This window comes from Myxocyprinus asiaticus, chromosome 14 (assembly GCF_019703515.2).
Source record: "Myxocyprinus asiaticus isolate MX2 ecotype Aquarium Trade chromosome 14, UBuf_Myxa_2, whole genome shotgun sequence".
In the NCBI taxonomy this organism is placed as follows: Eukaryota; Metazoa; Chordata; class Actinopteri; order Cypriniformes; family Catostomidae; genus Myxocyprinus; species Myxocyprinus asiaticus.
The window spans coordinates 6,568,075-6,707,193 of NC_059357.1; the positions used below are offsets into that span (position 1 = coordinate 6,568,075).

The 139,119-nt window shown below is 37.8% G+C and overlaps 4 protein-coding genes and 1 pseudogene across 6 annotated transcripts; 2 read left to right on the forward strand and 3 right to left on the reverse strand.

Annotated features, from left to right (window-relative positions):
- The first annotated feature begins 490 nt into the window (after positions 1 to 490).
- On the forward strand, positions 491 to 18,322 carry LOC127451115 (sodium/myo-inositol cotransporter 2-like). The gene is made up of 15 exons (XM_051715552.1): positions 491 to 625; positions 826 to 897; positions 1,294 to 1,398; positions 1,543 to 1,602; positions 2,029 to 2,133; positions 2,219 to 2,324; positions 2,423 to 2,503; positions 4,335 to 4,540; positions 5,863 to 5,998; positions 7,011 to 7,118; positions 7,274 to 7,424; positions 7,603 to 7,771; positions 13,238 to 13,453; positions 14,365 to 14,503; positions 15,363 to 18,322. The coding sequence occupies exons 1-15, from the start codon at positions 491 to 493 to the stop codon at positions 15,587 to 15,589; spliced, it is 2,016 nt and encodes a 671-aa protein (XP_051571512.1). The 3' UTR covers positions 15,590 to 18,322.
- Positions 18,029 to 69,161, reverse strand: LOC127451113 (rho GTPase-activating protein 17-like). 3 transcript variants are annotated; one of them, XM_051715546.1, is made up of 21 exons: positions 68,828 to 69,160; positions 59,423 to 59,462; positions 53,745 to 53,849; positions 52,852 to 52,928; positions 51,505 to 51,616; positions 51,348 to 51,424; positions 50,941 to 51,058; positions 50,650 to 50,718; positions 48,330 to 48,411; positions 47,716 to 47,843; positions 45,322 to 45,433; positions 44,506 to 44,587; positions 38,819 to 38,899; positions 37,721 to 37,834; positions 37,376 to 37,467; positions 35,481 to 35,616; positions 32,337 to 32,573; positions 30,176 to 30,315; positions 28,003 to 28,410; positions 20,959 to 20,999; positions 18,029 to 19,913 (listed from the first exon to the last, which is right to left on the reverse strand). In XM_051715546.1, exons 1-20 carry the CDS (start codon positions 68,878 to 68,880, stop codon positions 20,992 to 20,994), a joined length of 2,271 nt encoding a protein of 756 aa, XP_051571506.1. In that variant the 5' UTR covers positions 68,881 to 69,160; the 3' UTR covers positions 18,029 to 19,913; positions 20,959 to 20,991. The 3 variants fall into 3 exon arrangements, with proteins under 3 accessions (XP_051571506.1, XP_051571505.1, XP_051571507.1); XM_051715545.1 differs by lacking the exon at positions 20,959 to 20,999; XM_051715547.1 differs by lacking the exons at positions 20,959 to 20,999; positions 32,337 to 32,573 and having other exon boundaries at positions 68,828 to 69,161.
- Positions 69,162 to 73,888: 4,727 nt separating this feature from the next.
- LOC127451495 (aquaporin-8-like) lies at positions 73,889 to 77,401 on the forward strand (annotated as a pseudogene).
- A 4,784-nt stretch (positions 77,402 to 82,185) lies between these two features.
- Positions 82,186 to 86,237, reverse strand: LOC127451118 (chromobox protein homolog 8-like). The gene is made up of 5 exons (XM_051715555.1): positions 86,114 to 86,237; positions 85,927 to 85,970; positions 85,473 to 85,538; positions 85,266 to 85,332; positions 82,186 to 84,003 (listed from the first exon to the last, which is right to left on the reverse strand). Exons 1-5 carry the CDS (start codon positions 86,180 to 86,182, stop codon positions 83,218 to 83,220), a joined length of 1,032 nt encoding a protein of 343 aa, XP_051571515.1. The 5' UTR covers positions 86,183 to 86,237; the 3' UTR covers positions 82,186 to 83,217.
- A 3,668-nt stretch (positions 86,238 to 89,905) lies between these two features.
- LOC127451116 (E3 SUMO-protein ligase CBX4-like) lies at positions 89,906 to 99,663 on the reverse strand. Its single transcript, XM_051715553.1, has 6 exons — positions 99,320 to 99,663; positions 95,815 to 96,050; positions 95,688 to 95,731; positions 95,173 to 95,238; positions 93,413 to 93,479; positions 89,906 to 92,973 (listed from the first exon to the last, which is right to left on the reverse strand). Exons 2-6 carry the CDS (start codon positions 95,881 to 95,883, stop codon positions 91,669 to 91,671), a joined length of 1,551 nt encoding a protein of 516 aa, XP_051571513.1. The 5' UTR covers positions 95,884 to 96,050; positions 99,320 to 99,663; the 3' UTR covers positions 89,906 to 91,668.
- Positions 99,664 to 139,119: the final 39,456 nt, after the last annotated feature.

Genomic DNA, 139,119 nt, shown 5'->3' on the forward strand with positions numbered 1-139,119 from the left:
AATGGGTGACTAAAGATGTGATTTCTCAGATGAGGCTATTGTTTATGCTAACACCTGGGCAGCGTTACAAACAACTTAGTTGACTTTACAAACAACTCCACATCTTTTGTCGAGTCTGATGTAGGTTTGCATCCTTTTCTCTCTGTTCTGTTTAGAGATTAAATCCAGTAAATTATATACATCTGTTGGGAAACACGTGATCCCATTAGAGTCCATACACTCCGTAGGAAAACATTTGCCATTCCTCTGTTGTAATTTACTCCCAGTATGAGTTTAAACAACTGTGATATTTAGAAAAGTATTAACATGCAAATACAAGCTAGATAAAATACAATCAGTAAAGGCTTAAAGTCACGTTTTCTGATATCATTACATTCAGTGTGCATGTTAAAGTGTGAGTATGCATGTGGGTGCGTATGAGGAAGATTATCTATGGCCTGTTATGTTTTAAAGCGACATACACTTGAGAGACTCATTGACCTTTGACCTCATGGCTGTCACCGAGCATCCCAATGTTTCTCCATCCTCCACCACCGAGGGAACATCACCACCGACAACTCTGGCCAGCACAGATATAGTGGTGCTTGTCATCTACTTCCTCTTGGTCCTGGCTGTTGGCTTGTGGGTAAGTTTCTTGACATCAAAAGATGCAAAGAAAAGCTTCTCTATAATAAGTGTTTTGATTTTTCAGACTTCAAATTCTCTCATTATAATAATACAGAAATTATAGCTGAATTTTACTACAGTAGCTGTACACATTAGCTATCAAATTTATACTGTAAAATCGCATTTTTGGCATACATATAACCTTTTCTCACTCAATAGTCAATGTGGAAGACGAAGAGGAGTACAGTGGATGGATATTTCTTGGCAGGCAAAAACATGACTTGGTGGCCGGTAAGTTCTAAAATATGTTTTTAATAGCCTATAAAATTTTTAACTTTTTAACTTTAAGTAAGGAGGCCCAAAAAAGACTTCAGTCACACTTAAAAATGTATGAACGTCATTGAATTTAACAAAATATTAAACGTGTCATCTATGAACAAATGACACTAGACTTTTCTCAAAACTTACTTTTTGAGCCCTTTTTGCAATTAATGAAATGTTTTGATAGAAAATTGTGCTTCTGCTATCTTTCTTTAAAATAAAAGTTACTTGGTTTGAAATTGTGTCTTATGTGTCCAAGTACTTTTGGGGCCACTGTAGACCCCCGTGGACACATAGCAAATATGAATAATATGGATCAAATGCAATTTCCAGCTCACATCTTTTTCATCTGTTGTGTTTGTGTAGGTGGGCGCCTCTCTTTTTGCCAGTAATGTGGGCAGTGGTCACTTCATTGGGCTCGCAGGCTCTGGGGCGGCAGCTGGTATCGGTGCCACTGCTTATGAATGGAATGTGAGAATGGCAGTGACTTGCTAAATACTTCTTGTTTATGCAGGAAATTATGGTTAAAGTCAAGTAAAGATTTTAAGTTAAATAAGTGAAGTTTTAAGACCGCTCTGTTGTCTATGAGATTAACTTTCTCTTGTTCACACGCAGGGCATGCTGATGGTGCTGCTTTTGGGATGGTTATTTTTGCCCATCTACATTGCATCAAGGGTGAAACAGAGCTACACATTTTGTTCTGTATCATACACTAATGTTGTATTAATTTTTTTGTATTAAATGTATACATTTTGTATTATGTATTTTGTAAAACACATGAGTTTTAACAGAAGAATGAATGTACTAAGTGTTATTATAAAATTATAAGATTCACATTTCTGGCTTTAAACCCTCCAAAATTTGCCCCATTCACTTCCATTGTAAGTCCCTCACTGTAACCTCAAAATTTGCTTTCTTTTTTAAAGAAAAGAAGGGACGAGTATCAAAATATTTTTTGTGCTTATCAAAATATGCCACAAATGCTGTCGATTGTGCTTAACTTGTATTGAACCCGAAAGATTCCTTTCAATTATTTTACAGATTTAATTATATAATAATAAATAAATAATAAATAAATGATTATTCTGCATTATTTTTCAGGTCACAACAATGCCAGAGTATTTACAGAAAAGATTTGGCGGCAAAAGAATACAGTTATTCCTTTGTGTTTTATATCTGTTTATCTACATCTTCACAAAAATATCAGTAAGTGTGCTGCATTTAAAAATCGCATTTAAAGAGCTGTTTTTGTGACCACAGCTTTGAAATTATGTTCTCTCTCGCTATGCAGGTGGACATGTATGCAGGAGCTGTGTTCATTCAGCAGGCGCTGCAGTGGAATATATATCTCGCTGTGGTTTTGCTTCTGGGCATCACTGCTGTGTACACTATTGCAGGTGTGGATATTCTGTCACTCTTAATCTTTTAAATGAAGAGTTTGAAGAGTTTCAGAATTCAGGTAGATATTTTCTTGACTGATCTTATGTGATTGCAGGTGGTCTTGCAGCAGTGATCTACACCGATGCAGTTCAGACTCTCATCATGATCATAGGAGCTCTGATCCTCATGGGCTTTAGTGAGTTACCATGATATTTATGTTCATCGTTATGTTTTGAATTGGCATTAAAGTGGTCATGAAATGCTATTTTTTTATATTGTTTTATTATCTTTCCTGAGGTCCACTGATAATATAATTTTATTTTATTTTTTGTACCAAAACAGTCCTCATTTAGTAATATATGACCATTTTCAACCCTTTTTCTGGCCCTCTGTCTGAAACACTCGGTTTTGGCCTAAGCGCCTCCTTAAAACTTCAATGTAAACACCCACTGTTATGATTAGCTAACATCGTGCAGCCCCTCAAATACAGCAATACTTGAAACTCAGTCGGAAGAGAATGAACAAGCTCCACAAAATTATAAAACAATATTTCAGGGTTTACACATGACACGCATCCAACACATTGCATCCGAATACATTTTACTGTTCATTTCAAGCACAACTGTTAACACTCAGCACCATAAACTATCAAACAGTCATGACATTTAAAATATTCATGAATGAAACGGTTCACTTATGGTTTTGCGATCGGGTCCAAGTGTTTTTAACTGCCCCATTCTTCAATAACAGTTCCTTTGCAAAGCTTGAATCATATTATGACTGGTTCACAAGCAATCCACACTGTATATGAGTCAAAAAAACATATAATCCATGCTGATATGAGCCGAAAAATAATTCACATACTGTACATAGTCCAAAGTACGGTGAATAAAGGCACACATACAGTATTACATCACTGGAAATGCATCAACACAGTCAAAGACGTCCATCTAGTGCATGTTTACAGACACCAACAATAAAAAATAGCACAGATGAGCGAAAGAATGCGTCCATGATGCATTTGTGTCAAAACAGCAAGAGGCAGAGCAGCTGAATAAAAGAGAATGGCATTATTCGCTTCAGAGTTGTAACTTGACACCGCGTCTTTTAAAAGCAGCGCCAGATACAAGACAATCATCAAAGATGTCTGTCTAGTGCATGTTTATATAAAAAAATAATTCAAAATAGTCCAGATTCAGAGATACAGTTCAGGAAAAGTGAGGACACACTAGGCCTGTCTGTCCTTCTCTCTCTCAGTTTGCAAACTGAAGCACCAGTGGGCGGAGCCAAGTGACGATGATGTAAAGTTGGCATCCATTTTTTTTGCTGTAGAGGTGGTCATGAGTTAATGGGCCCCCTAGTGATGTAGGGAAGTTGCGGAAGAAGAGAATTTTGCAGCTTGGTTTCAATAAATGCCTTTATTACATTGGGGATGAAGTTTTGAGTTCTGAAATTTACAGTATGTTTTTATAATAGAATGAACTCTTATATGTCAAAATATCAAGAAAAATGTGATTCCTCATGACATGACCCCTTTAATCATTTACACCAAGAGTCAATTAAAGTAATCAATCAAAATATATAAACACTTCGCTAAAAAGGTGGTTATCTGGTCTCTTAGTCTGGCCAAGCTGAGTAGGCTGGTCCGTTTTGCTAGTTTAGAGGGGTTTTGGAGCATTTGTCAGCTGGTCAGTCTGCGAGACCAGCTTAACATTGCTTGAACAGGCTGGCAGATGAGCTAGACCAGTGAAAGACCAGCTTGGCTAGACTGGGAGACTAGCTAAACCAGCTTGAATTGACTGAGACCATTAAACCACATGAGGCTAGTTAAGCTGTTATTTAGCAGGGCGTTTATAAACATGCAGCATTACTGATTCAAGTTTATAGAGCACTATAGCATTAAGAAATAGCTCATTTTTAAAGTTTTAATGCCTCTCGGTTGACATGTGGTTACCACCTCATAATTATAGTTATTATAATTCATCATCATGTTTTGTACCATGTTTCCTCTTGTTTTCACTGTAAAGGTTTTGCAGAGGTGGGAGGATTTCAGGCTGTCCTGGACAAGTATCCTCATGCCATTCCCTCCGTCCGCGTCCCCAACACCACATGTGGAATCCCTCGTGATGATGCCTTTCACATATTCCGTCACCCTGTGACCTCTGACCTGCCCTGGCCAGGAGTAATCCTGGGCATGTCCATCCCTTCCATGTGGTACTGGTGTTCTGACCAGGTGAAAGAAACCAGTGTTGATTGTAGTTTATAATCCAAAAGGCATTAAAGAGATAGGACATCCAAAAAAAGATTCTGTCATAATTTACTCACAAATATGACATTCATTCTCATACAAACTATTGGAACACAAAAGGACATGTTAGGCACAATGACAGCATGAATAACAACATGAGGGTGAGTAAATTATTACAGAATTTGAATTTTTTTGGCGAACTTTACTGTACCTTTAACTGTAATGGGTTATAATACATTTTTATAAACTCCTTCACACCAAGTCCGAAATATCGTACTACATCGATTTGTTGTTTTTGTATTTGGAGGTTTGGTGCAGATTAATGTTCACATGCTGAGTTCATTCAAGGATCTAAACTTTATTTATTTATTTATTTATTTATTTTATATTTGGCATAGGACTCAGTGTGAATAGTTTAGGTGCAAACAGCCCTTTTTGCATCTCTTTCTAGATTAAAATGGGGTGAAATCAGGTAAATTTAAAGGGATAGTTCACTCAAAAATGATAATTCTCATCATTTACTCACCCTCATGCCATCCCAGATGTGTATGACTTTCCTTCTGCTGAACACAAAGATTTTTTAGAAGAATATCTCAGCTCTGTAAGTGAATGGTGAACAAAACTTTGAAGCTCCAAAGAGCAAATAAATGCAGCATAAAAGTAATCCATACGACTCCAGTGGTTTAATCTATGTCTTCTGCAGCGATCCAAATGGTTTTGGGTGAGAACAGACCAAATTATATCCCCCTTTTCACAATAAATTTTGACATTTGCAGTCTCCTTTGCGATCACAATTTCAAGCTTGATTACACTTCCTAGCACCATCTAGCACTCTGTGCATGTGTCAAGCACTAGGAAGAGTAATCGAGCTTGAAATCATGATCGTGCCTAGAGACTGCAATGACAAGATGTACAGTGAAATGGAGGTTATATTTTGGTCTGTTCTCACCCAAAACCGACTGGATCGCTTCAGAAGAAACAGATTAAGCCACTGGAGTCTTATGGATTACTTTTATGCTGCCTTTATGTGTTTTTTTGGAGCTTCAAAGTTCTGGTCACCATTCACATGCATTGTATGGACCTACAGAGCTGAAATATTCTTCTAAAAATCTTTGTTTATATTTTTTGGTGAACTAATCCTTTAACTGAGATTAAAAAGTGTCCCAATGTTTTCCTGAATTCACCCGAATTCTAAAGTTTTTTTCCTTATGGAATGTTTTATATCTGTGTAAATTTCACAGTAACATATTTATGCTGCTACAGAACCTGGTGAAAGATACTTTGTTGTCATATACCTCATATCTCAGGTTATAGTGCAGCGTTCACTGGCGGCCAAGAACATACTTCATGCTAAAGGAGGCTCTCTGCTCGCTGCTTACCTGAAAGTTCTGCCCTTCTTTATGATGGTGCTGCCAGGCATGATAAGCAGGATACTTTACCCAGGTGCACTTAAAGAAATAAACACTCAATCTGAGGACAGAGAACACCAATGTTTAAAGGGTAGTTCACCCAAAAATGAAAATTCTCTTATCATTTACTCACCCTCAAGCCATCCCAGACGTGTATGACTTTCTTTCTTCTGCAGAACACAAACAAAGATTTTTAGATGAATATTTCAGCTCTGTAGGTCCATACAATGCAAGTCAACAGGTTCCAAAAACTTTGAAGCTCAAAAAAGTACATAAAGGCAGCATAAAAGTAATCCATAAGACTCCAGTGGTTAAATCCATATCTTCAGATTCAATATGATAGGTGTGGGTGAGAAACAGATCAATATTTAAGAAATATTTACTATAAATTCTCCTCCCTGCCCAGTAGGTGGTGATATGCATGAATAATGTGAATCGCCAAAACAAAAGAAGAAGAATGTAGAAGTGAAAGTGGAGATTTATAGTAAAAAAGGACTTAAATATTTATCTGTTTCTCACCCACACCTATCATATTGCTTCTGAAGACTTTGATTAAACCACTAGAGTCTTATGGATTACTTTTATGCTACCTTTATGTGCTTTTTGGACCTTCAAAGTTCTGACCATCATTCACTTGCATTATATGGACCAACAGGTCTGAAATATTCTTCTAAAAAATGTTGTTTGTATTCAGCAGAAGAAAAAAGTCATATACATCTGGGATGACTTGAGGGAAAGTAAATGATGAGAGAATTTTCATTTTTGGGTAAACTAGTCCTTTAATGCAGGACATACAAATGTCCATGTAATTTGCACGTAATTATGTAAATGTAAGATGGAAGATTACATGATTAAATCCTTGAACTAAGGGCCTAGTAATTTGATATACAGTGATATCAGAGCTCACTGACACTGAGTAGCCAATACAAACCATTTGTTAGCTGGAAGTGTTTAGTTTTACATTTGCTTTATATCATTTATTTTATCAAAAAATACATGATTTGCATGTCCTTTTGAATTCATCAGATTGTATGTGTGAATTCTAGATGAGGTGGGTTGTGGAGACCCTGATGTGTGTCAACAGGTATGTGGGAATCCAGTGGGCTGCTCGGACATTGCTTATGCCAAACTGGTCATGGAACTCCTTCCTACAGGTATCAGTGTGATTCCTTGTTTTTATCTTAATTTCTTTGCATTTTAGGACATTTTCCCCCAGGTTGTACTTGATGTTATTTTCTGCTCAAAACCATATTCTTGAGCTCTCATCATGTGAGAAGCAGAACTGATTGTTTCCTGTGTGTTTGTTCAGGTTTGAGGGGTTTGATGATGGCTGTGATGCTGGCTGCTCTCATGTCCTCCTTGACTTCCATATTCAACAGTTCCAGCACTATTTTCACAATGGATCTCTGGAGGAACATTCGACGCACCGCCTCAGAATGGGAGCTCATGATCGTGGGCAGGTAGGCCATTGACAAGCTGTAAGGTGAAGATTTAAAAGAAGAATCCACCAATCATTCAGTTTCTAAGAATGCATACTTTCTTACGTTGTTCTAAACCCATATGACTGTCTTTCTTCTGTGGAACACAAAAGGAGATGCAATGAAAGTGAATGGTGACTGAAATGTGTGTGTGTCACAGAGTATTTGTATTGGTGTTAGTGGTGGTGTCAGTGTTGTGGATTCCTCTGGTTCAGTCCAGTCAGGGTGGGCAGCTCTTCATCTACATCCAGTCCATCAGTATGTACCTGCAGCCCCCCATAACTGTCATCTTCCTCGCAGGCTGCTTCTGGAAACGGACCAATGAGAAGGTACACAACTTTAGTGCATAGATCAAGCACTCAGAGTTTCTCTCCTCTTACTAATATGGAGGAAAGCTTCATAACACTGCATAATGTACTACAATTTTCATACTTCCAGAACTAGCTAAAATGACAACAAAATTTTATTTTTTCTTTATAAAGTTCTTGATAAATAGTACAGCCTACCAACATTTTACAACCTACCTGCATTAAATATAAAAATGTCACAGTGGCAATAACACTAGATGGCCCTAAACATTTAAACAGGGTTTAAAAACAAACACATTTTCGTCAAGGAAAATACACTGATCAGCCACAACATTAAAACCACCTGCCTAATATCGTGTAGGTCCCCCTCGTGCCGCCAGAACAGCTCTGACCCTTCAAGGCATGGACTCCACAAGATCTCTGAAGGTGTCCTGTGATATCTGGCACCAAGACGTTAGCAGGAGACCTTTAAGTCCTGTAAGTTGCGAGATGGGGCCTCCATGGATTGGACTTGTTGGTCCAGCACATCCCATAGATGCTCAATCGGATTGAGATCTGGGGAATTTGGAGGCCAGGTCAACACCTTGAACCCTTTGTCATGTTCCTCAAACCATTCCTGAACAATTTTTGAAGTGCGGCAGGGTGCATTATCCTGCTGAAAGAGGCCACTGCCATCAGGGAATACTGTTGCCATGTATGTGGTCTGCAACAATATTTAGGTCGTTGGTACATGTCAAAGTAACATCTACATGAATGCCAGGACCCAATGTTTCGCTGCAGAACATTGCCCAGAGCATCACACTGCCTCCGCCAGCCTGCCTTCTTCCCATAATGCATCCTGCTGCCATCTCTTCCCCAGGTAAATGACGCACACGCATCCGGCCATCCACATGATCTAAAAGAAAACATGATTCATCAGACTAGGCCAACTTCTTCTATTGCTCCATGGTCTAGTTCTGACACTCATGTGCCCATTGTAGCCGCTTTCGGTGGTGGACAGGGGTCAGCATGGGCACTCTGACCATTCTACGGCTACGCAGCACCATAAGCAGCAAGCTGCCATGCACTGTGTGTTCTGACACCTTTCTATCATGGCCAGCATTAAGTTTTTCAGCAATTTGTGCTACAGTAGCTCTTCTGTGGGATCGGACCAGACGGGCTAGCCTTCGCTTCCCACGTGCATCAATGAGCCTTGGGCAACCATGACCCCGTTGCCGGTTCACAAGGTTGTCCTTCGTTGGACCACTTTTGGTGGGTACTAACCACTGGACATGCTCAAAACAGTGGAGATGATAGTGGACTTTAGGAGGAACACCACAACATTGGCCCCGCTCACCATTCTGAACAACACTGTGGCAGCAGTAGAGTCATTCAGGTTCCTGGGCACCACCATCTCACAGGACCTGAAGTGGGAGACCCACATCGACTCCACTGTGAAAAAGGCCCAGCAGAGGTTGTACATCCTTCACTGGTTGAGGAAGTTCAACCTGCCACAGGCGCTGCTGATACAGTTCTACTCAGCAGTCATTGAGTCTGTCCTCTGCACTTCAATAACTGTCTGGTTTGGTTCAGCTACAAAATTTGGACATCAGAAGACTACAAAGGACAGTTCGGACTGCTGAGAGGATTATTGGTTGCCCCCTGCCCCCCCTTCAAGAACTGTACACTTCCAGAATGAAGAAAAGGGCTGGAAAAATCACTCTGGACCCCACTCACCCAGCCCACTACCTTTTTGAACTGTTGCCTTGTGGCCGGCACTACAGAGCACTGAGCACCAGAACCGTCAGGCACAGGAACAGCTTTTTTCCCTCAGGCTATCCATCTCATGAACAGTTAAAACTGCCCCATTGAGCAATACACAGCTTAGTCTATTTATATTTATCCAACATGTCCTACCTCTTGTGCCATTACATTCCCTTGCACTATCTGTATATAACAGATTTGTATTTGTACATACGTATATACAGTGTATATATATATATATATATATATATTTTTTTTTTTTTGTCTTATTGTGTATTTCTATATATACACTTATATTTTCGATTCGCTTTTTATTTTTATTCTTTTTTTTTTTATTTTTATTTTTATCATCTCTGTCTTGTTGTATTGTTTGTGCACTGGAAGCTTCTGTCACCAAGACAAATTGCTTGTATGTGCAAGTATACATGGCAATAAAGCTCATTCTGATTCTGATCTAGCCATCACAATTTGGCCCTTGTCAAAGTCGCTCAGATCCATACGCTTGTCCATTTCTCCTGCTTCCAGCACATGAAATTCAAGAAGTGACTGTTCACTTGTTGCCTAATATATCCCACCCTTTGACAGGTGCCATTGTAACGAGATAATGTTTATCACTTCACCTCTCAGTTGTTTTAATGGTTTGGCTAATCTGTGTATACCATATGTAAACTGATCTTATCAGAATACTCCAAAATTGTTGTATTTGGAGGTTTAACACCATTTTACTTAATATTTAAATGTTTCAAGCAAGCATTGAAAGCACTCAATTCACAATATTCCTATTGGGTCTCTGAGCTTGTAGTTAAAAAAAAAAAAATTCCAAATTAAATTGACTAATCTTTAATAAAATATTTTAGGTTTTATTAAATTAATTTAGCTAAACATTACACAATTTAGTTTGATGGAATTTATTAAATTGCGTAAATCTTAGAAGTAGGCTTAAATTTAAATGTATAAAATGAAAAAAATGTAAATTTCAAAACAAAATTCCAAATTAAATTGACTAATCTTTAAAGAGTTTTATTAATTTAGTTAAATATAACAAGTCAATTTGATGGCATTTTATGAAAGAGTAAATCTTAGAATTAGACTAAAATCTTTTTTTAATTTACACATTTCAATTCATAATAAAATTCCATCAAATTGTTAAAATAACATTTAAAAACTAAATATTTTAAGTTTTATTTGTTGAATATTGCACAGTTCAATTTGATGGCATTTTATGAAATTGAATAAATCTTAGATTTAAAAAAAAAAAAAAAAAAAAAAAAAAAAAGCCTATATAATTGTAATGAGTCATCGGACTGGAGATCCAAGTGCAGCTTTACAATAAACGTAGTAATATAGACAGGGATCAATCACCAGCAATAGTAATATACAAGGCAAACCAGAGAGATAGTTAATAAACAAGAGGTCAGGGCAGGCAATATCTGGGAAAACAGGGTAGTAACAGCAGGCAGGCAGCAATGGGTCAAAACAGGGTAAACAGTCCAGAATCATACAACGCTCAGATGTCAGCCAGGGCAAAACAAGACTTGCAGTGAGAGTGAGACTTAAATAGTTGGGTGAATTGAAAATAGGTGAACAGATAATCATTGACAGGTGTGGGAATTATGGGAAATGGAGTCCAGACAGTTAAAAATCAATCTCCAGGTGATGGATCCCTCTGGTGGTGAGTGGGAGGAACAGAGGCTGGATTCATAACAGAGCCAGAGCAGACAAGGCAAATGTCCATGAGACCAGGGAAACCAAAGTAGGTCAGGTGGACGGCCAGGAGACCAAGGGAGCCAGAGCAGACAAGGCGAATGTCCATGAGACCAGGGATATCAGAGCAGGTCAGGTGGATGACCAGGAGACCAAGGGAGCAAGAGCAGATCAGGCGGATGGTCAGGAGACCATCTCAGAGTAGGGACTGGATCAGAAGACCTGGTTGATGACCACAGAGCTGAAACAGGGTCAAGAGGCCTGGGTGGTCACCCCAGATTGGAGACTGGAGCCATGGAAGACTCCGAGAGCGGAGCCATGATAGACGGAGCTGTAGGAGGCTCGAGAGGTAAAGCCATGGAAGGCTGAGCCGTGGCAGGCTCGAGGGGCAGAGTTGTAGAAGGTAGAGCTGTGGCAGACTCGAAGGGTGAAGCCGTAGAAGGCAGAGCTGTGGGAAGTTCGAGGAGCAGTGCCATGGAAGGCAGAGTCATTGCAGGCTCGAGGCTAAGCATCCAGGATGACTGGGAAATGACCTCAGTGGTCATGGGTATGAGCAGAGTCTCGGGAGCGACCTCTGTGGTCGTGAACACTGGCAGAGACTGGGAAACGACCTCTGTGGTCAGAAGCATGGGCAGGGACTTGGAAACGGAAGCCTTTCCTTCTCCTCCAGACGGCCAATGTAGGCTCTGAGATGGCCAACAAGCCAGAAGTCTCGTCCATGGCAGGCATGGGCGTTGGCGCTGATAATTTGTGAGGAAGGGTTCTTGTAGCCCAATGCACCGATATCAATGGCAGATCATTCAACTTGGAGACAGGGGACGTGGGAGGCTTGGCTGTGACCTGGCGTGAAGTAAATTCAGGATTGACTGAAGTGACGTGGAGCAGACTCAGGCGTGGCTGCGATGTGGAGCCGACTGTGGCGTGATTGTGACAGGGTAAGGAACAGGCTGAGGCGTGGTTGTGACAAGGAGTGGAGCAGACTCGGGCGTGGAAGGCTCGGAATCCGGAACCGGGATGGAGAGAGGAGGATCCTCTGAAGCGAGTGTCTCTAAGATTAACATTACATATTCCTCCCACGTGTAGTCTCTGGCAATTCCCTCCACCGGCGTGTTGAAATCCATTTACAGAATTGGACTCCCAGGTTTACATCAAATCCTGTGTGGACGGCAACAGTGGAGAAGAAATGAGAGCACTCCCTTATAGATAAGTCCGCCTGGCTCAGCTGTGTGAAGTATGTCACTAGATCCATTTTTTTGGATCCATTTGCTGCTGGGTTTGATGGAGCGGAGAGCCTGGTAGTTAGCTGAAGAAAGCCGCTGGATCGATTTGGGACGAAGTCTTCTGTAACGATGAGTCATCGGAGTAGAGATCCAAGTGCAGCTTCATTTACAATAAACGTAGTAATGTAGACAGACAGGGATCAATCACCAGCAATAGTAATATACAAGGCAAACCAGAGAGATGGTTAATAAACAGGCAAGAGGTCAGGGCAAGTGGCAGGCAATCACAGATAATATCCTGGAAAACAGGGTAGTAACAGCAGGCAGGCAGCAATGGGTCAAAACAGGGTAAACAGTCCAGAATCATACACAGAACAGGCAGTAAATGCAGAGAACACTCAGAGATGTCAGCCAGGGCAAAACAAGACTTTGCAATGACAGTGAGTGAGAGTGAGACTTAAATAGTTGGGTGAATTGGAAACAGGTGAACAGATAATCATTGACAGATATGGGGATTATGGGAAATGGAGTCCAGAGAGTTAAAGTCAATCTCCAGGTGATGGAGCCCTCTGGTGCTGAGTGGGAGGAACAACAGGGGCTGGATTCATAATAATAATTAAATAATTTTTTTCAACATAACACAATTCAATTTGATGGAATTTTGTTATGAAATTTAAATTCATAAATCTCAAAAATAGGCTAAAAATATATTTTTTGAGTGTATAATGCATCATGAATATTTTGTTAGTGAATATTGTATAATGATTAAAATAAAATGATATTTTTAATATATAATTTTTTTCTTTCGTTGTTGGCGTAGGGTGCATTCTGGGGTCTAATGCTAGGAATGCTGGTGGGGTGTGCACGGATGATTCTGGATTTTGTTTACCCCATTCCACTCTGCAACGAGAACGACACCAGGCCTGAAATCATCAAATATGTTCATTATTTATACTTCTCCATCATCCTCTCTGTCATCACTCTCATCATGGTGGTGTGTGTTAGTCTGGCTACAGAAAAGCCCAAACCAGAGCAGGTCAGAACGCACATACACAGCTCACAGTATTTAAATACTGTACACACACACACACACACACGCACGCACGCACGCACGCACGCACGCACGCACGCACGTTGGTGCAGCTATCATTATGAGGACTCTCCATAGACATAATGATTTTTATTCTATCCCCTAACCCTACTCCTAAACCTAACCCTCACAAAAAAACTTCCTGCATTTTTACATTTTCAATAAAACATTGTTTAGTATGTTTTTTAAGCAATTTGAATTATAGGGACACTAGAAATGTCCTCATAAACCACATTTACAGCATAATACCCTTGTAATTACCAGTTTGTAACCTAAAAAAAGTCCTCGTAAACCACTTAAACCTGCCCACACACACACACACACACACACACACACACACACACACACACATATATATATATATATATATACTGTATAAATATATAGTCACACATACATGAATACACAATTTCACAATTTAGAAAATGCTCTGCAATGGATTTGATTTTACAATTCAAATTGCAATTTTATAATTTCACAATAACACACCTACCATTGAAAAAATACACATACCATGTTTTTATATCATTGTGGGGACTCTCCATAGACTTCCATGCATTTTATGGATTTTATACAGATCTAACGATAATTTCTATCCCCTAACCCTAACCCTAACCCTACCCCTAAACCTAACCCTCACAGAAACCTTTTTGCATTTTCACATTTTCAAAAAAACATCGTTTAGTGTGTTCAATAAGCCATTTCCCTCATGGGGACCGCTGGCTGGGCCCCACAAGGTAGGTTTTTTTGGGTTTTACTATCCTTGTGGTAACATTTGGTCCCCACAATGTAGTATAAACATGGTTACAGTACATTTCTTAAAATCTTGGCTTGAATCTTAATTTGTCATTTTTCAGATCAGTCGTTTGACATGGTACACACGTTTTGATCCTCTGGAAAAGAGTGAAGAGGTTGTAAATGCAGATGTCTTCACAATCGAGAGCGCCACACAGAACACAAAAGAAACAGAAAGTGATGCACATCACATGAAAGAAGGTAACTTGTCCAGATGCACATGCATTTTGTACAGGTCTTGGCATGCATTAGGTAAACAAACAGTTCTACCAAGGGGTGGCAGAGCATATCCTCACATCTATTCCATTCATTTATCCCTTAGACTGTAATAGTCCATTTATCCAGCAGAGAGAGACAAAGTCATTCAAAATATTTAAATGGGGAAACAGTCCTTAAAGATCTGGATATGAAGTCTGAATAAATTAGGAGACTCTAACATGAAATATAGAGTATCTTTAAGCATAGTGGGCCCCAAAAAGTATTTGGGCATGTAAGCTAAACTTTAAAATGTCTGAATGTCCTTTAATAACATTAATAACAAAATATCAAACCAATTTGCAAACAAATTATGCTAGACCTTTTTCTCAGAAGAAAGGTCAAGTTCACATAGGTGTCCTAGAAGAGTAACCACAGGTATAGTTCATCACATTAACTATGGACATGTTCCACTGACATTTGGCTATAAGATACATGTTTTTTTATAAATAGTATATATATATATATATATATATATATATATATATATATATATATATATATATATATATAGTTTTATCATTTAACATGTAACATCTACATTTTTAGTGAAATGATTAGCTTAAAAAGTGTGTTAGTGCTCTCTGTCTTTGAAATAAATGCTACTTGATTTAATATTTTGTTTTCTCATGCAATGAAATTAAATGTGGCATTAGTGTCAAAATACATTTTGGGGGCCACAGTTTGTATTTATCCCTCAGTGTGACATACTCAATATCCATGTTGGTCAAACATACAGAACCTCTTATAACAGTTTTAGTTTCAGTTTTTATCATGTAATTCTGAGCACTGTATTTCTCATCAGACTCCTGTAGTTCTGAGTTCAGCGAGAAGGGTTTATCTAAACTGAAATCGGCTCTGTTATGGATCTGTGGAATGGAGAAGAAAACCACAGGACAGAAACCCACATCTCCCCCTCCAGATGTCTCAGTGTGTTCCCTTCAGGAGAACCGCTGTATGAGTCACCTGGTAAATGGCAACCTCATCGTCTGTCTATCAGTGGCTGTGTTTCTCATTGCTTACTGGGCATAACTACTATAATGTATTCGTTATTTTGACTTAAAGTATATCTTCAAGGGTGAATCTCATGAAAACTTGTCCAGGTCACATTTCACCCCACAATCATTTATATAAATAAAAAAATAAAAGATAATTTTAGGTGAAAATACATTGTGGCATTTTCATGAAAATGAAGAACATTTACCCACACATTCTCATTCCTGTAATGCATCTGGATGTTTCACTTTTTTTTAGTTTTTTTTTTTTTATTCTCATTCATCTCAATGGCGATACTTATTATTGTCATACAATACTTTTTATTTAAATAATACCAATTATTATAATTTTTTCCACATTAGGTTAATAAGAATTTGGAGTGTTAATGTTCTGAATTGTCATTATAAATAATATCAAAATGTAAAAAAATTTTTTTAATAAATGGTCTTAAAAATAGGTTTCATTTTCTCTAAATAAATATATAATTTATTTTATTTTGATTGGTGTGAAATATGATCTGATATGTTCTTGACAAGCTTAGTGAGAGTCACCTTCATAGAGTTTATATCTGTGGTAACACTTTTACAGTAAGATTGTATTTGTTAATATTAGTTAGCTACATTAGTTAACATTAACAATACTTTTACAGCATTTATTAATCATAGTTATTAATTTCAACACATATAAACCAACAACACATATATAAAAAGTTAACATTAACCAAGATTAATAAATGCTGTTAATGCATTTTCTAATGTTAACAAATGCAACCTTGTAAAGTGTTACCATAACTTTTAAGCAAAAAGCTATGCATATTTATTTATTAACAATCAGTTTTTGTAGTATGCAACATAATATTTTAACATATATGTAACCAAAACTGTTCACCAGTTTCGTTAAGTGCAAAGTGTAGACAGTTTCCTTGATGTTTCTATAAATTAAAATTTCTTTCAGAATTGACTGTGCTTAAAAAACTACTTTTGAATTCCATTTTGTTTCTCTAATTATTTATTGCGTATATAATTAGTGGGAAAAAGCTGTTGTGTTGGAAAAAAACAACATGAATTTGACAACACGTTTGTTCATCTCGGACACTAGCAATGTGAAGAACAAAACTCAGCTGCAGGATATTTGTACAATTAAGTACAAAATGGGGAGACACAAAATCAGTATGTACAATTAAGAAAGCCTTTTAAAATCCATAATGACAACATATCCACAGAAATAAAGATACATACCCCCATCTGAATGGGATGAATGGCTTTTGGCTTTCTAGCTGACTGTTTCCTGAGGTTAAACTGATCCATAAACCCTTTTATTCACATTAATGTTGTCAGTGCTGTTTTTGCATAGCATACAACATAAAGCATACCCCTATAGACCTTATACAGTATTGAGAATCTAACACTTTAAAAAGAGTATTATCTTTGGTCATTTTGAGAATGATACATTTCATGGAATGTACAGGGTTTATTTTAGTAGAGCATCAATGAAGTATAAACTCCACTAAGATAATCCATGTAAAACAGCATTACAGTTTATATAAACTATTTAATAAGTAAAATGACTGCAATGAAATAAAACACTACATACAGTCAGTATTGCACCCCAGGAAGAAATACTCCATAATACAAATCATGCTTATTAATATACTTTTGCATGTGTGCCTTTTATATAAAAAAAAAAAAAAAAAAAAAAAAAATTCATTGTGATAACCACTTTTTTTATACTTTTGTCCAATTTTTGGTCTACAAACATCCTGCCAAACATTTTATATAGAAACAAAAAGTATTAAAAGAGAACATGAATCACTGCAATTAAATCTGAAAAAGCAACCTTCACCATAATAGTCATAAAATTTAACAAAAAGTGTTGATTTTGGCAATTTGGTACATTTTCAAGGCATAAATAACACGTCTGCTTGTGTAGCAAACTATGCGAAATATCGCAAAACTCAGACATTCATATTCGCATTTAAAACCCAAACCAATGACAGCTTTTTGCACCTCTTTATGTGAAAGAAAATAATATTGTATAGCATGTTAATATGTGCATACTAATTTTTTCCCCCCTCATACATGGTTACAATGTGCCAGCATTGTGAGGAAAAAGAGATACTAGTAAGCTTCAGTGCTTAAAAGAGTGATTTTTTTTGTTTATTTGTTGTATTTTGTTTGTGTAGTTTGTTTTATCAAAGGGTAAAAGCTAAGATTAAAGGAAATGGCTATGTTCGAGTAGCATACTAGCATACTATTATTTCTGCTGTCTACAGTATGTAGATTATGCACAGTATATGTTTAACCCTCCTATGGTATTCGGTCATTTTTGAACGAAATACATTTTCCTCATTTAATAAAAATAGTTTCCTTTATCTGAGCAGTACATGACTTGGTGAATTTTCCTCCATTTTCCATCTAAACATAAAAAATTTTTTTAAAAAAATTAATATATATATATTTATTAAAAAGGGCTTGATTCGATAAGTCTAAGTGACCATAAAAAAAAACGACACCTTTGGTATTCACGGTCAAAATTGACTGACCATTGAAAATGAACAGGAAAGACCAAAAAACAAAGCAATTGTTTTTGGTCTGTCAAATACAATCAATAAATCAACCACAATGCAGAAAAAACAGACACAAATTACAGGGTGAGACTCTAAAACATCCTCAGTGCAAAACATACACACCCACTTACACACAAAATGTTTTTCTGACAAATGTAAAAAAAAAAAAAAAAAAAAAAAAAAGGCTCCGTGTTATTTCTCACCAGTTCATGACACACTCACACATACACACACGTTTGCAAAATAAATGTTTACTATAGAAAGTTTGAAATTGCAAAATGTTTTCAAATTTTTTTTTTTTTTTCAGTTCATTTCTGTTTTTTGATGTTAATTTTCTTGACATTATTATGCATTTACTTTGAGTAAATTTGTCTGTTTGAAATAAATAATTCGTAGAAAAATGCTTATTCTGTGCCTCCTGTTTGTAACACCATGGCATGGTTTGATTGCAAGCATAATGACAATAACTGCACAAACTGACACTTCAAATCTATTTAAAATGCTAAATTGGATAAATAATAGTTTGATCATGTCTAAATATATCCAAAAGCATATCTTGTGATAAAATATAAAATTAGGTTACAACAAGCCATCAGACAAAAATGTGTTTGTGTAAACAAATTAATGATAATATATATATATATATATATATATATATATACACACATACACATATATATACACACATACATACACATATATATACACACATACATACACATATATAAGTAAATAAGATCAGAATAGCATAAAATCCCAAAAGAAATGCATAATTTTATTGATCTTCAGGGAAGAACAAATGGTATCATCATCATCAAAAAATAGGGTAACACATCTGACCCTTCTGGTCAAAAATGACCGTAAATACCAAAGGGAGGTGTCCTTTTTAAATACCACAGAAGGGTTAACATTTCTTGACTCATCATGTGATCGTACTGCCAAAAATTAGAATTTTTTACATAAACCTGAGTGTAAATATTTTCATATTTCTTTCCAAGATTATAACTAGACGCTATATGCTGTATGCCATGTGTTTAGGTCACAATGTAGGATACTACTGTTCTTTCTGGGGGGGATTTTTCCCCTTTTTCTCCCAATTTGGAATGCCCAATTCCCGATGTGCTCTAAGTCCTCGTGGTCGCATAGTGATTCGCCTCAGTCCGGGTGGCGGAGGACAAATCCCAGTTGCCTCCACGTCTGAGACAGTCAACCCGCACATCTTATCACGTGGCTTGTTGAGCGCGTTGCCACGGAGACATAGCGCGTGTGGAGGCTTCACGCCATCCACCACGGCAACCACGCTCAATTCACCATGCGCCCCACGAGAACAAACCACATTATAGCGACCACGAGGAGGTTACCCCATGTGACTCTACCCTCCCTAGCAACCGGGCCAATTTGGTTGCTTAGGAGACCTGGCTGGAGTCACTCAGCACACCCTGGGATTCGAACTAGCGAACTCCAGGGGTGGTAGCCAGCGTATTTTACCACTGAGCTACCCAGGCCCCCGGATACTACTGTTTGAAACGTTTATCAATGCATATTGCATGCTGTTTCATATACTATTAGTAAATTTAAAAATAACTGCTGGCAGTATACAGTATATAATGCAGTATGCTAGTATTCCATTCCGAACATCGACCTTGATTGGCTGTGTGAAGATTAGGCTCCTCTCCCCTTACAGAGCAGTGCTTTCTGATTGGTGTTCAAATTCTGGGGATGTTTCTTCTGTTTGATCCTCTTCTAGCTCAGGGACAAGGTCCAGCCCTGGTTCCATGAGAGAAACTTCTCCATCTATGCAATTATAATGCAGAGTCATGATAGAAAAACATACTTTATCATCTATCCCACCAAAGCTTAAAATATAAAACCTCCCCTTCCAGGAAAATAAGAATGTCAATATTTGAGACACCAAGAATGGATCGTTTTACAAGATGCACTTTGATATCAGTTTCATGCATCCAGAAAGAGTGTTTTCAGTTTTGACTGTGCTTATTTTAGTGCTTATATTATACTCTGATAAAATCAATATAACAGTAGATAAGTAGATAGACAGTATGAAAAAGTGCTGCGTGAATCTCACAAAAACATTTTCAGGGGTCATATTTCGCTCTAAAATCAGAAAGAAATAAAACATAGTTTCCATCATGAAAATTAAGTCTGTTTCAGAATATTATGTTTATTCTGCATTGTGACAAATGTTTTAGTTTTAATTTGTTTTTGTTTTATATATAATTCCAATTTTTTATATCATTCAATATTCTCAGTGGTAATTATTTTATTATTTCAGTAAAATGTTATTAAATAATAATAAATTAGGCACATTTTCCTCCCAAATTCTCATCTTAACTACAATTTAAATAATAAATATTATTTTATGTTATATACAAAATTTTGTTATTATTAAATGTGGGATGTCAGGGGAATATGTGCATAATTATCATTCTCTATCAGCATAATGTAATTTCTCAATTTTTTCTTTTGATTTTTGGATGATATATGACCTCTACATGTTCTCGACAGGTTTCGTTGGGTTCACTTTACAATACAATAATACATTTTGTTACATTACGTCAGTATCTGTGGTTTAGCAAACCCATATCAAATGTCTGTGAGCAGAAGCAGTGGAGGTTTGTGGGTTGGAAGTTATAAGTTTATTTGCACAAAGCATGTGCTAAGGTATTATCAAGCCATAAAGACACTGGTTAGGCAGGCTGTCATGCAGTTTAGTTTGCTGTTAGTCATGTTAAACAGGCACTAGAAGCATTACTGTGCAAAAAGCATTCACACACATTGAGCTAAAATGCATCAACCGATAGGCCCAATGTTCTTACCATACCTGTCAATCAAATTACACCTCACAGGCAGTAGATCACACATCTGTAACAGTGTAAAAATGTCACAACATGCTTACGACATCTCAACAGTTGATTTAAAGGGTTAGTTCACCGAAAGTGAAAATTCTCTCATGATTGACTTACCTTTAAGCCATCCCAGATGTGTATGACTTTCTTTCTTCAGCAGAACTGAAGTGAAGATTTTTATAAGCACATTTCAGCTCTTTTTGTCCATACAGTGTATGTAAACAGGTAGCATTAGACTGCTGGCTATTTGACGGTCCAAAAGGCACATTTAGGCAGCGTTAAAGTAATCCACATGACTCCAGTCAATCAATTAATGTCTTCTGATCCAAAATCGATAGGTTGGTGTGAGAAACAAATTGATAATTAAAACGTTTTTAATTTTAAATCGTTGCTTCTGGCCAGCGCTGGATTGCTGTTTGAAATGACCTAACTCTCACGTGACGTTCTTTCCTCTCTTGTTTACAAAGCACATGCTTCCGACTTCTCGTGTGAACGCAGCATTGCGCTTACGTCACGTGATGCATCGACTGCTGGCAGGAAGCGAAGTTAATAGTTTTAATTATCGATTTCTTTTTTTACACAAACCTGTTGATTTGCTTCAAAAGACATTAACTGATCGACTGGAGTCGTGTGGATTACTTTTATGCTGCCTAAATGTGCCTTTTGGACCATCAAATACCCAGCAGCCTGATGCCACCCATTCACTTTCATTGTGTGGACCTACAGAGCTGAAATGTGCTTATAAAGTTCTTCATTTCGGTTCTGCTGAAGAAGGAAAGTCAAACATCTGGGATGGCTTAAAGGTAAGTAAATCATGAGAGGATTTTCATTTTTGGGTGAACTATTCCTTTAAAGATTCTGATGGTGACAAATCACTAAAGATCAAAAGTCTGATAGCAGTGAATTTCCAGAGAAGCCAATGAAATCACAACATGCTTACAACATCCTTTTAAAGTCAACATGAATCATCATTTTCAACCCATTTTACTTGTGTAATGTGACATATTTATAAGTGAGACAGGATATTTAAAGAGATAAAAAATACTTAGGGTAGGACATTATTTTATCCATCAGGAATTGGTTGGATTGACAGTATATAAATATAAAAAAAATATTTTTTCCACACTTTGAGGAAGGCTGTGTGCCGAAATGCATCAGTGTACAGTTTTTTACATTTTTAATGTCCTAATGTGACCAGCCAAACAACAATAAAGGCTTTTTAACTTTGAACTAGAAGAAGTGCCTTGGACTTTTTTTCAAATTTTTCAAAAAAAAGTTTTTTTTTTTTTTTTAATGAGTGCATGGTGAAGTGCTCATGGAAAAAAAAAGTGTCTTTAGGCATTTTTTGTAGACATAGAGTGAGTCTGCTTCACGGATGAAGTTGGGAAGGTCATTCCACCAACAGGTATGGTGAAGCCGAAAGTCCGGGAAAGTGATTTGGTGCATATCTGTGTTGCTACAACAAGGTGCCGCTCATTAGCCGACCGCAGGCAATAAACCCCCCTAACAATTTAAATCTATCATTATTTGTGAAAATGACTACAAACTATCGGTAACATTTTAGAAAGGCTGCATTACTTACTGAAAAAAAGAAGTACTTTCTACATTGAATAAGTTAGTTTAAGCATGAACTTGAAAAGATTAAGTAAATTATACATTTGAACTTAAATTCAAACACAAAAATATTATTCATGATTGGGGGTGATTTGGGGACCTCAATGGGAGCTTCTCCACCAGGAAAACCCCCACGGACCACCCATTCCCCAGTACGCTCATGTGCCCGGTCAAGTTCTGGGATGCAACCGCCGGCTCGTCTCAGGGCGAGTTCGCGATCTCATTCGGGGCTCGCGAAGAGGATGAGCTCTCGATCGCAGCATCGGAGAGCGGGCTTGTCCAGTCAGACACCGAGGACTGGACTGGGCTCCCACCCTCGGGTGCGGTTGCCCAGTCACAGGCTGACGCAGAGCTGGCCCTCCACTCCCCCCTGAACCCTCGCGGCTCGACGATTGGTTCTTCCTGCGGTTTGCTTTCGAGGGCCAGGCATACCAGTACCAGGTCCTCCCCTTTGGTCTGTCCCTGTCACCTCGCGCCTTCACGAAAGTCGTAGAGGCAGCCTTTGCCCTACAAAGGGAAGTGGGCATCCGCATCCTCATCTATCTCGATGACTGGCTGATTCTAGCTCACTCTTGGGATTTATTGTGTGTACAAAGACTTGGTGCTCAGCCACCTCAGCCGGTTGGGGCTTCGGGTCAACTGGGAAAAGAGCAAGCTCCCCCCGGTTCAGAGCATCTCTTTTCTCGGCATGGAGTTAGACTCGGTCTCTATGATGGCGCGCCTCACGAACGAGCGCGCGCAGTCGGTGCTGAACTGTCTGAAGATGTTCATGCGGAGAACGGCGGTCCCACTGAAACAATTTCAGAGGCTACTAGGGCATATGGCATCCTCGGCGACGGTCACGCCGCTCAGGTTGATGCATATGACACCACTTCAGCACTGGCTTTAGACTCGAGTCCCGAGATGGGCATGGCACCACGGGGCACATCGCGTGGCCATCACGCCGATCTGCCGCCACCTGTTCAGCCCTTGGACAGACCTTGCATTTCTGTGGGCAGGGGTCCCCTTAGTGCAGTTGTCCAGGCGCGCTGTGGTTGCGACAGGCGCCTCCAAGCATGGCTGGGGTGCTGTGTGCAACAGGCCTCTTGGACAGGGCCACGAATACTTTGGCATATCAACTGCCTCGAGTTGCTGGCAGTATTGCTCACCCTGCGGAGGCTTCGGCCATTGATCCAGGACAAGCACATGTTGGTCAGACAACACGGCGATGGTAGCGTACATCAACCGCCAAGGCGACGTGCGCTCTCGTCGCATGTCACAACTCGCCCGCCGTCTCCTCCTCTGGAGTCAGCAGCGGCTCAAGTCAATGCGAGCCACTCACATCTCAGGTGACCTCAACAGCGCGGTGGACATGCTGTCGTGGCAGGTCATGCTAAGGGGAGAGTGGAGACTCCATCCACAGGTGGTCCAGCTGATTTGGAGTCGATTCGGTCAAGCACAGGTAGACCTGTTCACTTCCCGGGAATCCTCCCACTGCCCGCTCCGGTATACCTGGACCGAGGCTCCCCTTGGCACAGATGCGCTGGCACACAGCTGGCCCTGGGGGTTATGCAAGTATGCGTTCCCCCCAGTGAGCCTACTTGCACAGATGCTGTGCAAGGTCAGGGAGGACAAGGAGCAGGTCGTCCTAGTAGCACCTTATTGGCCCACCCAGACTTGGTTCTCGGACCTCATGCTTCTCGCGACAGCCCCCCGGTGAATTCCCCTGAGGAAGGACCTTCTTTCTCAGGGACGGTGCACCATCTGGCACCCACGACCAGACCTCTGGAATCTCCACGTCTGGCCCTTGGATGGGACGTGGAAGACCTGAGTGGCCTACCGCTCGCGGTGGTAGACACGATCACTCAGGCTAGGGCTCCCTCTATGAGGCACCTGTATGCCTTGAAGTGCTGTCTGTTCGCTAAGTGGTGTTCTTCCCGACATGAAGACCCCCAGAGATGTGCAGTCAGGTCACTGCTTTCCTTCCTGCAGGAGAGGCTGGAGGGGCAGCTGTCCCCCTCCACCTTGAAGGTGTACGTGGCCGCTATAGCGGCGCACCATGATGCAGTTGACGGTAAGTCTCTTGGGAAGCACGACCTGGTCATCATGTTCCTTAGAGGCACGAGGAGGCTGAATTCTCCCAGACCGCGTCTTGTCCCCTCATGGGACTTCTCCGTGGCCCTTCGGGGCCTATGGGGAGCTCCATTTGAGCCCCTGGAGTCAGTTGAGCTAAAGGCACTCTCCTTGAAGACTGCCCTCCTGACTGCGCTCACTTCCATCAAGAGGGTAGGGGACCTGCAGGTGTTCTCTGTCGGCGACAAATGCCTGGAGTTCGGTCCGGGATACTCACGTGGTACTGAGACCCCGACCAGGCTATGTGCCCAAGGTTCCCACGACCCCGTTTTGGGATCAGTTGGTGAACCTGTAAGCGCTGCCCCAGGAGGAGGCAGACCCAGCCTTGTCGTTGCTGTATCCGGTGCATGCTTTGCGCATCTATTTGGATCGCACACAGAGCTTTAGACACTCTGAGCAGCACTTTGTCTGCTTTGGAGGACAGCAGAAAGGGAGTGCTGTCTCCAAACAGAGGATTGCCCACTGGGTCATTGACGCCATCATGGTGGCATATCACGCTCAGGACGTACTGCCCCCCGTGGGGTTACGAGCCCACTCTACTAGGAGCGTAGCAGCCTCCTGGGCCCTGACCAATGGCGCCTCTTTAGCAGACATCTGCAGAGCAGCGGGCTGGGCAACACCCAATACCTTCGCAAGGTTCTACAATCTCCGGGTTGTACCGCTTGCGTATAGCACCTTTCCCTTCCCAGAGGCGAAGATGTGTGCTTTTTACCCCCAGTCATGTTCACAAAGTCATGGACCCTGGATGTCCTTCCTCCTTAGCCCTGCGGCAGGCGAATTTGTGGAGAAACTCGATGCCGGGCCAGTACATGTGCTAACTTGGCCCTGTACTGGGGTAGGTGCTCCACATGCGCTGGTTACCCATATGTAACCCCATGTGATGTATCTTCCGTGAGACGGTTCCCCCGTTGGTGACCCCATGTCTTCCTTGGGCAGAGGCCCCTCTGCCCCCAGTCGCTGTGTTTGTAGCGCTACTCCCCCCTGGGTAGAACCAACCATGGGGACTTCTCCACATGAGACACTGCCAACAAGACTCGGTAAGACCATGTGACGTATTTCTACACCATTTCCTCCCCCTCGGGCAGGGTATGGTCTCCGCGGTATCTTCCCCTTGGGAGTGACACCCCCTGATGCGGATGCTATATGGCCCCCAGCTGAACAATTTTTCCTTTTGGGGAGAAAAGGGGCAGCCGGTCCCCATTTTTTGGGCAGTCGACTTGTCCCCGAGGTGCAGGGGACCGTACGACACTCGTAAGAGCGTTGTGGGAGGTTATGTGATGGCCGGGTGCGCTGGCTACGAGGCACACAATGGTCTGCCGGTCTCACACCGCCAGTTCACGTAACACAGTTCAGCTAGTTGTGGCATTTTGTATAGGGACCCCTAGTGTAACTACATCGAAACAACATCGAGTGAGTGACAGATAGGGAATGTCCTGGTTACTTTTGTAACCTCCTTTCCCTGATGGAGGGAATGAGACGTTGTGTCCCTCCAGCCACAACACTGAACTACATGCTGAAATGGCCGGGACCCTGTCTTGGCTCCTCAGCACAAAACCTGAATGAGTGGTTGCAAGTCAGCTCCTTTTATACCCGTACTGTATGTCCGGGGGAGTGGCATGCAAATTCCACTCGCCAATTCCCATTGGCATTTTATCAAATATCAGAGGTGTTTGGGGCTCCCAAGGGCGACCCCTAGTGTCACTACATCGACACAACTTCTCGTTCCCTCCATCAGGGAACGGAGTTTACGAAAGTAACCAGGGCATTTTCACTGGAATAATATGCACCTATGAATCATGCACAATACAACTACAAACATGTATTAAGAACGTAAATAGGATTAATTTGAGTTCATATTGACTTTAAGAATGAAGTTCTAATGACAACTGAAACATTGAAAGTGAAAAATAAACAATCACGGCTGATAAGACTTCTTAAAAAAATTAATGTAAATCGTGATTTCCTGAGCAAAACCTGTCACCACTAGGGTGTTGTAGATGGTTATTAATGTGTTGCCATGCAGTTGCTAGAGTCTTCTGGGTGGTTGCTTGAGCATTGCCAAGTAGTTGCCAAGTCAAATAAGCCAACCCCCAAGTCTCAATGATATGGTTCCCCACTAGATACTGTTTGGGTCCATCCTTTAAAATTAATCTATAAATTTTTTTTCTCCAAAAGTAATATCCTTAAAACCTAAGAACCTCTTTGTAAGCACCATGAACTAGATATACCTATTTTGTTCATAACCCCTAAATGGTTGACTTGTTCTGGCATCTATTACACACCCATTATACTATATATTCTGTACTGTTAACAATTCCACACTGTGTGCCATATCCATCCTGAAAGACACTGAAATTTCAAAGTAGAGACCTACTTATGTAAATAAAGCTCAGATTTGTTTAGAAAATTAAGCTCTTGGTTTTAATGACCTATTTTGGATGCCAACATCTGCAAGTTTCTATCCTCATGTAAACCAATCCTAATGGAGGGAAATCCTCAGAGCAGCAGTTTGGCAAGAGTCACAGTTGGGCTTTTTTTTTTTTTCAATAATGAGCTATTAACGAGGTATGTAATCTTGAATACACTGTCATTGGACACGCTCTCATTTTATTCAGGCTCTAGTTGAGTTTGTTTGCAGTTCTCTTGGCTACTTGTGCAAATAAGTGCATCACTGATATTTCTCAATTTAACAATGATGTATCATTGCAATTGTTTAAGTAAGCTTGTAAACTAAACAGTGAAAGTGAATGCAAATAACATTAATTGACAGCTTGAAATTCTCATTTTAGATCAACAGGCTTGTGCGGGCAAGTTGATGTTTTGCAGGCATGTGTGTATTTGTCCTCAGGAAAAGGGTTAAGTCATCTCTGGTATGTTATCTATTAGAACAAATTATGGGTCCAGTAGAAATGGTTACTTATAGAATTTACAATCTAATAATATCTTGATTTTTAAAGAAAGAATATGTGCTTGCCATTACAGTAAATATGTCACCACGATTTTGAAGCTGGCCTGACCATTTTTCTACGATTTCCCATGTCTCAGTGATATTCTAGTGCCTAGATACAACTTGGCAAAAACCACTAATAACAATATAGATCCAAAAACATATTTGTTACCAATGCAGATATTTTGGTTGAGGGACAAACAAAACTGATTGACTGATTGGGGTCTTCTACATCACTGAATAACTGAGTTCAAAACTCATCTAAAACTACTGATTTGTACAAAAATATTAGAGCTGTGAGTCTCAAGACCTGTTTTCATTATGAGCAGTACAACCAAATTCTTACCCGAGATAATCTTGGATCCAGAAATACAGATGCCGTTGGCACCTTCACTAGTTGGCTGGGGTGGTGGTGGTATGGTGGGTTTGGGCCGCGGTCTAGGGGTTGGCCTGGGGCGCAGCAGGGAGCCGGTGGGGTAGGAACCATCGTGGGGAGGTGTATCTGGTGGGGTTGGGGTTCTGGGAGGGGACTGGTCTGGTTCTTCTGTGCTCTGGGAGGGAGGTTGTGGTGGAGGGTGGCTTGGGGCATGGATTGGTGTCTGGTTGCAGCGACGAGGCGCGATGACAGGAAGAGGGGTACTCGTGCTCACGGTTGCAGACTGGTTTGGTGTGGACTGGTTAGCAACTGCTTTAACGTTCTGAGGTGTACCAGGTGCAGCCTGTTTAGGAGGTGCAGGTGCTTGTTTCTTTGTTCCTGAAATCACAAAGTTCAGGCATGATTTTATTGACTGACTATAAAATAATACTATATGGACAGACGTCATAAAATGTTGATTAATGGCATGACATAAAATATCAATATATCAATTATTGATCGGCACGTTATTTTATCAATACTTTTTTGAGGCATCGATATATTAACATTAGCCGACATTTAAACTAGAAGCCTAATTTGTGTGCTTTTCAATTCACTGTCAGTTGGTCTTCCGTTTGTGTTGTCTGGTGTAATAGCGTTGGGAGACGGGGGCGATATAACATTTACTGAAGCGGGTCATGGGTAACACAAGACACAGGGATCACTGTCACAGGACGCGTCGATGTGGCAGCTGGCAGTTGCAAATCTAGTCACCATACACACAAACGTTATGAAGGTTTTTGTTTTTCAAGAATGAACAAAGTGACGTTGATGAATTTGCAGGTTAGTGTATAAAACTGGTGTAACTGCGCAAACTGAACCATCAGAAATGGTGATGTTTATTATGCAATTTCTCTGTATGTAGCCTTGAAGAGGTTTCATTCAAGCTGTCAAACCACAAAAAGACATACTTGTAACTGAAAATACATTGTGTAGGCTATATGAAAGATACATACACACAATACTGTATATCATCCAGTGATGGCTAGAGTAAATAATCTATTTTCTTTGATAATGATTTAGGTCGAATTTAATGGAAAACTATGCAAGTTGCGCTCTGTGGTGCTGCAAACATTGAGCAGCCTCCGGAGCTGGTGAGCAGCGGCGGTGGTGTGTGCGTACCTTCATAGAAAATAATTGTTTTGAATTTTAGAACGTGCCATGTCGTCCGCCAGATGTGTCCTGTGTGTGACCCCCCTTTAATTTACCCTGCCGCTCACACTTTACCAAATATGTGTTGAGAAATAAGTTTGAAGAGAAAAAGATTGTCAACAATCCACCCTTTTTATATCTGAAAAAAAATGCAAATACAGTATATATCGATAATCATCGGGGAAATGTTCTGATTATCGATGCGTAAAAATGGCCTATTAGTCTAATAGACTTAAAGAGGTAGTTCACCCAAAAATGAAAATTCTGTCAACATTTACTCAACCTGGGGCCTGGGTAGCTCAGCGAGTATTGATGCTTACTACCACCCCTGGAGTCACGAGTTTGAATCCAGGGCGTGCTGAGTGACTCCAGCCAGGTCTCCTAAGCAACCAAATTTGCTAGGGAGGGTAGAGTCACATGGGGTAACCTCCTCGTGGTCACGATTAGTGGTTCTCGCTCTCAATGGGGCGTGTTGTGTGTGGATCACAGAGAGTAGCATGAGCCTCCACATGCTGTGAGTCTCCGCGGTGTCATGCACAGCGAGCCACGTGATAAGATGCGCGGATTGACTGTCTCAGAAGCGGAGGCAACTGAGACTTGTCCTCCGCCACCCGGATTGAGGTAACCGTGCCACCATGAGGACCTACTAAGTAGTGGGAATTGGGCATTCCAAACTGGGAGGAAGGGGATAAAATAAAAAACATAAAAAAAAAAAACATTTACTCAACCTTCTAATTGTTCCAAACCTGTATGATGTAATTTCTTTCATGGAATACAAAATTAAATGGTGACTGAGACTAACATTCTGCCTAACAACTCCTTTTGTGTTCCACAGAAGAAAGAAAGTCAAATGGATTTAAAACAAAGAGACGGTAAATAAGTTATGAGAGAATTTTTAGCTGAACTATCCCTTTAACATGAAGACATGAGGAGAAAGACAATTAGGACTCACCTCTTCGAACCATGAAGGGGCTGGGGCCTTTAGAACCTGACGTAGGGGTCCCCACATTCAACTGACCTGGTGTTCCACTGGAGCTTCCTGGTCCGTTCCTCAGGGAAGGTGGTGTGGACACGGGTTCTCGGACAGTGTTACTGGGGTGGGGGAAAAAAATGCAGGAAACTTATATCAAGCCATTTTATTATACTATGTTTACACAGTTTAGTTAACATGCAAAAAAGTTTAAATGTAGTGGTCTTAGTTGTGTTAATGACTTGCAAAGTTAGGGGCCGTTAAAACCAAATGCGTTCTTGCGCTTAAAAAAAAAAAAAAGCTAGACATAGCGCAATGAATAGAACAGTGAGCAGGTGTCTCGATATGCTTTTTTGAATGTCGACGTTCTTTTTAACCTGACACGCAGTCTAAAAAACTTGGTGCTCCTGCGCGAGACACTGAAAAAACAGTGTGATAGGGATGCTAAAGCATCAATACTTCCGATACTGATTTGGTATCAAGAATATCGATCCTCACATAAAAATATCGATTCTGAAGTTTTTTTTTTTTAATCTAGTGATTTTATCTTTTAGATAACATGAATATTAATGCATCTCATAAGCTCTGAAGTGGAAAAAAAGAATTATATTAGCAAATAGTTGCATGGCACCAGAACTATTTTTTCTTCTGCTCATCTTGACGTGCAGAAATACTAAAATACAGTAGCAGTCAGACAGTGCTCACCCTTTCAGTCATAGCGCTCATTCAAAGAGAGAGCAGTGCTTTCTTGAAGTAATGACAGAAAAACAGCATCTGGAGTTATTCACACTAAGTAATCACAATCCTAGACGTGACATTTATTATAATGGCCTTGTGTGACACTTTTTACAGGCTTTTTTAAATTTAGAGCTGTTAAAACATTGATAATGATCTGTAATCCTCGTTAATGATACCCTTATGAAAACTACCCATGGATTTACTGTAGTAATATTGTATTAACCATGACTAGTAACCACGACTGTATAGTAGCCATGTTTTTTTCTTTTTGGCAGTAATCAAGGATTTGATACAATTAACCATGGTTTTACTACAGCATTACTGTTGTATCCATATGGTAACTTGGTTTTATTAATAGTAACCATATTATAATAACTATGGTTAATTTTTAGGTTTTATATGTGACTTATACTTATTTTTAAAGGGTAAACAAAGCAGCCTAATAATTTTATGCTTAGGCCTATAAATATATATATATTAAAAAAAGTAATAATTTAAGTTACTAATTTTATCCCAAAAATTCATAAAAACGCAATTTATTAGCGGTATCGGCGATATTGGCCTAAAAGTACTTGGTATCGGATCGAAAAGAAGTGGTATGTCCGTCTAGCGTAGGTTTACATAGAAAAACAATTGAAAATGGATGCCGCAGCGCATTTGGTGTGAACGGTCCCTTAATAGTCTGAAAAATACACATAATCCCTTAATCACAGTTAGCATAGTTAGCAGAGCATTTTCTGGCATGCAGAGCATCTTTTCCACAAAAGAAAGAGCAAGCACTGAATGAAAGCAAAGTATAGGCCGCACAAAGTAAGCTAATCGTAGGATGATTTCCCTGAAGTGTAATCACTGTAGTTTTGTGGCTTTATCAAAACATTGCTCTGATTGTTTGTGCATTTTCGTGCACTGTACATAATTGTGTCAGAGGCTCCATGAATTTTAGCGATGAGCTTGCCAGGAGAAATCTGGGGTAAAGTGTTTTGTTCAAGAGTTTGAACCCACAACGTTAAGGTTACCAGATCTGACCTTTCGCCCTGCGCCACACTCCCCAAATCATGTTTGCATTTTCTGACTTTAAGCAGTGTTTTGAAGCATTAATCAAGAAAACAGCAAAAAAGATGATGGGCACACCACAAGACAAACAACATAACCGCATTTGATTATCGCCATCATAGACGTTTGAATCTTCACAGGTAAATTACCTTTCTCTGCGATTGTACCAAATAATTTGCTGATTGATTAAAGTGATAATTTTCTGATTTAAAGCTGTCCATTTTGAGGCAATAATCAAGAGAACTGCACAAAAAGAAGATTTTTGAGTTTGACAGAGATTTGCCGGCTCCTGACATCTGGTGACGGTTGGCATCGAGAGGCAGATGAATTTTGAAGGTGCACCAATCCTTACCTGTTGTCTGTAGCAGGGTTCTGCTGAACTAAAGGCTGCTGGGTCTGATTCACCACAACTCCCCCCTGCCCAGCCTCCAAACCCCCACCAGTGGGAGACTGAGGGGAGGGCTCAAACACGGGAGCCGCCCCAGCATCGATGGGAGGGAGAGGGGGCTGGAAGTTAGGCATGGAGTGCTGCTTTTTATTTATTGTGCCAGCTCTACGAGAGGCGTGTTCCGGGTGTTTGTTAGCAGGGCTACAGGGAAGAGGGGAGACAGGGTGAAACACTCACACCAGACGTGACAGTGGGCGATTAGTCTCCACAGAGAGGAAAGAGGAGAGGGACAGGAATGCCATCTGACCACTGGGACAGCAACAAAGGAGACATATTTGGAATTTCCTATTTAAATAATTTTTGGGAAGTTGGAATGCAACATGCAAACTCATCATTCTATTGTATAATACATGTATACACCACATGTATATTGTAGTACTAAGCAATATCACATAAGCAAGAGTGCTGTTTTCATTACTGGAGCAAAAATAAGCAAAATAGCTGGCCATGATGTGTTTGAAATGTCAGTTACTTGATATTAACAGTTCTATAAACAACAAGTTATTATGTAATGGATAATCTACAGTCAGCCAGTCATTAATCGCAAAATAAACCCTGACATGGTGATCAGGACCCATACGTAGTGGAATAAAGATGAGTTCAAATTATGTTATTAATGCATAGTATAAAGTGTAATTTCACTTTATCCCTAGATTCATGATCATTATTAAAAAATATCAGACCACTGGATGGCGTGAAGGGGTCTATGACTGATTACCAAATAAATGCATGATTGGACATGAAATATTGATTTGAGGTGAAATTATGTTATTATGTTAGGAAAATACAGCTTCTGTATTCTGTAAGGTGTATATATAGCGAAAATGACCTGTCTGACTGCCCATTATCCTACTTGCCAAATAAATACATAAATGAACATGAAATACTGATTTGTTGCATGCAATTATTTTATTAGCTTACATGCAGATTTGCGATTATTGGTCAGAAATGTAAGACCGCTGGAAGGTGTATTAACTAAGTTTATTTTGCTCCACTAATAAAATTAGTAATTAAAACAGCAAACAGAGCAAAACTCTACTTGTCCGGTCAAATTAGTGGACTGTACTTCCAAACTAATGTATAAATATATACTACATATGTTTATGTATTAATGGTATATACATGTATGTACAGTGTACAGTATTCATACATAGCACATTTTACACTATATAATAAAAGGATGACTTTATGTGTTGCATCTCAAACTATATAAATATTAGGGCTGTCAATCGATTGCTTAATCAAATTAATCGCAATTAATAGCATATTAATATTTACTGAGAAAGGACCCCAAATAAAGATAATTTAGTATATAATAATTATAATAACTATAAATACAATGTACTATACAATAAATTAGTGCTGTCAGATGATTAAAATGTTTAATCGCGATTAATCGCATATTTATTTATTTTTTGCAGTTAATCACGATTAATCGCAGATTTTGAAAGTGCTGAAATTTGACCCTATATATATTTCTTTTCCTGTCAAAATGCATTTATTTCCATCTCAGGAAATAAAACAATTTGTACCAATAGAATTCTTTATTAACATTTTCCAAACAGAGCCTTCTACAGTATAAAGATAAAAATGCACTAAAATAGCACCAATTCAAGTAACAATAAATGTTTCTCAAAGTTTAATTGGGAGTTTGACTAATAAAACTAGTCTCCCCATAGGTTACATATTCATTGCAATGGGCATCAAATCTCTTAAACTTTCATCCGCCACAATATTAATCAGCCGGCAGACTTTGATCCACATTGTTACAGCATTCATAATGCCACGTTCATGATTCGCGTCAGAGTGCCAGCGTCAAGTGCCTCTTTGAACTCCACATGAAAAGCACTTGCAGACAAAAATGTCTCATTCTGCGTGTTGGTGATAGTTAAGACTTGACGTGTTTCTGTGGTCATTAAAATGTGCCTTACTCAGTATGAAAAATACGTGATTTCTGTCACAAGTTCCATCCAATTTGTGTTTTTTGAATGCATCGTTTCTCACTAGTTTTCTGTATCTCTAGTCACATGAGCTGTGTTTTAGCATGCAGTGTCAAAGTTTCAAAGTTTGAAAAAAGCGTCTCGAGAGCCCTACATTCTTTTTCAGATGTGCTCGGTCCAGCTGCCTTTGAGTGCAAAAGCGCATCTGTGGAAGGCTCTGTTTCCTGTGCCTGCTTTGGCATGTTGCCTGTACAGCTGAAGCACTGAATGCCCTGATGTACCACCTCAAGGCAGTACATCAATCATGAATTTGTCTGATGGTAGGAACATTCCTTATTATGGAACTTATACAGAATACAGATGGTGGGCATGATTAATTGCGTTATTTTTTAACCACTGCCGATTGAACATGTTCATTCAGTGTGATTAATTATGTGAAAAATAATGCATTAAATCGACAGCCCTAATACATATTTTTATACATTTCCTCCAGTAAATGGCAGCACACTGATATATGAGTATTCTTCTAAAGGACTGCCCTACACCTGAAGACAAAAGTGCTTTTACTTTCTCAAATTCTGAACATTTGTCCCCAAGCCTGTGGGAGAAAAGGTATCAATCTGAACATACCAAGCTTCTGAGAGCACTGGTGAAATGACTGTACACTTCCTGCTTTAACACTCAATTCATATCCAAAAACTGGAATGAATGGAATTCAAATAATTTTGTTACAAACCATTTATTGTTCCGATAGATGTTGTATTAGTAGTTTTAGAAACTCAAATGTCAAAAATGTTCTCTAACTTTGGCATCCAATTCATAATTACAACATATATCAATGATGTTTTTATACAAAGGTATAAGATACAGTTTATTGGTTTAATTAAGCATACAATAAGCAATGGTTGAAAGACAAAACAAAACAAAACAAAAACAGAACAAAACAGCTAATAAAGATGCATGTCCACAGACTAAATACTAAACAGCCCCTACTTCTGATCTCAAACTATCTGCTTTGACTGTGACAGACTCACTAGCCACTACAAAGGACGCAGAAACAACTGTGGAACTGGAGTTGCTTCTGTGAACGCGTGGATTAGACCTGTACCTGTCTTTGCGGGTGGTCTCAGAATCTTGTAATGCCTGGCTGCCTGGGCGCCTCCTGTCTATGGATCCTGCTTCAGAGTCAGGGGTACCCGGACACCCAGGCAAGGCAAACATGCCTGAAACATTGAAGTCCATATCTGGAGAGGAAAAGAGTAGAGAACATCATAGATATGGGCATGACTAAGTAGAGGTCTGTTGACCTTTTATACAAAATGACATACAAGCTCAGTTTCAAAACCTAATGAGCTGCCTTTCTATATTTTTAGGCATTACAGGCACACTCCCAATGCAAACAATGCAAAAAATATTTTTTTTACTGAGTTTTTTTTATCCTTATCCTCCGTTAAAAATATCCAAACATCCAGGAAAAAATGACTTAGTTCACCCCAAAATGCAAATCCTCTCATCATTTACTCCCTCAAGCCATCCCAGATGTGTATGATTTTCTTTCTTCTGCTGAACACAAAGATTGTTAGAAGAATATTTGAGCTCTGTAGGTCCTCATAATGCAAGTGAATGATTTGAAGCTCCAAATTTGAAGCTCCAAAAAGCACATAAAGGCAGCATAAATGTAATCCATATGACTCCAGTGGTTAAATCTATATCTTCTGAAGTGATATGATAGTTGTGGGTGAGAAACAGATCAATATTAAATTAGTTTTCTACTATAATTTCTCCTCCCTGCCCAGTAGGTGGCGATATGCACAAAAAAATGTGAATTGCCAAAAATAAAAGAAGAGGAATGTGAAAGTTGAGATTTATGGTTAAAAAGGACTTAAATATTGATCTGTTTCTCACCCAAACCTATCATAGTTTTATCATAGGAGTTCTATGGATTACTTTTATGCTGCATTTATGTGCTTATTGGAGCTTCAAATGTTTGGTACCTATTCACTTGTATTGTGAGGACCTACAGTGCTGAAATACTCTTCTAAAAATCTTTGTTTGTGTTCAGCAGAAGAAAGTCATACACATACTAATTTTTGGGTGAACTATCCTTTTAAGAAGCAGAATGGTCTAAGATATTAGGTCTCGTTTTCAGAGAAATCAAACAAACATTGGTGGGATTATGCTTAAAACAAGAAAAAGCAAAAGCTATTTGCCAATGGGGTAAGAAAAAAAAATTCTTTTTATATGCATAAACTTTACTAATCTTTGTTAAGTTCTCTGAAAAAAATAAAAAATAACTTGTGACATTCTGCTTCTCAAATTTATCTTGTTTTATGAATGTTTAGATATTTTTTTTACTGGAAAACAAGACAAAAATAAAAGGACACCTTGTCTTGGCCAAAAAAAGGCAGCATTACCGTTTATGTATCTTTCCCCTAAAAGGTAATCGCAGAATTCACTGCGACACTTTATTTAGTACTGGAAAGCATCATTACAAAAAGTTCTATCTAGCCAAAAAAAAATAAAAAATCTGTGTGTTCTATGTATTTCTGTGCTTATTAGAGTATTGAGTTGTTAGCTTAGCAGCATGCTAACTGTCAGACTCTATGGACCTTAGTCAAGGTAGATGCTATTTTTAACTATTGTGAAAATGTGCCTTTTCAAAAAAGTCTAAGACATGGGTTGACAGACAGTAAGACAGTACAAACTATTGGACAGACCCTTGTTTTCAGTCGTATCAAATTAAATATGGCATCTACCCTGTTAAAGGTCCCTCAGAATTAACTGCGAGTTCCTCAAGTCAAGTCTCTCATATGCTTTATGTGATGTGTGCTTGAGTGACCGTTAACAAAGTTGCTGCCCATGAAGTATGTTTTAAATCAGTCACTTATGAGGTTGCATTTTTGGCAAGTATTCTGCCTTAAAAGGTAGCTGCTAATGTAGACAGCAAACCGCGAAGCAGCTCGCTAGGTTTAGGAATAGGGCTACAGTGGATGGTAGTCTCACCTTCAGGGAAAAACCAGCTTGCATGTTGGATTATCAGTTCTATAATAGACACTACATGGACAGAGGTAGTAGCTGCCATTTCAGCAAGGGACCTAAGAAAGGATAAGAACCACATGTAACATGTCAACATGACAGATCTACATTATAAATGAACAGACTTGGATATTAAGCTGAAAGCTGATAAGCTGATGATTTTGCTTAAAAAACAAAACACTTTTCAATTCCATTGATTAAGTAAATGACAGGTAAACCATCTACTGTAAAGCTTGCGAAGACAATATGGGTATCTTAATAGTGCTGTCATGTTGGTAATGTACGTGAATGGCAATTGGATGCGTTTCTCACCCTTCTGCCTTGGCCCACAGTAAATTGGGTCCCAGAACGATGGCAATGTTACTCGCTGTCATCTTATTGATGTCACTTTCCTGAGCAAGCTTGGCAAGAAACTTCACTAGGTACCTTTATAGACACGGATTAGCTTGTTACAGTCATAAAAATTGTTACAGTTTAATGTTAAAGTCAGCATGAAACAGCATTCACAACCCATTTTACTTCCATAATGTGACGTATTTACAAGTGGAATCAGATATTCATCAACGACAAAATGTAGGATGACTTTTATCAAACGGATTGTGAAGGAGTACTACGGTCCAGAAACACAACCAGCACCCACTTTTGAGGGGGCCTCTGTCTGGGACTTGGATAATGAAGGTCAAGTTCACCTTTGAGAGCATCTCAACATATCCTAATGGTAACACTTGTATTTCAAATCTATTGTTATTTGTTATTTATTGCATTAAAAGAATATTCCAGGTTCGGTACAAGTTAAGCTCAGTTGTCAGCATTTGTGGCATAATGTTGATTACCACAAAAATGTATTTTGATTTGTCCCTCGCTATCTTTAAAAAAGCAAAAATCTGGCACACAGTGACTTCATGGAAGTGAATGGGGCCAATCCATAAACGCTAAAATACTCACTATTTCAAAAGTATAGCCACAAGATGTTAACAATACATGTATTAATATGATTTTAGTGTGATAAAATCGATATCTAAGCTTTGTTGTGTAAAGTTATATTCAATTTAACATGACAATGTAACGCTGTACACCCTAAAACCCTAAAATGACCGTAAAAGCGACGATTTAAACAACTTCACAGCTCAAATAATAGGCAAAATTTAATAGAAGAATTAATATAAGTGCTATTGATCAGTATTAACTTACTACCCTAACCACTGGCTGATGTTTCAGAGGCTGAGAAAGTTTAACATTTTGATGGAACATTATGAAAACAATTTTTCTTTGGAATAATGTGCACTGATAAATCAAGCACAATAAGACTAGAAACATCTATTTAGGAAGTAAATGGGGTCAATTCTGATTTCATGTTGACTTTTCAAAGTTTAGTCTGAAGTAGTAACAAACAGTTTTGACTTCACAAACCTAAAATTGGTCTTGTTGGCCTTTGGCATCATGTCACATACCACCCACAGAGCCTGAAGTCTTTTATCTGGGTCAGAAATACTGCAGAAGAGAAAAGGCGAGAGAAACCATTTGAGTTATAAAGTCATTAACAGCCACAAGAAGGGATGATTCAAGATATGAGCTAACAATGGCTGAGGTCAGCTCTCTCAATGGCCACACCTTAAATTATTACATAAGGGCACATAAAGGCCCAGAACATAATCTGAAAGTCATGACTCAACACTGAGCGCATTTACATGCACACCAATATGCTGATTACTCTCTAAAATCAGCTTATTTAAAATCTGACAAGGCAAGAAATCCGCATTTACGTGACATTTGAAATGATTGTGTTATTCTCTGCTTTTGACGTCAAACCGTGAAGAGGCATGCGCTCAACACGTGCGCACGTTGGATGAGTAACACTGGGTAAGGTGTTTACATGGCATGCAAAATCAGCATAATGGGCAAAAATCTACCCGTGTCGAATGGGTTATTCATAAGCCATTTATGGCTTTTATGCCAATAAAAGAACGCGGTTTATTGCTTTTACATGACCGCACACGTTGTCGGCTTATTAAGCATAATCGGTGTAAGAACATGCATGTAAACGTGCTCAATGACAACAAAATTTCTTAACATATTAAATTATGTTATCAGTTACCCGTTTATGATACCTGCAGAGGTAGTTTAATTTTAAGTTTAATTTTGTGACTTTTCCTCAGGCAACATGCCATTGAAATTACAGATCAGTGTGATGTTCCTGATCGTATGGAAGTATATTAATGAAAAATGTCTTTGAAACAACTAAGCACACTGAATTGCACTTTTGGGAATGCAATTTCTTATGGTTGTATATTTAAGCTGTGAATATTTAAATTGAAAACATTTTGCACAACTGGAATACACTGGTCCCAATTGGCATGCAGTAAAACCAGTGTGGACTAATTGTAAAGTTTGTATTTCTTTTCAATTTTTTCAATGCAGTTGTGATTATTTTTGTAGTTTTAAAAATGGGTCAATTGTTTTTATGCTAATACTTGAACAGACACAGACAGTGAGTCTGTTTACACACACCAATATGCTGATAACTACTGAGCCCCTACAGGGTCAAGGTGGTAAGGAAAAAAAATTGTTGGGTGGGGAAAAAAAAAAAAAAAAAAATAAGCAAACGCTTTTGCGTTCTCTCGCAAAACTTTCCGTTCCCCCGAGAATTTTTGCGTGCTCTCGGAAAACTTTTGCATTATCTCGCAAATTGTTGTGTGTTCCCTCGCAAAATGTGCGTCATAATTACAGTCTTCTGCAAGCTCTCCTATGTGTATTCCAGCATTATTCCAGCTTTTGAGTTAAACGAGAAAGCCAGTGCAATGAAAGAGTGAAACCCAAAAGAATACTTAGCAATACACAAATCATAAATCTCAGTTTATGAATGTGTGAAAATAAAGACAACACAGTTAAAATTACATTAAATGCGAGTGGTCTGAATGAAGTGTAATGCTGTGCGCACATTTGAATCGCATATTATTATTGTTTTTGTTGTTGCTGTTGTGATGGTGTTTCCCTCTCCATAAATAAAGCAAAAAAAAAAACAATTGCTTAATTATGTGTGGTGGCTGAAGTTTTTGGGTTTTAACATAACCGCAATTCAGAACTCACTTTTAAATCATTCGTATTTTTGTTTGGAACAACCCTTTAGTTTGGCCATCACGATTGCTCTCCCTTCGGAGTGCCCTCTGGAGGCATCATTTATGCAGTTTGGTACATGTCAGTGTTTAATGATTGACTCACTCATAACACAATTGTCACCATCTGCTGGTGCATAATAAATGGCCACATAAACATACATACATATAAAATAATAGTAAATATTTGAGCATATGATATTCAAATTCCATTAGGCCTGTAGTTTGGGAAAACATGCTACATATATAAAAACCGTCATTTTTGTACCATTTTAAAATATTTTGCATTTTGAATTGCATTAAAATCATATATTTTCAGTTTTTTGTTTATTTGTTTGCATAAGCCACATATCAGATTTATGTATCATGTAATGATGCGATACAGAAAGGAGTCACTGTATCTTCTCACTCTTTGTTTACAAGATACAGTTTTCCACAAAATGTATGGACAGGCACCTGTCATCTGAACTTATCTCTCATAAATGCAATAGCCTGCAGAGCATTCATGCATATACGAGAGCACAAGTTTTGTGAGAGAACGCAAAGTTTTGCGATATAATGCAAAATAATTTGTGAGAGAACGCAGTTTCTTGGGGGAACGCAACAGTTTTGTGAGTTCATGCAAAGTTTCTCAGGGGAACGCAAAGTTTTGCGAAAGAATGCAAAATAATTATTTTTTTCCCACACAACTATTTTTTCCCCCATCCCTTTAGGGTCTCTGTAGATAACTCCCAAAAATCAGCTTATTTAAAAAATTCGACAAAGCAAGAAAACAGCTCTAGTTACACATGTAACCTCGGTTCTCTGAGATGAAGGGAACGAGACATTGTTGTAAGCACTTTGGGGAATGTCCTTCATGCGACCTTGTTAAAACCCTTATACAATCACGCCAATCTTCTGATTGGCAATGGTGTCTGAGCCCTTCCCTTTAGGCACGAATTAGGCCTAAATAAGCAGGCACTCAGTCACCATTTTTTCAGAATTTTCTGACTGAGGGACAAAAGTGAGTCACTCATATTATAAAACTCTGAAGTAGTAATGCGGCCAGCTCGCGCAATGTCTCATTCCCTTACTCTCAGGGAACCGAGGTTACATGTGTAACCGGAGATGTTCCATTTCAATTCAGTTCACTCGACATTGCTGTAAGCACATTATCCCATCACGCCACACTACGTAACATTACACTCCCAGAGCTATAACACTAAATAGATATATTCATAAGGAGTCACAGGCCACAGGCCGATGACTTATAAGTCATATTAAACTGTATATGAATAGTCCCACGTGGCAGATGCCAGATGGAAACTAATGTGGTCTGGGATCTATATGAACCATATACAGTTGAAATCAGAAGTTTACATACACTTAGGTTGAAGTCATTAAAACTCATTATTTTAACCACTTAATCACACACAGATTTAATATAATCAAACTATAGTTCTGGCAAGTCCTTTAGGACATCTAGTTTGTGCATGACACAAGTAATTTTTCTAACAAATATTTACAGACAGACAGTTTCACTTTTAAGTGACTATCACAATTCCAGTGGGTCAGAAGTTTACATACACTAAGTTAACTATGCCTTTAAGCAGCTTGGAAAATTCCAGAAAATGATGTCAAGCCTTTAGACAATTAGACAATTAGCTTCAATTAGATAGGAGGTGTGCTGAATTGGAGGTGGATGTATTTTAAGGCCTACCTTCAAACTCAGTGCCTCTTTGCTTGACATCATGGGAAAATCAAAAGAAATCAGATAAGACCTCAGAAAAAAAATTGTGGACCTCCACAAATCTGGTTCATCCTTGGGAGCAATTTTCAAACACCTGAAGGTACCACGTTCATCTGTACAAACAATAGTACGTGGGTATAAACACCATGGGACCACGCAGCCATCATACTGCTCAGGAAGGAGACACATTCTGTCTGCTAGAGGTGAACGTAGTTTGGTGCGAAAAGTGCAAATCCCAGAACAACTGCAAAGAACCTTGTGAAGATGCTGGAGGAAACAGGTAGACAAGTATCTATATCCACAGTAAAACATGTCCTATATCGACATAACCTGATAGGCTGCTCAGCAAGGAAGAAGCCAATGCTCCAAAACTGCATAAAAAAGCCAGAATAGAGTTTACAAGTGCACATGGGGACAAAGATCTTACTTTTTGGAGAAATGTCCTCTGGTGTAATGAAACAAAAATTGAACTGTTTGGTCATAATGACCATTGTTATGTTTGGAGAAAAAAGGGTGAGGCTTGCAAAGAAAGAAATCCATCCCAACCATGAAGCATGGGGGTGGCAGCATCATGTTGTGGGGGTGCTTTGCTGCAGGAGGGACTGGTGCACTTCACAAAATAGATGGCATCATGAGGAAGGAAAATTATGTGGATATATTGAAGCAACATCTCAGGCCATCAGCCAGGAAGTTAAAGCTCGGTCGCAAATGGGTCTTCCAAATGACCTCAAGCATACCTCCAAAGTTGTAGCAAAATGCCTTAAGGACAGCAAAGTCAAGGTATTGGAGTGGCCATCACAAAGCCCTGATCTCAATCCAAAAGAAAATTTGTGGGCAGAACTGAAAAAGCACTTGCGAGCAAGGAGACTTACAAACCTGACACAGTTACACCATTTCTGTCTAAAGGAATGGGCCAAAATCCCAGCAACATATTGTGTGAAGCTTGTGGAAGGCTACCCAAAAAGTCTGACCCAAGTTAAACAATTTAAAGGCAATGCTGCCAAATACTAACAAAGTGTATGCAAACTTCTGACCCACTGGGAATGTGATGAAAGAAATAAAAGCTGAAATAAATAATTCTCTCTACTATTATTCTGACATTACACATTCTTAAAATAGTGATCCTAACTGACCTAAGACAACATTCCAAATCGTGCCTTGTGCTTGAGATAGAAGGTCTCTCCTCAGTGGCATTTCCCATGGAGGGCCATCTAGTATTTCTATCATCTCCAGAAACCAAGACTGATTGGACCATTTCGGTGCAATTAACAGAACTGTTTCCATGTCCTCTCCCAGTCTGAACTGACAGACACCAAAGAATGGTCTGTACGCACTCGTTCATGAGGTGCGTGCACATGCTCAAGGGGTCGGGACGAACCCCTAAAAAGGATATTTGCTATATATATATTATATATATATATATATATATATATATATATATATATATATATATATATATAGGATAGAGTAACTTCAGCTGGAGCGCTGTGGGAAGCAGGTAGGAGTTTCGCTGAAGCACCACGTTGATCAACGATGAGCGTCTGAAGCGAAGAACCCTTTCACCAAGAGCATCTTCGAAGGCAATGTGGAGAACTCTTCAGTGGAACACACAGTGGAGTGAAAAGCCTCTCGGTGCAGGCGCTGAGCACAGGCGATGAGTCGTCCTGTTTGTGTCTTGCTGAGAAGTTCCATCCGCTGTAATTGTATATCGACAGCAAAGAAGAAGATTCCAAGACGAAGACAAAATTCGCAATCTTGAAGGAAGAAAATTCTGAAGAAATGGTGACTAAGCACCTGCTTATATAGGCCTACTGCGAGCCTAAAAGGGCAGGGTTCAGACACCACTGCCAATCAGAAGATTGGCGTGATTGTGGGGTTTCAAAAAGGTCGTGTGAAGGACACTCCCCATAGTGCTTACAGCATTGTTGAGTGAACTGAATCGAAAGGGAACCGCGTTTACATGAGATTTAAAATAATAGAGTTATTCTATGCTTTTGATGTCAAACCACGAGGAGTCATGCGCACAACACTTGCATACATTGGTTAAGCCAGTAAAAATGCTGGTAAAGGTGTTTACATGCGATGCGAAATCGGGGTAATAGGCAAAAATCTACACGTGTCGATTGGTTTATTCTTAAGCTGTTTATGACCGTACACCGATAAAGGAAAGCCACACATGCTTACACATCCTTACATGACCACACATGCTGTCGGCTTATTAAGCAAAATCAGTGATTTGTGTAAATGTGTTTTACTTTGAGGCCTGGATCCACTCTTCATACAGCTGGTAGCTCATCAGAGGTTCAGGCAGCTCTCGCAGGTAAGATTTCAGGGCTCCTACATAATCATGAGAAAACAATTGCAAGAATCAACATCAAATACTGTACATTTGTAAAGCTCTTCAAAGTTCTCTACTCCTTAAAAATATTTTTGCCACTCATTCAAATGCTTTGATTAATTATCAGATGACAGACACAAAAATTGCTGTGGCTGTTAGCATCCTAAATTTCAGTTTTTAATTTAAAAACTGAAAGACCACTCTTGTTGTTCAAAGATCTGGCTATTTTTGTGGTTCATCAGTGGTTCAGACAGAACTGAAATGTTTCAGCTTTCAAAATAACTCTGTGCCAAAAGTATTTTTTCTAGTTTTGTAATGAATGGATGATCAACCAGATAACCAAGCACTGTCACAAATTTTGGGAAGTAATTCTAAAAGCAGATATGGCATTTCACACAATCGCTAAAAAAAAAGAAATGTCAGCCAAAGTGTAGGTACAAACAACTGACCCACGTGTGACGAGGAAGAAGGCGGGGCGGAGCCGTGAGTGAGCACGGCCAGCCCCCAATCGGGCTCATCAGCCGAGGAGAGGGATAAAGCCGAGCTGGATGCAGCAGTTCATGAGAGAGAGAGACACACGCAGCTGCTGTGTGTATTTGTTTGTGTCTTTTTAAGTTTTCATTAAACATTATTTTGATGGTTCGTCTGGTTCCCGCCTCCTCCTTGCCCATCCTTTATACTGTTACACCACGTAAACCTTCTTACAATTTCGAATATGGAAAATGGAACATACCAGCTACAGCGTGAGGGTCAGAATAAAACTCCTCCAACTGTGAGGTGGAACAGTCCAGAGCCGCCTTTAGCTTCTTAAGTTTTGAGGCCCCAGCAGCGATACGGAACAAACCCTGTCAAGAATGGAAATGTTATAAACATGCAAGACAACGTACATTAAAAATATAAACTGGAATCCAAGAGATGCTGATGTGTGACCGAAAATGCTGCCATAGGCTGTTTTCATATCTGTCAGTGCGGTTGCAAAGGGAAATGATCGTCTCGTTTCAGTGCTAATATTAGAATCAGTTGTCTGTGTTTAGCTAAGAAAGGAAATGTGATACAGTAGATGTCAATAACGCTGATATATAGCCACAGCTCTCACATATAGATTGTTTACGATCATGCAGCCCTTATCTGTAGCTCTGCCTTGAAATAACAGTGAAAAAAGCTACAATTTTAAATTTTGCTAAAAGCTAGGTAAGCTAACAGTTTTTAGATTAACTAATTTAGCTCAATTACCCTCTCAGAATGTTTTTTTTTATTATTATTACTACTACACATTCTAGAATAATAATAAGTCAAGATGCCAAGACATTGTTCTGTGTTTGCAAAGGTGTTCTGAATGGTTGCTAGTGCACTGCTATGTGGTTGTTAGAATGTCCTTGTGGTTGCTAGGACATTGCTATGTGTTCGCTGACGTGCTCTGAGCAGTTATAAATGCATTGCCATGCAGTTTCTAGGGTGTTTTGGTGGTTGCAAGAATGTTGCTATGCGATTGCTAGGGAGTTCTGGTGGTTGTCTAGACTTTGCTAAATGTTTGCTAAGGTGTTCTGAGTGGTTGTTAGTTCATTGCTATGTGGTTACTAGGGTGTTCTGGTTGCTGCCAGGGCATTGCTATGGGGTTGCTAAGATGTTGTGGGTGGTTGATAGGAAATTGCTATGTGTTCACTGAAGTGTTCCAAGTGGCTGTTAATGCTTTGCAATCTAGTTGCTAGGGTGTTCTGGTTTTTGCCAAAATGTTGCTATGTGGTTGCTAGGGTTTGGTGATTGCCAAGATGTATTTCTGTGTTTGCTAAATTGTTCTGAATGGTTGTAAGTGTGTTGCTATGTGGTTGTTAGAATGTTCTGGTGATTGCCATGGCATTGCTATGTGTTCACTGAGGTGTTCTGAGCGGTTGTTAATGCAATGCCATGTGGTTGCTAGGGGGTTCTGGTGGTTGCCAGAATGTTGTTATGTGGTTGCTAGGGTCTGGTGGTTGCTAAGACAATGTTCTGTGTTTGCAAAGGTGTTCTGAATGGTTGTTAGTGCATTGCTATGTGGTTGTTAGAATTTTCTGGTTGTTGCCAGGGCATTATGGTAAGATGTTCTGGGTTGTTGCCTGGAAATTGCTATGTGTTCACTGAGGCATTCTGAGCAGTTGTTAATGCATTGCCATGCAGTTGCTAGGGTGTTCTGGTGGCTGTCAGAATGTTGCAATGTGGTTTCTAGTGCCAAGATGTTGCTCCGTGTTTGCAAAGGTGTTCTGAATGGTTGTTAGTGTGTTGCTACATGGTTGTTAGAATGTTCTTATGGTTGCTAGGACATTGCTATGTGTTCGCTGACGTGTTCTGAGTGGTTGTAAATGCATTGCCATGCAGTTGCTAGGGTGTAATAGCAGGGGAAGACAATATATGTTACATTAAACAGGCAAACCTTTCTCATTGAGAAGTTTAACAGACTCTGGAATAAAGGTGCAATTGTCATGCAGTTGCTAGGGTGTTCTGGTGGTTGCCAGGACTTTGCTAAATGTTTGCTAAGATGTTATGAGTGGTTGTTAGTTCATTGCTATGTGGTTGCTAGGGTGATCTGGTTGTTGCCAGGGCATTGCTATGGGGTTGCTAAGATGTTCTGGGTGGTTGCTAGGACATTGCTATGTGTTCACTGAATTGTTTTGAGTGGTTGTTAATGCATTGCCATGCGATTGCTAGGGAGTTCTGTTGGTTGCCAGGACGTTGCTATATGTTTGCTAAGGTTTGAAAGTTCTGGTGGTTGTCAGGGCATTGCTATGTGGTTGCTAGGATGTTCTGGTTTGTTGCTAGGTAGTAGGCCCAAGTCAAAATAATTCCTTATGATATTTTGGACCTTAGATATGACTCCCATAGTCTACAGGATTTTTTCACCCACCAGAACATCGTAAGTTTGATTGCTCAGAAATATAAATAACATTTCATTACTTCATTCATCCCTTTAAAATCAGACTCTGTATTAAAGTGCCATTTGCAAAATAGTCCAAAGTCTGACGAAAGACTGAACATGTCCTTCAAAATGACAACCATCTGCTCTTGCGTATCTAATAACAAAGGGACAACACCTGACGTCTTTTAACACACAGTATATTTATCTGTCCACGAGTTGTTTAACAGGATGAAAAACCTCTTCGTGCATGCCAGTCTCCAGAAGCATCATGATGCAGGCCTCTATGGGCAAAGCGATCTCTCTGCTGGTGCATTTCAGATGTTCCTCTAGAGAGGTGCCAAACGCTGGCTTCTCCGTCCATTTGTCTATTTCAGATAAAGAGAAGGTGAATGAGAATTGAGGAATGGACCGTGTAATTTGAGTTAGGCAGAAAACATAACTAAGTACAGAATGTGTATGGAAGATTTATAGCATGTGAAATGGGATAGGTTACAGTGCTGGCCACCAGGCAGTTTTATGAAAGAAAAAGACTAATTTATGGTTTATTGATGACTAGGAAGATCTACATTGGTTTCTTGTCCATTTAACCTCACAGAAATAAAGTAAACTCACTGTTGATTTGAGTCAGTTTGAACATTATTAAAGATCAGGTAGAGGATAAACATTGTCTTTGTTTCAGAACATAAAACACATGTTCCAAAAATGGTTTGACTCCCAATGGCAATGTCTCTTTCTACTTACCACGGGTCGGATTTCTCTGTATTGAGTGTTTTAAGCAAGTTTTTTATGTGAGTATTTCATACAAAAAACATGCATTGTAAAGGAAGTTAAGGGTACTGTAAATATCTTACCTTGCTGTGACTGTATGGTTGGCAGGATGCTTTCAATGAGAGCCAAAGCTCTTTTATGGTATTCAGCTTGTGCTTCTAATAACTGTCAAGACAAATAACATTTATTTTCAAAAAGAGAAAGAAACAAGGTTTGTGACTCAAAGTACCTTCATTCAATGACTGAGTGATAGAAACATTAAAATTTTCTGGGCTATGTACCGTTATCCAATTAAATTTGTTTAAAATATGTAACAACTTCAATGATTTAGATACAATCCACATGTCAGATATAACTAACCTAGTGTGTTGAAATAATTAGCATTTCCAATTATAGTAGGAAGTTCTATGACTATTGTTGATCCAGTTCCACACTGGATATTTGCATATAACATTGTGATTGGTCATCTTTCTTACATCTATTTGCATAGTGAGTTGTTATTGGTCTTGTCTTCCTTGCACATATCTTATCGATTATAGTCATGTTTCCACTGCAGAGTGACAGTATGTGTTGATTCTTCCGTGTAGCCGACTAAAAAACAAGATTCTTACAGAGTGTCATGACAATGGCAAAGCGGCTCTGATGCAGCATTTCATTACCACAGATAACTTTAAACTTTAACACTATTCTTTTGCGGCCTTGCAATCACTGGTATTTCCATCAGGAAATGCTAATCTAATTTTCAAGTTAAAATTAATCACCCTTTGGAATTAGCTGGTTTTCTGCATGAGTTGGTCGTAAAATGAGATCTCATCTTCATCAAAGTCACAAGTATTGACAAACACAATGTGCTTAAGCTTACAACACAAACAATTGTAATGTTTCTTGTCTTTATTGAACACATCCCATTAAACATTCACAGTGCTTTGGAAAAGTAAGTGAACCCTAGGATTTAATAACTAGTGGATCCTCCTTTGGCAGCAATAACCTCAACCAAGAATTTCCGGTAGGTGCGGATTAGATCTGCACAACGTTCAGAAGGAATTTTGGACCATTCTTCCATACAGAACTGCTTAGCTTAGCCATATTTTTAGGATGTCTGGTGTAAATGGGTCTCTTGAGGTCATTCCACAGCATCTCTATTGGGTTAAGGTCTGGGCTGTGACTCGGCCACTCCAAAAGGTGGATTTTCTTTTTTTAAGCCATTCTGTAGAGGATTTACTTCGATGTTTAGGGTCATTGTCCTGCTGCATCACTCCACTTCTACTGAGCTTCAGCTGGCGCACAGCAACCCCTACATTATCCTGTAAACTTGGGAATTTATTTTTCCCTTGATGATGGCAAGCGGTCCAGGCCCTGAAGCAGCAAAGCAGCCCCAAATCATGATGCTCCCTCCACCGTACTTCACTGTTGGGATGATGTTTTCATTATGGTATGCGGTGCCCCTTTTACGCCATACGTAGTGCTGCATGTTCTTCTCAAACAATTCAACCTTAGTTTCATCAGTCCACAAAACATTTTACCAGTAGCGTTGTGGAGTGCCAAGATGGTCTTTGGCAAACTTCAGGCACGCAACCATGTTTTTGTTGGAAAGCAGCGGCTTCTTTCGTGTTGTCCTGCCATGGACACCATGCCTGTTTAATGTTTTCTGTATAGTAGACTCATGAACAGAGATGTTAACCAGTTCCAGTGATTCCTTTAAGCCTTTAGCTCACTGAGCATTCTGCAGTGTGCCTTTTGAGTCATCTTGGCTGGACAGCCACTTCTAGGGAGAGTAGCTACAGTATAAATCGTCTCCATTTATAGACAATTTGTCTAACTGTGGACAGATGAATATCTGAGCTCTTCAAGATAACTTTGTAACCCTTTCCAGCTTTATGCAAAGCAACAATTCTTGATAGTAGGTCTTCTGAAATCTCTTTTTTGCAAGGCATGGTCCACATCAGCAGATGCTTTTTGTGAATAGCAAACTCAAAATGTTTGAGTGCTTTTTCTAAGTCAATTTAGCTCTAACCCCCACCTCCAATCTCGTTTCATTAATTGTATGCCAGGTTTGCCATCTCCTGACTCTAATTAGCTTTTTTGGTCATCTTTAGCCTACGGGTTCACTTACTTTTTCCACAGCACTTTTAATGTTTAATGGGATGTGTTCATTAAAGACATGAAAGATTATAATTGTTTGTGTGTTGTTAGCTTAAACACATTGTCTATACTTGTGACTTTGATGAAGATGAGATCACATTTTAGGACCAATTAATGCAGAAAACCAGCTTATTCCAAAGGGTTCACATACTTTTTCTTGCCACTGTAAATTGAACTCTAGAAGAGAATATTTTTCATAGACTTGACTGGTTGCTGGCCTGTGTAATTCAAACTCCTGTAAAGCTTAATGAGATGGCTTACCAAGACATAATAGCAAGCATATTCTCCTTCCTTGGAGGAAAAGTTGTACATGTCTGCAGCCAATTGATCCTAGAGACATGAGAAAGAGATTAGACTATGTTCACAATGCTCGCAATGCCCAAAATAATGTAATATAGTTCTAAAGTAATGTCTAATAATTAGTCTAATTTTCTATTCCATCTTAGATTATCCCAATTTAACCACCTGTCTCTCACACAATCTACCCCACGTTCATCTGAATATCCCAATAAGACTTGAAATAACTTCACCTATATGTGTACAGTAAGCTACCTTGCATATTTCCATTTTGATCTGTGCGTCATCCATCTCTTCCTTAAGTGTGTCAATTTTGGCAGCCATTGCTTGAGCGTTTGTGGCAGAAGGGAACACCTTTGCGGCCTGTTGATACCTGTATTATAATAGATTTAATCTATTAGCCATTAGCTAATGTCACTATTTAGACAGACTCATTCAAATACAGAAAGAGAGGAGTCTAAACCCAGTAGCACAGCAGACTCTGGTGATGTTATAGTATGGATGAAGAGGATGTCATTAAAACCCATTGATGTCAACAATGGCTAAAGATTATGTATATTAAACCTGCTGAAATCTTCTATGGCTGAAGATTCTGATGTCATTTAGATGCAGTGGATGTACTGCTTAATTATTGCATGTGTGTAAATAATTTATATACACACCTGGCTTTTGCAGAATCATAATCCAACACAAGCTTGGCTAAATGCTTTCTCTGCTTCAGGATATTAGGAACGTCCACCTTTAAGCACAAAGACAATTATGTACATTACATGGCATATTTAAGTAGCAGGTTTTGTGCAGGTCTCTGGCATTCCATACCTCTGCTAGCTGATTGAGAGGGTCTAGAACATCTCTCTCTAGCTGGACCTCATGTTGGCTCTGCTCGTATGCCAGTTTGCTTTCAGCCTCTCCACAAACTTCCATCATTTTTCTGTAGATACAAACATGTAAAAAGACACATGCTCCATTACTGTAATTGATTTAGCCAAGTAGAGCATGTTTCTGGTCATGTTCAACATCCTTTGATAGTCCTGGAACATCATTTGTATAAAATAATTGTAGCCCTAACCCGAACCCAACAATAACCTATCCCTAAAATCAAAGGGAATTTATAGGTTGATAAGAATGTTGTTCAAGCCATTAGCCCTAACTCTACATCCAAACCACACCCTAAATCTTATTGGTTGACAACAATGTCGCTCCAAGACCAGGAGGGTTGATGATCTAACGGCAATAGTTCACCTAAAAATTAAAAAAAAAATTCTCATCAATTAAATCCAGATAGGTTTCAGAAGCGATATGATAGGTTTGGGTGAGAAACAGATCAATACTTAAGTCCTTCTTTACTATAAATTCTCCTGCTGCCCAGTAGGTGGCAAGACGAATGTGAATCGCCAAAAACAAAACAAAAAGAATATGAAAATGAATGTGGAGGTTTAAAGTAAAAAAAGACTTAAATATTTATCTGTTTCTCACCCACACCTATCATATCGCATCTGAAGATATGGATTTAACCACTGGAGTCTAATGGATTACTTTAATACTGCCTTTATATTCTTTTTGGAGCTTCAAATTCTGGCCACCATTCACTTGCATTAAAAGGACCAACAGAGCTGAAATATTCTTCTTAAAATCTTCGTTTGTGTTCTGCAGAAGAAAGAAAGTCATACACATCTGGGATGGCATGAGAGTGAGTAAATGATGAGAGAATTTCCATTTTTGGATGAACTATCCCTTTAAATCATGTTGAGCTCACCCACACTTACATTTCTACCAAATAGAACTCGACAAAGAAGTCCCTGTAAGCATAATGTACTGTCTTCTCTCACTAATCTAACACAATAGACCAATCCTCATCAAGCAGCATGAGGTTACAATAACATTTTATCTTGTTTCCATCCTGACATTGTATATGGAGTTCACTAATGTTGATGGCAAATCCATATGTTCACAGCTCCATCCCCTGTAGATACTGTACACTGTCTGCCTGAAAAAAACAGATGATTCAGGGACGTTCGGTCACATGACTACAGAGACCAAAAAAACACTTCCTGAAAGTGTTGTTTGATCACCAAACTGACACCAAAATTAATCACTGGTTAGGCACGCCAAATTAGTGATGGTCTTAGACACCACATCTGGCTATCAAAGAGCTTGTAAACTCACCCTATGAGAGACTCGTCTCCTAGCTGACTTCCTCCTTCCAGCATGGATTGTGAAAGGGCTGTGAGGGGAAGCTTTTTCTAAGAGGAGAAAAAGACTAATTCAGAAGTGCATTTAACCAAATGTAATATAGATTAGGGCTAGGTGATGTAGCTAAAACAAATCACAATAATTTTGCAACCTTTTAAATCATTAACCCCATTTTTGATGCTGAAGTTTTAAATTTGGGACACTGTTAAAACTAGTCTAATGACACAGTTGTAGTGGAAGTAAGGAAATGTAATGATCAAATAAAAATTGCATTAAAATCATTGCAATGTTGCCCATTTTATTTTATTTTTTTATCGGCAGCAAAATAATGGCAAATGTATTTTAAATATACTTGATATTTCGCCCAGCCTTAAAGGTGAACTCAGTATTTTTTTTTTTAAGTATGTCAAAGTGGTTTACATTATTTTACACTGACACCTAGTGGCCTGGATGCTGTATAATTCAAACACATTAGTTTTCAGTTACCAATGCCATTGTAGAAATTCACTATGCACAGTAAACCAGGATTAATTTAATCCATGAGTGCAAGTGTCCAATAGCAGGGCAGTTACTGAGATTAAGCGAGTAGTATTCAGCTGGTCGTGTGATGCTAACATGGCTGCCCACACAAGTGGACCCTCTCCATGTAGAATAAAAATGGTTTTATGAGGTTAATGATATGACTGAACTCTTAGTCTCACATGAGTAGTCATGATCTTATACATCGGCCTATGTTCCAAAATTACTATTCATTTCTTTAGAAGTAAAACTTTTTAAATGAGGAAAACAAATTACTGAGTGCACCTTTAATACAGAGGTAAATAAGGTAAAAGTCAAGTGAAAACATAAAGGCAGCCATTACTTACATGTCTCTTTTCCACATCTGTGCCCAGATTGCCCTGTAGACAGGCGACCATCCTCTTGTGTGCATTATGAGAGACCAATCGCACCAATTCCAGGCGACGATCAATCTGTAAATATGCATGCATTTCATTCATATTTAGAATTTACTGCAGTTCTCGCATATAAGGTAAATGCTTATATTCACACCCAATAATTCCCAGTTCCACCATCCCAATTACAGGGTGTGTCTCAATCAGCTCCTTAGTTCAGTAGTCCGGGCACTAATCAGGGAGTCAGCCATTTTAAGTGCTGTCTCAATTGCAAAATCGTTCCAGTGCACTGAAACGTTCGCTCCCTAAAAAGTCCCACAATGCATCATAAAAACCAGAGATCATCATTGCTCACTATGTTCACTTACTGGAAACGTTGTGATGTCTTCTCACTCAAGTCATTAGAAGATGAGCAGCAGTGTAAATATATCATGTGAAAGCCTTATTTTCTCTTTAAAAGAGTATTGTTTATTTATCCATAATTATAACGAAAGGGAAACAATCTTGTTGAAAGTTGTTAAAAGCTGGTTTAAAATACACTCCTTTATATTTTTATTTCTTTATTTAATGTAATTTATCTTTCATAATAACAATGTACATTTGAATATCTTCAATGAAAATGAACAACGATGTCATTAATCCAGCGATGCTGCTGATCAATAACAGCTGAGTTTAAATTTGCGAGGTCGTTTTTGTGTTGCAAGTAATTGAGTCATTAGTGTCCCAATGTTCAGTGGAAGAACACCCTTGCTAGTACCCGAAATCGTGTTCATTATATACTGATTCATGACATAGGGAGCTAGGGAGCTGATTGAGACACACCCCCAGTCTCCACACTAATGATCTGTTGCCATGGTTACATGCACACCTATTCTGTATTTCCTGCAAGATTCTTAAGCTGTGCTTTGATTTTCAGGGTCCCTACACAGTGTTCACTGCACCCTACTCACTGAGCATGTGATATCTGTTGAAGTGGACAAAAATTGTTCATTTGGAATACTCGGTCAAAAGGTGAAATGATCAAGGTGGAGTTCAAACAATGATGTGCGTTTAGGGAGGGGCTATCACTCTGACCAATGGTGGTCAGGCCGAGTGTTTTGGAAACCAGTTTGAAAAGAGTCCTTATTTTTGCAATTCCAATTAATGACGCTAGTGGCTTAGAAAGACAGCTTACTTGTCTATTTATTTCATGTTGGACAAAGTGAGATGCAGATCTTTCTGTAATGCAGCCATCCTTGCAATAACTGGGGTCAGAGTTTGTCTACGGTTTCTGCAAAAACCACTTCAGCAGCTACTGGGCTGTTTTCTGCATGCACACAGTTGGCACAGACTCTGTTGTTTCTCTTATTCTTGGTCATATGCACAGGGGACAAATCCTTAAAGTGTGCTTGACAATCCCTTAAATAGTTTCAGACAGTTATAGTGGAACTGAAACTTGCCGCGTGAGATACCTGGTCTTTTCAGCATTGCCAAGACACGGCGCTTCTGTTTTTAACTCAAACAGACATTTCAGTGAAAACTCACAACAAAGACTGATTCAAAAATATCTATACACAGAAGAGAACCACATTTACACTCACCGACCACTTTATTAGGTACACCTGTACACCTACATATTCATGCGATTATCTAATCAGCCAATTGTGTGGCAGCAGTGCAGTGCATAAAATCATGCAGATACGGGTCAGGAGCTTCAGTTAATGTTCACATCAACCATCATAATGGGGAAAGAAATTTTTTTCAGTGATTTCATGATTGTTGGTGCATGATTGTTGGTGCTAGATGGGCTGGTCTGAGTATTTCTGTAACTGCTGACTTCCTGGGATTTTCATGCACAACAGTCTCTAGGGTTTACTCAGAATGGTGCCAAAAACAAAAAAACATCCAGTGAGGGTACAATTGTGGTAAGAAGAATATCATCTCAGAAGGCTATGCTGAGATGCGTGTTGGTGCTGTTTTGGTGGCACAAAGGGGACCTACACAATATTAGGCAGGTGGTTTTAATGTTTTGGCTGATCATTGTGTGTGTGTGTGTGTGTGTGTGTATGTATATGTGTGTGTGTGTGTGTGTGTATATTTTATATATATATATATATATATATATATATATATATATATATATATATATATATATATATATAATATCTTTCTCATTGCTCTTTTTCTATGCCATCAACCCATCCATCAGATTTCAGATCCAGGTTTTTATGGGGAATGAGGAAAAAGGAAAAACAAAGAGGAAGAGAGACACATTAGAGATGTTCTGATCAACATTTCACTGTTCCAAGCAAAGCAACATTTCAAGACAAACAGGAAATGATGACAGGGCCCCACCAGCCTGTGGCAGTGTTCACCCTGCAGGGGTCAAATCTCTCTGTGGTGCACGTTGAGAAATGACTCAGTGTGCCTGAAAATCTCAAGAACTCCAACCACTACCAGAGAAAGTGCAAACAGTACAGGGACTATCTGCCAGCACCGCTGCCAGTCCTTCAAAAAACCCAGTGGATATCCAAACCACTTTTCATTTGGAATCATTTAAAGAGGGAGTTTATGGGCCACTATCATGTTTCTCTTCTCTACTAGCAAACCATTGGCCTTTGTAAGATGCAAAGCATTCAGGCAGTTAAACTTTGACCCTTGGACATGGAATGCATGAGTGAAGGTGAATGAGCAGTATATAAAGTCTGTCAGGCTTCAATGATTTCCCTTTTGTAGGAAGACATACTTGAGCAATGTTTGAAAGTAACAACTGTAGACATGTTTGAACATGAGACACTTTTTTAATAATGATGAAGTGACAGATTGGGGGGAACTGTTTTGTTTTTAGAGTGATGTTTGTCAATGTGTAGATTTTCATCTTGACACCCATGTGAAGCATACAATGTCCTAGAAAAGTATTTGGACACTTAAGCTAGACCTAAAAATTTATGAATGTCACTGTATTTGTAAACAAAATGTCAAACCAAATGGCTTTTTTATCTTTTTTTCAATCTTTTTTAACTTGGTAAGTATGTAATTTTGGTTCTCTTCACTCAATCCCCCCCCCAAAAATTCTTCTTTTATTCCACCAGATGGCAGCAAGTATATCACCTTCCATCACAAAATACCGATCTGAAATGTAGGTGGCGCTCTAACGCATTTTATCCCTTACAGATGTGCTCGTCCAAAGACATTTATTCTAATTTTTCAGTTCATGCACCACCCCCATTGTTTCATAGAATATCTCAGCCTCTGAGTGGACTAGCAGCTCAATTGTCAGTGTCATTAGAAAGCTGGGATGCTCCCCTTTGCGATGATATAACATTTTAACATCAAAAGTCAATAACATATTTCCAATGCTTTGTTTAGCATACTTTCCTTGCTGGACCGCACATTTTTTTATTCTGGACATCTAAGATATAACATTGAATTATTCACACAAGCAAGTTGGTCCAGTACACAGATGCTCAATTGGATTGAGATATGGGGAATTTGGAGGCCAGGGCAATACCTTGAACTCTTCATCATGTTCCACAAACCCTTCCCGAACGATGTGTGCAGTATGGCAGGGCACATTATCCTGCTGAAAGAGGCCACTGCCATCAGGGAATACCATTGCCATAAAGGGGTGTACCTGGTCTGCAACGATGTTTAGATAGATGGCACATGTCAAACTGACATCCACATAATGGCCGGACCCAGGGTTTCCCAGCAGAACATTGCCCAGAGCATCGCACTCCATCCACCAGCTTTTCGTCTTCCCACAGTGCATCCTTGTGCAATCACTTCCCCAGGTAAATGTCGCACACATACACGGCAGTCCATGTGATGTAAAAGAAAAGGGGACTCATCGGACCAGGCGACCTTCTTCCGCTGCTCCAAGGTTCAGTTCCAAAGCTTGCGCGCCCATTGTATGCGCTTTTAATGGTGGACAAGGGACATCATGGGCATTCTGATCAGTCTGCAACTACACAGCCCCATACGCAGTAGGGTACATTGCACTATGTATTGTGGCACATTCCTCCCATCCCCATCATTAACATTTTCTGTGGCTTGTGCCACAGTACACCTTCTGTCGGTTCAGACCAGACGGGATAGCCTTCGTTGCCCTAGCACATTGATGAGCCCTGGGCGCCCAACACCCTATCGCCGGTTTGTGGTTTGTCCCTCCTCGGCCACTGTCATTAGGTACTCACCACTACTGGCCGGGAGCACCCCACAAGCCTTGCCGTTTCAGAGCTGCTCTGACCCAGTCGTCTGGCCATAACAATTTGGCTCTTGTGAAAGTCGTTCAGGTCTTTACTCCTGCATTCAACACGTTGACTACGAGAACTGATTGTTCCCTTAACATCTGATCTACCCAGACCTTGACATGTGGCCTTGTTAGGAGATGATCAGTGTTATTCACTTTATATGTAAGTGGTAATAATGTTTTGGCTCATCAGTGTATGATTTGTCTATTTACGTGCCATTTTGAAAGACTTTTATATTAATTTTAATATTTCTACCTCATGACCTCTAGGTGGCGCTGATTTAAGACACAAATGTTTTTAGGCCATATTTTGTCATTTTATGTAACATAAATGAAGTGATAAGTGAAAATTCAGATTCTAAGCTTTCAAATGATACCAAATATGCCTGACATAGCGCTTTTTGGACCCGCCGGCAGGTCCGCAGAGTTGTAGAGGTTAAGAAAGTCAGCAGAAGCACACTTTGCAAGCAAAATATTTCACAAAAAGAAGTTTGTTAGGTTTAAAATGGTAAAACAATAGATTTATTGTGTTTGGATACTTTCTGGTTGTCACACATTAGTAGAATACGTCCATAGTTAATGTGCTGAAATACACCTGCCATTAATCTGCTAGGACACCTGTGTGAATCTGAGGGGAACTGACTGCATACATCTACCAAACGACCTCTTTGGCTCATGAATTACATGAGATATAAGTTTTAAGTATCCAAGTCCAAAATGCTTTTTGGGGCCACTGTATATGTGTATTCACATTCAATTTACCAGCATTTAGTTAAGTTACCTTAAAACACTCTGATATCTCTTCTAAATCTTTTGGGCTTGGTCATTTTCCAGCTATTTTAGGCATTATTTTGTTCATAAAAGCCATATTCATATGCACATTTTTGCACACATGAACCTGGTGAGGGTAGAAATACCTAAATAGAATCAATTAGCCTCAGACTGTGAGTTACTCTCCAGTAATGCCATCTGCTGCATGCCAGAAAAAAATTAGTGGGAAGTGAAAGAGATGAGATTATGGGAAAGAAGAATGTTCAAGACTAAAGTTCAACTGAGAGACTCATAAACGGAAGAGAGACAAGAGACAGAGGCAGGGAAGCCCCACCCACCCAACCTTTATTTATTTATATTCATAACAGATATTAAATTATACTGAAAGCATACGATCACTTTGAACGGTGAACCAATCTAAATTTAAGTCGTTATTCAGTCTCAAATCAAGTAATTAATAAACTCTGTAATTTAAATATGGTGACATGACAATAACATCAAACCTTAACGGTTCTTGTGTCATGACGTTTGGTCACAAGATGCGCAAGAAGCAGTGAGGTTTGATGTTATTGACGTGTCAATTCATATCCTTGACCGCTGGTTGATTTTTGCAATCATTCATAGTTCTGATAAAGGAAGAAACATTCACCTGAAGAAGGTCATCACTCAGTACTTCTGTCTTCTCTGCTCTGTGGACAAATGAAAAGAAAAAGTGGTTAGATGGACAGACAGAAAGAACAGTGTTTACTGTGATTTATGATGTCATGACAGTAAAGGCGACGAGCAGTACAAACAGGTTTGGCCAGTATCACTGTAAAACGCATAGCAAATAAAAACATGATGATGCAAACACAAAGTTTTCAGTGTGTGCAGGTTTCATTTGCAGGTACAATTAATTACATTTCTAAATTTCATCATTATTACGATCATCCATTTAAAACATCCATGCATTAATTTAAAAATAGCCCTTAACCATTGATGAGAATTTATACTAAATAATAATTAAAAAATAATTAATTTTCTGCCAATTTGGCACAAATATCTACTTCTTTCTCTCTGCATTATATGCTGTTTGTTATGGCAACAGCAAAAAAGGGCAGGGTTGTTGATGCTTTACACACATTCTTGTCATAGAAAGTGGGCGGAGCTCCATAAATAATGTGTGGAGACTCCCTTTGACCAGAGATCATAAAATAAACAAATACACTGTTGGGCCATGTGGACATTGTACAGTCAGGATTTTTAGAACTTTGACAGAGCCGACAGGTATCAATATGTTCATTTATTTACTATATACAGTTGTGTATTAGGTCAAAAACAGCATGAAAGTATGTTATTTTGAACATGGCGAAAGATAAAGTGTGCATGAGTCCTGAATTAGATAACATATGCAATACATAAAATCATTCACATCAACCATCAGAATGGGAAAAATATGTGATCTCAGTGATTTCGACCATGGCATGATTGTTGGTGCCAGACGGGCTGGTTTGAGTATTTCTGTAACTGTTGATCTCCTGGGATTTTCACACACAACAGTCTCTAGAGTTTACTCAGAATGGTGCCAAAAACAAAAAACATCCAATGAGCAGCAGTTCTGCAGATGGAAATGCCTTGTTGATGAGAGACGTCAATGGAGAATGGCCAGACTAGTTCGAGCTGACAGAAAGGCTATGGTAACACCGGTAACCACTCTGTACAATTATAGTGAGCAGAATAACATCTCAGAATGCACAACACGTTGAACCTTGAGGTGGATGTGCTACAACAGCAGAAGACCACATCAGGCACTTTATTAGAACCATAGTGTTCCTAATAAAGTGCTCAGTGAGCGTATAAGCAAATTATAGTATACTTCAGACTAACCCTAAACGAAACCCTAACCACCCCACTAAAAAAAACTTTTTGCATCGTTTGAAATGAAAAAGGACGTTTTGTTAGATTTTGCTCATTTCTGGGGAGAAATACCTAAAACACAATCCACTCATGTAGTCTAACTAAGACCCCCCTGGTTAGATAGATTCAGGTTGTTACTTTTCCTAATTGGCAAGTTTTCTGAAATACAGAAACAGCAGCAATGACACAACAGAATATATTAACATTCAGTGCAGACAATATGGATAAAATCCACAAAAGCCAAATCTAATAGCCACTGGTCAAGTAACAAGAGAAATTATCCACAAGATCCTGTTACATAGGCTGAGCATAACACAACATCAGTGAAGGAATTTTTAGATTTCCATCAATGATGAATCAGCAGCGATCCTGTGGTGGATTGCATAGCATACCTGCACCAAGATAACATGTTTAAGCACAATCATGAAGATCTATGAAGATTTTGGCTATAGTTCATCAAAGAACATAAGTCCTTAAAGTAACAGGAAATGGCATGATGCCCTTTAAGTCCATGAGTGATCTGATTCTCGGTACAAACTATAAGAAAAACTACATCAACATAAATGAGTAATGTATTGCTATGTGGTCTGTATACAGTACTGTATGCTCCAGGACATTTGTATTCCATGCCATGGGCTTTGAAATGATGCCTGAATCACAATCTATAGTATAGATGAGTCAAATCTGATTGGTCATCTCTTATTTAAAGATACAAATAATACTAGAGGAAGACCGATATATCAGTTTTACCGATTAATCGGTGTCTATAGTTGCTTTTTGGAACTATCGGTTATTGGCATAAATGTATGTCGATAATTGACGATAGTTTTTTCATCATTTTGTCATTTCAAAATAAGTGTCTCTGGCTTGTTTATACTAAAAGTCCCATGTTATGCAAAAAATCGTAATTTTTTTTCTTATTATTAGGATTTTGGTTGAACAAAAACTGCTTCTGGGATTTTATTCATTTTTGACTCCTCGAATTTTAAAACATGTCATGTCATCCACCAGACGCGTGCAGTGTGCGACCCCCTTAATTTTAACTGCAGCTCTCATAGAAAAAAAACTGTGACCAAAGATCAACTATTAAAATCTATTACATTAAATAAACCTCACAGACAGGGCGACTCTTTCATCTGCCATGATTTTGGTTGAATGGTTCATTGAACATCTGTTTTTGATTTCTGGAAAAGCCTCTTTTTTGTAAACTACTGAAGGATATTCTATATTCATCATTAATAATGTTGTGCTCAAACAGACAGTTTTGATGAGTAGAGCCCTGTTGTCTTCACCACTGGTTTCTGGACTTGTTTCAAAAGGCCAATATGAAACATGATTTTATGCTAAAGACAGGGTTCCCATGGTCATGGAAAACCTGAAGGTATCAGGGGTTTTTTAAAATGGTGATTTCAAGGCTGGAAAAGTCATTGTGTGTTCAAAGGCATTGAATATACATTTATCTAGTTGTTTTCAGCTCTAAAATATTTAATCGGCTAGGAATTGTTCTTTCTGAGTGGGTCAAGGTAAGGGTTGGTGCTGAGTGTTTTAATGCGTTACTGTGGTTGCTATGTTGTTCTGAGTGATTTGGTACATTGCTATGTGGTTTCTAGGGTGATCTGAGTGTTTTTAGTGCACTGCTATGTGGTTGCTAGGGTGTTCTGAGTGTTTTTAGTGTGTTGCTATGTGGTTGCTAGGAGTGAGTGTTTTTAGTGGACTGGTATGTGGTTGCTAGGGTGATCTGAGTGTTTTAGAGAGTTGCTATATGGTTGCCATGGTGATATGAGTGTTTTTAGTGCATTGCTATGTGGTTGCTGGGGTATGAGGTATGGAGTCAAAATTATGACATATATTTTCAGAAATATGGGTGTTCTGAGAGTTTTTAGTGCTTTGCCATGTGGTTTCTATAGTTATCTGGATGTTTCAGAGTGCTGCTATGTGGTTACTATGGTTATATGAGTGTTTTGGTGCATTGCTATGTGGTTGCTGGGGTATAAGGTATGGAGTCGAAATGATGACATATTTTCAAAAAAATTGGTGTTCTGAGAGTTTTTAGTGCTTTGCCATGTGTTTGCTATGGTGATATGAGTGTTTTGGTGCATCGTTATGTGGTTGCTAGGATGTGAGTGTTTTTAGTGCACTGCTATGTGGTTGCTAGAGTGATCTGAGTGTTATTGGTGCATTGCTATGTGGTTGCTAGTGTGTGAGTGTTTTGAGTGCACTGCTATGTACTTGCTAGGGTGTTCTGAGTGTTTTAGTGCATTGCTATGTGGTTGCTAGAGCGATCTGAGTGTTTTTAGTGCATTGCTATGTTGTTGCTAGGGTGATCTGAGTGTTTTTGGTGCATTGCTATGTGGTTGCTAGGGTGTGAGTGTTTTGAGTGCACTGCTATGTAATTGCTAGGGTGTTCTGAGTGTTTTAGTGCACTGCTATGTGGCTGCTAGAGTGAACAGTGTTTTTAGAGCATTGCTATGTGGTTGCTATGGTGATATGAATGTTTTTAGTGCATTGCAATGTAGTTGCTAGAGTGATCTGAGTGTTTTGAGTGTATTGCTATGTGGTTGCTAGGGTGTGTTTTTAGTGCACTGCTATGTGGTTGCCATGGTGTTCTGAGTGTTTTTAGTGCATTGCTATGTTGTTGCTAGGGTGTTCTGAGTGTTTTTGGTGCATTGCTGTATGGTTGCTAGGGTGTGAGTGTTTTTAGTGCACTGCTATGTGGTTGCTAGGGTGTTCTGAGTGTTTTAGTGCATTGCTATGTGGTTGCTAGAGTGATCTGAGTGTTTTTGGTGCATTGCTGTATGGTTGCTAGGGTGTGAGTGTTTTTAGTGCACTGCTATGTGGTTGCTAGGGTGTTCTGAGTGTTTTAGTGCATTGCTATGTGGTTGCTAGAGTGATCTGAGTGTTTTTAGTGCATTGCTATGTTGTTGCTAGGGTGTTCTGAGTGTTTTTGGTGCATTGCTGTGTGGTTGCTAGGGTGTGAGTGTTTTTAGTGCACTGCTATGTGGTTGCAAGGATGATATATTGTGGTATATTTTAAGAGCATTGCTATATGGTTGATAGTGTGATCTGATTGTTTTTAGAGCATTGCTATATGGCTGTTATGGTGTTGAGTGTTTTAGTGCATTGCTATGGGGTTGTTAGGGTCCTCTACGAATTACACACAGACATGTATCTGTTAAATGATTTAGTTATCTTAAAGTTTAGAATATCAATATCTTTATATATCAATGAATACAAATGAGAAAACAAAGAAATTCCATGTCTATTTCAATCAGGATGTTATCTCTAACAGAGATTCCTTTGCAGCAGAGGCAAAACTAACTGAGGCAATAACTTAACGAACTGTATCAAAACGTGGCGTCTCTGGCCTGGAAAGCAGCCATGAGAGCCGGGCCTGACTATTCTACCTCTTAAGCTGGATTAGCCTGGATCTGCATTCTATATCAGACGCTCTCATAGACTGTGACAAGCCAGTGATGAATCTACCAGCTGTACACGCCACTTTCTAGAAAACTGAATATAAATTATAGTGCATGTTGTAGAATACAATTTCTCGGTCTAAAATAATATGAAAAAATAGTCTGAAAGCAAAATGTTAGTCATTCACTTTCACTGCATGGAAAAACAGATTTAACATGAAAGTTAATGGTGACTAACATTCTGCCTAACATCTCCTTTTGTGTTCCACTAAGGAAAGTCAATCATACAGGTTTGGAACAACCTCAGAGTGAGTAAATTATGACAATTGTAATTTTTTGGGGGTGAACTATCCCTTTAAAAACTGTGAAAAACATTTCACCCCTATACAAAAACAGTAAATGTGCAAGGAAAGGCAACTTATGATCTTTCCCTGACACAGCGAAGCTTCCTCTTGCAATTTCTGAAAGAGCAAGTTTTGTCCTTTCCTTACGTCAAGCAAAAAAAAAGACGTCATGCATCTGCAGAGATCAACCAAACCTAACAATTAACATTATTAGTGGTATTTTCTAAGGCAAGCATCACTATTATTATTGCTCATACTCTAGGTTAGGGCTTTGAACAAACCCCTAACCCTAAGTATTAATTGTTGGCCTAAGTATTAACTTGTTCAGTCGCAGACATAAATGATGCCTCAAATTGTGCAGCCTGTTAAAGAGAAGCGATCAGACTTATGATCTTCACATGCTGGACATTAAAATAGGCGGAAAAGTCCCTAACATTGAAGAGGGACCCGAGCCATGCAATACTGGGTTTCTGTATTACTGTGTTAAGTGTAGACAGTACTGAATGATAGATTTGCATAAACAAACCTTCCAATAACCTGCAAAGTCACTTCAACTAAACAAAACAAGAGTTTTTTCAAAGCAATGTCAGTGGAGCACAGATTTATCTATTAGCTGATATGAAAAGGGATGTGTATTCCTTACTGGATGAAAAGCACTAGAGGAGTAACCATTATGGGTCAGCATAAAGGCCTGGTGCAAGGGTCTCCCATCACCAAAAGCCTTTACCATAGCAACAGCTTAACTGTACTACATTATGCAAAGGTTAGGTCTTATTTATTACAGCGACACTAGGAAATTGACTAGTTAGTCATTTAGCAGATGCTTTTATCAGAAGCAACTTACAGTTGGGTTATTCAAGTACTCAGGGACAAGCTATGGACACTAGTTGTCACTAGTTTAAGTACACATGCACTCATTTCTTGATGTCACATGTGCAGTTTTATGGTTTTTGAAGCAACTAAAGGTAGACCGATATATCAGTTTTACAGATTAATCAGTGCCGATAGTTGCTTTTTGGAACTATCGGATATTGGCAAAAATCGATGTCGATAGTTGACAATAGTTTTTACTTAATTTAGTCATTTCAAAATAAGAGTCCCCGTTGTGTTTCTGGCTTGTATATACTTAAAAGTCCAACGTTATGCACCAAATCTTGTTCTTATCGGGATTTTGGTTGAACAAAAACTGCATCTGGGATTTTATTCATTTTGGACTCTAAGTCTTGCCTGCCACAGTAAAGAAAGAATAAAATATTTTTTTTAAAAATTAATTTTTTTTACATCGATTTTAAAAACTATCGGCCGATTAATTCACTATTCATCTAAGGGTATGTTTACACGACAACGATATATTAAAAATGGAAAAGTTTTTCCTTTGCGTTTTTGAAAAGTTTCACGTACAGACGACAATGTTGTCAAAACGATCACCGTTCACACGGATCCGCGAAAACGACTGAAAATGTTGTATTATGCATGCCAGGCCAGTAGTTGGCGATGTCACTTTGTAGAGAAACATTACGCGCCTGCGCACATAAGCATTTTTCCACAGAGCAGTGAAAACAAACAATGAAGATGGCGATCGCTGGTCGTAGTAGTGATGCAGTAAATATACAATTTGCTGGAGAAGCGTCAATAAACTCAATCTTGAGCAGCACAAACACAGTCCTGTAGTCTGCCACTGTAGTTTTGAATGTCTCGCGCGTTGTTTTGAAGTACTCGCGTACATGCCTATAGACTGAACAAATTGGCGTTTTTGTATGTTTACACGGAGATGATAACGGCATCATTTTCAAAAACGTGCACTTTGAAACCCATTTTCAAAAGTTTGCGTTTTCAGGCCCCAAAATGCCGTTAAACATAAAAAGTTTTCCGTTTTTAGTTGAAAACATTGTTGTGTAAACGTCCCCCAAGTAAGTAAAGTCCAGGGGGGGATTGGTGTAATCAGGACTCAAGTCGAGTCGCAAGCTCCGAGCCCTCCAATATCGGATAGCAGGCCAAATATGCTTTACTCTATTCAAAATTACATTTACATGCAAACTATTGAAGTATAAAATGTGGTCCTTCATTTTCTTTCATTTTTGGACAGAAAGAATTGAGGGAGAAAAATGATTGGGAGAGAGAGAACACGAAAGTATAGAGAGAAAATGAACAGGGATCCACACAGAAGGGAGGAGATCCTAAGAGAACGATGAAGTAAATAGTTTAAATGTTGCTTTGAAAAATGCAACAATTATATTTAAAAATTTAAATCAACTTTCATTCAGTTAAATAAAAATGCTTGAATGTAATGCATCTTATTTCTCTTTAATCCAGCAACTACCATTTCTGTCCTTTACACATACACACATAAAAGAACCAAAAATGTATTTTTTAACTCAAAATATGTTTTAAAAAAATGTTGAATATTGCATTAGGGTAGATATAATCATCACATCTTAAACTGGTATAATTTTCAAAATTTTTGAAAGGATGACATCAAACTTTGACTTGCATTTAATGAAAATGTCCAACAAGTTCAACAGGTAATGGGGGGAAAAGGTGTTATTCATAATTTCATAATAAATAAAAAACACCATATGAAAATAAGCATCTAACAATGAAAATATATCTCTCTCATGTTTCTTCATTTTTGTGATGTCACACCATAGGACACATTTACAGTGCAGTTCAGTGAAAATTTTCAAAAAACAGTGAAAGAATTTTCAAAGTTAGTGACCCCTTATATTTTCTTAAATATCAGACTTTACACTACATAAATGGATGTATTTTTTTTTGTATTTATTTATTTTTTTTCAAAAATTGTGCTTTACAAAAAAATAGTTTTTTTACTGCATATTTGTCAACTACCCATATATACACTGGCGGCCAAAAATTGCTAAATTGCTAATTTGGTACTATAAAATCACTTGCCATTATATCAAACACAGTTGAAAGCTATTTGGTTCGTTAAATGAAGCTTAACATTGTCTTTGTGTTTGTTTTTGAGTTGCCACAGTATGCAGTAAGGTTAATATTTGGTCAAAAATGGCAAAAAAGAAACAGCTTTCTCTAGAAACTCTTCAGTCAATCATTGTTTTGAGGAATGAAGGCTATACAATGCTTGAAATTGCCAAAAAACTGAAGATTTCATACAAAGGTGTACACTACAGTCTTCAAAGACAAAGGACAACTATCTCTAACAAGGATAGAAAGAGATGTGGAAGACCAGATGTACAACTAAACAAGAGGATAAGTACATCAGAGTCTCTAGTTTGAGAAATAGACGCCTCACATGTCCTCAGCTGACAGCTTCATTGAATTCTACCCGCTCAACACCAGTTTCATGTACAACAGTAAAGAGAAGACTCAGGGGTGCAGGCCTTATGGGAAGAATTGCAAAGAAAAAGCCACTTTTGAACCAGAAAAACAAAAAGAAAAGGTTAGAGTGGGCAAAGAAACACAGACATTGGACAACAGATAATTGGAAGAGTGTGTTATGGATCTTAACCCCATTGAGCTTTTGTGGGATCAGCTAGACTGTAAGGTGCGTGAGAAGTGCCCGACAAAACAGCCACATCTATGGCAGAATGCTATTCTGAGATGCGGGTTGGTGCTGTTTTTGGCGGCAAGTGGGGGACCTACACAATATTAGGCAGGTGGTTTTAATGTTGTGGCTGATCGGTGTATACACTCACTTAGCACTTAATTAGGAACACTATGGTCCTAATAAAGTGCCCAATGTGGTCTTCTGCTGTTGTAGTGCATCCACTTCAAGGTTCGATGTGTTGTGCATTCTGAGATGCTATTCTGCACTACACGATTGTACAGAGTAGTTATCTGAGTTACCGAAGCCTTTCTGTCAGCTCGAACCAGTCTGGCCATTCTCCATTGACGTCTCTCATCAACAAAGCGTTTTCGTCCGCAGAACTGCCGCTCATTGGATGTTTTTGGCACCATTCTGAGTAAACTCTAGACTGTTGTGCGTGAAAATCCCAGGAGATCAGCAGTTACAGAAATACTCAAACCAGCCCATCTGGCACCAACAATCAAGCCATGGTCGAAATCACTGAGATCACATTTTTTTCTCCATTCTAATGGTTGATGTGAACATTAACTGAAGCTCCTAACCCCTATTTGCTTGAGTTTATGCATTGCACTGCTGCCAAATGTCAAACCTATACGTTCGCATTATATAGTGGTTTCATATATAGATAACGTAATAAAATGATTGTAATGACCAACCAGTAGTTTAAACGTTTATAAATCACATTTCGGCCCTTTAAAGTAGCATGCACTTTAGTTTATTACCACCACACACACGCGCGCGCGCAAACACTGACACTCCCGCATTAGTTTGTGCTTTTTTTTCCCCACACACCGATCAAGCATTCATGATTTATAATCATATAACACACTAACCTTCCAACAGTCTGGTTGGCGAGCTGTTTCATGCGGTTGAACTGTTTCTTCATCTTGATTCTTCTTAATTCACCAACATACAAAACTTTCAGAAGCGGAAAAGTCCCTCCGTTTGAATCAAGCTGACGGCCGCAAGCGCGTCGCTCCCATTGTGCGCGGAGAACTAGATCTGAATCCGAGTCATTTACAGCTTATATTCATATATAAACCACGCGTCAAACATTCTCCTTTCGTTTTTACTCTTCTCGATCTGTTCTCGGTCAGAGAATAGCAGTAACGCTGTGGAAATAGGAAGTGCTGTTCACTTCCCTATTGTAGCGCAGAGTGACATATGACACCTTTACTGCAGCTGTCTGATTCTACAGGCTAGTGGGTGGTTTACTTATTGTGGAGGTATGTTATATAAACTTAGATTTAGAATGACTTATGCGTTCATTTAAAGCAAATAATGGCTGTTAGAAAATAAGAAGAATAAATAAATTTAGTGAGGTTCAAAAATATTTAAATTGCACTTATAGCCTATAGGGTATTGTCTAAAATCAAGTCTTCATGACTTATTTTGCTTCTTGGGTAAATGTATCTTGTTTTAAGGATGTTTAGACATTTTACTGTAAAAGAAGACAAAGATATTGATTTAGAATAGGATTTGTGCAGTGTTTGTTTACACTCTTTTTTTCTTTTTTCTTTTCTTTTCTTAAGATTTACGCATTTAAAGTGCATTAAAAAAATCCATCGAATTGTTACATTTTCAAATTAAAAATTAATTTAAATTAATAACACTTATTTTAAATATTACTAAATTCAATCTGATTGAATTTTGTTATGAAACTGACATTTTTGTAAGTGACTGTAGATGACAGGTAGATTATGTATTTTTAAATAAAAAATAATTTAGATGAATAAAACGTAAAATTATTATTTTTTAATTTTATTTAATTTTATTGAATATTACTCAATTTCTTATGAAATTGAAATGCGTAAATCGTAAAAGAAATTACGTGTAGATGATATGTAGATGATGTGTTTTAAAAATTAAAAATAATTTAAATGAAAAAAAAAACAAATTATGATTTTTTTATTTTATTAAATGTTATTAAATAATACTCAATTCAATCTGATGGAATTTTGTTATGAAATTGAAATGCGTGAATCCAAATTGTTTAGATGATATGTTGATGATGTATTGTTAAATTAAAAAAAATAATTTATAATAATTTATTAATTAATAAAACTTCAATTATAATTAAAAAAATATATATTACTCAATTCAATCTAACGGCATTTTGTTATGAAATTTAAATGCTTAAATCTTAATTCATTTATTTTGTACGTGAAGATGATGTTGGAGGGTGGGAGGTTTTAGGCTAAAAGTTATGTTCAGAGGTTGTTTAGATGCCACATGCCTTTATATATATATATATATATATATATATATATATATATATATATATGCTTGAACTTAAACTGCGGTTCTAAATTTAATGTAGTCTGCTTCCACCTGGTGGTTATCGTTGTGATTCTGCCATCGTTGTGATTCCACATTGACCACTGATTTTATGTTCGACATTCAATATCGAACTCCCATTCATTATGTCATAATGGTCTTTAGATGCCTGGTGATGTCATAATGGCTTGTCTATTTCAGCTGGGTCTCTCATTTCTCTGGCTTTCATATCTTTTTCTCATTTTCCCCAAACGTTTAAAGGACTAGTTCACCCAAAAATGAAAATCCACGAGCATGTTGAAATGTAATGAAAGCATACAGTGACTGTCAAACTCCTAAAGGACTAAAAAAGCACCAGATGACAGAATTTTCATTTTTGGGTAACTATCCCTTTAACACACATTTCTGTTGCTGTCAAATAAATGTTATTTTATATTTGAAGGGAACCACAAAAAAGTTAAGTAAAAGCCAGAGACTAACTTTGTAATAGTGATATGTTATGTCATAAATAGGACTGAATTCCTTGGAGCCTTGGAACATATGCATTGTAACCTCTTGAAATCAAACAGATGACCTTATCATTGCTAGTGCCATGCTCTACCAGTTAAACAACAGAAAAATATCCACTACGGCCAAAAGTATTTGGACACTCCCTTCTAATTAATGGCTTTGCATTGCTATCCCAGTAGTTAATGTGAGAAAAAGTATGCTACTCCATACAATGGCATTATTGCAAATTGTGTGCAGATGGGTCCTTTTCTGTTCCAGGATGACAAATGCGCACATTGCAATGTCCATAAAGACATGGTTTACGGAGTCTGAGTGTGGAAGATCTTGACTGGCCTGCACAAAGCCCAGACCTGTGTCTTTAGTATCTTTTCCCTTTTTTTAATTTTTTTTATTTTTTATCTTTTCCCTTTTTATCCCATTACAAAAATAAAGGAGAATAAAAGTGAGGTCCAAACAGGTGTATCTGTATTCCACTGCTTCCAATGATGTTGTAACACTTCTTCAAGATGCCATCTTGGGTGTGGATTTGGTGGTGGACAGAATCGCCATCTCATACCCCAAACTGTTTCACACTCAAATTAAAACCAATCTGACGATTGCTGTAACGTAGTCGAAGAGACAATGATGTGTGATGAACCCAAGTGCAGTTTTATTTACAAACGTGATATCCAAAAAAACCATAACTCCAAACATGAACAAAACAAAAACATGAACTTGACTAAACTTGGACTTGGACTGGATTGGACTGGATTGGACTTGACTTGACTTGACTTGACTTGACTATGAAACAATGTTACATAAACACAATACCTGACAATGGACAGTGGCAAACATGAGGCTTAAATACATGGACAAGGGAGAAACATGACAATGACAACTAATGACAAGACAGAACTGATAACAAGGTAACAAGGCAATAAACCAATGAAAGCAAGACACATGAACATGGAGGGAAACATGAAATCACATGACCAGCGGACCACATGACATGAAACAGGGAATACAGGGAAACAGGAAATAACATGACATGGAACACATGACTATAAAACAGGAACTAAACTTCCAAAATAAAAGACATTAACACAAAACATGAACAAAAACACATAAAACCATGACATATCCCCCCCACTAGGCATCACTGTGACATGGCATGGAGCAGGCCCAGGTGTCGCTGTGATATGGCATGGATTATGATTAATGTTACATGTGTGCAATTATGTTTTTAAATACATCAAAAATCCAAAAATGGTAAAACATAAGAGATGTACACACATTTGTGGATGCTTTTGGTGCTCAATATCAATATATCTGTACTCAGGGCAGTTTCTGACCATTTTTTCGCCCTAGGCGAGATCCCACTAGGTTTTTTTAATGTGACAGCGGCCTCCTCATTGGCGTCCCCCAGCTGGTGGCGCCCTAGGCAACCGCCTAGTTTGTCTTTATGTAGGGCCCTGTCTGTACTACAACAGTATACAGAGAAACCTCTTTCCACATTTACCATTTTAATGACATCAAAATAAACCAAACTTATGGTTTTAGACACTTTAACTCACTTAAATATTCTGACTGTTTTTTTTTTGTTTTTTTTTATTCTTATTTTTATTTTCCTACTCATTTTAAGGAGCGAGTATAAATCATTTATTATGTATAAACATCTCAATCACATTGAATTAATCAAATGCACATATTGAGCATGCACTCATAAAACTCACCGAGCTCCCAACAAAACTCATTTAAATATGCTTCTCCGCTGGAAATGGTACATGAAACCTCTAAACAATACATTAACCAAAGTATATCTTAGCATAAGTTACATGGATGGCACTTTTACTTCGATTTTAAGGGAAAATTTTAACTCATTCTCCACCACAGTGTTCTCTCTCTCTCTCAGGATCAACAGTAAAAGAAAACTTCCATGCAAAGGCACCAGATATCTATAGCAGAAGTGCCCCCAACTGGTCAAATATGAAATAACACACATTTTTAAAATGGAAGTTGGGTCAACATGAATATTTTTGTGGTGTTAATGTAGCATTGATGAAACTGGGCAGGGGATTTCCATTTCCCACCCTGCTTTGATTTATTTGAGTTACCTTGACACGTCTAATTTTGTTGGGTTTACCCAATTCAACTAGGTTCTTTCTACACAAAATGTTTGTGTTTAGATTACATAGTACTTTTAAGTTAAGAAAACTAATTTCAAACATGTGGAACCACTGTCCACGACTGAATCAGCCAACAAGCTATTGTTTTGAGAGTAGCATACTAGAGCTTTGAGTGGGAAAATTCTATGTGAATTTATCTTATGTAGTCTGACCGGTTTAAAATCAAGCCTTCAGAGGCACTTTTGGGAAAATGTATTCTTTGTTGGTCCAGGTGCCAAGAGTGGGCCTTGACCTGCTCAGAAATATGTCAAGGTTTTAATAAAATGTCTTTTTTGTTCTTTCCACAATGCAAAGTGATCTATAAATATGTTCCTTTCACTCTTTAACACAGAATGAGCAATGAATTTATTTGCCAAAAAATATCTTTTGTAGCACATCTCGTAACAATTAAAAGCGTTAAATAGATCACAATGGGCTAGGACTTTCAAATTCTCTCCCCTTGACAGAGGTTAATATTTTTGCTCTTGGTGGGAAAGTAAATTCCCCATTATTAAGTTAATGTTTCAGGTAGTTTAACTTTAACTAGTTTTTACTAGTTTTTCTTGTAATCTACATAAACAGGACATGTTGCAGCATGGGTTAAACTTTCTGGTGTTGCTGAGTGTGTAAGCATGTTACATTTTTATTTCCTTCAGCATCTATTTGAAGCACTGACCAACATTTTACATTCATTATTAGTTTTAGCACTCATCAAAGATGATCAATGTTTGATAAGATATGTAGAATACTAACCTTCTGAGAAGAAAACCTACAAAGAACATCAATAAAAACTTCATTAGACGTGGTCTGCAAGAAACAATATACAACTCATTGACCATTTTGATGCTTGCTATCTGTCACTTACTTTCAACAATTAGTAGACGCCCTCCGAGATATTAGGACACAACCATTGGAACTACAGTTCTTTGGCTTTATTCAGTATATTCGGGTGCCTTTTCAGAAATGTCTAAAGACAAAGTGGAGCTTCTCAGCATAGTGAAAGCTTTGATGGATAAGATGAAGCAGCATGCAGTGAGAGAGCCAAACCTATATGAGCAAACCTTTCAGCTGTGTATAGCTGAGCTGGTTGGGACCACCTTCTTTGTGTAACGTGGAGGATGTGTTAAGGCTCCAACCTGCATTGGTACATGGTCTTGCAGTGGCAGTACTGGTTGCATGTATGGCAGAGATCAGCTGAGAAGAACTGTATGTTCCACATAACCCAATGTCCCAGATTACCCTAATCCACATTGGTGTATCTTTTTGTTTAAAAATATAAACTCTGAATGCATCTTTCTCTTTACAGCAGATCATATTTCAATCCACCATTCACCATAGTCATCTACCTCTGTGGTGGAATGGAGCTGAAGATGGTGGCACCATACCTGGTCTCTCAAATTTCTGGGGGTTTCCTTTAAGCAACCATGGCCAAGGTGAGTAATACTGGTTATCATCAGATTATTTTGTCACTAAACTATAATAAACTGTGTGAAATAAGATTGAATAGGATGATAGAATAGTACTTTATTTATCCCTTTGAAGGGAACTGAGGCCTTACAGCAGTAGACATCAATTAGACAATATCAAAGAATAAACTATAAATACACCACAATACAAAAAGACTGTAATCAAACTACAATGTATAAAAAATCTTGTCATTTCAATTTAAAAAATAAATACTAAAAATAGTGTTCATGCTACCTTAAAAATTTAAGTTGTGTAAACTTAAAAGGGAAAGTTGATAACACAGAAAATCAAGTTGACCTTAATCAATATAACTTGTTAAATTAGCTTAATGTCTTTTTAAGTAAACTTGACTTTCTAAGTTCAGTCAACTTAATTCTGATTAATTTCAAACTGAATAAAGAAATTCATATTGCATTTGATATTACTGATATACACATATGAAATAAGATCTATCCCATTGTCAGAGATTAAATCAATCCAGCCATTTGATGGTAAATTGCAATTGATGATCAGAGATCAGCATCTGATCCCTTTACCAATCAAGTTTGCATTCTAATCACTCACAATTTAATCAACAAAAAATCTCACAGAAACTATATTCAACAAAATTACTTGAGCTTTAGCTCAGCTTTCACTCTGCTCCCATAAAATAATCTGTTAAAATGGCATTGAGCTGCCTTGTCCAAGCATGCGTGCAACAATAGTTCCAACTTCCGCCACTGGGGGCAGCTGTTGAAATTCAGAAAATAGAAGCAGATTTGAGTAGGCCGAATTTTCGGCTTCTTACCACCGATTTGAGCCTGCGATCAAACTTAGACCTAAGCTTGACAAGGAGACACAAATGACTCTCAACTCTTTGCACGCAAATCACAATGATGGTGACAATCATCAAACACATCAATGAGTAAAAAGATGAGCTTTGAATTATTGCTGCATGACAAATATCTGAAAGTGACAACAAACACAACAACCAACAACATAAATAAAAGCAGCAAACATTAACAAAATGAAAAGTATGACAGAAACACTGCAATTTGCATAATTTATACATGTTGCAGTGCATGCTGGGATTCTGAATACGTGAGCATGATGTGCGTAGTTCTCTTATATTTTTTATTTCAGCTGATTTTTTTTTTTTTTTTTAAGTTTAATAACATCACATGTTCAGCTAACAAAAACTTGGATAATTGTGTTATATCAACAAGATCAAAACAGGGCAGTTATTCTAAATCTACATTTTAAAGGTGCTGTAAGCGATTTTAGCCATTCTAACTTCCACAAGACTGAGCCGTTGATTTAGCCACGCATCCTCTTTCCAAACACTGCACCGATTCCATTGAGAATGACACAAGACATGTTCTCATGGTTGTAAAACACAACAGTAGCAAAATAGCGCCCTCAACTGACAAATTATAAATCAGAATATGGCATTAAGCCTCAACTACAACACTATGTGAACGAGCAAAATGATTGACAGGCAGAAAGTGTCACTGTCCAAGGTTCGCGGACACCTTTTTGTTTGCTGTTTACAAAGTTTAGAGCTGTCACAGAGACCGGTGAGATATCTCAGAACACTTATTTCAGTGACATCTTTCAGGGAGTAGGAACATTTTTTGCATACCTTTCCATGATAAAAATCGCTTTCAGCCCCTTTAAATTATGATAACTAAAAGGCCACATATTTGTTTTTACAGTGTATAAGGTTTGGATGGAATATTGAAATATTAATGAATAATATAATTATATAAATAAATATTAAAGGTGCTGTAAGCGATTTTAGCCATTCTAGAATTTCCACAAGCTGTCAAACTGAGCCGCTGGATTAGCCACGCCCCCTTTTTCCAAAATCCCGCACTGCAAAGATACCAAATGAGCTTTATTGAGACCGACATCGAGCAGAAATGGTTGTGAAAAACAGCAGCAGCAAAATAGCGCCCTCAACTGACAACTGTTATGAGCAACATGGCATTAACATGGCATTAAGTCTCAATAATTTGCTGCAACTACAACATTATGAGAACACGCAAAATTATTGACATGCATAAATCTTCAGAGACCGTGGCCCGTGGACACATTTTTGTTTGCTGTTTACAGAGTCTAGAGCTATCACAAAGAGCGGTGAGATATCTCAGGACACTTATTTCATTAACATCTTTCAGGGAGTAGGAAAAGTTATAGTTACAGAGCAAAGTACAAAATATAGAGTTGCAAAATAGTGAATGCAAGAGGTTTTAGACCATTATTAAATATGCAACATTAACTTCATTTATCTCACATTGATGCATTTGACACGTTTCTCTTGGTTGACTTTCAGGGAATGACCTCAAATGAGAACTATGCCAAGGTCAAGGTGCCGCATTTACCATTCTCCAGGAGGATGACCACATTCTGAAGGCGTTATTTTGAGAAATTGCTGTGACTTGTCTAATTACCATGGTGGTGTTACTGGATGCAGTTAATGCCAGGAGCAAAAGTCCTTTGGTTCCGTTCATGGTGGGCTGCTCGGTCATTATTAATGTGCTAACGGGGTGAGATAATTTATTATGTTATAAATAATTGGCACATAAACACATCTGCTTGTGTGCGGTTTGGAAACTAAGTGATTCGCAATGGGTTAGGGGTGGTGTCAAGAGCTTTGGGACCTGCAGTGCTGACCAACTACTGGACTCAACACTGGGTCTACTAGGTTGGACCCAATTGTGGTGGGCTTATTGCTGCTGCATTAGTCAGGTAAGGCTCTTAATGTAGTGGATTGTAAAACTACAGTTACTGTAATCAGGCAATAATACATTGTGTGAGGAAACTTTTGTGAAGCGACTATGTGCTCCTGTTAACATCAACAGTTTTTTCTTGTTTAATTTTGACAGGATTAAGGTATATTTCAAATAATTGAGCTTTTTAGCTATTTTCTCTTCCAGACTTTTTCTTGGAGACAATAATATGCACTTACTGACTTCATATCCAGTACTGACTTTCAACCTTTCAAACAGACTTTCTCATTTTATTTAGTAAATTCCAGTTTTAGTCTCTTTTAGCTGCACTTACAAGAACTTAACTGAACATAGTGTCTCATTAACTCCCAACCAGTAATTTTGTATCATATGTGATTATATATATTCTAAATTCAGTAGTCACTTGTATAGAACTGTGTCGTTCTTTAAGGGATAGTTCACCCAAAAATGAAAATTCTCTAATTTACTCACCCTCAGGCCATCCCAGATGTGTGTGACTTTCTTTCTTCTGAGGAACACAAATTAAGATTTTTTTTGAAGAATATCTCATCTCTGTAGGTCCATAAAATGCATGTGAATGTTGACCAAAACCATTCACTCCAAAAAAACACAAAGGCATCATAAAAGTAATCCATAAAACTCCAGTGGTTTAATCCATGTCTTCTGAAGTGATCCAATCGATTTTGGGTGAGAACAGACCAAAATATAACTCCTTTTTTGCTATGCATCCCTAGTCTCCTTGGCGATCATGATTTCAAGCTCGATTACACCTCCTAGCACCATAGCGCTCTGCACATGCGTCAAGCAATAGGAAGTATAATCGCAACCCGTTCTCATTCCCTAAGCGTCCAATTTTGACGCTTGTGCATAAGCCGTCAGCGTCTGCATGATGATGCCAAAGGTCCTCCTCCACCTCCACCCATCCCCTCTGGAATCTGCGCCCCTGGTTGTGTGATAATAATGGTTTAGCTCAAGGTCAGTTCAGTTTACTTTGGCAGCTATGTTTAATCCTGTATAGGTGTTGAAGGCAATGTTTTGTAAATCCCACTCATTAAAGTCAGAAGCATGAAAGAAAGTGCTCAGGTAGTAATCAATTTAAAATGTAAAAAATATGAAACTTTTCATGTATGAAAACATGTATGGCTATTTCACATCAAATAATAAAAATAAAAAAAAACATATTCAAATTTTCTTTCATTTGTATTCTATTGTTTTATGTTTATACATGCACAATAATATATTTCTTATGTTGACCAATCAGTAGCTATAATTAAAGTCTACAATACAAACTCGTTTATGAGTGTTTTTTACATGTTTGTCAAGCCCTAAAAGTGCATAAATATGTAGAAACACTTGCTTAATTTTATATATAACAGCACCAAATGTGTTGTGTTTGAACCTGTTAATAACTATGAAATGTGTTACGCTTCTTTGCACAACATCAACAGAATGATTTGAATGATTGATAGAAGCACAGAGGCCTAACACATTTTGGGAACCTTTAAAATCAACATGTCAGAAGTGATGACCCTGTCAAATCTGTCACTCCATGTAATTCACCTTCAGTGGAGCACTTCTAGATGAGCACAGGAGACTGTTGGTAACACTTTATGATCACTTTCATTAATCTATCAACAAACATAAAATAATTCTTAAGAGATCAGTAGTTCATGAGCATTCAATTATAAAAATATACTGAAAATATCTGAATCGAAGGTTCCAACTATTTGAATATTCAAGACATAATAATGTTAAGCATTATTTAAAGTTTGCTAGTAGCTTAATATATATATATATATATATATATATATATATATATATATATATATATATATATATATATATATATATTATTATTATTATTATTATTATTATTATTATATATTTTTTTTATTTTATTTTATTTATTTTTTTTGGCTAAAGTTTGTTTTAGTTGTTATATGAAGTGTTGACTATTCTATAATATAAAAATATATATACACTCTAAGTTAATTAGGATGGGTAACTGAATTCGCTAATATTTAATACAGCTCTATAGAACAAGGTCGCATTTTTTTGGTTTTCAGTCCCTAATCAGACTGGAGTTCAACGCAAAATGTGAAACAAGTGAAAGGTGGATTTATGCTTGTGTTAAAACATAAAATCAGGCATAATATATTGTTTTACATAAGTACATTTAGCATAATTCGTCTGCATAAAAGAGCAACGACAATTAAAAAAACAGTTTCTCAGATTCCAACGGGGAAAAAATTAATGTTACAATTTCTGGTTGGTTGATTTAAAATTAAGAAGATTTTATATGATTTTTTCATTTATATATTCAGAGTGTATTCAGTAAAACATGCAATATATAATTTATATATTGAGCACTCTGTGACCATTCAAAATATGAATGTATGTATTTATTGTATGTATATTTTTAATTAATTTTAAAGCACAAATTAAAAGATGTCGATGACACTAGGATTATTAGGAATAATCTGCTGTATCTCAAGTGCACTGAGACATCTTGTGGTTTTTAGTGAACCTTTAACTTTAGTAGAAATGTCTTTCAAATCATCAGAATTTCACATTTCAATCCTGGTGATTTGAAATGACCCCGTTATTTATTTATTTTTTCAATATATATATATATATATATATATATATATATACACACACACACACACACACACACACACACACACACAGCCGGTCAGAAGTTTTGAAACACTTGACTGAAATGTTTCTCATGATCTTAAAAATCTTTTGATCTGAAGGTGTATGCTCAAATGTTTGAAATTAGTTTTGTAGACAAAAATATAATTGTGCCAACATATTAATATGTTTCATTATAAAACTAAAATTTTATATATATATATATATATATAAGCAGCCAATAAGTGCCCAACATAGATGGGAACTCCTTCAATACTGTTTAAAAGCATCCCAGGGTGATATCTCAAGAAGTTGGTTGAGAAAATCTGTCTGCAAATTCTAGGCAAAGGGTGACTACTTTGAAGATGCTAAAATATAACACAGTTTTGATTTATTTTTTTAGTCACAACATAATTCCCATAGTTCCATTTATGTTATTCCATTTTGATGACTTTACTATTATTCTAAAACGTGAAAAATAATAATAATAAAGAATGAGTGACCCTAAACTTTTGAACGGTAGTGTATATATATATATATATACACACACACACACACACATTTTCCGCTAATAATGTTGATAGTCTGATGTGGTCAGGTTTCTATAAAGACGGCCAAACAATCTTGAGCTCATTACGAATTACAGCAGTTCTTGAATATTTCAAGAATGAATGTCTGTTTATTTAAACAATCCAGAAACGACACGTTTCGATTTATGTTAACATGTTAACAATTTATTAATGTTATAAAGTAGGGCAGAACGGAGCTAAAGGCTCCTTTGATGTTATTTTCTCCCAAAACACCACTACCACAGTGCTTTCCTAAACACCTGCTCGTCTATACACTGCAAGATGTTTCCTGAGCATGAGATCTTCACGTGCACTGTCTTAAAGTCCCGGTTCCAGATCAGAATCACTGAGGGTGCTTCTAAATATAGTGGGGGTGCTCTGTATAAAGTGGAGATGTATTGTAATTACGCATTTTTAAAATATATTAAATCATATTTAAATGCTAGTAAAACAACGTAAATAACAGTTTGTTTGTTTTTTATGTACAAAACATTTATTGCTTCGTTTTGTTTTTGTTTTTTTTTCACATGATCTGTCGCTGAAAATACAGCAAAATGCTGCGCGTGCAGATTAGAAGACTGATTTGCACAATCATACACGTTTATACATTTTGATGCAGCAATTGTGTGTTCACAAACTGCAGGGATTTTTGTGTGTTTGCTGGGATTCAAGGAAATCTGCAGTATTTACAGTATTAGTCTTACATATTCAACTGAGCAGGTGTGTGCGATTATTTTGGTACAGGGGCCACATCAGACATTAAGTAGAACATGGAAGAGAAAAGAGAAAACATTCTGCATAGTTGTATCTTTTAAGCCCAGACATGCACATTTATTTCAAGACAAAATACTTCATCATTTTTAGTTTTGTTAAAGGCCATTAAATCAAAAGTTTTTAATAGCTGTCCAATAAGTGAAAGGATGGTATTTGGGGTAAAAATCCCCTCTGTTGCAGAGACTAAAGGCCCATATAAAACACATTGTTTTTCTGAAATGGGGAGAATAGATTTGTTCTGAAAAATGTTCAAAGTGGGCTCACATTGACTGATCCAATCACATTGGAGATTATTTGTTTATAGAATACTCGAGATGTTATAAAATATCAAATGTGATTGAAATTAACAGGAAATTGTGCACCCTTTTCTGAAGTTGAGTAAGCATCGTCTTGTTACTCGAAAAAGCATGATGCTGTCTCAAAATTATTTGCATTAGTTGATGAACTTTGCCCTATAACTGTTGCCCATCTACACGATATCACTGTAACTCCAAGTGTGGGGTAAAACGCTCCCTCACCACCTTTTTTTAAAAACTGAATTTTAATCAAAACAACCTTCCGCTATTATTGTTTTACACAAATGATTTTGCTCCATCAATGTTCAATGAAAAGAAATAACTTTTTCGATCTTGATATATTTTGTGACCAGTAATAAAAAGGACATTTTCCTTTGTGGTGTGCCTTTTGCCCCGTTGTACCCTTCTGTTAAATATTTTAAACATCATACAATATTAATACAATATTAGGCATATTTGGTCACGCGCATAATAAAATGACTCTTTAGACCATATGGTTCAATCTGCATTGGTGGGACGTCAGTTTAAAATGTAGCCTATTCAAAAAGTGAAAACTTGAGCTCCAACTCCGCCACATTTGTGTCATTGAGCATGATTTGATCAGTTGCCAGCTTGTTTCCGTCCTTCAAACCTGTAGGCTCTATCAATGTAAGACAAACTTATAGAAACAGGTAAATGCTGTTAGAGACACTGGAGATGTTTTAATCTATGATTAGATCGCAGCTGTGTGTCCTGCGGATTCTGACTGAAAGAGTTTAGAAGGTTAATAAAAATCCCGGGACACGTTGTTCATGGGTGAAAATCAGTCTATTTATTTGCTTTTGGGCAATTTCATATTTTCAATCATTGTGTAAATAGGTTTATCCTCAATAATGAAAAAAGGCTCCTAGATAAAGCTAAAATAAATATTTATTTTTAAGTAGATTGTAGACTTCGATACACATCTCTGTCAAACTAAAGGCCCATATAAAACACATTGTTTTTCTGAAATGGGGGGGAATAGATGTGTTCTGAAAAATGTTCAAAGTGGGCTCACACTGACTGATCCAATCACAATGGAGATTATTTGTCTATAGAATACTCCAGATGTCAAACTCTGAACTCTTGTTTACTCTAAACAGTTTAATATGTAGGTAAATATAATTTACTTTATAATAATTTTAAAGAACACATTTTTTGTACCTTTATCGACCATTTCTTACAGAATTATTTTCTTTAATTGATTTTTCTTTAGGGAAATTCATCCAATTTATGTTCATTAAAAAAAAGGAAATAAGTTCTTAAATCTTAAATGCTGGTGCCTTAAATACTAAGGCCTAACTATGTAACTTATTTCCCTTTTTTTTTATTTATTTATTTATTTTTTTTTTTTTAAAGGTTGTGCTTTAATACAGACTTCCTTTTTTTATAGACCAAACATATACAAAATCTGACCAAAAAAAACAAAAAAACAACACAAAATATATTCATAAAAAGTGGGACCATATGTCCTCTAAAAAGGTGCATTTAGTAGAAATGTTAATATGTGTTAGCATCTATGTATACATTCATTATAAAGCTGAAAACGGCAACAAAAAGGAAAGATCGTATCAACTTAAATCTGGGAAATAGAAAAATAAACTACATTTTCATAGAAAATTTGAATGAAAATGAAAGCTAAACATAGACTATATATATATATATATATATATATATATATGCATTATGTACATGATTGCAAGTCTTTACTGTACAGTTACAGACTAGAAATTATTTATAAATGTAGGCTGTTTCTATTTGGAGTACAATAATTCACTTATACAAAAAGTAAAATGACATCATCTGTTTTCTTTAAAGAAACCTTTGTCAGTTGAGCTCTCTTTAATGGTCACAGTCAAAGACTTATTTGTTATATCAGTAACGATGATTTTCTCCATGTTCTTCAAACAGGGCAACCAGGACTCGTCTGTTTCGTCTACAAAACTCAATGGCAGTTGCTCCCTGGTTTGATCGGGTCGAAATAAATTACTTTTAGGTTGTTTTATCTTGGGTTTATGATGTATGGCACCACTAAAGCTGTCCTTCGATCGATGTCCCAAAATATCAACCCCTGGTTTCATGATGTTGCCACCAAGTTTGAAATTTTTCTCACCCGACCTACTTCCCATTTGCTTTTTAACATTGCTCGATTCCGCTTGGAACTTCTGCGATAAATGCATAATGTCACTGTTAGATGCCTCTCCCGATTTCACCATTTTGGAAGGCCTGTAAGACAACGATTCATCTGCTTTTCTTTTAACGCTTTCAGTAGATGAACCTCCAGTTAGACCCAAGGTGGGACGCAATTTTGGTTTTGGTCCTCGCTTTTTCGGCGAATTGGCAAAATCCAAAGGGCGTTGTGCTGCCGACGAAGGCGTCAGCGGGTTTCTCTCGGGGTCTGGAGGTCGGACGCGAACACTTTCGCCTCTATTGACGGTGCTCGGTGGAAAAATGGTTGGCACGACTGTCCGTAGTCCCTCGCGTGCTCTAGGCGTCACAACCGGCTCTGCGACCGGAAACGACACCTGAATACCTTGAGAAATCTCTCTCAACTCGTAGTTTTTGCCTTTAGCTTTAGCTTTTGCCTAAAAACATAAAGAAAATATTATTTCATTAAGCACAATATTTTTCAACATATAAACTCACAAAAAGATAAATAAATACACTAATACGGTGAAATAATAGGGTGATATCAGCTAAAGTGGGCCATCAGGTAAAATGGGCCATTTAAGGTTAGAGCAAGTCTGCTTTTTCATAATTCCCTCCTACAAAAATTCAAATGGTGCTGCCACAGTGGTGCTTGATCTGTTAAAAGTGAATTGATTGGTTTAAGGCTGCTAAGGTGGGCGGGGCAAGACTTCAAAGGCAGACTGTGACAAATCAAACTTTATTCTCAAGTAATAAGCTCATAAGTGGAAAATACTAAAGTTACAGGACATATTAAGTGTTTCATTTTAAGTGTTAATGAAATACAATGTTTGATTTACATCAAATAAAATTCATTTATAAGGAAAATGCAATTTCATGTGGTGGCCCATTTTACCTGAAGGTGCTAGATAAAATGGGCCACTTTCCAAATAGACTTTAAATGTGTTTTGATACAGCTCATCTTAACAATATTTTATATTTCTCATCAACAAAATCATACATGTATACAACACCATATTCCATCTAACACCCCCCCCCCCCCTTTTTTTTTTTACCAGACATAATGACAAGTGAGAAAAGAAAGGGAGAGAGCTGAAAGGGACAGAAAGTATAAAGAGAAGGAATGCCAAAGAGAGGAAAATATTTAATCAGTGTATTGAGGAAAGAATGAAATGATTAACTTTTAATTTAATTTTATGATTGTAATGTTATAAAGATTGTAACAAATATCCCATTTATAAAGTGTTGATCTAATGTTTTTAAGAGAGCAACCTTTAAGTTTTGTAATGCTACACAATTTAAGAAACATACAGACATGCACACACATTGTCCTGCTATACCTTTGTCATGTCAATTTGTTTTAAAATGAATTGAATTGTTTATTGATTCATTGGCATGTTAAGATTGAAATTTTCTAGTCCATTTAACCTGATAAAGCAGCCCATTTTATATGATAATGGTTGTCTTTTTGGGAGACCTTTGACAAGTTAATTGCTGTTAATTTTTTGATCACACATAATGTATACAGAATTATAAAGGAGACCTGAAATAACAAAAATAAACATGATTTGATTTTATGCCCACTTGAAATGTTTTTAGAGGATTAACCAAAAACTGGTCCGTTTTAGCTGACTTTATTAATTTATCTTATATTACTATTCATTTTTACTATACATATGTACACAACATATTCGCTCACCTTTAACAAGAACGTTTCAGGTTTGGGTCCCCTCTTTTTTGGCCCGAATAGTTCCCTCTCACGCTCTCTAAAATAGAAAAGGATGTATAAATATCACAAAGCATTCGGAGAATAAACAGGCCACACGGATGTTTTAATAAAACAACCAAAAGAGCGTATTAGTTCGTTAATTACAGCATTTTACAGAAATAACGGAGACACACAAACCTCTCTTCAAAAGCCGCGAAAAGGCGCTCATCTAGAATATTTTCCTCCGGTTCCCAAGTGCTGTATCTGCACCAATAATTGCAAGCTCAATTATTAGCAACTCATAACGGACAATGAACAAAAACAGTGGAAAAAAAATATTATTACTATTATTTTTTGCGTTTCCATTTGAAGTATCAGATATTTTAATGCATTTTAATAGAGTAAATATGCATGCATAACACGCATTAATTCTAATATAAATTGTTTAAGCAATGAAAAGCCTTTTTTTAATCATGCCAAAAAAAAAAAGAAGGACAAAAAAAAAAAAAAAAAAGCTTCTTGAACCATCACTGGCCTACGTTCACCGGAGCCCCGTTACACAGTGCCTGTCTGCAGCCGTGCTAACATTCAACGGGCCTGTAACAGCATCTTCCGTTAGAATCTCTACCGTTTTGGTGCCATTTCCACTCACTTTTGAGACCAGCCTTTCCATTTGACCAGATACTCCATCCGTCCCTGTAAATGAAACCGCAGACAGGCTCAAATTGACAAGCTAACGCTGCTAAGCTAACCTATAGCGTATAAAATATCACTTCAGCAGTCATAAACATACAACCAGCTGCCTTTAACGGAACGAGAAGGTCGGAAGGACCACTTACCCTCCTAATGCGCCGTTTAATGATGGATTCGGCGGCGAAGACCCTCTCCCCGACGGCTGAGAGCTCCATGTTTACTTCTACCCTCGCAGCTATTTTTTTTTTTCCACAGCCCTCTCTGCCTGAATGATCCTCGGTAGCCCATAATACTCTCTCCGAAGAGACGTCATCACGTTCTAAACTGTTACCATGGCACTGCAGCCGCTCGGGGAGGGAGGAGTCAAATCATCATGGACACGTAGAGGAAAAACGAACGCGAATTAGAAACTGTTCGAAAATGAAATGTTTAGTGTTTTACCTCGTATACTTGTCTCAAAGAACTTATATATCGATAAGTCCCCTTTTAGTCGCGTAAGCACGCAGTCGTGAAAATATCTGGGAAAAGTTCTTTGATCACTCGATGTGAAAATGTCCAGAGATCCCGTGAGTGATACGATACAGCAGGTGTTGCACGCGGTGGAAAGCTACGGGACATCTCGATTCTGTATTTCCCACCATGTGATGCCTTCCCGCACAAATAACGTGTCGAAAGAAACGTTTGGAAGCAATAGCCTTCATTTTATTCAACGCACCTAACAATGTCAGATTTTTAAAATGCTAATCTTTAACAAAAATAGGCTTGAATAAACACAAATAAACAATAAACCAAAAATAACAATAATAATAAAAAATAATATCAATAAATCCGTATTTAGCGCAGAGTATTGATATTTTTCTCTGTACCTCTCCTAATCTCCCTAGTACCAACCAAGTGAAATCTAGATAGGTCTCATTCTTTATACTTCAACAACAACAAAAATATAAGAAATATAATAATTATCAACAATAATCATAATTATTATTATATTATAAAATAACCTGTCCTTACGTCGGATAAACGTTTGTTATAATCTTGATTGTTTTTAATTAAACATTTATTTTTCGTTTGGCTATCAAACCATGTTTTTCCAAAAAAGTGTTTTTCTTTCTGAAATATCTATATCTATATATATAAATTATATAATAAAATATAAAATATTTTCCCACCCATGTGATGATTGGATTGGACATGATTTGATACCACTAATCTGATTTAATTTGAGTGATTCATTCGATTGTTGCGTTATTTGTTTCGATTCGATTAATTCAGAATTTTCTTGGTTTCAAATTATTATTGTTGTTGTTTTGACGAATATAAATAAGCAGTCGTAACTTCCGTTTTTAACCCAGTATTTTTAAGGAGAAATCGTATTTATTTATTTTTTATTTTTATGTCTAATCAAGACCAAATTGTTATCGAAAAAAATAAACAAATATATTTAATGACAAATAAAACACAAATAGTGGTTAAATAATTGGCTGGTTGATTTGATCAATTATAATAGGGCGACAAGAAATCCTCAAGATTTAGAATAGAAAAAGCGATGGAATAGAATTAAAGGCAAATTATTTATTTATTTATTTACAGTTTGTTCAATCCAAACTGGCCCATTTTATTTGAGTGATCCAAACATTTGGGTTCATTGAATCGATAATAAAACAGCCGCAATGGAGTCGAGACAATAAAGATTTAATCGCATATAAATAACACAACAAATAAACAACGAAATTGGATAAAGCTACGCCAAGTGCTTGTGTTGTAAGTAGTTAATTCCACAGAGCCTCTAAAGACTCAATTAGTCACGAATTATCATTATTATTATTATTATTATTATTATTATTATCATTATATTTATTATTATTATTATTATTATCATTATTATTATTATCATTATTATTATTATAATTATCATTATATTTATTATTATTATTATTATTATCATTATTGTTATTATTATCATTATATTTATTATTATTATCATTATTATTATTATTATTATCATTATATTTATTATTATTATTATTATTATTATTATTATCATTATATTTATTATTATTATTATTATTATCATTATTATTATTATCATTATATTTATTATTATTATTATCATTATTATTATTATCATTATCATTATATTTATTATTATTGTTATTATTATCATTATTATTATTATTTTTATTATTATTACTATTATTATCATTATTTTTATTATTATTATTATTATTATCATTCTATTTATTATTATTATTATCATTATTATTTTTTTTATTTTTATTTTTATTATTATTATTACTATTATTATTATTATTATTATTATTATTACTATTATTATTATTATGGCCTTTTTTAATGAAAGCTCAAATAAAGAGAAGCAACAAAGAGAGGAAGATACGCCTTTACGAACAGAAAGGAAACAGTTTCTTGAAAGTTTTTTTTACTTCGACTAGATGAAAATTAGTGATCTTATTTGGTTCTCTGGCGTTTATTGGTCCAATTAAATACTTTTAATCGCTGGAATGAAGTACACAATGTTGCAGTTTGGACATGGTCTCAGGTTACATGTTGTCCAACGCGTCGATAATGTCGTGTTATTTTCTTCAAGTTAACCTTGACTCTATTCCTTACTCCATTTAGCTATTTTTCAAGCCGTTTCTCTGAAACTGGTCGGAAAGATAAGTTACAGATAGGCTACATAAATAGCAATGATAAAGCAGCACAAGTAATATTTCTGGGAAGGGGAAACAGGGTTGAAAGGTTTTTCTTTCTGTAAAAATAGTGAATTATTATTTCTTGTTAGGGCAGAATTGTGACAGTTCACAACAAGACAGCTCATTGTTGTGACTGATTGATTACCATCCTGTTGAAATCATGAACATGTGCTCTTTTAAAGATCTTCATGGCTTTGTAATAAGATTTGGCTGCTGGACTCATACAGATGACCCACATATAGACCTATATATTAGATTGCTAATTTTCAACACTATAGATATACTGTAGGAATGTATTTCCATTTATAAAAAGAGCTTAATCAGTTTATTGATTTCACTGAACATGGTACTGCAACTAACCCAACTCTGATCATTTTAAACATGTGTGCATTCATTTTGTGCCATGCTTCTGTAGAAAGGTCCAAAAGAATGTCAAAATAAACTCTCTAACACATTAAAGGAATATTCTGGGTTCAATACAAGTTAAGCTCAATCGACAGCATTTGTGGCATAATGCTGATTACCATTACCAAAAATAAGTTCAACTCATTCTTCCTTTTCTTTAAAAAAAAGCAAAAATCGAGGTTACAGTGAGGCACTTACAATGGAATTGAATGGGGCCAATTTTTTGGAGGGTTTAAAAGCAGAAATGTGAAGCTTATAATTTTACAAAAGCACTTACATTAATTCTTCTGTTAAAAATCATGTGTTATTTGAGCTGTAAAGTTGTTTAAATCGACATTTTTACAGTCGTTTTGGGGTATTAGGGTTTGTTGACTACATCTTCATGGCTACAAAGTTGTAAAATTGGCTATAACTTTATACAGAAAAGGTTAGTAAGAGATTTTATCACAATAAAATCATGATAACACGCATAGTTTTATGTCATGTAGCTATACTTTTGAAACAGTGAGTATTTTAACGTTTACGGATTGGCCTCATTGACTTCCATTGAAAGTGCCTCACTGGAACCCAGATGGTTTTTTTAAGAAAAGGAGGGACGAGTCAAAATTAATTTTTGTGGTAATCAATATGATGCCACAAATGCTGTTGATTGAGCTTAACTTGCATTGAGCCCGGAATATTCCTTTAACAAACATTTTAATTGGCCAAATGTTTAGGATGCTTGCAGTTTTCTTTCTCTGAATGCACTCCACACCCCTCAAAAAAACAAACAAACAAAAAAACAAACATCTCAAATATTAAAGCACTCATCACACATTCTAAAACAAATATTTCTCTTTTTTTATTATTATTGAACAGAGTTTAATATGGATTTGAGAAACATTTTCAATTACAGTTTTTTACGGATAAAATGCACACATTACGCATATAAAACAGCTTTAACCTTGATGGCATTATTGTGTAGTTTGTATATTACACAGATCTCAGCGGGTATCTTGCATTGACAGCAAAGTCAGACTCCAGTACATACTAAAGCTATTGAATGACACTGTCCAATGTAAGTGTTAATCCTTACACGTTTTAAACGGTTTTCATTTATGATATCCAATCATAGTCATACTGCTATTATCGAACCATTCTGCATAAGACGTAACCTTTGTTGGCTTTTTATTGAGTTCAATATCAAAACATATCCAGGAGATGATAAAGTGCAACTTAAACGTCTTACGGGTAGGAAACATCAAACAATCCAGTTGTTTATCTAGCATTGCACAAGGAAGACAAGGTTGACCTCACAGGTCAACAGCTTTATCCAGTCAAGTAAAATTTTTCATTATTCAAAAACAGCCAAAACAAAATCTGTTATGCTAATATCCAAAAATACTTGTTGTAGGTACATTCATATACATTTCTGATGACACCTTTCGTAGCAACTCAAGATTAAAAGATCTCCGATATATGTACTGAAATCCCAAACAATGGAGGAATAATTCTGTCCATACATTTGTAAAATGTGACTAAAGGTATGTTGACTTAAAATGTGCATTTTAATCAATCTACCTTATTGTCATGTACATGGACATTGAAAGTTGTGGGTAAGTGCATTTAACATTAATGGAGTTTTCTGGGTTCAAAACAATTTAAGCTCAATCGACACATTTGTGGCATAATGTTGATAACCACAAAAAATTCGACTGGTCCCTACTTTTCTTTAAAAATAAGAAAAAAAATCTGGTTACAGTGAGGCACTTACAATGGAAGTGAATGGGGCCAATCCGTAAACGGTTATACTTACGGTTTTAAAAGTATAGCCACAAGACGTTAACAACATGCGTGTTAACATGACATTTAAGTGTGATAAAATCTCTTACTAACCTTTTCTGTGTAAAGTTATAGCCAATTTTACAACTTCATTACCATGACGCAGTAATGCCGTAAATCCTTAAATCCATAAAACATCCGACAATTTAAACAACTTTACAGCTCAAATATTACACAAAATAATTTATGCACATTTATGCCTGAAATCCTCCAAAAATTGGCCCCATTCACTTTCATTGTAAGTGCCTCACTGTAACCACGATTTTTGCTTTTTTTAAAGGAGGGACGATTCGAAATAGTTTTTTTTTTTTGTGTGGTAGTCAACATTATGCTACAAATGCTGTCGATTGAGCTTAACTTGTATTGAACCTGAATTATTCCATTAAGCTTTAGTGAATTCTTCAGTTTCACCAGTGTGCTCTCTCCGTTAGGCTGATATTTCCTCGGGTAGGTACAAATTCAAAGCTTTATACACTGTATTTTACACTGTACAAATATGTGCCTTCGAATTCACTTTCCAGTAAATTACCCTGAAACTACCGACTGTCTCAATTTTATGCATTACAAAACACATTATTTACCATATTTATTGACATATAAACAAATAAACCCAACATATAGAGTTTGCTTATATGCCAGTTATTTATATAAATGGTTTATTTGCTTTAATAAACATGTAAATATGTCTTCAGGAATGGCAATGTACAGTGCTTTTGAGCTGGCTCATCCAATGATCAAATGGCAATCCAGTATATTTAAATATGTTATTGTCCTGGAACGTATTCCTTAAAGGTCACGGTTAAGCAATTTGTAGTGATGTCCGTGATGATAACGTTACCTACAAATGGTTTAAAATGGTTGTCTTTGTTCTCCACCTCCTTAGAGCTTTCTGCAACCTTCTCAATTGCAGAAGGAACATCTGTAGGAAACTGTATTGGAGTTCTTGTTGGACCACAGCTTAAGTCAATGGGCTCTTCGAGAATTGTGTCGGTAAAGTCATAACTGTTGGTTCTGCTGGTTTGCCAGTCTCTGTAATGCAAGTTTATGGGTTCTGTCTGAGGCGAAGAGATAACTATACTTGTTGCGCTGGTGCTCCTCTGACTGAAGAACTGCTTACAATCTCTAACGTCCTCACTGGGTTCCGAAAGGTTCCTCTTACGGTAACCGAGTTTGGTGTCCATGTGGGTTGGCGCAGCCTTCTCCGCTGTCATGGAGTTCAGTTGACCTTTAGTTATTTCCATCTGATCGGTTACCATGTTCACTTTTTGTTCAGTCTGCATAGGCTTAGCTTTTGGAAGTTCACACATTTCCTGGGCCTCTATATGAAAATGCTCACTAGTAGGAGAAACTTTGCTGTTGTCCTTAATAGAACCATTCTTATGGCCCACTGTGGCAACATCAGACAGATTGTGTGTATTATTCTTCAAAGATTCCTCTTTGTGTTGTGCTTTTTCCACTCCAGAAGTGTCCCTGTTTTTGACTCTCGATGAATGCACACCATTGTCCATGTATTTGCTCATCACAATGACAATTCTGCCGTTTTTGTTTTTATTCTCGATTATTTTCATCTTACTGCCGATGCCATTCGGAAGCGCAGACTCTTTAGAACTTGTCTTAAGTGCCCGCTCTGCTTTGTTAGCATTATCCGGCAGTCCTTTAAGCTCAACAGACAGATCCTTCACTTTGCTCAGGCAGTCAGTGTCTTTGTTCCGTATCCACTTCTGTTGCAGGGCTGGAGGGAGGTTCCAACCTTTGTTGGCAGGGTCTTGACCCTTGGCCTCTTTGGGTCCTGTGAGCGGTGTGTCATACATCTTAGGGTCTGGCTGGAAATGATGATGCTTTTTGCTGTTAAGCTGGTAGAAGTGTTTCTTTTTCCCACGGATGTGTGCTTCTGCTGTTATCTCCTTACAGCTGGGCAGGTACTGATGGTGTTTTTTACTGTTCAGCTGGTAGTGCTGCGGCCGTTGCCTGTGGATCTGAAGTGAGTCCACTTTGGGCTGGTTCTCCTCATCCAATAATGTGTCATGAAGACCACCCAGGATGCTAGATCTGCGAGCAAAGGCAGGAAGCTGGAACAACAAAAAAAGGAGTTTATCTATGCACAACTTAAATTAACTGAAAGTCTATCATGTGTTAATTATTTTACGACACGTTTAGCTTTACTCTAGAGATGAAAATGTGTTGTCAATCTACAGATAGGGTTTATCATAATTTTTTTAAAGGAAAAATTGTGAAATCAACAATAGAAGTCCATTACAGTCATCATGAATGATTTGTCTATGGCACAAGCATTAGTCATATAAAACCTCAGTACATTAAGCAATATGCAGACAGAAAGGAGCCTTCAGCACACATAATTATTGATTCATAATAAAGTAGAAGTACTCCCGTGCACAAATAGTGCACAAGAATAACCTCTGTCATAAATAAGGCAAAATACTACCAACTTAGGCACTGACTGCTAGGCTAAAAACACAATAATATAAAATCTATAAATGTATGACGTACCTGGACCAGGGTGTGCTTGGGTTTCGGCCCTCTTTTGCGATATCCCACCAACTGCTCTTGTCTCTCTCTGAAAACAATGCACAAAAATATATAAATCTACAGTTTTCAGTACTCATGGTTAGACCTTAAATTTGACACAATGCATGATAATATACAATTCAAATTGCTATAGATATTGGACATTTTCAAAGCTATAGATTATAATAACAGTTGATCAAAGTCACAGATGACGAGTTCAAATGCTGTGAGGAAACTTTCATTAAAGGAATATTCTGGGTTCAATACAAGTTAAGCTCAATTGACATCATTTGTGGCATAATGTTGACACAAAACAGTGAGGCACTTACAATGGAAGTGAATGGGGCCAATCTGTAAACATTAAAATAATCACTGTTTCAAAAGTATAGCCACAAGACGCAAACAACATGCGTGTTAACATGATTTTAGCATGATTGATGACCAATTTTACAACTTTGTTGCCATGACGACGTAAACCGTCGTAAGGCTGTAAACCCTAAAACTCTAATATGACCAGAAAAAAAGCTCAAATAATACACTCAAACACATATATTTGCATATTTTTAGGATTTACGCATTGGGACTTCATTACAAAATTCCATCAAATTGAATTTTTAACAACATTAAATTAATAATTTGTTTTATTTTATTATGTTAAAAGATTACTTGATTACATTTGATGGAATTTTGTTATGAAATTCAAATGCTTAAATCTTAAAATATTTTTTTCAGTGTACACAAGCTTTAACAGAAGAATTAATGTAAAAAAAAAATATATATATATATATAAAATTACAAGCTTCGCATTTCTGACTTTAAACCCTCAAAACAATTGTCCCCATTCACTTCCATTGTAAGTGCCTCACTTACCACAATTTTTGCTCTTTTTGTTTTTTAAAGAAAAGGACAGACAAGTCTAAATTATTTTTGTGGTAATCAACATTATGCCTCAAATGCTGTCGATTGAGCTGAACTTGTATTGAACCCAGAATATTCCTTTAATCAACTTATTAGAACAATTCTGAAGAACCATCACTCACATCTTCAACATTACACAACTGACCTACAACAAGGCACAGCTAATCTCTTTGATCACCTGGTTACAACACAGAGTGCAATGGGTAACATGACACTGTATAGCCTGCAACTTCCAGAACCCTTTGAGTACAACTCAACAAACATCTTGCGAAATCTGCAACTGAATTCTTTTCCAAGAGGTTCTGTAATGCTTTGATATTTATTCGACTTCTATCTTCTGAACAGAACAGAGAGCTCAGAGGAGTGTGTGGATATCAAAAAGCCACTTTTAGAGTAGATTTGATCATAAACATGAGTTTAGGAGCCATTTCCACTTGTGAGCACACTGCTACTGCTGTATATTATATATAAGAGTTTATATCTACAAAAACAATGCTTTATGCATGTGGGTCAACAATGCTCTAATTTCTATGCATGTTCCTCTGAGGATGCCTAGTTCCCTAGAACTGTAATCAGAGTTGATGTAAACATTCATTAGTCAGTTTACTATGCTACATCCATTCCGTATGGCTTGCAGTAGTAATAGCAATGGGGTGTTTCCATGCAAGCATCAAGAAAGTCTTTGTAGGAGTCAGACATGACCCATGGGGCTACAATTAGTCTTCAGCTAGAGGACAAGCGGTGACTGTGCAGGGAATTAGCCCCGCCTCCCGTGACCATATATGGTCATCACTACAAGTTCAGCTATTCGTCCTCCATCTCACCTGTTTTGGAAAGCGACGAGAAGCCGCGGGTCCAGAATGTTCTCCTCGGGTTCCCATGTGTTAAATCTGTAATATTAGGGAGGGAATAGTTAACAACTCTTGTTGTAATATTGTACAAATAGTAGCTACAGCGTAAACATGTTAAACACACAGCATTGGCAGCGTTCTTTTTATAAATACGAATAAATATATGGGCCTATATAAGTAAAACTTTATCGTCGAAAATCGGAAAACCAATATTCAAAACGTTATTTTTTGCACTTAAACTGACTGCACGGTGGCATCATAGTACCATCACCGTACACCGTATTCCAAAACCCATATATAAATAAAGCAATGCGTAAATAAAATGTCACGGCACGGCAAAAAACGATCTTCACGCGCGTAAATTCGTAATGGAATCCGTAGAAACGCGCGCGCCCAATGCCATGTAGGGTAGCTACCAGGTTTTCGAAATCAACATTGCTCGGCAGTTACCGTTAATGTATCTACAAACAGAGCATATAAAGACTTACTTGGCTGCCCATCCTCGCCACTTCACCAGATACTCGATTCTGCCCTGAAAAACAATGAAAACGGGTATGAGAACAACAAAAATATCCTCGCACCATTTACGGTAGTTCTAGTTTGCGCCAGTTTTACCTTGCGTAGGCGCTTCTTCTCGATGCCCTCCACCGCGAAGACATGCTCCCCGACGGCAGGTAGATCCATTCTCTCTCTGCAAGGCGTTTGGAGTGATTTTACGCGTCTTTGGTGCAATGGTTTACTGTCTTTTGATCTCTTCGCGTTCTGCCACCGCTATCGCCCAAGATTTAATTGTCCCTCACCCCTCCTCCTCTGGTGGGCACGAGAAAAACTCACTGGTGGTGCTGCTGCTACTACAGAAAATAGTTAATGCAATAATAAGCCAAGTCAGGCACGTGACGTCAGCGCGCGAGGAGGGGGAGGTGGTACACTATGGCAAAAGCAGAATGTAAAGCTGTAGTGTGCGTAAACAGTGATTAAGAACTTGCCCAGATAGCACACGTACATCTCCGAGATGTCTGTTTTAGATCTATTCATCTGGAAAGCATCGCATTCTAATTAACATCTGCTAAACACCTTAAAAACATCAGATTTACAAACATTCTAAATCATAAACATCTCAACATCCGAGACATAACTAATGATTGCAGATGACCAAACTAAATGCATCTTTCATATGTAAACACACACATCAAAAAGATGTCTGGGTGATGTACCTGTGCTATCAGGGTGGAAATATGCATGCAAAAAAAAAAAAAAAACTTTCACTATTGTCAGTTTTACTCAGTCCTCCCATGTTCATATTACTCAAAAAAATTATGTAACTAAGGGAACTTAAATTAACTGAGTTGATTGTAAGTGTCTTGTATGCTTAACTTAATCCATTTGCATTGGGACAACATCAATATTTTTTGTTTTGTTAACTGAAACTGCAGAGGATTTCTAGCTCCAAGCATGCTTTGCATGAGACTCGACGGGAAGAGTAAATATTGAAATAAAGGGGGATACTTGTTAGGCTTTAGTGTTTTGTTATGTTAGATTTAGAAGATTTTAGCCTAGGTTAAAGACCAATACATATAGTTTTCTACATATTGCTTTATCCATTGAGCGCTTTCTGTGCTAAAAATAACATAGTGACCAAGTTGCACTCAGTAGTGCTTCCCAGCAGCATGTGTTTAGCATGCTAACATTTCCTGTCCTAGCTAGCAGTTAGGAGAGTTATTTTGACATGTTTAATTTTGTTGGGTTTAATTGATTTAGTTATGATCCCTCTACTTGAATTATTTAAATTGAAATGACAAACTGTGGGACCACTGTCCATGATTGAATCAAGTTAAGCCAAAGAGTTGTTTTTTGAGTGATTGAACAGATTATCTATCTATCAATCTATCTATCTATCTATCTACAGTTGAAGTCAGAAGTTTACATACACTTAGGTTGAAGTCATTAAAACTCATTTTTAACCACTTCACAGATTTCATATTAGCAAACTATAGTTTTGGCAAGTCGTCTAGGACATCTACTTTGTGCGTAACATGAGTAATTTTTCCAACAATTGTTTACAGACAGATTGTTTCACTTTTAATGAACTATATCACAATTCTATTGGGTCAGAAGTTTACATTAAGTTAACTGTGCCTTTAAGCAGCTTGGAAAATTCCTGAAAATGATGTCAAGCATTTAGACAATAAGCCAATTAGCTTCTGATAGGAGGTGTACTGAACTGGAGGTGTATCTGTGGATGTATTTTAAAGTCTACCTTCAAACTCAGTGCCTCTTTGATTGACATCATGGGAAAATCAAAAGAAATCACCCAAGACCTCAGAAAAACAATTGTGGACCTCCACAAGTCTGGTTCATCATTGAGAGCAATTTCCAAATGCCTGAAGGTACCATGTTCATCTGTTCAAACAACAGTATGCAAGTATAAACACCATGGGACCACGCAGCCATCATACTGCTCAGGAAGGAGACGCATTCTGTCTCCTAGAGATGAACGTAGATTGTGCGAAAAGTGCAAATCAATCCCAGAACAACAGCAAAGGTCCTTGTGAAGATGTTGTAGGAAACAGGTAGAAAAGAATCTATATCCACAGTAAAACGAGTCCTATATTGACAAAACCTGAAAGGCTGCTCAGCAAGTAAGAAGCCACTGCTCCAAAACCACCATAAAAAAAAGCCAGACTACAGTTTGCAAGTGCACATGGGGACAAAGATCTTACTTTTTGGAGAAATGTCCTCTGGTCTGCTGAAACAGAAATTGAACTGTTTGGCCATAATGACCATCGTTATGTTTGGAGGATGAAAGGGTGAGGCTTGCAAGCCGAATAACACCATCCCAACCGTGAAGCATGGGGGTGGCAGCATCATGTTGTGGGGGTGTTTGCTGCAGGAGGGACTGGTGCACTTCACAAAATAGATGGCATAATGAGGAAGGAAAATTATGTGGATATATTGAAGCAACATCTCAAGACATCAGCCAGGAAGTTAAAGCTCAGTCGCAAATGGGTCTTCCAAATGGACAATGACCCCAAGCATACCTCCAAAGTTGTGGCAAAATGGCTTAAGGACAACAAAGTCAAGGTATTAGAGTGGCCATCACAAAGCCCTGATCTCAATCTCATAGAAGATTTGTGAGCAGAACTGAAAAAGCATGTGCGAGCAAGGAGGCCTACAAACCTGACTCAGTTAAACCAGTTCTGTCTGGAGGAATGGGCCAAAATTCCAGCAACTTATTGTGAGAAGCTTGTGGAAGGATACCCAAAACATTTGACCCAAGTTAAACAATTTAAAGGCAATGCTACCAAATACTAACAAATTGTATGTAAACTTCTTGTGATGAATGAAATAAATAATTCTCTCTACTATCATTCTGACATTTCACATTCTTAAAATAAAGTAGTGATCCTAACTGAGACAGGGAATGTTTTCTACGATTAAATGTAAGGAATTGTGAAAAACTGAGTTATAATGTATTTGGCTAAGGTGTATGTAAACTTCTGACTTTAACAATAGCTATCTATCTATCTGTCTGTCCCTCTGTCCATCTGTCTATATATCCTCTGTCTATCTATCTATCTATCTATCTATCTATCTATCTATCTATCTATCTGTCTATCTATCTGTCTATCTATCTGTCTGTCTGTCTTTTTGTCTCACAGGCTATTTATGTATCTATCTATCTGTCTGTTTGTCTGTCTGTTATGTCTTTTTGTCTCACAGGCTATCTATCTGTCTGTCTATCTATCTGTCTGTCTGTCTGTCTGTCTGTTATGTCTTTTTGTCTCACAGGCTATCTATCTATCTATCTATCTATCTGTCTATCTATCTATCTGTCTATATATATATCGTCTGTCTGTCTGTCTGTCTATCTATCTATATTGCAGTTTATTTTGATGCCTTACATGATTAAACTGTAAAATAGCCTTAAATTGTGCATTTTATGATCAAATAGTTGCATATTTACAATCTATAATGTGTTAGCAACACGTTATGATTATATGCATCCAGTGCACTGCACTTGCAAGAATTATGGTTATAAACTGAAACTCCAAAAATTACTGGTGTATTTGACCTCACCTTATTTCCCCATAAATGTACCACAAAGCAACAAAACACACACCTGTACAGCTGTAAATCTGTTCATCAATTCAGCTTTCTATTAGTTTATTAGTTGCATGTTTGAATTAGCGGTAAATGAATCGCTCATTTGGATTGTTCGCGGCTTCGCGCTCGGTTCAGTTTAGCGGCAGTAGGTAAATCAATCGATCATTTTAACACCATTATAGACTAATGTTGTTTCTGTGTCATTTTATAGCCGTTCAAGCTGCAAATCAAGCAGAATTCTGTCGAATTCGCGACGTTAAACTACAAGAGCGAAAAATAACCAATGCTTTGTCAAAGCGCTTGATTTTTAAATCGCGTCCCTAAAACGCAATAAGTGCAGTCCCTCAATTTTCAGATGCTTTTCTTCATATTCATTTAGCCAGTGAATAAAATATAGCAACTAAAGGGTTAAATTGAGGTTGGGACATCAACAGCCGGCTAATCTCCATATATGGCAATGAAAGAGAAATTGCAAAATATATCGGGTTCCTGTGTTTTGTTGATATTTCTTACATACACACCGAAATATTTACCCAATAAGGCAATGCTTTACGCAATATATGTACGGAAAGTGTTTTGTGATGAAGCGAAAATGATCGTCGTTTTGTGCTGCATTAATGTTGAGAGGAATACGCCCTGCTGCAGTAGAAACAGAGAGACAGGAAAATGGTTGAAATATATTAACGACTGAGATTGGTATCTCTACACCTGCTGTTATATGACTCTCAATGACTTCTATTTTAGGTTTAATTCATAAAAATACTATAAAAACAACTTGCACACCGTGCAATTATAGCTACATTTAACAAGTCTTTAAATAGCTCAATGCAACAAAAAATAACTCCACTGCAATATTCAACAGCACTGAGCAATAACAGTAATTGACTGTGCCTAGATTTGGAAAGCACTGTAGTGGAATTCAAAACAGTTATTAAGGAGCTGCTGCTCACCTTCATCATGCAAAACAATCTTTATCTAGACCTACAACAATGCAGTTCAACTGTACAAGCTTACAGTTTTGGGTCTGACTCAGTTTGCAAGTTTTCTTTCAGTTAAAACAGCTCGAAACCATCCAAGATGTTCATACAGACCCGAATTCTTCATACTCGTAAGATAAGTTATGGTTTAGAGAATGCATGATAATGACAATGACCTTAACCATTGAGAGCACTGGTAGTCATGGGCTCTGGTTGGCAGCAAAAGACAGTCGACTGGATGGCAACCTTTCAAAGACAACTGTGATTGTTACAGAGAATTTCCATGTATGGAAACCCATTTACAGAAAAATCCAAAATAGGGGTTCCACTTATTCAGTGCCAGGCGCTAAAGAAAGAAAGGGTTTGAAAGAGGGAGAGAGCTATGTGTGCCAGACTATAAGAGTAGCCTCTGTTGCCCAACCAAGCGTTGCATTTATCCCACTATAAAGGGGTCCTGGAAGAGGACTGGATTGGCTGCAAGGGTATTAGAAAATGTTAAGAGGGGCCTACAGGCATTCTAATTCAACTCAGTGGGAGCTCATTAAGTCCCAGTATCCTAATGAGCTGATATCAAAACTGCATGCAACATGACAGAAAGATATATTTTGAATAAGTTATTATAAGCTTACTTCACAAGTGCTTTTTAAAATGTTGCTATATTTAAAAGCATATAGGGTAAATTATGTGCATAGCTCATCACGCCTTTTTACGCAAAAATGAAAATTCTGTCATTTAATCATTTATTCGCCCTTATGCCATTTTTAATCCATATGAATTTAGGGTATTAGGTAGAATGACAGCGTCAGTCACCATTCACTTTCATGGTATACGGACAAAAGATGCAGTAAAAGTGAATGGTATCAGACGCTGTCAGTCCCTAATATTCTGTCTAACATCTCCACTATGAAAGAAAGTCATATAAGTTTGGAAAAACAAAAGGGTGAGTTAAATATGAAAGAATTTTCATTTTTGGGTGAACTATCCTTTTTAACATTTTGTCAGTCAAAAGATATGTGATTACATCAGATATCATAATGTTTTTCCAATTTATTCTTTATAACTGCGCAAAGCATTTTGCATACGTCCACAATGAGTCCCATCTCACTTTTTTGCAGCATTGCAAGTTTCTTCAATTATTATATGATTGTTGCGATAAACCATACCGCCTCAGTTAATTTTCTGGTTGCATTTTAATCTATCTTTAATCAAATATATATATATAGACTCTCTGTGTGCACGCTGTCTCTACCCCCAGAGCAGATGAAGGGGGTTGGGATTGTCAGTTGAGGGGGAGGGGGTCCGAAAACAGACAGCAAAGTTCCCCAGGGTGCAAAAAGGGATCCAGTACTGAAGTGGCTGACCTGTCAATACTATATCAAGCACTGAAGCATGCTCTCTCCATGCTGCTCCACCATCCATCTAGGCTGACAGATTTTGCTCTGAAATGCTGTATTCTGTATTAAACACATACAAAAAGCAGCATATGTGCTGGTGTGTTGTGTGAATAAGCCTGAGATCATAATGTTCACTATAGATGACTATTGATTCTGCATAAAGTTCTGCATGGAAAATTATTTTCCTATATGATCTGCTGGTGATTCCACCCATACACTCTATAAAAAATAAAAAACGAATCTAATTTACAGTGAAAAACTGGCAGCTGTGGTGAGAGAAATTCAGCATAAAAAAATACATTGACTGTGTTTTTGGCATTACGGGATGTCATTTTGGTGCCTGTATATTTTACAATTCATTACTGTATATATCATTAAATTATATAATGTGAATATACCAACATACTGGAACTACAAAAATCAGCTTTGCGCTTTTAAATCACCATATAACACAGGTGGAAAAACAAAAGGCTACATGATGACAATAAAAATGTATAGAAAGAGCACAGACTCTCATACAAACTCAAAACATCATCAGGGTAACATACGTGACACTAAAATAATGCAATAAACATTAACTCATCAACATAAAATGTAACAAATAAAATGTACATAACTGATATCAAAAATAAGAAGAAACATAAATATTTAAAAAAAATATGATGGGTCACGCAGGGACTTTTCAATGTAATTTTAACATTAGTTTAGTAAAAATATGTGAACGGTCATGTTAAACATAATAAATAATTTTAGCATGAACTATAATGTTTATCATAATTTTTACTTCTCAATTTTTTTTACAGTGTTTTACAGTAAAATTAACAGCATTGTCTTGTTCAACAAAATATAGTTTACATCATACATGTCAAGGTAAACTATTAAGTAACCAGTAAACAGTTTTTTACTGTAGTATTTCTACATTCTTTTTCTGTTTTACAGTTTGGAAATGCCCAATTTTTCATTGTAATTTTAACATTAGTTTAGTAGAAGTACACAAACGGTCATGTTAAGCATAATGTATGCAGTATTTTCAACATAAACTATAAGGTTTATCATAATTTTGATTTCTCTCTCTTTTTTTTTTTTACAGTATTTTACCGTAAAATTACATGAATTGTCTTGTTCAATAAAATATAATTTTTCACCATACATGTCAAGGTAAACTATCATGTAAACAGTTTTTTACTGTAGTATTTCTACATTCTTTTTCTGTTTTACAGTGTGGAAATGCCCAATTTTTCATTGTAATTTTAACATTAGTTTAGTAAATGTACACAAACGGTCATGTTAAACATAATGTATACAGTATTTTCAACATAAACTATAAGGTTTATCATAATTTAGATTTCTCTCTCTTTTTTTAATTTAATTTTTTTATTTTTTTTTTACAGTATTTTACCGTAAAATTACATGAATTTTCTTGTTCAATAAAATATAATTTTTCACCATACATGTCAAGGTAAACTATCAATTAACCTGTAAACAGTTTTTTGCTGTAGTATTTTTACATTCTTTTTCTGTTTTACAGTGTGGGAGCACTCAATATTTCACTGTAATTTTAACAATAGTTTACTGTAAAAGTACACAAATGGTCATGTTAAACATAATATATATTTTCAACATTAACTATAGGCTTTATCATTATTGTTATTCTCGATTATTTCTTACAATATTTAACCATAAAATTACGTTACAATATTTTACCGTAAAATTACTTGTATCATCTTGTTTAATAAAATATAATTTTTCACCATACATGTCAAGGTAAACTATCAAGTAACCAGTAAACAGTTTTTTACTGTAATATTTTTACATTCTTTTTCTGTTTTACAGTGTGGAAATGCCCAATTTTTCACCATAATTTTAACTTTAGTTTAGTAAAAGTACACAAACGGTCATGTTAAGCATAATGTATGCAGTATTTTCAACATAAACTATAAGGTTTATCATAATTTTGATTTCTCTCTTTTTTTCTTCTTCTTTTTTTTTTTACCGTATTTTACCATAAAATTACATGAATTGTCTTGCTCAATAAAATATAATTTTTCACCATACATGTCAAGGTAAACTATCAATTAACCTGTAAACAGTTTTTACTGTAGTATTTTTACATTCTTTTTCTGTTTTACAGTGTGGGAGCACTCAATATTTCACCCTAATTTTAACAATAGTTTACTGTAGAAGTACACTAATGGTTAGGTTAAACATAATATATATTTTCAACATTAACTATAAGGTTTATCATCATTTTTACTTCTCAATTGTTTTTACAACATTTTACCGTAAAATTACTTGTCTTGTTCAATAAAATATACATTTTTATCATACATGTTAAGGTAAACTATCAGTTAACCAGTAAAAAGTGTTTTACTGAAGTATTTTTACAGTCTTTTTTGTTTTACAATGTGGGAGCACTCAATTTTTCACTGTAAATTTAACAATAGTTTACTGTAAAAGTACACAAATGGTCATGTTAAACATAATATATATTTTCAACATTAACTATAAGGTTTATCATAATTTTTAGTTTTCTTTATTTTTTAACAATATTTTGTTAGTAAATTACATGTATTGTCCTGTTCAATAAAATATAATTTTAAAATACACTCTTTATGTTTTAAAGTGTGGGAGCAGCCAATTTTTCACAGTAATTTTAACAATAATTTACTGTAAAACAAACATGTATTGTCTTGTTAAACATAATATACTGTACATTTTCACCATTAACTATAAGGTAAATCTTTATTTTTATTTCTAACATATATATATATATATATATTGTGTAGGTCCCCCTCATGCCGCCAAAACAATGCCAACCTGCATCTCAGAATAGCATTCTGAGATGATATTCTTCTCACCACAACTTGTACAGAGCGGTTATCTGAGTTACTGTAGACTTTGTCAGTTCGAACCAGTCTGGTCATTCTCTGTTGACCTCACTCATCAACAAGGCATTTCCATCCACAGAACTGCCGCTCACTGGATGTTTTTTGTTTATGGCACCATTCGAAGTAAATTTTAGAAACTGTTGTGTGTGAAAATCCCAGGAGATCAGCAGTTACAGAAATACTCAAACCAGCCCATCTGGCACCAACAATCATGCCATGCTCCAAATCATTGATATCAATTTTTTTCCCCCATTATGATGGTTGATGTGAACATTAACTGAAGCTCCTGACCCGTATCTGCTTGATTTTATACACTGTACTGCTGCCACACGATTGGCTGATTAGATGATCACATGGATGATTGTTGGTGCCAGATGGGCTGGTTTGAGTATTTCTGTAACTGCTGATCTTTGGGAGTTTCACACACAACAGTCTCTAGAATTTACTCAGAATGGTGCCAAATACAAAAAACAAACAGTGAGCGGCAATTCTGTGGATGGAAACGCCGTGTTGATGAGAGAGGTCAACAGAGAATGGCTAGACTGGTTAGAACTGACAAAGTCTTCAGTAACTCAGATAACCGCTCTGTACAATTGTGCTGACAAGAATGCCGGTTGGCTCTGTTTTGGCGGCATGAGGGGGACCTACAATATATATACACACACACACACACACACACACACACACACAAACACACACACATTACATATTACAATATTTTATTCTAATATTCTTTTTTCTTGTTTTTCAATCTATTATTCTTAAATAAAATAAAAAAAATTAACTGTAGCATTTTTACATTCTGTTTACGTTAAAATTACAAAAGTTTTATTATAGTGTAAAAAAGAAAGATCATATCTAAGATCTCTTTAATATCTTAGTTATTTCTCCAAGTCAGCAATTAAGACCCCTTAAATCTCACACTTCAAAAAAACCTCAGTAATTTCACGTGTCTCCTCTAGAGTTTCAGAAGAGATCTGAACATTGTCTCAAACTGTGCTCAAGATACCAAACTCTGCAATCAAAAGTCAGAGATTTCAGTATGATCTCAAATTCATCCAAGACTAAATTATTTGTGCTATGCTATCTTAATTTATTTTGTACCTTTATCCTCTTACTGTATGTCAAAGATTGTCTTATTTGCTTTTATTTTTAATTGTCCTGGAATTTTTGGAGAAACATCAAGTCTCCTAAGCTTCGAAAGAGCAAGCTTTGAGCAATAATTTGTTCCTCTGGGCAATGTCATAAAAATCAAGTTTGGCAAATGCTTTTTTTAATGAGTTGGATCTGCCTTCATCTGTAGCATCTCTCGGGAAAATATATTTGACTGTTTACCTTGTATTTTAATTCTCATTTCTTTGGCAGCAAAGCTTAAGGCACCCTTGTTCCACCACTGCCTTGACAGTGGATTATATGGTCTCATGGTCAGTAAAGCTATTGCAAACTTTAGTTCCTGGTGCCCTATAACCATATCACAAGCTGATGTTACAGAATAGCGTATTCATTTGGGCAGATGAAACCAATCACACACATAATAAAAAAGGGAAGGGGCCTGCATGGGTAGGGAAGATGAAACATATTAAAAAAGAATATCTTGAATGTTGATAGGATAAATGGACAATGCAATGCACTGTAATGTGATGCTCTATCTATATGGAAATGCAGGAGTGTTGGAATCCTTCTCACTGTCTGCCAGGGAATGTTTGTGTGGTGATTGGCTGGGGTGGGGTGTTGGGGGTTGTGTTTCAAACTGTGATTGAAAAGATAGAATTGTGCAGCATTACAATGAATAACTGTGGAATTTGGAAATGTCAAGTGGTAATAGAATGTTTTATTTTTGTATTTTTTCTCCCATTTTCTCCCTAATTTGGAATGCCGAATTTCCAATGCACTCTAAGTCCTCGTGGTGGCGTAGTGACTCCCCTCAATCCAGGTGGTGGAGGACGAATCTCAGTTGCCTTCGCGCCTGAGACCGTCAATCCGCGCATCTTATCACGTGGCTTGTTGAGCGTGTTACCGCGGAGACGTAGCGCGTGTGGAAGCCAACGCTATTCTCCGTTGCATCCACGCACAACTCACCACGCGCCCCACCTGGAGCGAGAACCACATTATGGCGACCACAAGGAGGTTAACCCAATGTGACTCTACCCACCCTAGCAACCGGGCAAATTGGTTGCTTAGGGAGCCTGACTGGAATCACTTAGCATGCCCTGGATTCGAACTTGTGACTCCAGGTGTAGTAGCAGAATGTTTTATTTTTAAAAACAAATGAAAAAATGGCTTTATTTATAGATCAAAAGGCATTTTTGCTCACACACAGAGCAAACTTAAAGGAACAATTTGCCCCAAAATGTTGATTTACTGTTAAATTTTACATAAAAAAAAATAAAATAAAAATTAACCTAAAAAACGCGTTTAATGTGGTAACATCTAAATTAACTGGCTTGATCCCCTAACTATAGTGTATGGTTCGCATTTTGTTATATTTCTGGGAACCAATTCATAACATTCTAGGAACTTTCTTTTTATGCTTTATTTTTTATATTATGCATTTCTGTGCATAAACCATGAAATATTAACATTAAACATCTACATCTTACCCAACAAACACAGAATAATGTTCCCCTAACATTAGTGTATGTTCACATTTTGTTATTTCTTTCAGAACCAATTTATAACGTTCTATGAATGTTCTTTTTTTATTATTTTTATTTTTTTATTACCATAAACTAACATTCCCAGAATGTTCTGAAATTGTTCGTTGGTTAAAGCCTATGCTGTGGACATCAGTCAGTGCCTTTTACATTAGAGAAATGGAAAATGACCTTACAGAGAATATAAACGGAAGTTAGTCAGATATATTTGCACTTCACATGATAGTCATTATGTAGTCTTGTTTTTGTTTCAAACAAACCACATTTGATAACAGTATCACATGTTCTGTTGGCTGTAATTCCCTCAGCACATCTCGCACACTGGCCTGAGCACATTTGATGGTTATTTAAAGAGAAGCCATCGATTTTTTTCATCCCATTGAAGTTAATGGTAAATCAATAAGCTTGTCTTCAAATCTTGTAACTTACTTAGAACCTCTGAAGATTATAAACACAAACAGAATTATAAAAGAAGATATTCTATTTAAAATGTATGCGTTGTGATGTTTAATTTATTTATTTTCCAGAATGAATTTTTGCTATGTGAGTTTATTGCTAAACTGTAGTAGTGGGGTCACAGTAGCTGTTGGCCATAAATCAATACAGGACTGAAGAATTACACAATGAATGCCCACAGGTCCCGAGCATGAGACTTACGTTTCTCTGACAGAGCTGTGAATCAAACTAAACATATGGATTCTGGTGGATTTTACAAAACAGAGCAAAAATTCCATAGACTTAAATTGAAGAAAAGTCTCAAGATATTTCTAGGGACCAAAATATCATGAGACCTGTGGGTAGGTGCTTTTGACTTGGGCCAGTATACAGTACAACCAGCAACCACCAAGAACACCCTAGCAACCATATGATATTTTAAAAAAAAAATCAATTTTCTTTTTTCAATCTATTTTCAAGTTCTCCCCCTTTGGCGTTGTTTCATTTTCCAATGACACATTTTTCAATGTCAACACAATGTGCACCCCATTGCCTCCGAGCCACGTGAATTCCCTGCTATTGTATAGAATACACATAAAGCACAATAAGCCAATGTTTACAAAACCCTCACTCTTGAGCTTTTCTTACTCTTCCTGGAGCCTGGGAGGAGGGCACATGCTCACAAACAGCAGCAGCACTGACGCAGGTACGACGCAGAACACTGAAACAAAGGCATTGTTCTGACCTCTATCCCTCAGTCTGTCACAGCATCCAGCCACTGGAGATTTTCAGCCCTCTGTGTTGTTCGATTACTCTCTCTCTTCTTCTGTGCTCTCTGGCTCCTGGGGTTTCAGAAATATCTGCCTTACATAAACAGTCAAGGCTGCTCTGCTGAGGCTTAAATGCCCTGGGATAATGGAAATATGTGATGTAATAAACAAAATAATTGCAGTGAGAAATATTGGCATAATTCAGCAAAAATAAATATATATCTATATATATTCATCTGTTCGTCTGTCTGTCATGTCAGTCTATCTATCTATCTATCTATCTATCTATCTATCTATCTGTCCATTTCCATCCATCCATCTTTCTGTCTGTCTGTCTGTCTATCTATCTATCTATCTATCTATCTATCTGTCTATCTGTCTGTCTGTCTATCTGTCTGTCTGTTTCGTCTGTCTATCTATCTATCTATCTATCTGTCTGTCTGTCCGTCCGTCCGTCTGTCCGTCTGTCCGTCGTCCGTCATTCCCATCTGTCTGTCTGTCTGTCTGTCCATCCGTCCGTCCGTCCGTCCGTCCATCCCAATATTGGCATAATTCAGCAAAAATAAATATATATCTATATATATCCATCCGTTCGTCTGTCTTTCATGTCAGTCTATCTATCTATCTATCTATCTATCTATCTATCTATCTATCTATCCGTCCATCCGTTTCATCCATCCATCCATCTATCTGTCTGTCTGTCTATCTGTCCTGTCTGTCTGTCTGTCTGTCTGTCTGTTTCATCTATCTACCTGTCTGTCTGTCTCCGTCCATCCGTCCGTCATTCCCATCTGTCTGTCTGTCTGTCTGTCCGTCCGTCGTCATTCCCATCTGTCTGTCTGTCTATCTATCTATCTATCTATCTATCTATCTATCTATCTATCTATCTATCTGTCTGTCTGTCTGTCTGTCTGTCCATCCGTTCATCTATCTATCTATCTATCTATCTATCTATCTATCTATCTATCTATCTGTCTGTCTGTCTGTCTGTCTGTCTGTCTGTCCGTCCATCCATCTGTCTGTCTGTTTCATCTGTCCGTCCGTCATTCCCATCTATCTATCTATCTATCTATCTAACTGTCTGTCCGTCCATCCGTCTCATCTATCTATCTATCTGTCGGTCGGTCTGTCTGTCCGTTTCATCTATCTATCTATCTATCTATCTATCTATCTATCTATCTATCTATCTATCTATCTGTCTGTCTATCTGTCTGTCCATCCGTACCATCTATCTATCTATCTGTTGGTCGGTCTGTCGGTCCGTCCCATCTATCTATCTATCTATCTATCTATCTATCTATCTATCTGTCTGTCTGTCTGTCTGTTTGTTTCATCTATCTATCTATCTGTCTGTCCATCCATCCATCTGTCTGTTTCATCTATCTGTCTATCTATCTATCTGTCTGTCTATCTGTCTGTCCATCCGTACCATCTATCTATCTATCTGTCAGTCGGTCTGTCGGTCCGTCCCATCTATCTATCTATCTATCTATCTATCTATCTATCTATCTATCTATCTATCTATCTGTCTGTCTGTCTGTCTGTCCATCCATCTGTCTGTTTCATCTATCTATCTATCTACAGTGCATCCGGAAAGTATTCACAGCGCTTCACTTTTTCCACATTTTGTTATGTTACAGCCTTATTCCAAAATGGATTAAATTCATTATTTTCCTCAAAATTCTACAAACAATACCCCATAATGACAACGTGAAAGAAGTTTGTTTGAAATCTTTGCAAATTTATTAAAAATAAAAAATGAAAAAAAAAAATCACATGTACATAAGTATTCACAGCCTTTGCCATGACACTCAGAACTGAGCTCAGGTGCATCCTGTTTCCACTGATCATCCTTGAGATGTTTCTATAACTTGATTGGAGTCCACCTGTGGTAAATTCAGTTGATTGGACATGATTTGGAAAGGCACACACCTGTCTATATAAGGTCCCACAGTTAACAGTGCATGTCAGAGCACAAACCAAGCCATGAAGTCCAAGGAATTGTCTGTAGACCTCCGAGACAGGGTTGTATCGAGGCACAGATCTGGGGAAGGGTACAGAAAAATTTCTGCGGCATTGAAGGTGCCAATGAGCACAGTGGCCTCCATCATCCTTAAATGGAAGAAGTTTGGAACCACCAGGACTCTTCCTAGAGCTGGCCGCCCGGCCAAACTGAGCGATTGGGGGAGAAGGGCCTTAGTCAGGGAGGTGACCAAGAACCCGATGGTCACTCTGACAGAGCTCCAGCATTTCTCTGTGGAGAGAGGAGAACCCTCCAGAAGAACAACCATCTCTGCAGCACTCCACTAATCAGGCCTGTATGGTAGAGTGGCCAGACGGAAGCCACTCCTCAGTAAAAGGCACATGACAGCCAGCCTGGAGTTTGCCAATAGGCACCTGAAGGACTCTCAGACCATGAGAAACAAAGATTGAACTCTTTGGCCTGAATGGCAAGCGTCATGTCTGGAGGAAACCGAGCACCGCTCATCACCTGGCCAATACCATCCCTACAGTGAAGCATGGTGGTGGCAGCATCATGCTGTGGGGATGTTTTTCAGCAGCAGGAACTGGGAGACTAGTCAGGATCGAGGGAAAGATGAATGCAGCAATGTACAGAGACATCCTTGATGAAAACCTGCTCCAGAGCGCTCTGGACCTCAGACTGGGGCGAAGGTTCATCTTCCAACAGGACAACGACCCTAAGCACACAGCCAAGATAACAAAGGAGTGGCTACGGGACAACTCTGTGAATGTTCTTGAGTGGCCCAGCCAGAGCCCAGACTTGAACCCGATTGAACATCTCTGGAGAGATCTGAAAATGGCTGTGCACTGACGCTCCCCATCCAACCTAATGGAGCTTGAGAGGTCCTGCAAAGAAGAATGGGAGAAACTGCCCAAAAATAGGTGTGCCAAGCTTGTAGCATCATACTCAAAAAGACTTGAGGCTGTAATTGGTGCCAAAGGTGCTTCAACAAAGTATTGAGCAAAGGCTGTGAATACTTATGTACATATGCTTTTTTTTTTTTTGGTTTTTTATTTGTAATAAATTTGCAAAGATTTCAAACAAACCTCTTTCACGTTGTCATTATGAGGTATTGCTTGTAGAATTTTGAGGAAAATAATGAAATTAATCCATTTTGGAATAAGGCTGTAACATAACAAAATGTGGAAAAAGTGAAATGCTGTGAATACTTTCCGGATGCACTCTATCTATCTGTCTGTCTGTCTGATCGTCCATCCATCTGTCTGTTTCATTTATCTATCTAATAGTAACTATTTAGGATTCACTTATAATATATTATGAATATATTAAATGTTATGTTTCATAAAAAGCTTCACTATTACAGATAATAATATATTGTTGATTAACAAAATAGGGGAAAAAAAAAATCGTAGATTGCATGCAGACATGTATACATGCTATTATTTATACCATCAGCATTTATAGCATCAAACTAAAGTTAAAAGGAGATGTCAGGATTAGTATGCAGCACAGTAAATAAACATAAAATGAATTAATGTCTTGTACATTAGACAAAGAAATATTACCACTGATTAAGACAGGAAAAAAGTGTTTTTGATCCACTGACACTGCACCTATGATTAGTCAACAGAAAATTATGGTGTTTTTTTAAATCAAATGCATTGTTGCAGTTTTACAATTAACATTTGCTTTACTTGTTTGATTTTAGCTACAATTATGACTGCATTTAGAAAGAAAGGTCTTGATACTGACTAGATGTCTGAAATCACAGCCATCCAATTGAAAAATAGGCTTGCACATGAAGATGGGATCCAGTGGTACTTGCAAATTCTCTGGGTACCGATGTGCTCTAGTCTTATTAAAATGCACTAGAGCAAATGAGATTTGGGAAGCTGCTGAAAGATGCTGCCTATAATCCACTTTTCTCCATTTCATACCGGAAAGGTTTCTGACTGCCAGCTCTTGAGTCATTAATATTCATTGATTGTGTTTCTCCTGCTGCGAGTGGCGGATATTGTGATTAAGAAGATTCTCGATGCGCGGGTTCACCCAACGAGCAACCGTCAGAAACTGCGAGGGTGGACTGCAGAATTTGAGAGGTGAACTGTTGTGGTTCCAGGTGTGGAGAGATGCTCACTATCCTTAGAGAGATTACTCACAAACACTCCTGTAGCCTAAGTCATGAGTCATGACTCACCTAAGAGGTCAAGAAGTGCTCTTATCCACCTTATTTTTCAACGTACTGTAACTAGAGCGCGGCCGTTATCAACCTGGAATGTGGACCGCTTCCGGTATAAGCCATATCCAGCTATTTCAGCGATACAAAAATGCTAAATTATACTGCTTAATATTTCAGGCTGGCAATATATGCCATCATATTATTATTATTAATTATTATTTTCATAAACACATTGGTCAAAGAGCATATAGTTTTACCGTTTATCACACTTTGCCATCGTTTCATCACACACTGATGCACAGGCGGACGACTGTGAGATCAGGCGCTGAAACATCATTGTGTTCTATTCGCTGCTTGAACGCTTTTCTGTCTGAATGGTCCCATGGCATATTATCTACATATCGTAAACACAATTCTCCTAAACCTCAAACAAAATTGGTTCATAATGTATATTATTCTCAACACTTTTGACCAACACACTCACTCACTTACACTAACATACATTAACAACAAATGCAACAAATGGAAGAAGGAAACAGCTGCCAAACAGCTGCATATGTGGGGCCAGCTGTCCCAAGAAAAACTGTTTCTCAATCCACAGAGAGGCAAACTCACAGGTGCATCACTTTCTGGAAAGGACAAAACAGAATGTAAAAAAGTGATAACACTTACAATAGTGGCCCCAAAAAGAATTTGGACACTTCAGACACACTTAAAAAAAAGTATAATTGTCATTGCATTGGAGCACAAAACTTTTCACCATAAGAAGTTTGTAGTGTTCTAATTTTTTTTTGAACACTCTTTTAGGTTGTTAAACATTTGTAGAACATTTTAATGTGATGAACTACTTCTGTTTTTGAACTTGAGTGGATATGACTTAAATCCACTAAAAATCCCCTTGACACCAGTTGATTAAAAGTCATTGCAAAAATGGCTCAGAAAAGTGAAGTTAAATCTGAGAAAAGCTCTAGCATCGTTTGCTTGCAGATACCACTTGGTTTGATATTTTGTTATGCCATTCATACAATTTAAGAATGGCTTCTGTGTCCAAATATGTTTTGGGGCCACTGTATACTGTTCCAGCTCATCTGATACATTACAGTATCATAATTATTGTGGTTATGTTGAGAGTTCTTGATATCAAAACTGTATGGAGTCACAGTCATTTGTTTTCTTTTAATACAACATCAAGACTATATGCTACTTTTGCCCTACTTCTACTTCTATCCTAGAAAACCACCCATCTCCTAATCACGCACACGCTCGCACACACACACATACATATTAAAATAATACTTAAATCTGAACACTCTAACAGACCACCATGGCAACAGAGATACAGCACTAATGAGTAAAGAGTTACAGGTTAATAACAGGCCCAGCGCTTGAACGGTTCTCTCTCTTGCTCTCTCTCTCATACCACAGACTTCTATGTTTTCTATATAAAGCCAATTTTAATTCTAATAGACCGTAACATAACACCAAAATAAAACTTGTTGTATTTGTTAGAATAAAAGCAATGTGTGCTTTATCAATGCACAGATTGACTTCTGAATTTTTATAAAAAGATTTTGCGTTAAGAGCAGATGCTGTTAAGCGATACATGAAGTGATAATAAACCTGTTAATCTCACTGTCACACCCCCAGTCGCTGTGTTTGACACTACAGCTGGCCTGGCACTCGTTTTAAAGCATACTAAAACCATTAGGCTAATATTTGATTTAGTAAGACTTATTTCTAGACTCTGTTAGTTGGTAAATGCTCTTCTGTAGGGTGGAGCTCATGAAAAGGCAATCTACCCACACACACGCACGCAAACATTGCTCAGAGCCGTTATCAGCAAGTCCATGAGAAAAGAATGTAAATTGAGGTATGTTTTCCCGCTCTCTACCCTGTCCATACAACACCTGCTCTTCAGTTCATGTACATGGTGTGAACAAATAACACAAATGACACCATTTGAGAATGGAGATTAACTTTGAAATAACTGAATCCCAATTATAAAAGCAGCTTCTTAAGGGAGTCATATGCATATAGATGTTCTTAGACACATAATATTAACTATTTATTGAACATTAATAATTTATAACAAACAGAATAAACATTCCTTCCGCCAACTAATATAGTTCATAAGCCCAACTGTAGGTCATTTATGGTTGCAAAGCAACATATAGCAACATGGCACATTAATATAGAATGTACAGAATCACAATCAGGGATGGACAGACGCCACAAAATCTTAAAAGCCAAGCATTCATGTGAATATATTTTCTCAGAAAGAGAGGTTTCTCTTCTTCTTTGAGTTTCTCCTCAAATTCCCTAGGAGAAATAAAAATAGAAACAAATGAGACAGTTAGAAATAGTTAGAAATACAGTAAAAGTATAGAACTATAAAATAAATGTGGACAGCATAGCCAAGATAATTTGGTTTTAATGAGTTATGTTTAAGTTCTTATTGAAATCTCTAACTTTTGATTGCATACTTGGCAAATCTGAGCTCAGTGTGAGGGACTGTTGAAATATCTAGAAACTCTAAAGACAAATGTGTGATTAATCACCCAAGTTCAGGCATGAAACTCTACATGGTGCGAGATGATAAGTCCTTTGACGTGTAACCGGGTAGCCAATCAACTAGTGTACTCTCTTTCTCCAACATTTAAATTGCTAAGTTTTGCAGATAAGCCAGTTTCACTGCAGAGTCTTTCTCTAAAAATGCTATTTGCTCAGGTGGTTGCTGGAGTTTTCTTCTATCAACTTGCACGATAAGGTCTACTTTTGGCCATGACACATAGAAGCACATCTTTTACAAATCAAGCCTAAGCCAGATCTGGCCAGGCACACATCAATATCTTAGGTCATTAGTTTAAAAAAATCCACACATAGCTAGTCTAAGTCAGTAGTTAAAAATGGGCTTTCCTGGTTCAGGTATACATTTAGCCATAGGGCCGGTGTGAATTCTCAAACTGTTCCGCGCATTTCCACAGTAGAAAAGGGCGTTCCATGGTGGAAAAACTGGCTCCTCACCAGCCCCAAAAGCTTGCTGGTCTCTACACAGGAACTGATAACATCAGGGGGCGGGGTAATTTTTGTCACCAGGTGACGTTTTGTTTCAAAACAACAACATAAGCTACCATCTGCAGTACTTCTTCACTACATGACAACAACAATAAAAACCCACAAAAATGTCAGACATCAAAAGCGTTTAGGAAACGCAGACGAAATTAGCACTCTACTTGCGAAATGGTCTTCTACGGAGATCTGAAATAAATAGAGAGATTGCAAAGGGGGGAAAAAAGCAGACTACAAGGAGATACAGCAAGAAATGATGCACACCGGTGTTTGGTATCCTCTGCAGCTGATCTCAGTAACTTATTAGATTTTCCAGCTTTGTTAGCTTTCCTTACACTCTTCTCATCTTATTTTAAGCATTGTTTTATTTAGTATGGGGATTTTTGACCAGCTACTCACTAAGTTAGGAAGATTGTGACTATTTGTTAAGTAAACCGGTGGAATTCTCAATCAAGACGTAAACATAATATTATATGCTATGGCAAAAATCAAAATATAACCAACTGCTACACCAATGTTAATAACGATTCCACTGTTACAGTTTATAAAACTTAGCAAGATAACCCACATTAAAAAGTCATCTTGAGCGTTGATTTCGTCTCTCACAACCTTGTTGAGCAATGTAATTATGTTGGATTGCAATACGCTGTATGTTTAAATATGTCCTCAAAAACAGAAGTTAAAGCTGTACACAAACACAGTGACGTGCCATGTTTGTTTATGGACAGGTGAGATAGTCATGTAAGACAACCATGTAGCCACTCAACCCATTATATCACCGTTCGGGTTTCAAGTCAGTGGAAAAGCACAGCTGGTTTGCTATAGGCTCTACATTGCTCCGGTCTTGAACCACGAGAACCATTGCAATTTTGGTGGAAAAGGGATAATTATGAGTTAGCTCACTAGCCTATTAAGCCATTTGGCCAAGCAGGCTCAGGCACACAAAATATTTAGTTAATTTGCGTTACACTGTTTGACCACTCAGTGCACGTGGCTCTTTGGAGCAGCAGCAGTACACAAGTTTTGGTGGTAGATCTGCTTGGTTGGGGGATTGTGTTTTATGTTAAGCATTTATGCAGCTTCACTGCTTTTTGGGGGGATTGTATGTATGTCTAATTGTGCAGCAGCATTTCCCACATGCTCGATATAGCCTGTTTTGTGTTTTGACTAGTTGGGCAGCAGCTGCAACATGTCCACATGCTTAACTCAGCATGTCTGTGTATGTTCTAGCAATAATAAGCCTTCGTACTAGCTCTGAAGCAGCAGCAGCATAGCAGATCCATTCCACCAAGACCAAAATCCAATCAATACATCATACCCACATTAACATGCTAAATCTTTCTGAGAAATTTCATGACTGAACTGAGGTTTTCTCTTAGGAGAAATATCAAAAGTCTCCATTTGCTCTACATTTATTCTCATTGCTGTCTAGGAGAAACAATTGAAACATTGAAGAGATCTAATTTGTGATGTGTCTTTCCTTTGAGAAATTTGTACATCATGAGCTTTACACAGGTGGAATTTGTGGTAGGGAAGCTAATTTCAAGACCAATACCTGGCAAAGATGTACTGTACTTCCCCAGAAAACAATATTATGATCTAATTTCCAACCATTCAGCTGTGTTAATGTTTGGTGGAAAAAGAAGAAGCCTCCACATGCCTTCATTCTGTAATGGGTAGCCACCTCGTGGGAATCATTACTCCCAGTGATTCGTTTTGAAGGTCAAATAATGGCCAAAGAATCTTGAGACGTCTCCCAGAACCAGGTGTTCCCTGTGTTACAAAACTGTTCTCATAAAACATCCTGCAGCATTCAGAAATCATGTGACAGCATTGCAGGAAAACTGAAGCTGTTCTGAAAACAAACAAAGGGTGTCCCATTACTTTTATAAAGCATTAGAAGCACAGATTTCTCATACTAGAATTTTTTTTTTGTTATGAGAAATATTAGATATGTTATATAAACTATTATCTTACATAAAATAAACATAGCATGACAAGTAGCTAGTTTTAAACACATCAAATGTCAGTTTGTGGTGATTTTGGCCTGTCCCACATAAGAGGTCTTGACCTTTTGAGTGTATTCAACAATTAAAATGTCATAAATTTGACCTAATCTGTTGAATTTTATAGGCTATTTGTAGTGAATAAATATTTTTATTAATTAACGAATTTTAATAATCAGAAACTTAACATTAAGAGTGCAACCTGAGCCGGGAACTAGGATGTGATCTTTGGTGGTGCACTTATAAGATTAGGGCGGGCAATGTTGATTGTTTCAGCGTCAGTCCGGGGGGCAGAGTGCCCCTTGATTTTTTTGCTGTAAGTCAGGGCGGGGGCATCAGAAGTTTCTGATGGGGGTCTCAAGGGAAATCTGCCCCCTGTTAAGTTATAGCTCATTTTAGGCTAAATTAGCAACCCTGTTAATTATGTTGAATTAATTTTTGACGATTTATTTATTTGATTGATTGATTGATTTTCTTTTTTTGGATTTTCTCCCCTTTTCTCCCTAATTTGGAATGCCCAACTCCCAATGCGCTCTAGTTCCTCGTGGTGGCATAGTGACTCGCCTCAATCCAGGTGGCGGAGGACGAATCTCAGTTGCCTCCATGTCTGAGACCATCAATCCATGCATCTTATCACGTGGCTTGTTGAGCGCGTTACCAAGGAGACGTAGCGCGTGTGGAGGCCCACGCTATTCTCAGCGGCATCCACTCACAAATCACCACGCGCCTTACCGAGAGCGAGAACCACATTATAACGACCACGAGGAGGTTACCCCATGTGGCTCTACCCTCCCTAGCAACCGGGTTGCTTAGGAGACCGGGCTGGAGTCACTCAGCACACCCTGGATTCGAACTCACGACTCGCTGAGCTACCCAGACCCCGGTTGATTTATTTCTAATAAACAACATAATCACATTTTATCTGAAATATTTAGTCATGTCCTGAATTTCGTTAACAAGGCTGAAAAAAATTGCATATAAAATGAATAAAATGAAAAATACACATATAAAATGAGTAAAACAATAAAAAATCTTTTTTATCTATTAATGGAAAGTGCCTATCAATATATGTTTGGTATTCTGTTATACAAAAAGGTAGAATATCATAAGTGGTAATGTTGATGTACATTTTGAAGCATGGAGTGATCAAGGGTGCCTTGGTATTTGTCTAGGCTCTGCTTCTTTCATCTACCATTGGGCATTTATCGGAAGCTGGTTAGCCCAGTCCAGTCACTTCCTGTAATGATAGTGTTGCAGAAGTCATGGCTCACCATGCATACTGGGATGCCAACATCCCTTCGCATCCACTTTTGATGATGGGAAATGAGTTCCAGGTGTTGCCACCCCACTTGCTGCATCTGTTTAGTTAAGGCTGACACATGCTAAGATGTCTAGACATCACATATAGTAGAGATGAAAGAGCAGAAAGAGGGACAGGAAAACCAAGAATAAATGGATGAACAGAAAGCAAACGCCTTATTGCATACTTAGATAATGAAAAATATTTGAGACCCATTTTGAATTGTCTGGATTTTTTAATGAATGGCACCTAAAATGATATTGTTTAAAAAATTAATAACAAACTAGCATTAAACAAACAACCACCCTTATTGTTGAAAAATAATTTAAACTACCAAGGTCATTGAGTGGGGAAAGTATTTATATCTCTCAGATAACGACCTTCTGAAAAGAAACAAGCAGAAATAATCATGTAAATCGTTTGTTAAACCACATTTTCATTCTGTAAATTATGCAACAATTAATGTAAGAATGATTTCATGAGAACAATGTCAACAGAACTACTGCCTGTGTTCTTGTCATGGAGTTTTCAAGATAGATCAAAATTAAATTTTTTGCTGAATCGAAAAGAAGGTTGTTTCAGAATTATACATTTTAAATAATTTCAAATGTCATTATATGTTTTTTTTTTTAAATAAATAAATATATCCTGTATCTTCCAGTAATGTTCCAAAAAGTATTCTGTTTATTAAAATATTTAGTAAATCCAGGTGTGTGATCCAAGTTCATGAAATACTGCCAATCACAGCTATAACGGTATATAATATCTGCACACCTTCCAACATCATTACTGCATTACATTTACTCTTGAGTCCAAGCTCAGGCAATCCTGTATACCATGTTCTATATCCCTCTCATACAATATACACTGACAAAACATTATGACCACCTGCCTAATATGCTGTTGGTCCTCCCCGTGCCGCCAAAACAGAGCCGAGGCGTGGACTCTACAAGACCCCTGAATGTGTCCTGTGGTATCTGGAACCGAGACATTAGCAGCAGATCCTTCAAGTCCTGTAAGTTGCGAGGTGGAGCAGCCATGGATCGGACTTGTTGATCCAGTATATCCCACAGATGCTCAATCGGATTGAGATATGGAGAATTTGGAGGCCAGAGTAACACCTTGAACTCTTCATCATGTTCCTCAAACTACTCCCGAACAATGTGTGCAGTGTGGCAGGGCGCATTATCCTGCTGAAAGAGGATACTGCCATCAGGGAATACCATTGCCATGAAAGGGTGTACCTGGTCTGCAACAATGTTTAGGTAGGTGGCATGTGTCAAATTGACGTCCACATGAAGGACCGGACCCAGGGTTTCCCAGCAGAACATTGCCCAGAGCATCACACTCCATCCACCACCTTTTCTTCTTCTCACAGTGCATCCTGGTGCCATCACTTCTCCAGGTAAAGGGCACACGTGTACACGGCCATCCACATGATGTAAAAGAAAACGGGACTCATCGGACCAGGCAACCTTCTTCCACTGCTCCAAGGTTCAGTTCTGACACTCGCGTGCTCATTGTAGGTGTTTTCGACGGTCGACAGGGGTCATCATGGGCACTCTAACTGGTCTGCGGCCACACGGCCCCATATGCAGCAGGGTGCGATCCACTGTGTGTTGTGACACATTCCTCCCGTAACCATTATTAAAATTTTCTTTGACTTGTGCAACAGTAGACCTTCTGTCGGTTCCGCAGACAGGATAGCCTTTGTTGTCCTCGTGCATCGATGAGCCTTGGGTGCCTAAAACCCTGTCATCAGTTTGTGGTTTGTCCCTCCTCGGACCATTGTCAGTAGGTACTCACCACAGCTGACCGGGAGCACACCACAAGCCTTGCAGTTTCAGAGATGCTCTGACCCAGTCATCTGGCCATAACAATTTGGCCCTTGTCAAAGTCGCTCAGGTCTTTACTCCTGCCCATTTCTCCTGCATTCAACACGTTGACCACGAGAACTGATTGTTTGCTTACCATCTACCCAAACCTTGACATGTGGATTCTTATTAGTAGATGATCAATGTTATTTGCTTCACCTGTGAGAGGTCATAATGTTTTTGCTCATCAGTGTATAATCATGAAAATAAAGTTACGAGTAAATTTTTCCACACAGTTATACTGTGTGCTGAAAAAAAATAAAAAAAACGTTAACCTAAAAAATGTGCTTCATGTGGTAAACTAAGTTAACTGATTTTATTCAAGTAAATAAAATGATTTAACATCACTGAATCAACCTGACAACATAAGGTTACACCAGCATAAATTTTAAAGGTTAGATCAGACAGAATTTCTAAAGGTCAGTACTCTTTCCATTGTAAAGAACCAGTTATTTTGAATTGAAAACTGTGATGCTTGACAATGTGATAAAAACAGTAATACTGAAAATAATCTATGGTTATAGCACATTTTGTTGGCAAAAACATACATACATTTTATTCCAAATACTTCCTGGAAAATATCTGCATAACAGTGTCTATTAGCTGATTAAAATATCGAAAAGTGAAGCTGACTAATCCAACTGAGGATGGTCTCTGGAGATGACAGAACTGGAAAACAACGGAACATGAGATGGGGAGGGCAGCCATGTGTGCTCTGCTGTTTGTTATCTGGCAAGAATTGCTTCCCACAACCTCATTTCACAAACCACAGATCATTCTCTGGGACTTTGTATAGTCTGTTCTTCTAAGCCTTTTTTCACAACATAAATTGATTGACTGCAGTTTCTCACATCGAATCAAGTTTTTTTTTTTGTTTTTTTTTTTGCTGTCTGAAATCCATAGTTCAGCAACAACACACTGTGAAAAATGTCTGTAATTTTAACAGTAAAAGACTGTAATAATGCTACAGAAATAAATCGTTAATTGATTAATGAATATGAACTAAAATATACAGTAAAAATACTTAATATATTAGAAAAGACAGTACAGTAGTTTTTACAATAAAATGCTGTAAAAATTATATTTTTTTCATCTGAAATAATTGATTGTGTAAAATAGGCACATAATATCGGAATATCCATCGCAGGGCCCTGGATCGAATCAAATTGAAATCGTATTGCAGCAGACTTTGAAGTAGAATTGATATATATATATATATACATGTATATACTTGTTGCACTATAATCTGTTTTGGATACTACTATTCTGATGCTAGTGAAACTTTTTAATGCAGCACTTTTCATACGGCTGTCTCCTAAAGATGAATCGCTTATGATGTATTATTCCTCTTTTGTCACTTTAGATAAAAGCATCTGCCAAATGAATAAATGTAAATGTACAAATTTCTGACTCTGAGCATGTGTATGTGAACAGCTCAGAGTAGAATAAGCAACAAGCTTATTCTCTAACATGCATTATTCACTTTCCTGCATCATGGAAAGAAAGCCAGGTTTTCATTATTCCATACAAGGCACTCAGTGCAGACCACATGCGCAATAATTTTGATCATTATTGGAAGGCTTAAAGACAAATCTGTGCTTTTTGGAGAGATTTTACAATTAGTTTTGAGTAAGCTGAATCACGAAGTGGAACAATCAAAACATGTCCTGTCTGCCAAGATCATCACATTCACCTCCAAAGAACTCATCCAAGAATAGAGCAGAACCACTGCGTGAACTCCAAAATGAAACAGTCACACAACAGACTTATTATTATTTCAATTAGAGGTGGTGCAAGAACTCCATTCTCCATCCAAATTCAAATGCTTTACTGTCCAGGAATGAAACAGCACAAGATGTAGAATCACTGTATGACCCTGAATTGATCAAAGTAGATGTACAAGTGTGTTTGATGAACACTGACAGATTTTAGAGGTATTTTTCTAGCCAAATGGCATTTTCTTAACTTATCTGCTAAATATTACACATATGAACAGTTCTCCACGAAAGATTGAACAAATCTTATCGCACATATCAGTTTTTCCACAGCGTTTCAAAACATTCATAAACGTACGAAATTAATGTATACCCAGAAATGCAAATTAAAACTTACATGAACAGACTTTTATTCTGATTCGCTTTTTGAACCGCTTTGCTCGATTCAAAAGAATCACATGGATCAAAACATGTGGATTGGTTAAGTGCTTGCAGAACAGATGTATTTTCAGCTGGTTATTGAATGTTGAGATGGTATCAGTGAAAGATTGTGAAATAGACTTTGAGCCATTTTGTGATGGGTCCACCAGGAGCCACTCGTTCATAGATTGCGGAGAGCAATTTGGATCATAGACCTGAAGAAGTGAATTGAAGTAAGAGGGTGCGGTTCCATTGGCTGTCCTGAAGGCCACAGTCAAAGCCTTGAATTTGATGCAGGCTGCTACAGGTAGCCAGTGAAGTGAAATAAAGAGTGGGATGACATGAGCCCTTTTTGGCTGATTGAAGACCAGACGCGCTGCTGCATTATGGACCATCTGCATTGGCTTAACTGTGTTAGCTGGGAGGCCAGCCAACAAAGCATTACAGTTGTCCAGTCTTGAAATGACCAGAGCTTGGACCAGGAGCTGTGCAGCATATTCAGACAGAAAAGGTCTGATTTTCCTTATGATGTAGATCACGAATCTGCAAGACCTGGTGGTTGATGAGATGTGGGCGGTAAAATTAAGCTGGTCATCTATCACCACTCCCAGGTTCTGGGCTCTTCTGGTTGGTGTTAGTGTAGTTGAACCATGATGAATAGTGAGGTTGTGGTCAACAGATGGGTTGGCTGGGATCACGAGGAGTTCTGTCTTGGCAAGGTTGAGCTCAAGGTGGCGTTTCTTCTTCCAGGCTGAAATGTCTGAAAGGCAGGCAAAGATACGAGCTGAGACAGTAGAGTCATCCAGCTGGAACAACAGGTAGAGCTGCATGTTATCTGCGTAGCAGTGGTAGGAAAAGACATGTGCCTCAATGATCGGTCCCAGTGATGTTGTGTATATCGAGAAGAGGAGGGGTCCAAGCACTGATCCTTGAGGAACCCCAGTGGTCAGCTTGTGTGACTTGGACACCTCTCCAGGAGACCTTGAAAGATCTGCCAATGAGGTATGATTCAACCCATCCAAGCGTAGTTCCTGTGATTCCCAGGTCAGAGAGGGTGGACGGAGAATATTGTGGTTCACTGTGTCAAAAGCAGCAGACAAGTAAAGGAGGATGAGGAGGGATGATTTGGAGTTAGCTCTTACCAGTAGCAGGGTTTCAGCTACTGACAGGAGGGAAATCATTGTTGAGTGTCCTTTTTTGTAGCCAGACTGATGTCTGTTGAGTAGGTTGTGAGAGAAAAGCAGACAACTGGCTGAATACGACCCTCTCAATTTTTTTAGACAGGAAAGGTAGGAGAGAGATTGGTGTGTAATTGTCGACTACTGTCAGGTTATGTGTTAGATTTTTGAGCAGTGGGATTACTCGAGCCTGCTTTATGTATTGGGAAAGTTTCCTGTTGTGAGAGATGTGTTGATAATGTGAGTGCGGGTAAGATTGATGAAGAGGCAGCTTGCATAAAATGTGTGGGGATAGGGTCAAGTGTACAGGAGGTAGGACAGTTGGAAAGAAGCATTTTGGAGACCTCAGTCTCAGAGAGAGGGGAGAAAGAGCAGAACACAGGGTGGGATTTTGGAAGAGAGTGGCTGTGGGTGTTAGGTGTAGAGAACTGGCTTCTGATGCACGCTACTTTGTCAGTAAAAAACGTGGCAAAGTCATCAACAGTCAGAGAAGTAGTAGGATGTGGTGGAGGAGGATAGAGAAGAGATGAGAAAGTTGAAAATAGTTTACGTGAATCTGAAGTTTTACTGATCTTATTATGGTAATAATCAATTTTAGCACTAGAAACGCTGGCGGAAAAAGAGGAGAGAATGACTGATCCTTGCTCAGGTCCGCAGGGTTTTTTGACTTGCGCCATTTTCTCTCCACAGCCCTCAGCTTGGTGCGGTGTTCACGAAGTGTCTCTGACAGCCAGTGGCTGGAGGGTGTGGCATGTGCTGGCCTGGATGTAAGAGGGCAGACACTATCAAGTAAAGAAGTTAATGTTAACCAAAGAGCATTCGTAGCTTCATCTTAATCAAGTGAACATTAATGGTTAGTGGAGGGAAGGGATGGGATGCAGAGACTATGGAAGAGAAGCGAGTGGGTGAGAGAGAGCGAAGGTTGCGGTGGAAGGATACCTTAGGTGGAGTGAGAGGTACTGAGGAAAGGAGAGTGAGAGAAAACTGGATGAAGAAATGGTCAGAGACATGTAGAAGAGTAACAAGGGGATTAGTGGTAATACAATTACATGTAAGGATTAGATCTAGCTGTTTCCCTGCTCTGTGAGCTGTAGGGGTGTCCAATCTTGTAAGGTCAAATGAGGTCAGAAGAGCTAGAAAGTCAGCTGTTTGAGGTTTGTCCAGGTGGATGTTGAAGTCCCCAAGAACCACCAGCAGAGTACCATCCTCAGGAAATGAAGACAGCAATACATCTAACTCTTTAGTAAAGTTGCCTAGTTGAGCTGGGGGATGATAGATGACAAAAGAGTGAATTTTTGCAGGATTAGTGGCAGTAATGGCATGATATTCAAAAATGTTGTTATTGCAGAGAAATGAGAAGTACTAAATGGAAGGTTTCCCAAACTCTTTCTCAATCTTCCATTGTGGTCTGGCACCTAACTCACGCAATTCATTGAGCCAGAATGAGGATATGAGAAAGTGACTGCACTTCACTGACAATTAAGGTAAATCTTTGTCTATTAGTGAGCTTTTTAGGGCAATCCTGATTCAGTTTCAGGCTTTTGACACTTTTTGACTTCGTGCTGCTAATTTCTGGGCTGGACTCAGCTGTACAGCAATTAGTACTTAAGTAGGGAGAGAACCGTAGTGGCAGCGGAAGCGGCAGCCCTTGTGTGCAGCCCTCTTCATGTGAAGACCTATCTCATGTAAAGACCTGCGAGACTACCTGCACTAATCTACCGAGAAAAGACACTGAGAAGGAGCCAGCCACTATGCTAAGTTTTGCCCCTTCTCTCTTTTTCTCATAGTTTTTCTTTATTCTACTCGTAATATGTATTTTCAGTAAGTTCCTGCTATCTCATGTAAGCGAAAACCTGCACACACACGCTGTAGACTACGCACTCCAGAGCACCTTAGGTCACTTAGCACTGCCTCTCCACAGCCCCTCTGATGGACTGTAGAACTGCCAGTCAGCTGTCAACAAAGCTGACTTCATTCTGGCCTTTGCCAGTCAGTCAAAAGTCAATGTTCTGGCTCTGACTGAGACATGGATCTGCAAAGACAACACTGCAACTCCCTCAGCTCCCTCAACTGACTTCACTTTCACCCACACCCCTCGTCTGGCTGGGCAAGGTGGGGGAACCGGTTTGCTCATTTCTAACTCATGGAAATTCACTCCGCTCTCTTCTTTCTGCAGTAATACAACTTATAAATATCATGCCATTACTGCCACTAATCCTGCTAAAATCCACTTTTTGGTCATCTATTGCCCCCAAGGTCATCTAGGCAACTTTGTTGAAGAGCTAGATGTATTGCTGTCCTCATTCCCTGAGGGGAATCCGCTGGTGGTCCTTGGGGACTTTAACATCCATCTGGAAAAGCTCAAATGGCTGACTTTGTAGCTCTTCTGACCTCATTTAACCTTATAAGACTGCACACCCCTGCAACTCACAGAGCAGGGATCCAGCTAGATCTCAATCCTTACACGTAACTGTATCTCCAATAATCCCCTTTTTGCCCCTCTACATACCTCTGACCATTTCTTCATCCAGTTTTCTGTTACTTTCCCTTCTTCTTTACCTCTTACTCTACCTATGGTCTCCTTCTGCTGCAACCTTCACACTCTCACCCACTCACTTCTCTTCCATACTTTCTGCATCCCTTCCCTCCACTAACCATTTCTCTTCACTTGATTTAAATGAAGCTACAAATACTCTTTGCTCAACATTAACTTCTTGCCTTGACAGTGTCTGTCCTCTTACCTCCAGGCCAGCACGTGCCACACCCTCCAGCCCTTGGCTGTCGGAGACACTTTGTGATCACCGAACTGAGCTGAGGGCTGTGGAGAGAAAGTGGCACATGTCAAAAGACCCTGTTGACCTGTGTAAGTATCAATCACTTCTCTCCTCTTTTTCCGCTAGAGTTTCTGCTGCTAAAATGGATTATTACCAGAACAAGATCAATAACACTTCAGATTTCCATAAACTATCTTCAACTTTCTCATCTCTTCTCTATCCTCCTCCACCACATCCTCCTACTTCTCTGACTGCTGATTACTTTGCCATGTTTTTTAAATGTCAAGGTAGTGAGCATCAGCAGCCAGTTCTATATACCTAACACCCACAGCTACTCTCTTCCATCATCTCATCCTCTGTTTTCCTCTTTCTCTCCTCTCTCCGAGACTGAGGTCTCCAAAGTGCTTCTTTCTAATGGTCCTAACACCTGTCCACTTGACCCTATCCCCTCCCATTATGCAAGCTGCCTCTCCATCGATCTTACTCGCACTATCAACGCATCTCTCACAACTGGAAACTTTCTCAATACATTCAAGAAGGCTCGAGTAACCCCACTGCTTAAAAAACCAGCATATAACTCCATAGTAGCTGACAACTACAGACTGGTGTCTCTCCTACCCTTCTTGTCTAAAACTCTCGAGAGAGTCGTATTCAACCAGTTGTCTGCTTTTCTCTCACAGAACAACCTACTCGACAAACATCAGTCTGGCTTCAAAAAAGGACACTCAACAGAGACTGCCCTCTTGTCAGTAGCTGAAACCCTGGGACTGGCAAGAGCTAACTCCAAATCATCCATCCTCATCCTCCTTGATTTGTCTGCTGCCTTTGACATAGTGAACCACAAGATCATCCTGACCACCCTTTCTGACCTGGGCATCACAGGAACTGTGCTTGGATGGTTTGAGTCATATCTCACTGGCAGATCGTTCAATGTCTCCTGGAGAGGAGAGGTATCCAAGACACACCAGCTGACCACTGGGGTTCCTCAAGGATCATTGCTTGGACCCCTCCTCTTCTGGATGTAAACAACATCACTGGGACCAGTCATTGAGGCACACGGCTTTTCCTACCACTGCTACGCAGATGATACGCAGCTCTACCTGTCATTCCAGCCTGATGACTCTACTGTCTCAGCTCGCATCTCTGCCTGCCTCTCTGACATTTCAGCCTGGATAAAGGAACAACACCTTGAGCTCAACCTTGCCAAGACAGAACTCCTTGTGATCCCAACCAACCCATCTGTTGACCACAACCTCACTATTCATCTTAGTTCAACTACACTAACACAAACGAGAACAGCCCGGAACCTGGGAGTGGTGGAAGATGACCAGCTTAATTTTACCGCCCACATCTCATCGACTGCCCAGTCTTGCAGATTCGCAATCTACATCATCAGGAAAATCAGACCTTTTCTGTCTGAATATGCTGCACAGCTCCTGTTCCAAGCTCTGGTCATTTCAAGACTGGACAACTGTAATGCTTTGTTGGCTGGCCTCCCAGCTAACACAATTAAGCCACTGCAGATGGTCCAGAATGCAGCAGCATGTCTGGTCTTCAATCAGCCAAAAAGGGCTCATGTCACCCCACTCTTGATTTCACTCCATTGGCAACCTGTAGCTGCCCACATCAAATTCAAGGCTTTGACTCTGGCTTTCAGGACAGCCAGTGGAACCACACCCTCTTACTTCAATTCACTTCTTCAGGTCTATGCTCCAACTCGCTTTCTGCAATCTATGAATGAGCGACGCCTGGTGGTCCCATCACAAAGAGGCTCAAAATCTATTTCACAATCATTCACTTTCTCTGCTCCTCTTTGGTGGAATGAACTTCCAACCTCCACACGATCTGCTGTTACCCTCTCAACATTCAAGAACCAGCTGAAAACACATCTGTTCCTTGAGCACTTAACCAACCCACACTAATTATACTTACCACTGCACTCAACATTTACTTAATGTGTAAAAAAATAAAAAAAAAAAAATAAATAAATTCTTGTTTGCCTCTTTCTTCTGTTCTAGCATCTTTACTACTCCAGCCACTGTGAGAACTTGGCAGTCCTATACTGCAGATGTTGTTAAACTATGTATGACAAATTGCTTGCTATGTGTCTCATGTGTAAGTCGCTTTGGATAAAAGCATCTGCTAAATGACTAAATGTAAATGTAAAGTACATTGAAAAAAAAAATGCTCACCACTTTTAAATTAAGATAATTATAACAACTACACCCTAACCCTTAATTATTTTTTTAGTTTCATTTATACATTTTTTATACTTTATGAGTTTTGCCCTATTTGTGAGGAAATTTGTAGTAATATTGCTTTAAGAAATATGTGTAAAAAAAAATGCAAGTACATACACACACCCTTATAGCTGAAATATGTCACTTCGGTGAAATTCTGTGTGAGTTGCCACCAAACGAATTGCAAAAATAAACATTGTTTTCAAAACAGCTTTCTGAATATGGCCTCTGCCTGCCACTGGTCAAAGAAAGAGATAATCCTGCCCCCAGATCATGCCATTGGTTGAGTAATGATGTTGGGGTGGGTCTAAACGGATTGCTCATAACAATCAATTTTCGAGAAAATTAGCCTCTGAATGGCTTACTTATAGTTTTCTCTGCATATTAAGCTGGGATAGGAGAAAGTATTTTAACTTCGAAAAAGTTACATACTTCAGCTTTAATAATACTAGGTGGGCCAGGCACTGTGTGCCAGATCAGCCATGTTACAAAGATTTTGCGGTACCATTAATTTCCCATAAACATATTTAGTAACTTCTTAAGATTTTTTCCATGATCTTGATTTATGCGTAACACGTCTGCTATGCAGAGGCATCATCACCATGAGTGGTTTGACTACTACCTGTGTCATAGAGTGATTTCAGAGCCTGTTCCCAAGAACAGAGTGACTATAAGAGTGGAGGTATTTTTCTCAGACAGAAAGGATTCCCTGTGAGAGGCTCTAATTACAGTGGAAACCCCCTGTCATGAGTACAGAGTACTGTGAGTCACAGAAGCACTTCAATGCTTTCTACACACACATAAATGCAGGAGCCAAAGGTCCAATCCTATTACCACACATATCACCACAAAAAAAACTATAGGGTAGACTAGGGCTAGTTGTCACACTTTACTCCAGTGAATATTTCTCAGGGTAGGTTTATTTTGAAAGTCAGTTTCTGCATAGCCACAAACCGAAAAGTCGTGGCTACAAAAAAGCTATTTAACATTTCCGCCAATATTGCCCAGGACAAAGATACAGTTCGTTGAACACACGTTGACCTTTTGTGACAACTTTCCCCAATAGCAACCTCTCTTTAAAGCTGAAGCATGTAACTTTTTCAGTGTTATAATACTTTCTACTATCCCAGCTTAATATAAGAGACAACTACTGTATAAGTAAGCCATGAATTGGTTAATTTTCTCAAAAAGTGTAACCACAGTGTCTCTGTGGCACTATAAAAATTCTTGTGTTTGTTCTGAGTGACCCACTTAGACCCCACCCAACAACATTTCTCAACCAGTGGCGTGAGATGTGGGCAGGACTATCTGAACAACAGCAGAGGGGTGTATTCAGAAAGCTGTTTGGAAAACAAAGTTTTATTTGCAATTCTGTTCAGTGGCGCTAGTGTTGCAGAAACTCCATTCTTCAGTTTTAAATTAACATCTGCATTTAACAGTATATTATAGGCTTTTCAACAAATTGTAAAAAGTAAAACAATTATGAGGCACAAATGATTAATGAAACAATAGAAATGGTAAGGGTACTGAAGACAAATATCAACACATGATTTTTACCAACAAACATTGTAACTGATAAATTGTATACATTTATGACATTTAAAAAACATGTGACAAACTTTCTGTTTTTCTGCTTTTCACAACAGTGAGTGTATTCCATCGACAAAATGTATCTTCAGTTCCAGCACATTTTGCTAGGGTTAGGGTTAGTTGGGGTTGGGGTTAGTGTTAGTGTTTGCACCATGATGGTACAATTCGACCCTTGGCTTCACTTGTGTTTGGGGTGGCATAGGGATAATTTGGGGCTGGCAAAGCCCATTGCAGCACCCCTAGATCTGGGATCCCTGCTTCTCTCCCCCAATAAATATTGATTCCTGCCTTGAAAATATTGCTTGTATGTTCCACAGTCTCTTGAATAGACTCAATAAACCTGAAGACCACCACTCACTAATGTTCACCATCAAATCTGATGATAATTCTGCCAAAAGAATTAAATAAATTGCACAAATCCACTTTTAGGGGTTAGTTGGGGTTGGGATTAGTTTAGTGTTAGGGTTTGCGTCATTACATTATATTACATTTATTCATTTGTCAGATGCTTTTATCCAAAGCGAATTACAAAAAATTAAAAGAAAAAACCCCACCATGAACATACAATTCAATCCTTGGTTTCACTTGCACTTGGGGTCGCATAGACTCTTGAATAGATCCTTAAATCTGTGAAAAACCTGAAGAACACCACTCACTTATGTTCACCATCAAATCTGTAGATAATTCTGCCAAAAATAGTGACATTAATTGCACAAATCCACTTTTAAGGGTTAGTTGGTTGGGGTTAGGTTAGTGTTAGGGTTTGCACCATGAAGATACAATTCAACACTTGGCTTCAATTGCTCCTGGGGTGGCATAGGGGTAATTTGGGGTGGGCAAAAGTCCACTGCAGCACCCCTAAATCTAGGATCCCTGCTTCTCTCCCCCCCCAAAAAATGGATTCCTGCCTTGAAAAGATAGCTTGTATGTTCCACAGACTCTTGAATAGACTCTTAAATCCGTGACAAACCTGAAGACCACCACTCACTTATGTTCACCATCAAATCTGACGATAATTCTGCCAAAAAGAATGAAATAAATTGCACAAATCCACTTTTAGGGGTTAGTTGGTTGGGGCTAGGTTAGTGTTAGAGTTTGTGCCATAACAATACAATTCAACCCTTGGCTTCACTTGCGTTTGGGGTGGCATAGGGATAATTTGGGGTGGGCAAAGCACCCCTACATCCAGGATCCGTGCTTCTCTACCAAAAAATCATTGAATCCTGCCTTGAAAAGCTTGTATGTTCCACAGATCACCACTCACAGATGTTCACTGCCAAAAAGAATGAAATAAATGGCACAAATCCAATTTTGGAAAGCTGGTCCAATGCTTACCCAAGAAAACTCACAGCCATAATTACAAAATATTGAATAAACAAGGTGACCTTCCTTGTGAATATTGTTGTCTGTCAGCTGATCAAGACTGAAACAATCAATGCTAATTGGTTAACAGAGAAGCAGACCTTGAGCAAGAACAGATTGGGTGAGGAAAAAGTGTTAGGAAATATTTTGTGCTTCACAGATGACAAAATACCATTAAATAACATTTTGCAGAAACATTTAAGAAATGTTTAAATTGTCGTTTAATTAAGTGGTTCTTAGAACATGTGGAGGTCAGGTATTTATCTTCTGCAATTGACTGCAGAAAAGAAATAGTGCTACATAACCATAACACTTTAAATCATATGGATATACAGTATGGGTGGGTCTCAGTATTTGCAAGGCATTTTACCTGCTCAAGTGCTCTTGTTTGCCTGACCTGATGTAAGAGTTGGTTTGGGAGTTACAAAGCAGCTTCTTGGAAACCGTCACCAAGGAAATACCCTGCTGGCAGAGGAATAGCAAGACCACAGGGAAATTCTACAGCTTATAAATCTCATAAAGATTTGTTACCTCTGTCTGCTGTTGAGGTTAATTCTCTCTTTATTGAAATTCATGAAAGCTCAGGATTTATTTCAAGGTCTATTCTTTTGAATAATTAAATGTATTTTTCCCCTAATCCCCTTAAATGCACAATAGCAGTACCCAGTTTGTGGTATGAACACCTTTTGTCCTTTGCTATGAGAATTTATGAACAGAAAATACAACTTTGACCTGTGCAATATTGATTTGTGTGTTTTAAATAGGTTGCCCTACCTTGCAGTTCTAAAATCTATGCAAGTTTGTATTTATTCATTTACTTATCTGTGTTTGCATGGTACATTGCAGTTTCTTCTAGCCATAGCTTTTGTTTGTTAGTATGTGTCAGCTGAATTATAGGCCAATCAATTAAACAATCAAGTAATCCTTACAAACTCGCTGTCTATCTGTTAGTTGAAATATTCATATAATTTGATAGATGGCAAATATACTTTGGACTAATACCCATTCTGATCATTTAGGAAGCCACAAAGTCCTTCAAAAGATATTTTTCTAATGACAACTGAAGCAAATCGCTGGACTATATCCATAATGTTTTATTTTTCAGATCAAAATCATCAAATTCAACGTAGTATTCCTTAATTGATTCAAACATACAAATAAAAAGCAGTCAACAATCATTTGTGTTTCATTTAAACACATCGCAAACACAGTGTCATATAGGCCTTCAGGGTGATACATACAACGTAATAGTACACACAAACTACAGCTATCAGGCATGCATCAGTAATCAATATTCACACAGCAGATAACACACATAAGGGTTATTGTCACTATATCTGATAAGGCAGTGGAACTGAAAGAAACATGCCTCCAAAATCATACTACTGAGAATAACAAAGCTTTTGTCATATCTACTTCAACTCTCTAAATGCTGCATTGATATGCTGTTATGATAAAGCTTAGAAAAATAAATGTATCATCTCGTGTCATGCAGTCCTACACCCAGCTGTGGAATTTCCATTGTGCTCTCACAAACGCACATGAAAAAATGTATTGTGTCAGATATTGCACAAATATATAATAGTGCCTGCTTTAAGTGGCTTATATAATTAATGTAGAAGTATTATTGTGTATTACTCAAACCAACAGAGCCATCAAAATTCTATGTTTCAAAATATGGACCATCAATCTCTTACTTTGGTTTCAGTGTATTTCCAGTTCCGTGTTTATGAAATATCTCTATTCCAAACACTACAATATAGCACAACATAAAAATAGTATGCAAGAGCAGCCCCATGCAGAAATTTGATATATGGCCATATTTGAATGTATTTATACAATTCTAGTACATTTATTAGGGCTTATATGAACATATAATGAAATACAGTGTCAAGAAAAAGTATGTAAACCCTTTGGAATTACTGACATTTTTTTATACTGTAAACTTGTCATTAAATCTGGTTTGATCTTCACAAGTTACAATAATGAAAGAACACAATCTATTTTAACACAAATGATTGTATTTTTCTTGTAAATATAAATACATCATTCAAGCATTCACAGTGCAGGTTGGAAAATGTATGTGAACCCGTAAGCTAATGACATCAACTAAAGCTAATTACTTGAAGGAGTCATTGGAACTGGTTAACATCTCTGTTCGTGAATCTACTATACGGAAAACATTAAACAGGCATCGTGTCCATGGCAGGACACCACGAAGAAAGCCGCTGCTTTCCGACAAAAACATTACTGCGCACCTGCAGTTTGCCAACTGAAATTAAGGTTGAATTGTTTGGGAAGAACATGCAGTACTATGTATGCTGTTAAAAGGGCACCAGTGAGTACGGTGGAGGGAGCATCATGATTTGGGGGCTTTGCCTGGACTGCTTGTCATCATCGAGGGAAAAATGTATCACAAAGTTTATCAAGATATCCTACAGGATAATGTCAGGGTGGCTGTGTGCCAGTTGAAGCTCAGTAGAAGTTGGGTGATGCAGCAGGACAATGACCCTAAACATTCAAGTAAATCCACTACAAAAAAAAAAAAAGAAAAATCCCCCTTTTAGTGTGGCCCAGTCAGAGCCCAGACCTTAACCCAATAGAGATGCTGTGAAGAGAGCCGTTCACTCCAGACATCCCAAGAATATGGCTGAGCTGAAGCATTTCTGTAAGGAAGAATGGTCCAAAATTCCTTCTGAACGTTGTGCAGGTCTAATCCGCACCTACTGGAAATTCTTGGTTGAGGTTATTGCTGCCAAAGGAGGATTGAGAAGTTATTAAATGCAAGGGTTCATTTACTTTTTCCATAGCACTGTGAATGTTTTGGAGCTTAAACTGCATTGCTCAAATTATAAAAAAAAATAAATAAAAATAAAATAAAAAAAAAGTACATTAAAAAAAACCATTAAGGTAGGTATGACACATCTGAAATTGCATTCAAGAATAGCACTCAAACATAAAACACAATACGTTTTTAAACTCAAATCTACCTGAAACACATTTACAAATAATGTATCTGAATCCCTCAATCAGACTGTTAGAGACTGGGAATAACACCACAACATGTAGATAGGTGGTCAAGCGATATTCTTGAAATAAGGAATGCATGGCCTGTCCTAGTGTTGATGATTAGAGGATGTGTTCGTGTCGAAACCCAACTGATAGACCCTTGCTGACAGCCACACAAGGCCCGGGTTTATTAGCACAGCAGCCTGCTCCAGGTGAGACTGTCTGGCCCTGATAATTGATAATTAGGGGCAATAACACAGCAGTCAATGCAGTTTCACTATAGGGGGTTCGGCTGTAACAGGCACTGCCATTCAAAAACAGAGGAGGAGATGCACACAAAGACATGTCCGACGGGGGTAACCATGGTGTGAAAATGAAAAACTTAAAATGTAGGTCAGAGTGGAAAAGGCACACACACATATTAATGTTGGGAAGATATCCACTTTCAAACAGCTTTCTGTGATATAGAAAAATGCATAATCTGAAATCCATGATAATTGCAATAGTGAAGCTAAGTTGCAGTTGTAAAGCAAGTACACAGGTTTAAAATGATTTGTAAAAGAAAAAGCAACCTGATACTAGGGATGCAATGAAGGATGTCGGAAAACTTCCATTATAAAAACCAAGGAAATTAAAGAAATGCTCGGGGTTCAATACAAGTTAAGCTCAATCAACAGCATTTGTAGCAGAATATTGATTACCACAAAAAGGTTGACTCGTCTCTTTTTATAAAAAAGGAAAACAAATTGCAGTTACAGTGAGGCACTTACAATGGAACCACAATTTTTGCCTTTTTTTAAATAAAAAAATGTTTGTGGTAATCAACATTATGCTATAAATGCTTTCGACTGATCTTAACTCGTATTGAACCCAGAACATTACTTTAAAGCACACTGTTTGTTCTAGTTTTCAACAAACAGAATGGAGTGATAGACTTGTTTCAGTGCAATCATGTTTATGAAGTCTATGTATGTCAATGAACAAAACAGATAATGCAAGCTAATTTGTTGGTTTTGCAAACAGACTGCCTACTATACAGAAAAAACAATTAACCATATGGTTCAATAAGCAATACTTCTTGTGGAAAAGCTCTGTGTGCGTGTTTGTCTGTTGAATATCAACTTTCATAATCTTGCAGGATATGAAAAGCACATCTTGTCTCTGCAAAGGCAAACAAACAACAAAACGCACAGCTTCAGGAATAATAATTTTCCACATATGACATTTAAGCTAATCTATTATTTTAGATTGTTGGGTAAATCTCTTGAGAATATGTCTGGGTTATATTTCTACCCAAAATCAAAAGGGCAAAACTAAGAAATCAGAGAAGCCTATTTTTAGGACCAAATTCTTATTACCGTAATGTATCCGTTTTGGAGTTTTTCATTATTCTCCTTCTTAATGATGATGCACAATAGATTCTCATTACTGTAATATGGTATTTAAAAAAATTCAGTACAACAAATATTAGCATGATGCATAAATACTTTACAATTTAATAAATGTAATGATATAATAATATGCTTATAATTTCAATATTTGTATTTTTATTATTTTATTACAACTATTATTATTAATAAAATTCATATTAGTAATTATAAATGTTATTATTTTTGCATAATTAATATTACTAAAATATTCGTTTATTAACATAATAGAATGTATCTTAATTATAAGCATATCTAATTTTTTCCCGAATTGCAGTAATGTTTTGCATTGTGGTAATGAGAACATGGTTAATTGTCATTTAAATATATAAAATATGCAAAAAACAAAAAAAAGGCTTCATTGTTTTGTGCAAAACATATATCCTGTATATATACACTCACCGACCATGCGATTATCTAATCAGCCAATCGTGTGGCAGCAGTGCAGTGCATAAAATCAAGCAAATACCGGTCAGGGGAAAAAATTTGATCTCATTGATTTCGACTGTGGCATGATTGTTGGTGCCAGACGGGCTGGTTTGAGTATTTCTGTAACTGCTGATCTCCTGGGATTTTCATGCACAACAGACTCTAGAGTTTACTCAGAATGGTGCCAAAAACAAAAAACATCCAGTGAGCAGCAGTTTTGCAGACGGAAACGCCTTGTTGATGAAAGAGGTCAATGTAGAATGGCAAGACTGGTTCGAGCTGACAGAAAGGCTACAGAAACTCAGATAACCACTCTGTACAATTGTAGTGAGCAGAATTGCATCTAAGAACACGTCAAACCTTGAGGTTGATGTGCTACAACAGCAGAAGACCACGTCGGGCACTTTATTAGGACCAAAGTGTTCCTAATAAAGTGCTAAGTGAGTGTATATACATATATACTGTATATACTAATATATATTATATATATATACTAATAGTTTTTTTTTTTTTTTGTAAAACATGTTTGTGGCAGGCTTTGTGAAATTAATCCTGATAGATCAGGAATCAAATAATTCCCAAATTAATTCCCAAAGTCACAGTAATTATTTGACATGTGTTACTTATATAATGGGTAATGAAAAATAAATTGACAGAAAAATATTTGCACTGTTCAACGTGAAACCATCAACAGTTAAATAGTAAATATGAAACTGATACATAATCAGAAACTGTGCTGATCCGTAAAGACAAACTGTAGAGCAGCAGGATGCTAAATTAAATGGAAAGTGGCTTTCAGCCAAGCTCAGCACCCTTATGCTCATCCTCTAATTATTTCACAAACATGTCATCATCCCTTAACCCTTTTCAGAGGTCTTGCTCATGCCTCAATACTCTTGGGGTATTTGAAAGAGCAGCCCAATCGCCTAATAGCTTAAAAAAGCCCCTATTGTACGACACTGATGGAGACTGCATGTTGAGAGGCAAAACCCGTCTTTAAGAGACTAATGTCACCTTCTGACAGCAATTTGCTGATATCTACCTTTAAAACAGGCTACGGGGAAAACTTGAAGACGCTAGCCACCTTCAAGTTCACTCTCGCTGAAACACAGCACTCAACTGCTGAGTGTAATCTTTGAGAGCGCCATGTTCCCATTCAACTGCCATGTAATTAAAGTCAGTCTCCCTCTTGGGTTTGGATTTAGGATTGTTCTGTTCTGAAGAGAAAGATCAAGACCTTCTGCTACAGCTGTGATATTAACAGGCAAACACAGAGTACAACCGCAAAATTGCAAAACAAAAACACACACACCCATACACATTCAAATGGACTGGATAGCATTAACATAACAATTCCCCCTTTTTATTTTTATTAAAAAAGGGTTAAAAAGTGATGAGAGTGAGAATTTAAATTTTTGGGTGAATTTTCTCTTTAATATCTTGGGTTATGGGTTTGTTCAAAATCTAACTGGAGATAGACCGATACTGGTTTTTATGACCGTACTGATACTGATAAGTTTTGTGATGAAGTGTCAGATAACCGATATGCGATTTTGAATTCTTGCTTTATTTCTGCTTTTAGGCGCATTAACAGCTTAAGCATTAATTTTAGTTTTAGTTTTTGATACAGTTTATTATAAAATCAGAAACATTTACAATCCACCTTTATTAGATATGAAAATGCTATATATATATATATATATAGATAGATAGATAGATAGATAGATAGATATGTGTGTGTGTGTCATAAAAAGTTGAAGTCAGAAGTTTACATACACCTTAGCCAAATACATTTAAACTCAGTTTTTCACAATTCCTGACATTTAATCATAAAGAATTCCCTGTCTTAGGTCAGTTAGGATCAATACTTTATTTTAAGAATGTGAAATGTCAGAATAATAGTAGAGAGAATTATTTATTTCAGCTTTTATTTCTTTCATCACATTCCCAGTGGGTCAGAAGTTTACATACACTTTGTTAGTATTTGGTAGCATTGCCTTGAAATTGTTTAACTTGGGTGAAACGTTTTGGGTAGCCTTCCACAAGCTTCTCATAATAAGTTGCTGGAATTTTGGCCCATTCCTCCAGACAAAACTGTTGTAACGGAGTCAGGTTTGTAGGCCTCCTTGCTCACACACGCCT

What these genes read in the sequence shown, in the direction of transcription:
- LOC127451115 (XM_051715552.1), top strand. Translation starts at nt 491, where the DNA reads ATGGCTGTCACCGAGCATCCCAATGTTTCTCCATCCTCCACCACCGAG. An exon ending in TCTGATCCTCATGGGCTTTA is followed by an intron (nt 2,504 to 4,334) that starts GTGAGTTACCAT and finishes TTCACTGTAAAG; the next exon opens with GTTTTGCAGAGGTGGGAGGA. An exon ending in AAGCAGGATACTTTACCCAG is followed by an intron (nt 5,999 to 7,010) that starts GTGCACTTAAAG and finishes TGTGAATTCTAG; the next exon opens with ATGAGGTGGGTTGTGGAGAC.
- LOC127451113 (XM_051715545.1), bottom strand. Translation starts at nt 68,880, where the DNA reads ATGAAGAAACAGTTCAACCGCATGAAACAGCTCGCCAACCAGACTGTT. An exon ending in TCAAAATGGAAATATGCAAG is followed by an intron (nt 50,719 to 50,940) that starts GTAGCTTACTGT and finishes TCATGTCTCTAG; the next exon opens with GATCAATTGGCTGCAGACAT. An exon ending in ATGCTTGCTATTATGTCTTG is followed by an intron (nt 48,412 to 50,649) that starts GTAAGCCATCTC and finishes TTGTCTTGACAG; the next exon opens with TTATTAGAAGCACAAGCTGA.
- LOC127451118 (XM_051715555.1), bottom strand. Translation starts at nt 86,182, where the DNA reads ATGGAGCTCTCAGCCGTCGGGGAGAGGGTCTTCGCCGCCGAATCCATC. An exon ending in TTAAACGGCGCATTAGGAGG is followed by an intron (nt 85,971 to 86,113) that starts GTAAGTGGTCCT and finishes TTTCATTTACAG; the next exon opens with GGACGGATGGAGTATCTGGT. An exon ending in CTGAAACGTTCTTGTTAAAG is followed by an intron (nt 84,004 to 85,265) that starts GTGAGCGAATAT and finishes TTATGTTTTTAG; the next exon opens with GCAAAAGCTAAAGCTAAAGG.
- LOC127451116 (XM_051715553.1), bottom strand. Translation starts at nt 95,883, where the DNA reads ATGGATCTACCTGCCGTCGGGGAGCATGTCTTCGCGGTGGAGGGCATC. An exon ending in AGAAGAAGCGCCTACGCAAG is followed by an intron (nt 95,732 to 95,814) that starts GTAAAACTGGCG and finishes ATTGTTTTTCAG; the next exon opens with GGCAGAATCGAGTATCTGGT. An exon ending in CTCGTCGCTTTCCAAAACAG is followed by an intron (nt 93,480 to 95,172) that starts GTGAGATGGAGG and finishes CATTGTTTTCAG; the next exon opens with AGAGAGACAAGAGCAGTTGG.